This window comes from Pongo abelii, chromosome 16 (assembly GCF_028885655.2).
Source record: "Pongo abelii isolate AG06213 chromosome 16, NHGRI_mPonAbe1-v2.0_pri, whole genome shotgun sequence".
NCBI classification, from domain to species: Eukaryota; Metazoa; Chordata; class Mammalia; order Primates; family Hominidae; genus Pongo; species Pongo abelii.
The window spans coordinates 63,381,662-63,525,840 of record NC_072001.2 but is presented as its reverse complement, the minus strand read 5'-3'; the positions used below and the strand labels follow the sequence as shown (position 1 = coordinate 63,525,840).

The 144,179-nt window shown below is 41.5% G+C and overlaps 3 protein-coding genes and 1 pseudogene across 11 annotated transcripts in view; 2 read left to right on the top strand and 2 right to left on the bottom strand.

Annotated features, from left to right (window-relative positions):
- ICE2 (interactor of little elongation complex ELL subunit 2) overlaps positions 1-33,648 on the top strand; it is a 56,139-nt gene extending 22,491 nt beyond the window's left edge. For 2 of the 9 annotated variants that reach the window (XM_054531119.2, XM_063716035.1), the window contains exons 6-16: positions 1-47; positions 1,259-1,375; positions 1,539-1,698; positions 2,916-3,097; positions 6,882-7,875; positions 8,575-8,750; positions 14,160-14,289; positions 20,416-20,500; positions 24,663-24,713; positions 27,952-28,210; positions 32,887-33,648. The exon at positions 1-47 is cut by the window's left edge and continues 91 nt beyond it. In XM_054531119.2, coding sequence (XP_054387094.1) covers positions 1-47; positions 1,259-1,375; positions 1,539-1,698; positions 2,916-3,097; positions 6,882-7,875; positions 8,575-8,750; positions 14,160-14,289; positions 20,416-20,500; positions 24,663-24,713; positions 27,952-28,210; positions 32,887-33,015 — 2,330 coding nt within the window. In that variant the 3' untranslated portion in view covers positions 33,016-33,648. 9 annotated transcript variants of the gene reach the window in all.
- A 17,771-nt stretch (positions 33,649-51,419) lies between these two features.
- On the bottom strand, positions 51,420-61,537 carry LOC100444786 (small ribosomal subunit protein eS10-like; annotated as a pseudogene).
- ANXA2 (annexin A2) lies at positions 59,661-107,522 on the top strand (the record flags this gene model as incomplete). The annotated part of the gene is given in 13 exon segments (NM_001133344.1): positions 59,661-59,704; positions 71,710-71,768; positions 75,356-75,455; positions 90,701-90,795; positions 94,152-94,265; positions 97,993-98,083; positions 99,212-99,291; positions 100,965-101,024; positions 102,700-102,793; positions 103,357-103,452; positions 103,925-103,983; positions 105,644-105,766; positions 107,160-107,522. Coding segments are annotated over 12 exon segments (1,020 nt in total). The 3' UTR covers positions 107,220-107,522.
- LOC103892534 (large ribosomal subunit protein eL42-like) lies at positions 66,962-71,364 on the bottom strand. The gene is made up of 2 exons (XM_009249885.2): positions 71,285-71,364; positions 66,962-67,322 (listed from the first exon to the last, which is right to left on the bottom strand). Exons 1-2 carry the CDS (start codon positions 71,362-71,364, stop codon positions 66,962-66,964), a joined length of 441 nt encoding a protein of 146 aa, XP_009248160.2.
- Positions 107,523-144,179: the final 36,657 nt, after the last annotated feature.

Below are 144,179 nucleotides of genomic sequence, written 5' to 3'. Positions count from 1 at the left end.
TCAGAGTAGAGATGGGATTAAAGTTAGAAAAAACTCTTCTTGCATTGGTAAGGCTTATTATCAGAGGATATAAGTTTTTTTTTGTCTGAAATATTGTGTGTGTGTGTGTGTGTGTATATATATATGTTTTTTTGTTGTTGTTGTTGTTTGGAGACAGAGTCTCTCTCTCGTCGCCTGGTGTGTAATGGCATGATCTCGGCTCACTGCACCCTCCACCTCCCAGGTTCAAGTGATTCTCCTGCCTTAGCCTCCCAAGTAGCTGGAATTACAGGCGCCTGCTACCAAGCCTGGCTAATTTTTGTATATTTAGTAGAAATGGGGATTTCACCATGTTGGCCAGGCTGGTCTCGAACTCCTGACCTCAGGTGATCCACCTGCCTCAGCCTCCCAAAGTGCTGGGATTACAGGAGTGAGCCACTGCACCTGGCTCATGTATATTTTATATAGACATTATATTTAAATTTTAAGCAATAATTAGATAACTTTTAAAATATGTAATAGCAATTTGTTTCTCTTTCTTTTTATTCTATGGATACAAATACTTGATGTTTTTAAAAATGTCACTACTTTGTTCCTTGATTTTCTTTTCTTACCACCCATCTGAATGCACCTGAATACAAGCAGAAAGCCCCTTTTCTTAATGGGATTTTATTCACAAACATATTGGAAATAAGTGTGTGGAGAGGATATTTTGGAGTTTCTACCATCCCCTGTTATGATTTGTATCTCCTAAAACAAGAGGATAGACTTTAAAGTGGCAGGAAAAATTCTATGAAACTGGCCTGGTATGATGGCTCACCCCTATAATCCCAGCACTTTGGGAGGCCAAGGCAGGCGGATCACTTGAGGTCAGGAGTTTGAGACCAGCCTGGCCAACATGATGAAACCCCATTTCTACTAAAAATACAAAAATTAGCTGGGCGTGCTGGCACACACCTGTTATCCCAGCTATTCGTGAGGCTGAGGTGAGAGAATTGTTTCAACCCAGGAGGCAGAGGTTACAGTGATCTGAGATCATACAGCTGCACTCCAGCCTGGGCAACAGAGTGAGACTTAGTCTCAAAAAAAAAAAAAAAAAAAACCACAGGTAGCGGTTGTTAAGCAAAAACATGAGTATCTTGGCATAAAGTTTCTAAATCTGATGTTTACTTTTAGTAGAATGATAAAGTTCAAGAGTTTCATATGATGAAAGATACTTTTCTTAGAAAAAAATACATTGCGATTTTTGCAATAAAATGATTTTTTTTTTCATATTTAGGGCAGTGTAAAATATGTGAAAACAGTATTTCCCTCAATGCCTATAAAGTTGCAGCTCTCAAAAGACGATATAGCTACCATCGAAACGTCAGAACAAACAGCTGAAGCTATGCATTATGTAAGTACCAAGGCAACATTGGATCTTCCTAAATAATCTTTTATATCTCACAAAATATATCTAACTCGATTGTCCCAAAGTCCCCTTTCTGACTTTTTTTGTTCTTTATTGAAGAAATTTTCAATAAGTATAACCAAGTAACAAATTACTTGTTGTTTTTCAGGATATTAGTAAAGATCCAAATGCAGAGAAGCTTGTTTCCAGATATCACCCTCAGATAGCTCTAACTAGTCAATCATTATTTACCTTATTAAATAATCACGGACCAACGTACAAGGAACAGTGGGAAATTCCAGTGTGTATTCAAGTAATACCTGTTGCAGGTTTGTGATTTGCTATGTCAAATAATGCTCTCAAAAAAGAGAGGTTGGACCGCATGTTCTCACTCATAAATAGGAGTTGAACAATGAGAACACATGGACCCAGAGAGTGAAACAACACACACCGGGGCCTGTCGGGGGGTGAGGGGCAAGGCGAGAGAGAGCATTAGGACAAATACCTAATTCGTGCAGGGCTTAAAACCTAGATGACAGGTTGATAGGTGCAGCAAACCACCATGGCACATGTATAGCTATGTAACAAACCTGCACGTTCTCTACATGTATCCCCGAACTTAAAGTAAAATTTTGAGAAAAGAAAAAAGAGGTTGGAACCATTTCATTTCAGCTGTCTAAATATAGGTGGTCAGTTGTCCGATACCAAAGTACTGATTTAAGGAGAATGTAAGTTTGACACATTCAGTAAAACTTTTTTATGTATAAAGCTAGTATAGGCTCAACACTACTAAATGAATTAATTAGGTCTATAGCACTCGTAGTCATGTTTAAGGGTGAGAGTTAGAGACAAAATGATGGCATAGGGTGGCCAAGAAATACATGAAATAGTCAGGTTCTGTCTTTCACTGAAATGAAAGGAACGTAGTACTTTTAGTAGACAACCTCAAATGGGTGAGTTTTTATGACTTATTTACTTGTTCGTTACTGGAATTTGGAATAACAGTAAGTCTATACATATAAGCAACAGGGTAGTCTTTTGACAATAAAATTAATATTTGCATATTAATTCCTGTATATAAGAAATTATGTCCATACTGTTTTGATATTTAATTTTTTAACTCTTTCAGAATTAATATATGTCACAGCATAAATACAATAAATGAAAGACTATGTCTGTTGAAACAAAACTACAAATTAGAGTTAAATGTAATATATTCTATGTGGTAAATATTTCATCACTTTTTGCAAGTTCCTATAAGAAACTGAGTAATAACTAAACTGACAGTAAGAATATAATAGTAAAAACCAGAAAATCCTTTTTAAACATTGCTAGAAAGACATTTTTCTCCTGCCAGTTGGATTTTCTTGCCCTTAGATTTCTAAAGGACTTTAATATCTGCTAGTCTAAGGGTAGCAAATATATGGGACGTGTGCTGCCATTCTCCTGTGTCTCTTTGTTTGGTGATCCTCATGTCATGCATCCTGTTTTTTAAAAATATATCACGATTAGATACTAATCACCTCTTTTTGGTTTCTGTTTTAAGGTTCAAAACCGGTTAAAGTAATATATATTAATTCACCACTTCCCCAAAAGAAAATGACTATGAGAGAGAGAAATCAAATATTTCATGAAGTTCCATTAAAATTTATGATGTCTAAAAACACATCTGTTCCAGTCTCTGCAGTCTTTATGGACAAACCTGAAGAGTTTATATCTGAAATGGACGTATGTAATGCTTTTTTTTTCCCTTAAGGGGAATGTACTTGTTTATCTTTTTGAAGCATAAAGTTTTATTGCAGATCCCTAAACCTAGTAGTTAAAAATACAGGCTTTAGATTCAAAGTTAAATTGAATTTCGAGTCTAGCTAGACTTAAGGCAACTAACTTAACCTCCCTCAGCCTAAGTTTTCTCTTTTCATACATGAAAGGAAGTAGTACCTACTTGACAAGGTTATTATGAAGGTTAAGTTTGATATTTTATATTAAAGGCTGAGCACGGTTTTTAGTCATGTATGTAGTGAAAACTCCTTGAATGGTAGTGGTTGATATGAGGTTTTGTTTAATTGGTCTCATTCATATTCAAGAGTTTTATTTTTTTGAGATGGAACCTCGCTCTGTCACCCAGGCTGGAGTGCAGTGGTGCGATCTCTGCTCACTGCAACCTCCGCCTCCCGGGTTCAAGCGATGCTCCTGCCTCAGATTCCCGAGTAGCTGTGATTACAGGTGTGCACCACCATACCCAGCTAATTTTTTGTAGTTTTAGTAGAGATGAGATTTTGCCATGTTGGCCTGGCTGGTCTCAAACTCCTGACTTCAGGTGATCCACCCGTCTCAGTCACCCAAAGTGCTGGGATTACAGGCATGAGCCACTGCACCTGACCCATGTCTAAGAGTTTTTAAGTGTGAAAAGGAACAGATGAGCTTAATTTGATTGGTACAGAAAGTATTTTGCCAGATTGTTAATCTTCAGTATACTTAGTAGCTATGTGACGTCGGGCAGATTACGTAATATCTGTGTATCTAGTTTGCTTATCTGTAAAATGGGCATCATGATATTACCTAACTCATAGGATTGGTTAGGTTTAAATGAATTTGTACATATAAAGCATTTAGAGTAACACTTGGCACTCTGTAAATATTAGCTTTTATTATTCTGTATTTTAAAACATTTTTTCCATGATTTTTAAATACATTGTTTATAGAGAACTTGATTCATTCATTCCATAAGTTTTTATTGAGCAGATACTATTCTATGCAGGGAGGAAGCAGCAGTGAATAAAAACAAAACCTGTTTTCCCTCAGACCTTAAATAAGTGGCAGAGGGCCCAGATACAGTAAAAAAGCAGGTAGTGGTAAATGCTATGGAGAAAAATAGAGTACATTAAGGGGAAATAGAGAGATGGGTGGGGAAGGGGTCATTTTATATTCACGATTAAGAAGTCTTTTCTGAGGATAGGAAATATGAACAGAGACTTGAGTAAAATGAGGAAGCAAATAAAATTTTAAAATAAAATATAAAAATGTTTTTCTTGTACTTAAGAGCTTATACAATTTTAAGGATATTGGCCTTTTGGTTTTTATATTTGTTTATGTTTGTCTCTTTGCCATTTGCCTTTTAATATTTTTGTGATACACATGTCATAAAGCATTTTTAACTTATGTTTTCTTCTTACACATTTTACTTTTAAAAATCTGCCTAAAACTTAATATTGAGGTGAATGTCAGGCAGTAACAAGAAGAAACATGAGGTAGGTTAAGAGGGGTGAAAATTGACAGTGGCTTCTTTCAGTAATGGTAGACCAGGTAATTTGGACCCTCCTTTTATTGATGACATCTAAAAAAGCTGGACAAATATTAAAATGTCTTTCTTAGAAGCATCAAAAAGCTAACAAGATAGTGAGGAATTGTAGGGCTGAGATACTGAAGAAGACAGGATTCCCAGAAGGTAAGCCTGTTACTTAGGGTCATTTTTGCCTTGGATTATATTTGCCAGTTCTGAAGAGGCAACTAAGGAAATGAACTGTGCTTTTGGCAGCATCACAGGACTGGGGGGATAAAAGGAAAACTTCAGTTTTCCACCAAGGGCCTGGACCCCAAAGGGGCCGCACCTCAGGAGTCAGGGTGAACCAGAAGTAAATGCGCTTTCTCTGAAATTACAGCCTGAGTTTTCAGGCCCTGAACTTGGAGTAAAATGCTTTTTCTGGATTGTGCAGGTGTCTCCAAACACCTAGCAAAAGTAAGTAAAAATGAGAGGATGATAATGCTTTTTTTGCCTCAAATTATTATACTTCTTAATGTCTATTAGTCTAAATTATGTTGCTAAGTGTTCTGGAGTTATTTTGATTTCTGTAGTCCAACAATTTGGAATGTTTTTAAATTTGCAAGCGCTTCAGTTTATTGTTTGTTTACATTTTTCTTAATGATACCTAATTTTATTTCCTTCTGAACATAGAATAAGACTTTATCAGATTCTGCTTTGGTCTATATTGAGATTTTCTTTGTATATTAATTTATAGTTCATTTTTTGAAATGCCCTTTGGATTCTTGGGAAGGGAAAAAGTATATCTTTGTAGTCTGTTTACATATGTATTTTCAATCTTTCGTATATATTCTCATCGTTTAATATTATTCATACTTTCTGTATTCCTTTTTATTTTTTACTTAGAGACAGTATCTCATTGACCTAGTATAATTGTGTTTCTGTCAAATTTTTCTTTTATTTTTCAATTTGTGGAATAAAAATTTATGACCGCTATCTGTTTATCATGGATTTTCTCTTTTTTCAAACTAGCATTTCTCCCTTTTCTATATAACGCTTTTTGCTTTGAATTCTTCTTTGTCTAACACTTTCATTGCTATTCTTCCTCTTTTTATCTCTTGATGACATCTGTAGTTGTTTTGTTTTTAACCTTTTTGTGTAGGAATGCCTCACGTAAGCAGCATATAGTTTAATTTTACTTTTTTACTAAATTTGGTAGTCTTTTAGTAGGAATTACCATTCACTAGCTACCATTTACTGAGAGGCTACTTATTATGTGACAGGCACTATGCCAAGAGATTTTCTATATATAATTTCTCACTTAATCTTTAGAACAAATCCAAGAAGATACCCCTGCTATACCTGTTTTAGAGATGAGGCCGTTGAGGTTCAGAGAGGTTAAGTAACTTACATGAGTTGATCTTTCTTACTCACTACTGGTGACTGTTAGAACCTTTCTCTTAAATCCTGCACTGTAAGGCTAGTGGATGTACATAACCAGTTACCAAATTTCTATGGTATTTAAAGTGCTCTGTCAGATTGAAGAGAGATCTTCTGGTGCTTGTCTCCTTGTAGAGGGGACTGTGTAGTCCTGAATAAGTTAAAGCTGTGTGTAGTTTTTCCATTACCAAAACAGTACATGAAAAACAACATTTATGACTTCATGTCTCAGAATACAATAAACCACCTTCTGTCAATTTCTGCCTCCTCTTTTATTGCTGAGAGTTGTTTTCCCTGAGTAGTTGTGGAAAGAAAGTCGCTGGTTGATATTAAGGGTGTACCAGAAGCTGGTGACACTTCTCTGGACGCATTAGAAAGCAGCGTCCTCACAGTGGCAGAGGGACTTTCCTCCTGGTCAGCTAAGACCAAGTGTCTCTGCAGGAGTCTATAGAGTAGACATAAATGAAAATCTGCCTCCCGTTTGGCCCTACATTTCTTCTTTGTGGTCTTGTCTATTTTTTGATTCGTTGAAATTCCTCTTGAGATGTGGTAGTTTGTAAATACTCCATTTCTTGTGCTATTATAACTTGGCAAATTTGCCTGTTATCATGAACATTTCAGTGGGAAGATAAGGTTAATAATAGCTGGTAGTAGTTTGTTGTCATCTTAAACAAGAACCTTTTACAACCATTAGACTTTTCTTTCTACTTTAAAAGAGCAGGAAGTATGTATGACAGGGATAGGGACATTAAGAGATAGGTAGGGTGGCTTGAAATTTTTACTAATACTTTACCAACTTATTTACTCAAGATGTCCTGTGAAGTCAACGAGTGCCGAAAAATTGAGAGTCTTGAAAACTTGTATCTGGATTTTGATGATGATGTCACAGAACTTGAAACTTTTGGAGTAACCACCACCAAAGCATCAAAGTCACCAAGTCCAGCAAGTACTTCCACAGTACCTAACATGACAGATGCTCCTACAGCCCCCAAAGCAGGAACTACAACTGTGGCACCAAGTGCACCAGACATTTCTGCTCATTCTAGAAGTTTATCTCAGATTCTGATGGAACAATTGCAAAAGGAGAAACAGCTGGTCACTGGTATGGATGGTGGCCCTGAGGAGTGCAAAAATAAAGATGGTCAGGGATTTGAATCATGTGAAAAGGTATCAAATTCTGAGAAGCCTTTGATACAACATAGTGACTTGAAAACATCTGATGCCTTACAGTTAGAAAATTCTCAGGAAATTGAAACTTCTAATAAAAATGATATGACTATAGATATGGTACATGCTGATGGTGAAAGACCTAATGTTCTGGAAAACCTAGACAACTCAAAGGAAAAGACTGTTGGATCAGAAGCAGCAAAAACTGAAGATACAGTTCTCTGCAGCAGTGATACAGATGAGGAGTGTTTAATCATTGATACAGAGTGTAAAAATAATTGTGATGGAAAGACAGCTGTTGTGGGTTCTAACTTAAGTTCTAGACCAGCTAGTCCAAATTCTTCCTCAGGACAGGCTTCTGTAGGAAACCAGACTAATACTGCTTGTAGTCCTGAAGAGTCATGTGTTTTAAAAAAACCTATCAAACGAGTATATAAAAAATTTGATCCAGTTGGAGAGATTTTAAAAATGCAGGATGAGCTCTTAAAGCCAGTTTCCAGAAAAGTACCCGAATTGCCCTTAATGAATTTAGAAAATTCTAAACAGCCTTCTGTTTCAGAGCAATTGTCTGGTCCTTCAGACTCCTCTAGTTGGCCGAAATCTGGATGGCCTTCTGCATTTCAGAAGCCAAAAGGACGTAAGTAAATATTTACAAAGAGCTTACAGTGTTTTACTTGTTCTTTTTCCTTAGGTTTTTCTCTCTCGTTCCTTTACTTTGTTATAACCTGTTTTGTAATTGTCATATAGTCACTGATATTTCATTTTTTCAATCTATTGATCAGTATTTCAGCTTCCAAAATAATCCTCTCTAGATACGTATACAAAGGCGTATGGGTCTTGCAACTTGTGTTTATCTAGCATGTACAGTGACTGCTAAGCTATAGGTAATGTGATTTGTCAGATTGATGAAGGGTAAGTGCATCCAGAATAATCATAAACATTGATTTAAAATTTATTTATACTTGGTGTTGGACTGCAGTTTTATACTTTTTGGTTTTGTGAAATAAATCTGCTCCTCAGCTCTGCCTAGATTAGGAATAACATTACTTTTTAAACTTTTTATTTTTCTCACATGGTATGCTGTCTCACGAATTTATACTTTGCCTAGAGTTAGTGAAGGTTAAAAGGAGAAGAACCTTAAAGCTAGGATTTCAGCTCTTACTGCAGTTCCAGTAAAAGTAAACAGAAATGGTAATAGTGTGAGGGTCCATTAGGCAGAGAAGTAGAAAATTAAAGATGATAGAAGTTTAAAAATAGTTCATTGAATTGTTGTATCCTTGCTTATGATGGGTAAAGAGCTAATGTATTTTAAAAATGAGAAATACTATTTTTAAAGGATTGCCGTATGAACTTCAGGACTATGTTGAAGATACATCGGAATACCTAGCTCCTCAGGAAGGAAATTTTGTTTATAAGTTATTTAGCCTGCAAGACCTGTTGTTACTCGTACGCTGCAGTGTCCAGAGGATAGAGACAAGACCACGTTCTAAAAAACGGAAGAAAATCAGAAGAGTAAGTTGTTATTTGCGGAGTTAGAATATGATGACATAAATAATCACCAGATACTTAACATGCCATTATTATGAAGTTTAAATTGTTGAGCCCTCATAGTAGTATCTTCAGGTTGAGTTTTGTTTTGTTTTGTTTTGTTTTTTACTAAAATGCTGAGATCGATTTTAATAAGGGAAAGTGTTTGTATATAGTAGCCATAAATGCCAGTAACATTCATGCTTGGAATATACAGATTGAGCAGCCCTAATCCAAAATTCAAAATGCTCTAAAGTTTGAAAGCTTTTGAGCTCCGGCATGGTATCACAAGTGGAAAATTCCACACATGACCTCGTATGATGGGTCACAGTCCAAACTCCAGTCAAAACTTTGTTTCATGTGTAAAAGTATATAAAATATTGTATAAAATTACCCTCAGGCTCTATGTATATGGTGGATATGAAACATAAAAGGGTTTTGTGTTTAGACTTGAGTCCTGTCCCCAAGATATCTCATTATATATATGTAAATATTCGAAAATCTAGAAAAAAATCCAAAATCTGAAACACTTCTGGTCCCAAGCATTTCAGATAAGGGATACTCCACATGTATAAACTTTATAAAAAACTGCATCATCATAGATTACATCTAGATTGGCACATATATACCTGTTTTCTCTGGGAATTTGGATTTCCATTATTACGTGTGAACTCGAGTTCTTTTCACTTTGGGACTCTTGTTGACTTACTTTAGAAGTCCAAGTAGAACTTTTGAAAGATGGCCTTTCACACATATGTAAGGTCTTTTCAGGATTGTTAGAAGACCAAATCTCTTCCTTTCTTTTTCCCCCTGTTGTTTCTTTTGGGTTTGATATAAATATTTTCCTCAGGAAAAAAAATGTATTGCTGCAATTTGAGTAATTCTTTTAATAATTTGAAATTCTCTTTCAGATTAGTTTGCATTTTTTTGTGTGTATGACTACTGAATTCTGGTGAATAAAGGGAATCTTCTATATTATAATTGAGTATGTAATATTAAAGTGTGTTTCCTTTCATTTTTCTTGAGGACTTTTTCTGTTGTGTGTATTTGTCACAGTACACATTTTAAAAAAACAAGTTTTGGTGTCTCTGTCTCTTGTTATCTTACCCACTGCCCAATAGGAATCATCACTGACCACTTTGAATGTCAGTGTGTTTTGAGGTAGGGATCAGGTGAATCCAGACTAGTGATGTTCTACTATTGATCCTTGTGGAGTACTTCCTGACTACTGTATCATATTAGAGAATAACTGGGCCGGGTGTGATGCCTCACGCCTGTAATCCCAGCACTTTGGAAGGCCGAGGTGGGCAGATCACGAGGTTGGGAGATCGAGAGAATCCTGGCTAACATAGTGAAACCCCCTCTCTACTAAGAATACAAAAAATTAGCCGGGCGTGGTGGCAGGCGCCTGTAGTCCCAGCTACTCGGGAGGCTGAGGCTGGAGAATGGCGTGAACCTGGGAGGCGGAGCTTGCAGTGAGCCGAGATTGCACCACTGCACTCACTCCAGCCTGGGCAACAGAGTGAGACTCTATCTCAAAAAAAATTTAAAAAGTGCCAACTTTTCCACACTGCTAATAACAGCAGCATGAGGGTTTGACTACTATGATAAACTCTAAGGCCAACCCATCCAGATCCAGGATGTACACTTTGTCCACCCAAATCCAGTGGACTTGGTGGAACTTGTGCTTGATAATGTTTTTATCTTTTTTTAAATAGAAGGAAGATTATAAATTCATAAATTATTAAACTTCTAATTCACATAATTTAGTTTTTATCATTGATTCAAACTTGAAATTTTAGAAACCAAATGGTTTTAATTGAAAACTGTTTGGTTTTAGTGCTCTTTACAAGAGAAACTCAAGGAATGACAAAATTCTATAGGTTTGATAGTCTCCTAGATAAATGCTATAACATCCTGTGAATTAAAAGATTTGACTTTATTTGCTAATTTTTCCTGCCTCATCTGTGTTAACTGATAAACTTAATAACCATAAGCTTGAACATCTTGAATACATATAGTATCAGTCCTATAGATTGTATTTTCAAGGTTTTATTTCTTTAATTCTTGCTATCTCTCTGATTTATTTTGAGGCTAACCTCATTTCTTTAACTTCCTACTCTGTGAACCCATACCACTTTGTATTTCTTTTTCAGCTTACAGCACTTAGAAATTGTTGATGGCCGGTATCTCTTAAGTAAGAATAGCCTAGGGAAATTTTGGATACCAGTTTAATTCTTGAACAAGACAGCTTGGTAAGGACATTGTAATTCACTTGACTAAGGTGAAATTTGTGAATTTCAAGACATAACCTTATAGGAGAAAATTAATTCTTCATCAAAATATGTCAAAATAGTCACACCCTAAAGACTGTCTAAATAGAAGCCTTATATTTCTGATTGTGTCAAACTCAGAATAAAATTTTAAAATTTTCAGTGAATGCTTACATTGTCCCCGTTATTATATGTAGTAGTTTATGGTTTAAATCTCTTAGCAAAATGTATGCCCCTTGGAATTATGTCCTATTCATCTCTGTTTCTCCAAAATATTTTATCCTATGGAAATTCAGTAAATAGGCACCGAGTAAATGAGGAAAATGGCGAGGGGGTGGTATTGTTGAGTAAGGGAACTTTAGGAAGGTTGAGGCAACAGTTTGAAAATGTGGTAAGTGGTACTATTTAAACTAATTCAGTAAAAGTACATCCCCCATTAGTATTTCCTACCTAAAAACCAACTTGCTTAGATAGAGCTTTGAAATACTTAGAAGTGCCTTCAACCTCTGCTGTCCAAGAACCTCATCTCTTCTTTATTTTTCCTCAGTTCTTCAATTATTTTAGTTGTCATTTTAGTTTCCAGTATCATTTATGTTTCCTTACCAAAACTCTGCTTAATAAGAGTTGCACTTTAAAGGAGAACCTAAAACATCAGCCAGTCTCAAGTGATGGGATAATATAAAGAGGCTAGGCCAGAGACGGTGGCCCAACTCTTTTGGAGGCCGAGGCAGGTAGATCACCTGAGCTCAGGAGTTCGAGACCAGCCTGGCCCACGTGGCGAAACCCCATCTCTACTAAAAAAATACAAAACTTAGCTAGGCCTGGTGGTGCACCTATAAAACCGGCTGCTTGGGAGGCTGAGGCAGGAGAATCGCTTGAACCCAGGAGACGGAAGTTGCGGTGAGCTGAGATTGCGTCATTGCACTCCAGCCTAGACAACAAGAGTGAAACTCCATCTCAAAAAAACAATAATAATAAAGAGGCTAATTTGGACCACACGATATAAAACAGAATTTACTGAGTTTAATACATGATTATGAAATCCATACCCAGGAACTTTGGATGATTTCATAATATCTATTACTATCTGTCTCAGTGAACCAAGTAAGTATCCTAAGTGCTTTATGTGAAAAATTGGAACAGAACCAAGAAAAGCTTTTACTTAGGGAGCCATTTATCAAAGGAAAAAAATAATAAACTTTATAGTATGAAAATTTTGATTATCCTGAAATTTTTACTTCAATTTTGGGATACTGAGGAAAGATGAAATGTTCAGGCCTTTTTTTCCCCTGGCTTCCTGGAGATGGCAGTAGAATACATACAGAAATTAAACTGGTTTTAGGACTTGGTTTTATAGATAGAGTAGTTTTATCAAAGAAAATCTCCCAAAGTATTTGCTTTTTAGAAATAATATATATTTAAAATTTTTTTTAAATATATGGAATTAACTCTTACCCATTTCTAATCCAGAAATGTGATCCTTTTTCTCAGTCAACTTTTTTCAGTTCTGCTGTAAACTAGCTATGTGTCCTTGAGCAAATTTCATTCATTCTTTTTTTTAAAGAGACAAGAGTCTTGCTGTGTTGTCCAGGCAGGAGTGCAGTAGCACTATCAGAGCTTACTGCTTCCTTGAACTTCTGGGCTCAAATGATCCTCCCACCTCAGCCTCCTGAGTAACTAGAACTGTAAGCATGTGCCACATGCCCAGCTAATTTTTTTTTTTTAATTTTTTGTAGAGGCAGGGTGTTGCTATTTTCTCCAGGCTAATCCTGAACTCCTGGCCTTAAGTAAGCTTCCCACCTCAGCCTCCCAAAATGCTGGGATTATAGGAATGAGCCACTGCACCCAGCCTGAGCAAATTTCTTTATCTCGACCTCCTATTTGCTCTAAAGTTATGAGAGACTAAATCATATGCAGATAAACATTTGCAAAATTGTATAGTAAAATGCTTTTAATGGTAAAATTATCCTAATCACATTTAATTTTCTTTTTAATTGAGAAGACACACTGGAGGCCTTACCTACTGAAAGTATGGTCCCTGGAACAATAGCTTGTTATTAATGCAAAACCTTGGGCTCCACCCCAGATTCTACATTTTAACAAGATCACCAGATTTCTCACATGCACGTAGTTCAAGGCAAATCACATGAAACAGCACTTACTGTTGATAACAAAAATATTAGTGGATTTGAATTGTTCTTACCACCACCATTGTACCAAGCCCACTCTTTGCCACTTTGTAAATATCAAGAATTAAGAAATACTGATGAAATCTTTTCAAATCTATAAATGGTGACACATTAGTATAATTTCAGAAGTACTAATTAGCCTTAGTGCAAGTTAAGTACCTTAAATCATGTGTTTCTCTTTCTGCAACTGGAAATAGACTCCTATTAAGAGTAGAGTTTTCTTTGAAGATAATGAGATAGCATAAGCACAGTGAACAACATGTATTTCTTTGCTTATGCTCCCTTAGGCCAGTAATAGGTACAGTCATTTTACTTATGTAGTGTCCTGATCAGTGAATTTGGATGGATAGTTTGTCAGATACTTCATGTCTGAAATAAAGCTGTTAAATTGAAGATAATGACAAACAGGTGTTAATGTAGGCATTAGTGCTCTTTCATTTGTAGATTGAAACAAGCTGCTTAGAGTATTTGATCCTAAGACAGTGTGACTCATGCTTTAAAGGAGCAAAATTTTCTACCTTTTTTATCCTCTTGAGAATGACTAGTACATAAAAATGTCAGTGCTTCCCAGCATCTGGCTTTGAGCCTTTGGGCAACTATGTATGATAGGCTTTGTTGCAAGGATTCTGCTGTCAGTCACATTCCCTAACCGAAATCAAACCTTGCCTCTGTGGGGAGGTAATGTTGATTTTGGTCACAAATGGGAATGGTGAGGAGAGATCTCTTTTATCTATCCGCCTTTTGGCACCAAACATTCCTCTATTCATCAGGCCTGAATGTATCCATCTTACAGTGTGAATCCTGCTGTAATTGAAAGGATGAAATAAGATTACCTGAAAGCATTTTGAAAGTGGTAAAGCTGTATAGGCAAATGTATTTACTATTAATAGTAAATTAATAGAGCTTTGAAAAAGTATAATCTTGCATTGCAGCAATTTCCAGTTTATGTACTACCAAAAGTAGAATATCAAGCTTGTTATGGAGTTGAAGCTCTGACTGAAAGTGAACTTTGTCGCTTATGGACTGAAAGTTTATTGCATTCTAACAGCTCATTTTATGTTGGTAAGTTATACAAAAGTCTTTATTCTCCTTTTTAATTGCCTTGTAATTACATACTTGTAAATTCAATTGTGAATACTTCTATTCTGCCCTTTTTTACTTTAGTTTTTATTTATATATTTATTAGTTTTTGGATCTCATTCTGTTGCCCAGGCTGGAGTATAGTCATGTGATCATAGCTCACTGTAACCTCAAACTCCTGGCCTCAAGTGATCCTCCCACTGCAGCCTTCCAAGTAGCTGGGGCTGCAGGCAAGTGCTACCATGCCCAGCTAATTTTTTTGTTTTTTCTTCAGATGGGGTCTCATTATATTGCCCAGACTGGTCTGGAACTTCTGGCCTCAAGCAATCCTCATACCTTAGCCTCCAAAAGTTCTGGTATTACAGGGATGAACTACCATGCTGACCTATTTCAGAAACACTTATTTAATAGTATAATCAAAAATACACATTTGTTTTCTAGCTTCTTATAAGAGTACTGTTTAATTGGTTAACTATTTATCGATCTATACATTTATTTTGAAATTTTCTTAAAATGACACTACTTTTAAAACCTCAAATATTTTGATGAAATGACTTTTTCCTTTGTTTTTGTTTTGTTTTGTTTTGCTGGGGTATGGGGATTAGGCTGAAGTTCAATTTGCATTGGCTCAGTTCATGTACAGTTAACATCCTCACATAATAGATTACTTGCTAGTCATTATTGGTAGTATTACCTCCCGCTGGAATGTCCAATATCGAACATCTCAATGCATCTCATAAATCTCAATCCCTCCTAATCATCTCAGACTGCTCCTCTGTGTAGTCTTTTGCTTTCTTTGATCTCTCAGTGCAGTCTTTTACTTCTCTGTGACTTGTTACTTTGCACTTTATTATTCTCTCTTAACACCTATCCCTTCTTCCTGTTAGACAATAAGCAGCTTAAGGTCGAGTCTGATAAAATTCTGTGTTGAGTCTAATAAAATTTTGTGTTATAGTGCATAGCTTGATTGCTTGTATGTAATAAATCCTATGAGGGTGTGTTTCTTAATCAAAGAAAGGTTATTCACTTAAAATGTTTTTTCCTGTTTTGGTTAATCAGTATTTTGTTTTCATGTTTTATGAGAGTATTAAGTAGATAATTGATTCTTTCTGCTTAACTCAAAAAAGGAAGTAGCTAAATGCACTAACTGGTGATGTACTGCCTCCCTCCTCCTCCTTCATACACATACTCGAAGTTTTTATAGTAATTTTCATTCTGTAACCAAAATTTCAATGTTCCTCCAAAGACCTCACACCAACAATCTCAACATTAGCTACTTGAATGCAATTTGCCAGCCACATCCATTTTAGAAAAGGCACAGTTAAAAACTTATGAGTGAAATTTTGTTTAAAGTACTGACAGAGAATGGAGATTCATGACAAAAAAAAAATTAAAGTTTCAGTTTTTAAATGTACAGTTTAACATCAGCTGTATGGATTACTTCATTTTAATTATTTTGTAAAATCCTAAGTAATCCTAACTGCTGATTATTCTCTGTGAATCCTATCCTCTTGTGAGCCTTTCATTTCAATGTACTGGGATAGTATTTTTGGCTTCTGTGACAAGTGTTCGGTGAAAAGCATATATTAATTGTATGGTTGTGGGATTTTGGTTTGTTTGGGGTTTTTTGGTGGCCTGTAGGTATGGGGGGATAACATCTGAGTTTTTGAGTTTTTAAAAATGTTATAATACTCTTTTAATTTAAGGAAGATGTTCAAGAAAATCACTTGAAGTGCTTTTAAAAGTGGAGATTGCTGGCCCCACCCTGGAGTGTCTGATTGACTAGGTCTGTATTGGGACCTAAGACTTTCTCAGGTGGTACTGATGCTGCTAGTTTAGGGACTACACTTTGAGAATCAATTCTATAGCTTATAGTCTCTTTTTCCAGTAGGATCAACACACTTGTGATTTGTTTGTTTGCTCTGCTTTGCTATAAACATGTTCCCCACTTTCCCTAGTTGCAGTACTCTTTTTATCTTTTCCCCATAAAAACTTCAAGATTTACTCCTTTAAGACAGTTTCCCACATAGTCTCATCACAACTTCTGTATTCACCCTCCAACTCTATAATATTTATCAATTCTATATAGTTGATATATAGGCAGTCCTCACTTAGCACACAGTTTCAATAGGCACAAGTTTCAGTTATGACCGTGTATTAACAGTGAGTAATTGTATAAAGTATAAGCTTCACTGCTGTCTCTTCAGTCCACAGATCACTACATAAGTAACAGGCAAATCATGATCAGTGACCAGTCATGTCACTTCTTTCAAAGTCTGTTTGTAATTGGTTATTGTGTACCCATTGAGTTCATGCACAGAAAGCAGAGTGTGCAGTTGTGTTGACTCTTTGTCTCCCAGTGATAAACCCATGTGATATTTTACCAAAGTAGATAATCAAAAGAATTGGCCAACAAATATTAAAGCAAAGCAAATAAACAAAAGGTGATACTGCCAGAAGTGAAATTTGAATGGAACATAAATGGAATTACAGAGGAAATAGCAGAGAGTGGGAATGTTGGCACTGCTTTTGTTCCAGTGACTCTAGATTTGCTGCCAGACAAACTTAGTGAAAGCGTTGTGACATAAAGAATGAACAAGTGACACTGGCATAAGATTTTACACTAAACAAATCCTGAAGATAATTTCATGACATTGAAGGCACCAAGGATACAGTGTCGGAAGCTGATCCTTAGGAATATAACGGTTCACCATGGCATAGAAAAGATGCATCCGGCCAGGTGCGGTGCCTCAAGCTTGTAATCCCAACACTTTGGGAGGCCGAGGCGGGTGGATCGTTTGAGGTCAGGAGTTGAAGACCAGCCTGGCCAACATGGTGAAACCCTGTCTCTACTTAAAATGTAAAAACTTAGCTGGACAGTAGTCGCATGCGCCTGTAGTCCCAGGTACTCAGGAGACTGAGGCAGGAGAATCGCATGAGCCTGGGAGGCAGAGGTTGCAGTGAGCCAAGATCGTACCACTGCACTCCAACCTGGCCGACAGAGTGAGACCCTGTCTCAAAAAAAAAAAAAGAAAAGAAAAAAGATGCATCCTTCCTATCACAAGTTGTGCAAGAAGGTAACAAGCACTATTCAAACTGCTCTTCATTAACGTTTCATAAAGAAAACACTTTAATTTTTTGAATTATAGTGTACTAAAATATTTTACTGTTCATTTTCCTATACATTTATGATTGATAGAGAATTTATAGTGTTTTGATAAAAATTTTAAAGGTAACCAAACAGTTGTAATTTTCCCTATTGATTGTTACAATTGTAGGGTTTCAGCCTGTATGGGCATTTTTATGGTACTCACACTGCATGCAAAGCAAGGAGTACCTATACACATATGAATGCATGTATGCATGTATATGTTTATGTGCATATATATATGAATGAATGCTTGTATATAAAAGCTTTATTTTTATCATGTATAGATTTTATTTGTCCTCTATAAATCTGTGCTTTCCAACCTTGATGCACATAAATATTTGTACAGCACACTGTGATATATAAGAGAGATTGCTTGTGGTTGAAGGGCAATAGCCAGGAAGCTTTTGCCATCCCAAGCATTGCTTAGCTGCCTGAAGGGCTGAGGTGATGAGTATCTTAAGCACATATATATCTTATTTGAGGCCCACAGGTTAGAAAGCTCCAATGTTGAGAGAGTTGTGAACTCCTTGAGGAGTTAGATCCTCAGAGCACTTAGTGTGGTATTCTCTGTATAGTCATTTTTGACAGACCATATTTGACATATACTATAATACTTTTTTAAATGAATTTCTTTCAAAAGGTAAGAACTATTCGTCTTCTCAAAGATGTAATTAGTAAACATCTAAAAGTTATTATGCTTAGTATTTCCTTTCTATGGTTTTTAAATCATTACAATGTGTCTTTGTTATTAGAAATGCCACTGTGTAATGAGTGTTACATATAATAAGTAGGTATGGGAACAAATGAATTTGGTGTCTTACAAGGAAGCCATCTGGTAAAAATGTTTCTAATTATTTGTATGAGCATAAAGCAAAAGAAATGAAAGGGGGCTTGGTAAGAAAATGAAACATTAAATTATGTGCATTTTTAATTGTCCCAGTGATTGACATCAGCTTTCCAGGTAATTTGTTTTGATACCTAAATATTAGGAGTTAAAAAAATAAAAACAGTTTGTCTTCAACATTGATACGTGTTATATTCTCATCATGCTAGTTGATGTTTTTAACTATGGTACAATACATACGATTTTTGTGTTGACTTGCTTATATAACATTTAACCCAGGACTCTTTTATGTCACTCTTCCTTGGTGTATTTCAGGACCTTGGTGTTAGCTCTCAACCTGTTTTGTTTTAGAACATACGCATTACTTTTTAAAACAAAAGCATCATATTGAGAATTTACTGTTTTGTTTTTTGGAATTCTAGATTCATATTGTGTTTGTAAAAAAAGTAAGAGTCGGAGCTGGGCGCCGTTCCTCACACCTGTAATCTTAGCACTTTGGGAGTCCAAGGCAGGTGGATTGCTTGAGGCCAGTAGTTCGAGTCCAGCCTGGCCAACATGATGAAACTCCATCTCTACCAAAAATACCAAAAAAAAAAAAGATAGCTGGGAGTGGTGGCGCACAACTGTAGTCCTAGCTACTCAGGAGGCTAAGGCACAAGAATAGCTTAAACCGCGGAGGTGGAGGTTACAGTGAGCCAGGATCTCGCTGCTGCACTCCAGCCCAGGAGACAGAGCAAGACTCTGTCTTAAAAAAAATAAAAAAATAAAAAATAAGACTTCAGCTGGGCTCAGTGGCTCACGCCTGTAATCTCACCACTTTGGGAGGCTGAGGCAGGTGGATCACCTGACGTCAGGAGTTCGAGACCAGCCTCGCCAACATGATGAAACCCAGTCTCTACTAAAAATACAAAAAATTAGCCAGGCCTGGTGGTGGGCACCTGTAATCCCATCTACTCGGCAGGCTGAGGCAGGAGAATCGCTTGAACTGAGGAGGCAGAAGTTGCAGTGAGCCAAGATCATGCCACTGCACTCCAGCCTGGGCAACAAGAGCGAAACTTTGTCTCAAAAAAAAAGTAAAACTTGGAACTGACTGCTTTGATTTTTTTTTTTTTTAAACTGTGGGAAATCTTATGGTGTGCTTTAATAAATTTTTTTCTTTTTGAGACGGAGTCTTACTCTGTCACCCAGGCTGGAGTGCTGTAGCACCGTATCGGCTCACTGCCACCTCCATCTCCCGGGTTCAAACAATTGTCCTGCCTCAGCCTCCCAAGTAGCTGGGATTATAGGTGCCCACCACCATGCCTGGCTAATTTTTTTATGTTTTTAATAGAGACGAGGTTTCACCATGTTGGCCAGGCTGGTCTTGAACTCCTGAGCTCAGGTGATCTGCCCGCCTCGGCCTCCCAAAGTGCTGGGATTTCAGGCGTGAGCCACTGCACCCAGTCTAATTAAAAAATATTAAGCCAGATTTTCATAATCTTATTTTTACCTTAAGAACCAAGTGTGTCTTAGAAAGCCCCTGTACATTTGATTTTATCTGCTTATTTTGATAATACATACATAATTCCCCTCATAAATGCCATACAAATGTAACTTTCTTTTTTTTTTTTTTTTTTTTTTTTGAGACGGAGTCTGGCTCTGTCACCCAGGCTGGAGTACAGTGGTGCAGTCTTAGCTCACTGCTGCAAGCACCGCCTCCCGGGTTCACGCCATTCTTCTGCCTCAGCCTTCCGAGTAGCTGGGACTACAGGCGCCCGCCACTACGCCCGGCTAATTAAATGTAACTTTAATAGGAATTAGAAACACCAGTATTTTAATAGTTGTTGTTCATAAATTGTAGGCTTTGAAATGATTTCATGTGTGTGGACATGTGTAAACATATATTCAGCAAATATTTTAGAATGAATATAAATGTTTTATAATCTGAATTATGTCATTTTAAAATATAGCTTTACTTAAGACTTAATAAAATGTGTATTTCTCCTTTTAAAATGTAAAATTTCTTCACAGTTATTAAAATTTGTAATCTTTAAGGAGACAGGATAACTTTTTTTTTTTTTTTTTCTAAATACTGCAATTGCTTGTTCTTTCTAAGTTTGATATTTTATTTTAGGGCATATCGATGCATTTACTTCAAAGCTTTTTCTACTGGAAGAAATTACCTCAGAAGAATTAAAAGAAAAGCTTTCAGCACTCAAGTAAGAAAGTTTACTTTGTAGTGAGAATTGAAAAATTTGTTAATGTGATCATTAATTTTTCTTTAAATATTGTTTAAGCTTAAATTATTTTCAAGACTTTTAGTCTTTTTATGTATAGAGGTCTCATTGGACTCAGTTTTGTTTTGTCTTTTATTTTGTTCTTTGTGTTTTTGAGACAGAGTCTCGTTCTGTCACCCAGGCTGGAGTGCAGTGGTGTGATCTCAGCTCACTGCAACCTCTGCCTCCCTGGTTCAAGGGATCCTCCCACCTCAGCCTCCCGAGTAGGGACTACAGGCGTGCACCAGCATGCCCAGCTCATTTTCGTATTTTTTCTGGAGACGGAGTTTCACTATGTTGCCTGGGCTGGTCTCAAACCCCTGGACTCAAGCAATCTGCCTGCCTCAGCCTCCCAAAATGCTGGGATTACAGACATGAACCACCATGCCTGGCCAGCAGTATGTAATGTTTGTTTTGTTTTTGTTTGTTTATTGGTAGATGACGGTTATACATATTTTGGGGTACATGTGTTTTTTTTTTTTTTTTTTTTTGAGACAGAGTTTCGCTCTTTGCCCAGGCTAGAGTGCAGTGGTATGATCTCAGCTCACTGCAGCCTCCGCCTCCTGGGTTCAAGTGATTCTCCTGCCTCAGCCTCCTGAGTAGCTGGGATTACAGGCATGCGCCACCACGCCTGGCTAATTTTGTATTTTTAATAGAGACAGGGTTTCTCCATATTGGTTAAGCTGGTCTCAAACTCCCGACCTCAGGTGATCCGCCTGCCTTGGCCTCCCAAAGTGCTGGGATTACAGGCGTGAGCCACTGCGCCTGGCCCTACATGTGATTTTTGTTTTGTTTTGTTTTTTGAGACGGAGTGTCGCTCTGTCGCCCAGGCTGGAGTGCGGCGGCGCGATCTCGGCTCACTGCAAGTTCTGCCTCCCAGGTTCATGCCATTCTCCTGCCTCGGCCTCCCGAGTAGCTGGGACTACAGGCGCCCGCTACCACACCCAGCTAAGTTTTTGTATTTTTAGTAGAGATGGGGTTTCACTGTGTTAGCCAGGATGGTCTCATCTCCTGACCTCATGATCCACCCACCTCGGCCTCCCAAATGCTGAGATTACAGGTGTGAGCCACCACACCCAGCTCCTACATGTGATATTTTAATACCCATATACAATGTGTAATGACCAAATCAAGATAAATGGAATATCCTTCACCTCAAACATTTATCTTTGTGTTAGGAACATTATAATTCTTCCCTTCTAGCTATTTGGACATATACAGTAAATTATTATGAACTGTAATTTCCCTACTATGGTATTGAATACTAGAAGTTATTCCTCCTGTCTAACCCCTTAACCAGCTTCTCATTTCTCCCATCCATTTCCTTCCCAGCCTCTTGTAACCGCTATTCTGTATCTCCATGAGATCCACTTTTTTAGCTTCTACATATGATTGAGAGCATGCAATATTTGTCTTTCTGTGCCTGGTTTATTTAACATAATGACTTCCAGTTCTATCCACGATGCAAATAACAGAATTTCATTTCTTTTATGGCTGAATATATTCCTGTGTGTGTGTGTGTGTGTGTGTGTGTGTGTGTATAATCACATTTTATTCATTCATCCATTGATGGAGCCCAGACCCAGTTTGTGATCTGTTTATATTATCTCCATCTCCAAATTAAATATAATGCCAGTGGCACCAGCCTTTCTACTTAAGGGAGGCTAGAGCCAAAGTGGCCACTGTGCATGGGAAGCAAACATTTTACTCCATTACAGGAAAGGGAAAGGATAGTACAGTCAAAAACTCTGACAGTCTAACTTCTCAAAGTTTGCCCTTCTACCAAGCATCATTATACACGTGACTGAAATGAATTTATCGTACTCAGAACTCTAAATGTCTAAATGCAAAGCAAAATAACTTATGAATATTATTATCCGATTTTCATCTCACAACTTCCTAGGAAAGGCTGGTGGTAGTATGATCTCCATTTTTTATATGAGGAAATATTAGAGTGGTGTGCCCTAGAGCACACGGCTAAGCTAGTTGCAGCCTTGGTAGTTAATATGTTTGATTCCTACTTAGGATAAGAAATGGTTCTGACTTCTACTAGCCGCATAGTTCCAGCTTTCACAGGCTTGACATAGTTTTTTAAAGGTCCCAGATCCAAATTTGAACTCTCTGCTTTTACTTCAGTATGTCTGCTTCTGTTACAAGGACTGCTTCTCTTGAACAGTAACTTTTTTTTCACATATGTGAATAGAAAAGCTTTTCCATACCCTACTCTCCACCTGCCTCGCTTTTCTCAATGAAAAACATTTTTTTAAAAAAAGAAAGGAGGAGGTCAGGCACAGTGGCTCATGCCTGTAATCCCCGCACTTTGGGAGGCTGTGGCAGGCGGATCACTTGAGGTCAGGAGTTCGAGACCAGCCTGGCCAACGTGGTGAAACCCCATCTCTACTAAAAATACAAAAATTAGTCAGGTGTGGTGGTGGGCACCTGTAATTCCAGCCACTCGGGTGGCTGAGGCAGGAGAATCACTTGAACCCAGGAGGCAAAGGTTGCAGTGAGCCGAGATCGCGCTACTGCACTCCAACCTGCACTCCAACCCGGGCAAAAAGAGCAAGACTCGTCTCAAAAAAATAAAAATAAAGAGAGGGAAGGAGGGAGAGAGAGAGAAAGAAAGAGAAGAAAAGGAAGAAAGGAAGGATGGACAGACGGACTTTAGATCTAGAAGAACTACTAAAGAAATTTTTAAAATACCTGTATTCAGCCAGGCATGTTGGCTCACGCCTGTAATATCAGCACTTTGGGATGCCGAGGCAGGTGGATCACGAGGTCAGGAGATGAGACCATCCTGGCTAACACGGTGAAACCCCATCTCTACTAAAAATACAAAAACTTAGCTGGGCGTGGTGGTGGGCACTGGTAGTCCCAGCTACTCTGGAGGCTGAGGCAGGAGAATGGCATGAACCCAGGAGGCAGAGCTTGCAGTGAGCCAAGATCGTGCCACTGCACTCCAGCCTGGGCAACAGAGCGAGACTCTGTCTCAAAAAAAATAAAAATAAAAAAATACCTGTGTTTTATTTCCCTTTAGCTATCCCGTCCCAAGTGAGTGGCTTCTCTGTCATCACAGGTTTAACGTACCTATCAATTTTTTTGGAAGCTAATTCACCACCATCTCTAAAAGACAAACTCTTCGGCATATTAGCTTTACGAAAGACCTCTTAGCATTTTGTTTGTTGTTGGTTTTGGTTTTGGTTTTTTGAGGCGGATTCTTGGTCTGTTGCCAGACCGGAGTGCAGTAGCACCATCTCAGCTCACTGCAAGCTCCGCCTCCCGGGCTCACGCCGTTCTCCTGCCTGAGACCCCCCAGTAGCTGGGACTACAGGCACCCGCCACCACTCCTGGCTAATTTTTCGTATTTTTAGTAGAGATGGGGTTTCACCGTGTTAGCCAGGATGGTCTCGATCTCCTGACCTCGTGATCTGCCCGCCTCGGCCTCCCAGAGTGCTGGGATTACAGGCGTGAGCCACTGCACCCGACCAGCGTTTTTTTTTTAAAGTATATAATTTGAACATAAAATAGTGATCTCTTTACAACTGCTCTGACTCACAAAAAGCCAAGTACATTATGATAATGAAAGGAAATCATGAAATGGCAAAAATTGGCCCGACGCCATGGCTCATGCCTGTAATCCCAGCACTTTGGGAGGCCGAGGTGGGTGGATCACCTGAGGTCAGGAATTCAAGACCAGCCTGGCTAACATGGTGAAACCCCGTCTCTACTAAAAATACAAAAAAAAAATCAGCCAGGTGTGGTGGCGCATGCCTGTAGTCCCAGCTATTTGAGAGGCTGAGGCAAGAGAATCACTTGAATCCGGGAGGTGGAGGTTGCAGCAAGCAGAGATTGCGCCACTGCACTCACTCCAGCCTGGGCAACAGAGCAGGACTCCGTCTCAAAAAAAAAAAAGGAAATGCCAAAAATTAAGTAAATATCATAATTTAATCCAAATAGAAATAAGTTTCAGTATTTTTTGTATTACATTATCTCATCCACTGTTTATATTGTTGTTATTGAGGGCATTTCTCTGCCTGAGGAGCTATAATTGCTAAAAGTAAGTTTTTTGCAGTTTAATTTTACATGAATTTCTTTTGTTTATTAGGATTTCCAATTTATTTAACATCCTCCAACACATTCTAAAGAAATTAAGTAGGTAAGTATTTTTTAGGCATTTTGCTTTGATACATCTGATTTTCTTAGATGAAAATTCTTAGAAACTTTGAAAATGTACTGTTAGGAATAGAGACAAAATAACCTAGAAATGCAAAAATTATTATGTCAAATGTAAAAATTTATATTGTAAAAATATAAAATAATTTAGTATCTGGCTTTAATGAGCTTGCAATTACATTTTCCCGTAAGTCTATTATTATGTTATTTTTCTATTGCAGATGTAACACATTGCCACTAACTTGGTGACTTAAAACAGATTGATTCTCTTTTTACTTCTGGAGTTCAGAAATCCAAAATCAGTTTCACTGGGTAAAAGTCAAGGTGTCAGCAGGGCTGGTCCTTTCTGGAGACTAAGGAAAGAATCATTTCTTTACCTTTGTCAGTTTCTAGTGACCACCTGTCTTCCTTGACTTGTGGCTCTTTCCTCCATTCTCAGGGCATGTCACTTGGATCTCTGCGTCCACATCACATTGCCTTCTCCCCTTTTGTGGTAATATCTTCCTCTGCCTCCCTTTTATAAGGATCCTGGTGATTACTTTGGGCCTTCTCACATAATTTGGGATAATCCCCTCATCTCAAAATCCTTAATGTAATCACACCTGCAAAACCATTAAATATAATACAGTCACAGGTTCTGGTGATTAGCGTAAGGACATCATGGTGGGGGACCATCATTCAGCCCACCATAGCTACATTATTTTCACTTTCAAGATAAAAATAAAAAAAAAAAAAAAAGAACATAGAGGCCGGGCGCAGTGGCTCACGCCTGTAATCCCAGCACTTTGGGAGGCCGAGGCAGGCGGATCATGAGGTCAAGAGATGGAGACCATCCTGGCCAACATGGTGAAACCCCATCTCTACTAAAAATACAAAAAAATTACGTGGGTTTTGTGGCATGCACCTGTAATCCCAGCTACTCAGGAGGCTGAGGCAGGAGAATCGCTTGAACCCGGGAGGCAGAGATTGCAGAGCCGAGATGTGCCATTGCACTCCAGCCTGGGCAACAGAGTGAGACTTCCTCTCAAAAAAAAAAAAAAAAACAGAATATAGAGCTAAATGAACAGTCATTTAGATCCATGGCAAGTCTTAGGATATGGATTTTTCCCCCTGATGATTTGCCAAACTGTTTTGTTATATGAATGTTTGCATTCCTTCTCTTATGCCCTTACCAAATGTTAAACTTGAATCTGAACTTACAGTCAAAATCTCAAAGCTCTAGTTCTGAAGAATTCTGTTATCCAACTTGATGTCATTTTCCTTATTTGTAAAATGATGGTGTCAAGTGCAATAACTTCCTAGGTACTTTTCAGTTCTGATATTCTGTGATTATGTGACAGGATTTTTATTTTATATATTCTGTTCTTCATGTTATATACAAAGCTTATGCATGAAATTTGCCAGATGTTTTTTGAAATTTTATTATCAATATTTTATTTAGTTTGTGTATTAGCTTTATATTGTGGCTGTAACAAATTACCACAAAATTAATATTATAAAACAACACAAATTTATTATTTTACAGTTCTCAAGTCAGAGGTCTAACAGGGTTCACTGAGTTAAAATCAGGGCATTGGCAAAGCCACATTCCTTTCTGTAGGCTCTGGGAAGGATCTAGTCCTGCCTTTTGTAGCTTCTAGAGGCCACCTGCATCCCTTGGCTTGTAGCTCCCTTCCTCCATCTTCAAAGTTACAAAGCCAAGTTAAGTCGCATCTCCCTCTGAGTCTCTTCTGCCTCCTTCTTCCGTATTTAAGGGCTCTTGTGATTAGTAAAATTTGACCATTTTAAAATCAGTTGATTAGCAACCTTAATTCCATCAGCTACCTTAATTCCCTTTGGCCGTGTAACATATTCATAGGTTCCAGGTTTGGAACATAAACATTTCTAGGAGGCCATTATTCCGCCTACCATAGCTTATATTCATCTATGTACATTAGACATGTACAGCACTTGTAAGATACTCCTCTTTAGAGAATCTCTCATTCTCCATGAATTAAATATTAATACATTCTTCTGTAAATGAAAGCTTTCTCCATTTTTAGTGGAGGTAGTTAAGATATATGATTTTCATTGATTAAAGCTCAATCTTTGAAATGTTATGTATTCCTACTATCAAATAATTATTCATTTCTTTATATGGAAATACAAAAATGATTGGGAAAAAAAATTTCCAGAGGATAAGAGCAATTGTCAACACCGATTTTCAGGTTAAAAATTGATGAAAATATAACTTACTAGGTTTATAGGTAAATCTGTATAGCTAAAGTATGATAAATCTTTATTTTTTCATAATAGATTGTAAAGAACGGATGTTCTCCTTAACATCTTTGATCCAGAGGACTGTGTAATCCCAAGAAAGCACCATATATTTATTCATATCCCTTTAGTTCTTTATGATGATACATTGAATTATTTAAAACTTTCTAAGGAGAAAGGAAAAATGTGGATTTGATGTTCAGCATAGTTGGTTATTGCTACAGTAGAGGATCGTGATTAAGGGTATGGCCTGTGGAGTTCAAATGCCTGGGTTTATATCTAAGCCTATACTCAGAACTTTGGGCAAATTGCTTAGCATCTCTAATTTGTTTATTTATCACCCTAAATTAATATGCCTTGAAGGTTTATTGTGGAAGATCTAATAGAAAATATATTTGAAGCCATAATACAGTAGTTAGCTCATAATAAACATTTAATACCTGCTAGCTGCTATTGTTTCTATTATCCTCATAGCACCTCATGTTGTACTGTGATTGTTCCATTGACTGTTTCTTCCACTTTATTTTAAACTACTCAGTGTAGCAAACATATCACCTTCACTTTTGTATCTAGTCATCTATCTATTATTAGGTACAAAATAGTTGCAGTGTTAATGAAAATGCTGTAGGAATGCTTTTCAGTATAGATACCTATAAATATCTAATCTATGGATTAGAGAATTAGGCACAATGTTTGTTTCCCATTAAATGAAAACTTACAAATTGCTATAAAAGTAAAAAGAATATGATCAACTGTTCTGAACTTTGGAATAAGAATTAAAATTAGTTGCCTAAAAAGCATAAAAATAGTTTTAAAGATTTCTTAAATCTTATTTTGTCATAAAAGTATTTTTAGAGGTGGTGTGATCTCATAATTTTAAATTTTACTGATAGATTATGATTAAGAAAGTGATGTTGAAATTGACACAGTGCGCCAGTGGGTTGAGTTTCATTGTGTGAATTTAGCTTGCAGGAGGGTTCCTACTTGTTATCTCATGCAGCAGAAGATTCTTCACTCCTGATTTATAAGGCCTCTGATGGAAAAGTTACTAGGACAGCATACAATTTGTATAAAACACATTGCGGCCTTCCTGGTGTACCTTCCAGTCTCTCAGTTCCCTGGGTCCCATTAGATCCCAGCCTGTTATTACCATATCATATCCATCATGGAAGAATACCTTGTACTTTTCCACCTAAATCACTGGATACCACAACACAACAAAAGGTAAGATCTTTTTTGAAATTAAAAGTTCATTAGGTTATTATTTGTCTGTTTCACTGACTTTACCATATTTCAACCTGATGTTCTCATTGTCATATTAATCACAGCACCATTCTAAAAGCTATATCCATAGGAAGGATAAAGTTGTATGCCATAGTGAGTCCAGTCTTCGTCATAGTGGAACTTTTTATTTTTGCAAGATTTATAAGTCAGCTAAAGAAAACTCTCTTAGCTTGCACAGTGGGTGTATGGGTAAGGCATCCACGTAGTTAAATCCTTATATTGCTATGAAAAGCAAAGTTGTGGGGTTTTTTGTAATTTTTATTTATATATACTGGGTTTCATTTCATTAAGTATTTTAGGCAATTTGCAGAAGAGTACATGTAATAAAATTATGATATAATTAAACATTGTTAATTAGGATGAGGAAAAAGAAGTAATAGTAGTTTGTGAACAGAGTGCCTAATTAAAAATATAACTAAAGTATTAAGGACTAAATTGTGTCTTTGTAGGTATTATGTAACTCAATATTTACAGAATTACAATTAATATTACTCTCTTTATAGAATCCTTGCCAAAAGTAACAGTTGAATGATATTATCTGAAGCTTATAAACCCATAGCTAGAGTTATTCTCTGCTATGTCACTCATTCTGTATATTGTGTAGGAAATTCCAATTTGAGTTTAGTTGTTAGAAAAGTTTTGCACTCGGCTGGGTGCGGTGGCTCACACCTATAATCCCAGGACTTTGGGAGGCCAAGGCGGGTGGATCATTTGAGGTCAGCAGTTTGAGACCAGCCTGACCAACATGGTGAAACCCCATCTCTACCAAAAATTAGCTGGGCATCATGGTGCACACCTGTAATCAATTCCAGCTACTGGAGAGGCTGAGGCAGGAGAATTGCTTGAACCTGGGAGGCACAGGTTGCAGTGACCCAAGATCACTCTACTGCACTCCAGCCTGGGGGACAAAACGAGACTCTGTCTCAAAAAAAGAAAAGGAAAGAGAAAAGTTTTGCTCTCTACAAATGATTCTGAATGTGTTCAGGACGCAATCCAGTATATTTTCCTTACTTACTGCCAAAAGTCTTTGAGTCAGAATTATTGTCTGAGTCATTATCTTCTCATTATGGTTGCCCCAGAGCATCTATCTCTTGTGTATTCTTCCTTTTCACTGTCTGTATTATACTGAATTAATCTGTAAATGTCCTCAAATCCTTATGAGAAACAGCTGGAATGCAAATACTGAGGATTTTTAAATAATTTAAAGTAAACAGAGTTGTTTGTTTATGTCTTTCAGTTCTCCACCCTAAGTTACTGTTTGGGAGTATCCTTTTAGAAATGAGAACTCCTTGTGCATTCCTACTTAGCTTTGGCCAAGAAAATATAAATGTTAAGTTGGGACAAGTGAAAGAATGGAGAAAGTTACTTGTTAGCATTGTAAGCTATTTTATCTTCAGTTTTGGTTGTCTGTTTCCAGTTTACTAGAAGTAGTGACTTTTATAACCTAAGGAAAAATTTTCTTAAGTAACTTAAAAATAATTGAAGAACTATTTTCGAAGGATCTGTGTTTTTCTAGGAGAATGATTTCCTTTTAATTTAGAAACACTGATTATAGTCTCTCATCTATAACATATAATTCTGTGTGGGGGTGGTTTATTCTTTTTAGTGAAAATGAACAGTTTAATACCTTGGAATTGAACAACTTTAAGTGAAAGGAAAAATGTATTATGTGTGTGCAAGGTGTTTCTAAAAAAATGAGTAATATACTTTCCTTATTGATATAGATTGGCACTAAAATAGTGTTGAATGCTTTATGCTTTGGAAATACTTTAATGATTTGATTTTTTTAAAAAATAATGTCTAAAATGTGCTTTAGTACAATAACACAATTTGTAGTCATGTATCACTTAACGACAGGAATACATTCTGAGAAATGCAGCACTAGGCAATTTTGTCTTTGTTTAAATATCATAAGCTTACTTACACAAACCTAGAGGGTGTAGTCTACTACACACTGAGGCCGTATGGTATAGCCTATTGCTGTTAGGTAGTCTACAGACCTGTACACCATGTTGCTGTACTGAATACTGTATGCAGTTGTAATACGCTGGTATTTGGATATCTAAACGTAGACAAGGTAATACATTGCACTGTTATGTTGTAACAGCTGCGACATCACTGGATGATAGAAACTTTTCAGCTCCATTATTATCTTTTGGGACCACTGTTGTATATGTAGTTCATTTTGACCAAAATGTGGCTGTATTTGGAAAAGGAGAAATTCCATATGTTCACAATTTGGCCACATAATTACAACAGTTCAATTACATGTGTATCATGGAGTGTGCTTCATGCATTCAGTCCAGGAACAAATACTTAACAAGATTATCCAGGCGCAGGTTGTTGTAGAGCCCAGCATTAGGTACAGTGGACAATTAGATAACTAATAGTTGGTTTGATATATTTTTGAAAGCCAGTGGAAAGTTTTTGGTGATCTACTCACCTCCCCATAATCTAGCCCTGTATTTGATAGGAATTACCCCATCTTCTTCCCTACCTCCTAGCTAGGCCATGGGAATGGGCCTTCTAGCACCAACCAATCTAAGTGCAAATATGGATTCTAGTTTTAGCAGCAATGGTAAGATGACAGCTTTCAGGAAACCAGGGAAATAAGACCTATATGAAATAAATCATCTGCATATTTTCATGGTGTAAAAATTTGTTCAAACGTTTTTGCCTCTAATGTGATCCCATAGTCACAAGTCCGCTTGAACTCTGATCTCATCCTTGTATAATGCCTTTGGTACTAACCCTGAGAGATATGCCAGTAGAGCCTGCATCTGCCTCCCTACTGCATCAAGTAGAGATTGTATTTAAGGGTCCCATTTGCTTCCTGGGCTACTTTTGACTTCTGCTTCCAGTCTTCTTGCAACAGCTTCACACTTATCCCTTTTTTCTTTCTACATCTTCTGTAATAAACATTTATTTTACACATTCAGGCACATACAATCTTGCAGTGGAGGTTTTCAAAATGCTTGCTTTTCTCAAAGATTTTAACAGATAGAATTAGTGTGATCAGTATACCTTTATAGGAAATACCAGCTGAATGAGGAGTGGTATAGATCATCCAAAAGTCACAGCACTTTTCTAATCAGTATATTACAAAAGTTCATCAGATTCACACAGACAAATCTGTACTCAATTTGTCCTTTCTGGTCATGTAAATGTAAATCAAAAAAAATGCTTTGTAAAAGGACCGTAGATATTAAATAAAGGAAGCCAGAGTCTGAGCCTTTTCAGTGATTCTGTAACCCCTTGAGCAAATGCCAATAGTATTACTGTTGGGCTAGCATTATGAGAGAGAGTGCTTGGAGTTACACTATCAGCCTTCAGTCCCAGGCCTGAAATTCACTGGACGGGATATGAAGAAATAGAAGAGAACAAGGTGGCCAGGGAAAATAAAGGCAGATATGGGCAGGTTCTGTGGAAATAGTTTCAGGCTATACAGCTTTGGTCCTTCTCTGTGAGATTGGCCTTCTCCATTACTCTTTTTATAGATCACATCTTTAACATGACTACATAGCAAGGGATTGTGTCTTAAGAATAGACCACCTTGGCTGGGCGCGGTGGCTCATGCCCATAATCCTAGCACTTTGGGAGGCTGAGGCGGGCATATCACTTGAGGTCAGGAATTCCAGACCAGCCTAAACATAGTGAAACCCCATCTCTACTAAGAACACAAAAGTTAGCCAGGAGTGGTGACACACACCTGTAATCCCAGCTGCTCGGGAGTCTGAGTCAGGAGAATCGCTTGAACCCAGGAGGTGGAGGTTGCAGTGAGCAGAGATCACGCCAACTGTCCTCCAGCCTGGGTGACAGAGCGAGACTCTGTCTCAAAAGAAAAAAAAAATATACCACCTCTCTTTGACTGTGTGAGCTAGAAAGTGAGGGTAAGGAAGGGTAGACTTGAAGGTAGAACCACAGCAAAGTTCCTTCCCCCACTCTAATCCCCCTCTTCCCCTTTGCCCATTCTCTGTATTCCCCCTTCCAGTTTTTCTTCCCCTTTTCTTATTTCTTTCTTGCTCTCCTCTTTCAGCCCTTCAGGATTTCCCTGCTACTTGGGTTGTTGTCTTGAAACTTCCTTACACTTTTACTCTTTTTTTTTTTTACTTCCCTCTTTCTTAATCTTCATCTCTTTCCTCATTTTCTTCACTTATCTTCCCAAAATTACATGTTTGTCAATGTAATTTCTTCTCCCTGTTTACCACCTCTGACCTTGTATTTCCTTTCCCTCCCTCCCTATTACTCACTTCTTCCTTTTTCTTGTCCTTCAGTTTAATTATTTCAAACACATCACACATAAGGCCTGTCATTCCCTTGATTTCTAATTTATCTTTTCAACCTCTAATAAATTTAACACAGAGAATAGTTTCCCCATTCACTTTTCTCCCCATCTACTCAGATCTATCAACTTCTCTGATGGTTATTTGAAAGTTTAGTACTTAAAAATGTGTCAGATTAAAACTTGTTTAGAAACAGCCAGCTAGCTGGAGATGAAAAATATACAAGAGCTCATTTGCAAGGTGGTTAATACATGTATAAATACTACAGAGTTGACTGTATATAAGTATGTTGTAGATACATTAAGCTATTCTGTTCTCTGCTTCATCTCTTAGATTGGTGGAACAAGAATGCCTGCACGCAGCCACAGGAATCCAGTTTCCATGGAAACCAAAAGCAGTTGCTTGCCTGCTCAGCAAGTTGAAACTGAAGGAGTAGTTCCACATAAAAGAAAAATAACTTGAGGACTGTACCATGGAAAATTAAATTTAAAAAAACAGTTATAACAATGTTTAATTTAGATAAGTTTGAGAGGAAATAATCAGTAGGCAAGAGGAACATTTTTCCTGTAGTAGCTAGAGTGCCTTGAAAAAATGTGTTGGCTATGTGAAGGAATATTTCAACTAAAATGGAATGGTATGCTTTTCACCCTTAAAGTTTGAGGAGGATCTTGATATGTTTTAACATTATCATGGCAGGGAAATATATAAAGAAGAAAAATATTTTTACATTAAACCTTTTCTAAAAATTGTAAATAGAAAAATAATTTGGTTTTTTATCAAGAACAACACTTATCATTATGTATTGTGTTAGTTATATTGCCAGTCTGTTGAGACTGACTCAAAAAGTTAAATGTTGCCACTGCTGAAGATGATTATGAGCATTGCAAACCTTGTTTCTGACCCCTTTTGACAGTTTTTATATACTCCTTTAAAATGATGAATGTTACAGGTTAATAAAGTTAATACCTTTAAAAACTTGGTGAAATTCCATTACAGAGGCCAAAAATAAAAACTCCCTGCCTCTGAAAAGTCAGATTACTGTCTTGTTTGGCAACCATGAGTTTGTTTAATAAAAGGAAAAAGTTGGTGGTATAACATGTTTGATGACAGATCCATCTATCTCTAGATTCAAGCTGAGTGTTGAAATACACAGCTGAAAGCAAAGAGATAGGTATGTTTTCCAGAAAAAAGTCAGTGTCATTGTTCCAAATGACAAGGTTAATGAGGTAAAGCATAAGCTTTTTTTTTTTTTTTTTTTTTAAGACGGAGTCTCGCTCTGTTGCCCAGGCTGGAGTGCAGTGGCATAATCACCACATGCAGTGGTGGTGCTCACCACATACAGCAGTGGCTGGAGCTCACCACAACCTCCACCTCCTGGGTTAAAGCGATTCTCCTACCTCATCCTCCCAAGTAGCTGGGACTACAGGCATCTGCCACCACGCTTGGCTAATTTTTTTTTGTATTTTTAGTAGAGACAGGGTTTTACCATATTGGGCAGGCTGGTCTCAAACTCCTGACCTTGTGATCCGCCTGCCTCGGGCTCCCAAAGTGCTGGGATTACAGGGGTAAGCCACCGTGCCTGGCCCGCATAAGCTATTTTTATCTTCATCTATACTGATTGATTTAAATTTTCCAGGCCTGCAGATGAATTTGGAAAAGGGCATAATCAACTGATGTTGCTGTAGCAAATTTGGACTTAAGAAACTACAGACAGGGCTGGGCGTGGTGTCTCACACCTGTAATCCCAGCACTTTGCGAGGCCCAGGCGGGAGAATCACTTGAGTCCAGGGGTTTGAGACCAGCCTGAGTAACATAGACCTCATCTCTACAAATAAAAAAGTTAGCTGGGTGTGGTGGTGTGTGCCTGCAGTCCCAGCTACTCAAAAGGCTGAGGCAGAAGAATTGCTTGAGCCTAAGAAGTTGAGGCTCCAGTGGGTCGTGATTGCACCACAGTACTCAGCTTGAGTATCAGAGTGTGACCCTGTCTCAAAAAAAAAAAAAAAAAAAAAAGGGACAGGCTTGTTTAATCTTTAGAACCCTTACACTAAAATTTTCAGAAATTATGTATGTCATTTGTAAAATACAAGTTTTGTAATCCTAGATAATTGATTCACATTGAAATTTCTTAGCTATTCTGTGTTGAAGGATAGCTATTCTTTCGGCCTAACTTCTGAGAAATTAGACGGAAAAATCTCTTCAAATATTTTAACAGTTGAAAATACTTATATTCAACTACCAAGTTTTGTTTCATTTTGAGTTTTTTGTTATAAAACATTTTTAAGTTATTTAAGAAGTAATTATTAGTAAAATTGTATCTTGATAAATCATTTCCTCATCCTGCCATTCCCTTTTTTAAAACACTGAGTTTTTTAATTCCTTAAGTCACATATCCCAGAAATGTTTTGGTTGTGAATCATTTGCCAGCGAGCCAAGGGAGAGGCAGGGATTCCCTTGAAATGTTCTCTTAGACTTTTTTATTTTATTTGTAATGCACATTTGTGTGCACCAGAATGGAATGTGCTCTTTTTAAAGAGCTGGACAGTGGTTGCTTCAGACTTCTGAATACCAGAAAGACTTGCCTTTTAATTTTTAAATATTACTTTTTACATCATAAAATGTGTTATCTTACCCATATATTTGAATAACATTGATCATATATAAAGGTAGTTTTTTGCTTGTGCTTAGTGAAGCCTCCTTTTTTAACCTACATTTGATATGCTTTATGTTCTTTTTCTTGATTTTTAGTACTGAGAATTTATAAGCCAAGAAGTAACTGACAATATGTTTAGCAGGATGTAATCCCAGCTACTTGGGAAGCTGAGGTGGGAGGATTGCTTGAGTCTAGGAGTTCGAGGCTGCAGTGAGCTACGATGGTGCCACTGCACTCCATCCTGGGTGAGAGATCAAGACCCTATCTCAAAAAATGAGCAAGTTTTTTTTTTTGAAAATCAGACTTAGGGCTAGCAAGGATGTGATCACCCTGGCCCACTTATACCTCAGCAGTGAAGGTGTAATTTATACACACCTCTTTGAAAACAGTTTAATTCAGTAAGTGAGTGCAACTATGTGCCATACACTCCAAAGTAGGTCCCCACAGTTACTCTCGCATAGCCTTGTTTTTTCAGATCTCACCATATTTATTTGTTTCTTTGACTTACTCTCTTATAGACTACAAGCTCTGCAAGGACGGGCATATTTGTTTTGTTCACCATTAAGTAATAAACACCTAATACAGTGCCTGTCATGTAGTTGCTTAGCAGATATTAGTTAGATGCATGAATGTGTGGGTATCAAAGATTGTTTTTTTTTTTCAGGAGATCACATTCTACTGGAAGACACTATACTGCTTTATGTGATAAGTGCTTTGATAAAGTAAGCAAGTCATCTAACCAGATCTTGGTAGTTAAGGTTTTCTGAGATAGAACTTGACCTGAGTCTTTTAAAAATAGTAGGATTTATAAGGGAAAAATTAAAGGTCTTCCACAAAGAAACTAAGTGAAACTAAGCAGCCTATGAAAAGGTGAAAGTTGGAGAGATTGTAGGCTATGAACATGGGAGATGAGAGAGAAAACTACAGGATAGGGACAGAAACACTGTGCTAAGACATTTGAACTTTGTCCTGTGCAATGTGGGAACCAGTAGTGAACGTTAATTAACTGACATGATCAGATATGTATTTGAAAAGGGCTGTTGTTGGCATTAGTCTAGAGAATGTGATGAAACTGGGAAGCGAAAGAAGAAGTGTTGGGAGCCTGTGTTGTAGTAACTGAAAAATGGCAATGGCCCAGAATTAAAGCAGCAAGAATAGGAGTGGACTCAAGTGATGTATAGGAAAAAAAAAAAAAAATGACAACTCAGTTTTGTTGTTGGTAAGGAGAGTAAAGTATGGCTTCTGGGTTTCTCATTTGAGATACTGAGTAAATGATGGTGTTAACCCGTTGAGAAAATACTGTGGTTAGAGTGGGAAGAAAGTTAATTTAAAATGTTCGGGTTTTTTTGTCATTTCTACTTTTGGATTCTAGGTTTGTGTGCTATATTGGTTATAACCAATTTGCTGAATAATAAATTATCCCAAAAGTTAGCTGCTTAAAACAACAAACATTATCTCACAGTTTCTGTTAAGTCAAAAGTCCAGGTCTCTCATGAAGTTGCAGTCAGTCTCTTGGCTAGGGCTGCAGTCATCTGAAGGATTAGTAAGTTGCTAAGCCCACACGTAAGCTCCACCCTTGAAGGGAGAAGTTTGGAAAGAATTTGTGAACATACTTTTAAATCACATATGCTATGAACAGGTTTAGGGGAGGGAGAGGAAAAAACACTTTATAACTTTTCATTAGCATACTGCATCTGTAGTTCCTAATGGACATGTTGTAAAGATGTTAAGATGTTTTCTATGCATTATAGGTATATAGTAGTTTTTTGTTTTGTTCTCTTTTGTTTTTTGGTATGTAGTAGTTTTTAATCAAACCTTAACGTATTTGATATTAAGATTTATTGAGTTTCTTGTTGAGATGTAGAAATAAAGGGGATCCATTTCATTTATCCATCTACTGTTGCCATGTCCCCTTCACTCATGTCCAGACTACTTATCAAGGTATATAATGGCAGACACATTTACAAGGCATCTATCTGGGATTTGGATCTGCCCTGCCACGCAAAAATTACTGAAAGAGTCAAGAACCAGACCTGTGTTTCTAAGATGGTGGATCTCTAGATTACTTCATCAAACAGATTTAAACAGTCAAGAGTTTGCCTTGGCAGATGTGTTTGCTTTCAATATATGAGCTATAGCCTGGTTGATTCTTTAAGAAAGTAGGAGGACTCTCCCTCTCCCCCTCCCCCCCCCCCTCCTTTCTTCTTTTTTCGGTCTCCCTCTGTTGCCCAAGCTGGACTGTGCTGCCGTGATCTCGGCTCGCTGCAACCTCCCTGCCTCGGGCTCCAGTGATTCTCCTGCCTCGGCCTGCTGAGTGCCTGGGATTGCAGGCGCGCGCCGCCATGCCTGACTGGTTTTTGTATTTTTGGTGGAGACGGGGTTTCACCGTGTTGACCGGGCTGGTCTCCAGCTCCTGGCCTCGAGTGATCTGCCTGCCTCGGCTTCCCGAGGTGCTGGGATTGCAGACAGAGTCTCGCTCACTCAGTGCTCAGTGTTGCTCAGGCTGGAGTGCAGTGGCGTGATCTCGGCTCCCTACAACCTCCACCTCCCAGCCACCTGCCTTGGCCTCCTGAAGTGCTAAGATTACAGCCTCTGCCCCACCGCCACCCCGTCTGGGAAGTGAGGAGCGTCTCTGCCTGGCCGCCCATCGTCTGGGATGTGAGGAGCCCCTCTGCCCGGCCGCCCCGTCTGGGAGGTGAGGAGCGCCTCTGCCCGGCGGCCCCGTCTGGGAAGTGAGGAGCGCCTCCGCCCGGCCGCCCCATCTGGGAAGTGAGGAGCGCCTCTGCCTGGCTGCCACCCCGTCTGGGAGGAAGTGAGGAGCGCCTCTGCCCGGCGGCCCCATCTGGGAAGTGAGGAGCGCCTCTGCCCGGCCGCCCCATCTGGGAAGTGAGGAGCGCCTCTGCCCGGCCGCCCTGTCTGGGAGATGAGGAGCGCCTCTGCCCGGCCGCCCCGTCTGGGAGGTGTAGCCAACAGCTCCGAAGAGACAGGAACCATGGGGAGCGCACCATGGGGACGATGGCGGTTTTGTTGAAAAGAAGGGGGGGAAGTGTGGGGAAAGGAAGGAGAGATCAGATTGTTGCTGTGTCTGTGTAGAAAGAGGTGGGCATAGGAGACTCCATTTCGTTCTGACTAGGAGAAATTCTTATGCCTTGGGATGCTGTTGATCTATGGCCTTTCCCCCAGCCCCCTGCTCTCTGAAACATGTGCTGTGTCAACTCAGGGTTAAATGGATTAAGGGCGGTGCAAGATGTGCTTTGTTAAACAGATGCTTGAAGGCAGCATGCTCTTTAAGAGTCATCACCACTCCCTAATCTCAAGTACCCAGGGACACAAACTGCAGAAGGCCGCAGGGACCTCTGCCTAGGAAAACCAGAGACCTTTGTTCATGTGTTTATCTCCTGACCTTCTCTCCACTATTATCCTATGACCCTGCCATATCCCCCTCTCCGAGAAATACCCAAGAATGATCAATAAATACTTAATAAAAAAAAAAAAAAAGTAGGAGGAAAGACTGAGTATAAATTTATTGCTGTTTTGAAAGTGAAGAACCCTTATAAAGATTCTGTGATTAGTGGGTTGACTTTCTTCCCTTTTCTTCAAAATCTGTTTCTTGTGGGTGTGGGGAGAAGGAATATTTTCTATTCTCCCTATCCTAGATTTTGCTTATTTAAAAATATACAGCACTGGAGGCCGGAGTGCGGCGGCTCACGCCTGTAATCCCAGCACTTTGGGAGGCCGAGGTGGGTGGATCACGACATCAGGAGATCGAGACCATCCTGGCTTACACGGTGAAACCCTGTCTCTACTGAAAATACAGAAACTTAGCCGGGTGTGGTGGTGGGCGCCTGTAGTCCCAGCTACTCAGGAGGCTGAGGCAGGAGAATGGCGTGAACCTGGGAGGCGGAGCTTGCAGTAAGCTGAGATCGTGCCACTGCACTCCAGCCTGGGCAACAGAGCGAGACATACGCCAGTAGGGCAAAGCCACATTGATAACATGAGTATCCGGTCCCTTCCAAGCACTGCCATTAATGCAACATCTGCTCTAGCCAAGCTTTAACATTGCATGAATTAGCTATTCTTGTCCCTGCCTGCATGCTATTGTACATGATTCTGTGTCTACTTGGATTTATTATCACCTATCAAAACCTTGCCTGTCCTCTGTTGAATTGGTAATGCATTTTTTGAGTATCTATTGGATGTAATGCATTATACCAATCTCTTGGGATTTAAAGATAAATTTAAGATTGGTTTCTGCCTTAAAAGTATTTCCTAATCTAGTTTGGGAGATAGATATGCATAATTAGCTATAATATAAGTGAAAATGTTCAACTGACACAATAGTGCAAAGGAGTAAGAAAAAGGGACACTTGGCAATCAGAGAAAGGCTTAGTAGGAATGACCTTTAAGCTGTTTGAAAGACAAGTAAAAATGTGGACAAAAAGGAAGTGGAGCACTGCAGCATGAGGGAAAATCATGAGAGGAGCTGGATTTAGGAAATAGCAAAGTTGGTCATGTGAAAAGCATGGGGGTGAAATATGATAAATGGGAGATGAAGTTGAGGTATGTTGGAGCTCAATAGTAGGAGATTTGAATGTTTTGCCTAGTTTGGTTTGAATCGGAAAGCAATGAGGAGACATTAAAGGCTTTTAAGCAAAATGATGAATTTTAGGAAGGCTACAATATAAAGAATTATTTAGAGAGGAAAAAGACCAATGGCAAGGAGGTGTTAACTGTACATATAGCAGGTGGATTAAAAAGGTATAGATTGGAAAGCTATTTAAGAGGCAGCAGATATCTGATTTTACCCTATCCTCAAAATAAATGTTTACTTGTAACATTGAATCACAACTGGGTAACAGACATTGTGCTAGGTGTTGGGAATACAAAGGTAAATTAAAAGACATTTTTCAGTGTTTACAGTTTCACAGAAGGAGACAGACATCTAAATGGGTACAAAAATGTAAATATTGTGATTAGTTTCTGTAATGGGTAAGAGTTACATGAAGAGATAGGAGTTGTTCTAGCTGTAGGCATCAAAAAAGATCTCATAAATGAGCTAAAACTTGACCTAAAAACCATATCTTATTTTTCCCCTGTATCTAGAATCAAGCTTGGCAAGCAGCAAACATTTAATCAATATGTAAAGATGGTCTTGACTTATGATGGTTCAACTTACGATTTTTGGGCTTTACAATGATGCCAAAGCAATATGCATTCAATAGAAATCATACTTCAAGTATCCATACAGCCATTCTGTTTTTTTATTGGTAGGTTAGGTATGTTAAATGCATTTTCAACTTACAATATTTTCAACTTATTATTTGTTTGTTTGTTTATTATTTTTGTTGACATGAGGACCTGGTATGTTACTCAGGCTGGTCTTGAACTCCTGACCTCAAGTGATCCACCTCAGCCTCCCAAAGTGATGCAATTATTAGCATGTACCACTGTGCTCAGCCTAAACTCACGATGAGTTAATCTGGATATAATTCCAACACAAGTTAATGAGCATCTGGATTATTGATGTGTGCATGTTCTCCAGCTGATAAAGTTGGAGGTAGGGGTGTGATAGCTCAGTAAGTGAAGATATGGCCCACGAAATAGCATGTATGTAAAGAATTATGCAGTAAGATGTTTCAAAGACAACTGAGGTTTTTACTAAGTGTTGCCACTAACTTAAATGAAAATATTAGAATAGGGAGGGGGTGAAAAGACAAATTGTGTTTTCAACCAAACGTCAGCAGAACAATTAAGGGGATGTCCTATAGAACACTGAAAATGTGGGTCTGCAACTTAGGGGAGAGGAATAGATAGGCATGTTATGTTGAGGGCTCATCTTTGTGCTGAGACACCAGGAAAGGTGGGGCTTGCCTGTCTGAGACCAACCTGGCCTTCTTTTTTTATTTTCTCCTTGCTATGGTTTTAATGTGTTCCCTTTCAAAATTCATGTGTTGGAAATCTCTAATGCAACAGTGTTGGGAGGTGTGGCCTTTGGGAAGGTGGCTAGGTCATGGATGGATTAGGCCATTATGAAAAGGGTGTATGGGGTGAGTTCACCCTCTTCTGATCTACTGTCATGTGAGGATTCAACATTCATCCACTCTTGCCCTTCTGACTTCCACCATGTGAGGACACAGTAAGGCACATACGAGATGCAAGTGCCTGGATCTTGTACTTCCTGGGCTTCAGAACTGTGAGAATCACATTTCTGTTCTTTATAAATCACCCTGTCTGTGGTATTCAGCACAAAATAGACTAAGACACTCCTCTTCCCCTTTGTTAGGGCCAAGGGCCTGGACTTAGGTTACATATCAGGTTCATTAAGCAAATAAAGAAATACATTGTGAATAATGGGGGCCGGGCGTGGTGTCTCATTCCTGTAATCCCAGTACTTTGGGAGGCCGAGGCGGGTGGATCACCTGAGGTCAGGAGTTCGAGACCAGCCTGGCTAACCTTGTGAAACCCTGTCTCTACTAAAAATACAAAAATTAGCTGGGCATGGTGGCAGGCGCCTGTAATCCCAGCTACTCGGGAGTCTGAGGCAGGAGAATCACTTGAACCCAGGAGGTGGAGGTTGCGGTGAGCTGAGTTCAGCCATTGCACTCCAGCCTGGGCGACAGACTGAGAATCCTTGTCAAAAAAAAAAAAAAATACAGATAATGGGAAAGGGGAAGGCAAGAATAAACCCTGTGATATTCGATTGGAATTGGAAGTATCAGAGTGAACTCATGGTATTTAATATACACAGTGAGAGAGATGAAGAAACAGTTACAGCTGTGTGGGTACATATGCATACATTTTTTCTTTTCTTTTATTTTTGTTTTTATTTTTATTTTTTGAGACAGAATTTCACTCTTGTTGCCCAGCTGGAGTGCGATGGTGCAATCTAGGCTCACCACAACCTCCGCCTCCTGGGTTCAAGCGATTCTCCTGCCTCAGCCTCCTGAGTAGCTACAGGCATGTGCCACCATGCCCAGCTAATTTTGTTTGTTTTCCTTTTTTTTTTTTTTTAATATAGAGATGGGTTTTCTCTATATTGGTCAGGCTGGTCGTGAACACCCAACCTCAGGTGATCCGCCTGCCTTGGCCTCCCAAAGTGCTGAGATTACAGGCATAAGACACCTTGCCTGGCCCTTTTTTTTAAAAGACACAGTCTCATTTTGTCCCCCAGGCTGGAATGCAGTGGCACGATCTCAGTTTACCACAACCTACGCCTCCTGGGTTCAAGCAATTCCCCTGCCTCAGCCTCCCAAGCAGCTAGGATTACAGGCGCCTGCCACCACGCCTGGCTAATTTTTGTATTTTAGTAGAGATGGGGTTTCACCATGTTGGCTAGGCTGGTCTCAAACTCCTGACCTCAAGTGATCCACCCGCTTTGGCCTCCCAAAGTGCTGTGATTACAGGCATGAGCTACTGTGCCCGTCCCATATTTCCTTGTTCTGCTGAGAGGGTCTAGATGCAGTGACAATTTAGTAGCAATGGCACATGTGACATCCAGATCTTGGTTTCTATATCCCGTTCTTCACTAAAAGAAACCAGGGCTCCTTGAAGAAATTACTGATTGTAAGCCTGCGTCAGGGACAATGGAAGATGAATCTGGAACATCATGTTGCATCAGAAAGAAAGTGTTCACTGGGCGTGATGGCATGTGACTATGGTCCCAGCTACTTGGGAGGCTGAGGTGGGAGGATTCCTTGAGCCCAAGAGGTTAAGTCTGCAGTGAGCTATGATCACGCCACTACACTCTAGCCTGGACAACAGGGTGAGACCCTGCCTTTAAAAAAAAAAAAAAAAAAAAAAAACCAGCCTTATCAACATGGTGAAACCCCATCTCTACTAAAAATACAAAAATTAGCCAGGCATGGTGGCATGTACCTGTAATCTCTGCTACTCAGGAGGCTGAGGCAGGAGAATCGCTTGAACCCAGGAGTCGCAGGTTGCAGTGAGCCGGGATTATGCCACTGCACTCCAGCCTGGCAACAGAGCAAGACTCCATCTCAAAAAAAAAAAACACACACACAAAAAAAAACCTCTGAAAAATATTCTTTCTTGCCAAGCGTGGCTCATGACTGTAATCTCTCAACACTTTGGGAGGCCGAGGCAGGAGAGTCGCTTGAGCCCAGGAGTTTGAGGACAGTCAGGGCAACACAGTGAGACCCTGTCTCTACAAAAATAAAAAATTAGCTGGACATGGTGGCACACACCTGTAGTCTCAGCTATTGGGGAGGCTGAGGTGAGAGGATTGCTTGAGCCAGGGAGGTCAAGGCTGCAGTGAGCTGTGATCGTGCTACTGTACCCTAACCTGGGCAATAGAGCAAGGCCCTGTCTCAAAAAACAAACAAAACCATTCTATCTTTCAGCCAAAACTTGTCTCCACCTGAGTATGTAGTCTGTTCATCCTGGGGCAACAACAACAACAAAAAGCTTACATCTTCTCACAGGGAGAGACCTGTGCCCAATCACTGGTGTGCTGAAAATATGACCACTCTTTCCTACACCTCACCATCCATAGATAATGTTCTCCAACGCCAAGTAAACATGAGTCATACACAGATTTGCAAACTGGTTTTTCAGCAGACATCTGTCCAACTTAAGCCGCTGAAACTGAAAAAAAAAATTAAAGCTTTTTTGGTTTAACCTCTTAGATGGAACTCCAAATAAATAATGAGAGTATCATGTCTGGGAACAGTCTCACTGACGACATAATCCTTCATGAGACAACATTTACATTTGTCCCTGAAGTTTTCAACTGAAAGTCAGAAAGGGATCCAGAATAAATGATCAAGTGATTAAGATTCATCTGTTTAACTGAATGAGAGAGTTAACATTTCTATACAACTAAGAAATAGAATGTATTTTATGTCTGGTCTGTATCTTAGGGAATTGGTGTCTTATTTTTAACTAATATCTAGTCATGGGTTCCAACAATACCCAAACAACAGTTTACTGTTGTGAAAAATAAATAATTGAACACTTTTTGCAAGTATAATGTCTCCCCTCTGCCCCACCGAAAGTGATGCAAATTATAACTCCCAAGTGCCGCAATGGGCAGCTGGAAATAGTTTCTGTCCAGCACCAATCTGCAGTCTTGCAGAATTGTGCAATGAGTGTCTTCTGAGTTCGGAAAGGGAGGTGGGAGAGCGTGTGAAGTCACAGTGCAGCAGGCTTGCATATCCCTGTCTATGTGTGCATGTTGGGAGGCTAATAAAGTGGTAGGTCCGTTCCTAATTCGGTTTGGCTTTTTTGATATTACACTCTAGTGTCTGAAAACTTTTACTCTTAAGGAGCAGGACTCTAACTGACTAAGTGCCTAAGGCCTAAATGTCATTTTGCATACAAGGCTGTCAGCCAAGCCTTCTGCCTCCCAGGAGCACAGTGCTAGAGTTAATTCACATCCAGCAGTGAGGAAGTCTTCAGAATGTTAAGACTGTCAGCTGCAACTTTCAGAGGAAGAAAAGTATGAGAGGTTGAGTCTTAGAAGTGCCAGCTCAGGGTTGGAGTTTTTTGGAAGAAGCGGTTGGGGGAGGAAAGGGGAAAGAGTACTGAAACAGAGTCTCAGCTCTGCCATTTGCTAAGGCCCTATCTCTTCCCTCTTCAAGTCCTGGTATTTTCATCGGTCAAACCTGGATATTGGCCGGGCGCGGTGGCTCACGCGTGTAATCCCAGCACTTTGGGGGGCCGAGAAGGGTGGATCACGAGGTCAGAAGATCGAGACCATCCTGGCTAACACGGTGAAACCCTGTCTCTACTAAAAATACAAAAAAATTAGCCGGGCGTGGTGGCGGGCACCTGTAGTCCCAGCTGCTGGGGAGGCTGAGCAAGGAGAATGGCATGAACCCGGGAGGCGGAGCTTGCAGTGAGCAGAGATCGTGCCACTGCACTCCAGCTTGGGTGACAGAGCAAGACTCCATCTAAAAAATAAAAATAAAATAAAAAAACCTGGATATTAATGCCTTTCTAGCATATCCTACTGGCTGTAGTACTCATCTAATAAATAATGAACATAAAAGTTCTTTTAAAAATGCAAGCCACTGTATAAATGTGAAGTATTGTAGTGGCACATGGCTGTAATCTCAACTACTCAGGAGGCTGAGGCAGGAAAATCAGTTCAACCTGGGAGGCAGAGGTTGCAGTGAGCCAAGATCGCGCCACTGCCCTCCAGCCTGGGGGACAGAGTGAGACTCCATCTCAAAAAAAAAAAAAAGACTGTGGAAGTTATCTTGAGATGGGAAATAATCAAAGGCTTTTTAATAGGGGGGATGGGAGTTGGGATAGGCAACATGGTTAAACTTCTAGAATGGAAAGTATGACTACAATAGATAGGATAGATTGAGGGGGCAGGATGGAAACTAGGAAAGTCTGAGGACATGGAAGTCAGGAGGCCCTATTTTTCAATCTAAACCTAAGGCTGGCCAGGTACAATGGCTCGCACCTGTAATCTCAGCACTTTGGGACGCCGAGACAGGAGAATTGCTTGACCCTAGGAATTCGAGAACAGCCTAGACAACATGAAAATACCTCGTCTCTGAAAAAAATTTTAAAAAATTATCTGGGTATGTTGGCATGTGCCTGCCATCCTGGCTACTCAGGAGGCTGACGTGGGAGGATCACTTGAGCCCAGGATGTCTAGCCTGAGGTAAGCCATGACTGCACCACTGCACTCCAGTCGGGGTGACAGCGTGAGACCCTGTCTCCAAAAAACAAAAACAAAAATACCCCTAAGTTTACAGTGATCAGTCCTACTTGGCAAGCTGTTCACTCTTGTTTCTGTGTACTAAATATGCCTGCCATATGGTGAGAATGTAGCCAAGCCAAGGAGATGGAAGGTGCAGATTTTAAATCTACTGGAGTTGAACAAATAAGTAATAAGGGGGTAAGAACTACAGACCCTCACACACAGTGGGGCAGGTGCCTCTCCTTCTTCTAGGCTCCAAAGCTAAATGGGATAGGGATTCCTTTCAAAATTTTTCTTTGGAGAATTACATTTGAATTATATCATTTGGAAGTGAACCTTGAATGTGGAAAAAAGTTTGGTAACCTCCCAAGAAAGTCATTTTAAAAATAATGGTTAACCCTTTTTTTATTTGTTTTTGAGACGGAATCTCGCTGTCGCCCAGGCTGGAGTGTGGTGGCGCGATCTTGGCTCACTGCAAGCGCCGCCTCCCAGGTTCACGCCATTCTCCTGCCTCAGCCTCCCGAGTAGCTGGGACTACAGGCACCCGCCACCACGACCGGCTAATTTCTTTGTATTTTTTTGGTAGAGACGGGGTTTCACCATGTTAGCCAGGATGATCTCGATCTCCTGACCTCGTGATCCACCCGCCTAGCCCTCCCAAAGTGCTGGGATTACAGGCGTGAACCACCACGCCTGGCCAGATAACTCTTTAAATGCTACTTTTTACCTAGCTGGTCTTTCTCCTAACCTTTTAAAAGTCGAACCAGGTACAGTGGCTCTGGCTAGGAGTGTCTCACGCCTATAATCCCAACATGTTGGGAGACTGAGGCAGGACGATCACTTGAGCAAAGGTTCAAGACCAACCTGAGCAACAGGGAGACCCTGGCTTTACAAAAAAAAAATTTTTTTAATTATTCCTGAAGGATCATTTGAGCCCAGAAGTTTGGGACCAGTTTAGGCAACATAGTGAGGGTCCTATCGCTAATAAAAATTAGAATTAAAAAAAAAAAAGATGTTGGGCCAGGGTTGGTGGCTCACGCCTGTAATCTCAGCACTTTGGGAGGCCAAGGTGGGCAGATCACTTAAGGCCAGGAGTTCGAGACCAGCCTGTAGAGATGGTGAAACCCCATCTCTATAAAAAATACAAAAAATTAGCTGGGCATGGTGGCACGTGCCTGTAATCCCAGCTACTCAGGAGGCTGAGGCAGGAGAATTGCTTGAACCTGGGAGACAGAGGTTGCCCTGAGCTGAGATGGTGCCACTGCACTCCAGCCTGGGCGACAGAGTGCGACTCCATCTCAAAAAAAAAAAAAAAAAAAAAAAAAAAAGGCCAGGCTTGGTGGCTCACACCTGTAATCCCAGCACTTTGGGAGGCTGAGGTGGGCAGATCACCTGAGGTTGGGAGTTCGAGACCAGCTTGACCAACATGGAGAAACCCCATCTCTACTAAAAATACAAAATTAGCTGGGCGTGGTGGTGGGCTACTTAGGAGGCTGAGGCAGGAAAATCGCTTGAATCCAGGAAGCGGAGGTTGTGGTAAGCTGAGATCACGCCATTGTATTCCAGCCTGGGCAACAAGAGCAAAACTCTGTCTTAAAAAAAAAGATGCTGCAGCCTTGAAAGAGAAAATGGGACTTAAACAGTTAAACCCAGCGCAGTGGCTCACGCCTGTTATCGGAACACCTTGGGAGGCCGAGGCGGGTGGGTCACTTAAGGTTAGGAGTTTGAGAACAGCCATAGCCAACATGGTGAAACCTCATTTCTACTAAAAATACAAAAATTAGCCAGGCACGGTGGCGGGCACTTGTAATCCCAGCAACTCGGGAGGCTGAGGCAGGAGAATCGCTTGAACCAGGGAGGCGGAGTTTGCAGTGAGCTGAGATCACGCCACTGCACTCCAACCTGGGCAACAGAGCAAGACTCCATCTCAAAAAAAAAACCAAAAACACCAAACAAACAAACAAACAAAAAACAGTTAAAACAAAATGGTAATATGGAGACCTGTACTGTTAGCCCATGTGGGTCCCAGGCCATTCTCCCCTCCCTCTCTGCCATTCCTTTTCAGTTAGATATTAAGGATATAAGGGCTTCATTTTTTTTTAACAAAACAGGGCAGATAATTTTATAATATACATAATTTATCAGTAGACTAACAGAAGCAATGTTAACTATTCCAAGACATGATTTCTGTTTATGAAGGAAGAGTAACTGCAGCCCTAGGAGAGGGGTCAACATCTTTGAGGACTGGCTTGGGTGGGTGGCAGATCTCTCAGGTACAAACCTGCATCCACTGACTCTGTACCTTCTTAACTCTTTCATTGTCTGGGTTCATGTTTCAGCTTGTTCCAGGTATCCAGAATGCCCACAAGAATACCACAGGTTCTGGAAGAGGAAGGGGATGGCAGATCTTAGCCTGTTTCTGTGGAGACTTACATAGGGCTGATGTCATTCATTGGAAACCACATCACACTTAGCTATTCCCTTGCTCATGGGAATACTGGATTTTTAAACTCTTTTTTGCTGTATAAGTACATTATTCATGTTATCATTGAATATTCCATTTCAGTTCACTATATTTTTGAACATTTTTACCCTCACCAAATTATTACTTTTAAATAATATTACATGATTTTCAATATTTAGTATCTCAGGAAGTCTAAAAGCTTTATTGGACTGATAGATATCCACTTCAGCCCTCATATCAGAATGATTAAATATTTTTACAACCAGAAAATAAATCTTGCTGAGTTCACTGAACAATGTTATCAAATGAGGGCCTGATCAAATCAGTATCCTCTTCTGCTACTATCTTTTCCCCTCTTAATCACCAGCCCTGGTCCAGAATGACTGCTAGCTCTTCCTCAAAACTCCTCTCAAGTGACCAGAATTTGCCTTCAGCTTTGAGGGAAATACTGAAGCAGAGGGTTTCCAAAACTATCTTCACAATGGTGGCATTAATCAAATACATACCTTCTCTAATGACTAATTCTCTTCACCTGTTTTTATACTGGATCGTTTGTTAAAAATAAACAGTCACACCTCTCTACATTGCCACTTCCTGCTGATAGAGAATACATTGGTTTATGTTACATTTCCTCTTTCGTGGTTGTGCAATGGCTTCAACTAACTATGAGCAACTTTAATGCACTGGCCAAGATGGAATGGCTTACTTCCTTTCTCTAATGGTTAACTGTTCCTCGACAGAACTAGTCATTCTCTTATTGTATTCTCCTAGCACTTAGATTTCATATCTGATGCATTTGTCAAATTATCGTTACATATTAACTTCCACTAGTCCTTAAGGAGGAGTTTGATGTTTCTTCCTATTATGTATGTGCTGTGTAGCCCTGCCTGGCTTGGCATTTAGTGGATACTCAGTGTGTGTTAAATTGAATGACTCTTGGGGGTTCCTTGATTATTATAATCAGGTAGATACTGGCAGCTTTTTCAGATGGTCAAAACCAATTAGATTTCTTTTTATCTTTTTTTTTCTTAGAGACAGGGTCTTACCCTGTCACCCATGGGGGAGTGCGGTGGTGGGAATCATAGTTCACTGCAGCCTCAAACTCATAGGCTCAAGCTATCCTCCTGCTTCAGCCTCCTCAGTAGCTAGGACTACAGATGTGCACTGCCATACCCAACTAATTTTTTTTTTTTTTTTTGGTAACAATGGGATTTTGCCTTTTTGCCCAGGCTGGGCTCAAACTCCTGGCCTCAAGCAATTCTCCCACCTCGGCCTTCCAAAGTGTTGGGATTACAGGCGTGAGCCACCAAGTCCAGCCTGAAACTAGGTTTTTGTCTGTACGATGCATTCTTTTTTCTTTTTTTACTGATTTCGTAGAAAAATATTTATAAAACAATTGATAAACAGCGAAGTCCATGTAATTGATAATTACCAGAATAAGGAGTCCTCTTTAAAAATATGTCTGAGTTAGGAGTATTATGTTTGCTTTCTTCATTATTTTACAATTCTAACAGTTTTTCCTTAGATTCCTTCCTTTTAAGCTGCAACATAACCTGAATACTAAAAGGGTTCTTTACCCCCACCCTAGTTGCTTTAGCTGATGAATCATAGAAATCAGAGAAGGGGAAGACCAGTGAAGTCATCTGATTCATCTCCAAATCAGGGAGTGGAGCATTGGAATTTGGGGAAGACCAACCTCTCATTTTAAGAGAAAAGAGGTTTTTCTGGTTTTTGTTTGTTTGTTTTTCCAGCTTGAGCTGATTAGAGCAGCTTACCCATCTGTTTGCCTTTTGCTTCTAACACAATTCTGAGACCCACCCTATTAGAAAGCAATCAGGCCTTCTTACCAAAAACCCCGGGAAAACCAGATGCCAAAGTGTTAAGCAGTTGAACTAAAATTCTACTACCTGAGTAATAAAGTCAGTTTATGAATCTCTCAGTGATTGTTTTAACTGACTCTTACAGAATTTGAGACTGTTTTAGCAGGGTCTTACAAATGTAAGAGCTAGCAAGGAACTTACAGATGATCTGGGCCAAAATATTCTGTTCTCCAGATGCTAAGAAACTAAAATTTCTTTATGTATATATTTTTACATTAACTGGCTCAGAAGGTAAAAACTAAAATTTAGATGTGAAAAAATTGTCATTATGCTGTAGTCAGGAGTATAAACCTCTCCCTTCACTGCTCTCTGTATCACAATGTCACAGTATCCTCCCTCACAATGTTCTCTTCCACTGTCTTCTTCCTTTCCTCCTCCTTTTCCTTCCTATTCTTCTCTTTTTTGCATTGTTTGAAGAAATGGCAGAGATGATTTAGTATTCACACCAGCGATTCATTCCAACCTCACCCAATCTCCCAGCATCATGGTCACAGAGGCAATGGCTGCCACCCCAGCCCCAGCTGCAGCCTGTCCCCTCCCTCCTTGCGTCCCTCCTACTTGCATTTCTGTTCTTCCAGCCATAGAGCTTGGCTTCCCCCTCTGTTTAAATTCTGCTCTTGTATTTTAGACTTTTTAACAGATCGTAGTGCCCTTGGCGTCTCCCTTGGTATCTAGCTTAGCTGTACTCCAACTTCTCATGTTCTCCCAAAGCATCCCTGTACCAGCTCTGGCCTCTCAGTTTACAAAACTGGGTTCCATTCTGCTTGCTGCTTGCCAACACTCCTTGAAGAGTGGGGAGCAATATTTGCACTCTATTGCTAGTGATAACTTTAAGTGTGTCCTTAGTGCATATACCCATATTTAGTTACCTAAGTATGTTATCACAGGTTCACTTTATTAGAAACCTAAGTTCCTTTGCAACATATGGACATTTAACAGTTGCCTGTTATCATTATCTTAATGATATTCGACACAGATTTATTTTACTTTAAAGTGATATTTCTCAATTGCAGCTATATGTTTAAATAATCTAGGAGCTAAATACATGCTGGGGCCCCACAATCCAAAGAGTCTGAATGAAAGCAACAACTTTATATGCATGTATTCAGTTACACAGGGACACCCCTCCTAACTTGAACAAAAAAGGAATTCAGAGAAAGAAGGCCAATCATATTTGGTAAAAATGATCTATTGATCTACTTGTAAAAAGGTATAATTTTATTATTCAAAGTACTTCCATTTAGAAACCCTATTGGGCCTTTTCAGTGAACAGATAAATCTTGTCTCTGTTTAGCAATATAGATGTGCATGTATATGATTAATGTGCTTAAATTATTACATTTGCATATTAAGGATCAAGTTTTTGAGCTAAAACAGAATTTGATAATTTTTTAGCCAAAGACCCTTATTTTCCAGGTGAGGAACAGGACCAGAGAGCTTAAGTGACATGTACAAGTACACCCAATTTATATAGGAGCTAGGACCGGAGCCCATGCCTCCTGAGTTCTATGATGATTATCAGAGTATCCAGTAATAGAGTCCACTCCAACAACGTCAGGTATCTCAACATGGAGAGCATGTTATGAGCCCCACGCTGGGGTTACAAAGATGAACAAGGAGCTCCTAGTTTGATGGTGCAACCTGAAACATAAACAGTCATAGTAGCAAGAGATAAAAGATGTAATACAAACAATACAAAGGTTATATGAATAAAGAAATGTGCTCTACCCTTCCCGTAAACTTCATGCCAGAAGTTATCTTATTTATTATATTAATTTGCTTAGCAAGCTTTTTTTCTTCATGCATTGTATGAAATATATAAGCATTGGCTCTGCCTAAGTTGTATTCTCATAGATTACAACTAGAAGAAACAAAATCACATGAGATGTTACAATGTTGAGTGTTTTCTTTGTCAGCAGAGAGTGCTATGATGTCCATCTTTTCCTCTATAGATTTTTAAATTATTGTTTTCTTAAATATACATGAAAAATACCATCAAAAAGATTCAAGTTTTTCCCAAAGCCTAGCATGACCTGTCATAATCTTAAGTGTAAGAAGGCAGCCCTTCTTTTCACTGGCTATATGTCTTTTTTTCAACCCTTTTTAAAACTATAGAAGGTGTCTGTATTAACTGTTAACAAAAATCAAACAATGCAAACAAGCATATGTAGTAAAGGTGAACACTCTCCTAACAAATACTTTTCCCAAAGCTGACCAATATCACTTTGGTGTACATACTTCCATACGTTTACATACGTGCTTACATGAACCTACCTATGCAGACATATATGAATATACACATAAATGTGTGAATACACATAAATATTAACGTAAATAGAATAAATTTAGTCATATTATTCTGTTTGATTTTTTTTTTTTCTGGCTGTAAGTTTATTCAGTGCAAAATAATCCTCTCCAATTTTACTGAGGTGGCTGACCATGTCCACGACCAAATCTGCCTCTAAACTGGAATTTGGTTGCTGACCCAGTCCCAGCCTCGGCTTTCTTGTCAGCACGAGGGAGCACAGCATTCCATCTGTAGGTATCTCTGTCGGCTTCCCCTCTTGTGAGTCTTGCAGGTCACTCACCCTCCAGACCTTTACGCCGAGGCCCGCCAGTCTCTGGACAGCTGTGGCATAGGGGTGGCAGGCATAATCTCTGGGGGCAGATGAAGGTAATCATGGAGATGGTGGATACCCTCATTGATAAGGTACCAGTAGAAACGTCTCCAGGCAAACTGTTTCTTCACGTAGCCTCGGGACTTGAGGGACTGCATGGCCTTCATGACATGAAGGTTGGGCACGTTCTTGTCTGCCAACTCCGGCTGCTTAGGCATGTGGACATCCTTCTTGGCCACCATGACTCCCTCCTTAAAAAGGAGTTCATAAATGGCAATCCGATTCTTCTTAGGCATCAACATTTCGGCGGCTGTAGGATCAGGGGCTGGGGCCGGAAAAAAAGGAGACTTTTTTTTTCTTTTTTGAGATGGAGTTTTTCGCTTGTTGCCCAGGCTGGAGTGCAGTGGCGCAATCTCGGCTCACCACAACCTCCGCCTCCTGGGTTCAAGCGATTCTCCTGCCTCAGTCTTCCAAGTAGTTAGGACAGTATTTTTCATAAAATAAAATATTTTGCGTGAATATGACAACACACAAAAACATAGCTGCATTTTAAATGTTTTTATCTTTATTAAGTGTCTATTGAATGTATTTTGGGTGTTTTGAATTTTTTAACTTTGAAGACTAATTCAATTTTTTAACTTTGAAGACTAATTCAAAGTTAAAAAAATTCAAAACACCCAACATACTTTCAATAGACACTTAATGAAGATAAAAACATTCAAAATGCAGCTATGTTTTTGTGTGTTTTCATGTTCACTCAAAATATTTTACTTCGTGAAAAATACTGTCCTATTTTGAATAGACTCTATGACTAAGAAATACATATTGTATTGCAGAATTAGGGTTTTTTTTTTTTCTATTGATAACAGACACTTAGCAGCTAAATATTTGTATTTTCTACAAAATTAGATGGAAAAATGCTGCTGGAAGAAACAATAGAGGCTGATAGGGTTTGAAATATTCATTCTCTGACATGCCAATGTACAAATGCAGTAAAATGTGCTGAGTTAAGAATAAGATGCTTACACCTCAGGAAGCATCCCAATATTCCAGTGGGTTAATGTAGGAATGATCTTGACAGAGTGGGCATCTGTAGCCAAATCAGTTTTCATAATGTTTTATATATCGTATTGTAACTTAGCATTCCAGCAAGACACAGTTTTGCACTTACATTCTGCTTGTTCTTTCACTTAGCACTATATTTTGGAAATCTGTCCATGTCAGAACATATTGATCTACTCCAGTCCTTTCAGCAGTTTCATTCCATTGAACGCATACTCTAAAATTAATTTAATTTAGCCTCATTGATGGCCATTTAGGGTGTTTCAATCTTAAAATGCTGATATAAATGTCCTTATACATATATTGTTATGGTCATGTAGAGCTCTCCAAGATAGCTTTCTTGAAGCAACATCACTGCATCAAAGGGCATGAGTATTTTAAATACTGATAGATACTGACAAATTGCCCTCCCACTGATAATGTCTGAGAATTCCCATTTTGCCCATTTTCACCACACTGAATACTATACATTTTAATTTTTGCCAGGTGAGTTTAAGTATGAACAAAGGCAAGGTAATGCGTTTATGGAGAAAAATCTGATAGTAACAGGTACTGGGTAAGATAATGTCAATGCAAAGAGGAAACAACCAAATGCCTGTCCCCAAGAAGCTCCTGCCTAGTTGCTGAGACCAACAAATTAAAAAATAACAATGCGACGTGACAACTGCAAGAGGAGAGGTATATTTTTAAAATGCCAAGAGAAGTAGCCAAATCTGCCTGAAGGCCTTGGGAAAGCCTTTGCTCTGCAGTAGAAAATAATATTTACTCTGAGGCTTGATGGATGAGGCAAAGTTCACCACTGAGGAAAGCAGGAAAGGGCATTCCAGCAGGAAAACAGGATGGAGGAAGGTACAGAGCATGAATGAGCCTGGCCTGTCCAGCGGTGGCACATGGAGTGGTGAAGAGTGAAGATGTGGGGGAATGAGGCTGCCCAGGTAGGTCAGAGCCCTGCTGGGGAGAGTTTCTGGAGAGGGGTCATATAATCAGAATTATGTCTCAGAAAGAGAATTCTGCCTGTCTCACAGAGAATGAACCGAGGCCAAAAATGTCTGTTACAGCTGAGAAAGAGACATTGAAGTCACTGCAGATTTTTCCCTGGAAATGCCTCCAAACAAAATAGACATTGTGGTTTGTCCATACCAAGAGTACTCTGTGTGGTTTGGGTCATGACACGTGAATTCAACAAGGATTTATTGAGGTCTTACTATGAGTTCAGCAAGGCCAGCTGCTGCAAAGACTAAAACACCCAATGAAATAACTATGGCTTTTTTCAGCACCTACAATATACCAGACATTCTTTATACATTTTTTAATCTTTTTTTTTTTTTTTTTTAGACGGAGTCTCACTCTGTTGCCCGGCTGAAATGCAGTGGCATAATCCTGGCTCACTGCAACCTCCGCCTCCCAGGTTCAAGCGATCTCCTCCCTCAGCCTCTTGAGTAGCTGAGATTACAGGCACGCGCTACCAAGCCCGGCTAATTTTTGGATTTTTAGTAGAGACGGGGTTTCACCACGTTGGCCAGGATGGTCTTGATCTCTTGACCTTGTGATCCACCCGCCTTGGCCTTTCGAAGTGCTGGGATTACAGATGTGAGCCACCACGCCCGGCAAAAATTTCTTTTTAAAGACTTCAAGAAAGATTTAATGTGGTACTTCGAAGACCATCTCAGGGCTTCTAAGAATCTTAAGTGCATTGTCCCACTGCAGCCTGACATGCAAAGTAGAGAGAGATCTATTTTAAAAAAAAAATGAATGTGAATCTTGGAACATGGAATTAAACCTCAGCAAGATTTACATAAATAAAGTTTTTGAGAAAATTGTATATAAATCTTGGAGCACGGTGTGAACCTTAATAAGATATAGAAAATCCACATGGTTTTTAAGATACTTGTATTAATGAAAGAACTGCCAGTTTAAACCAGAAAAAGTGCAAAATGAAAAGAGGTTTCTAGACCTTTCAGTTTCTCCTGGCATGAATGAAGCAGACTGAGAGAACTGTTCAGCTACAAATATGGGCCATTCTTTTTTTTTTTTTTTTTTTTCTTGAGACAGAGTCTCACTCTGTCACCCAGGCTGGAGTGCAGTGGCGCGATCTCGGCTCACTGCAACCACCACCTCCCGGGTTCACGCCATTCTCCTGCCTCAGCCTCTCGAGTAGCTGGGACTACAGGCGCCCGCCACCACGCCTGGCTTAATTTTTTGTATTTTTAGTAGAGACGGGGTTTCACCATGTTGGTCAGGCTGGTCACGATCTCCTGACCTCGTGACCCGCCCTCCTCAGCCTCCCAAAGTGCTGGGATTACAGGCGTGAGCCACCACGCCCGGCCTGGGCCATTCTTAAGAAAAGGAAATACATCTCAAAGGGAGGAGCCTAGATGTCAGAGGGCAAAACCAAAAACTTGAGTAGGGCAATGGATTAAAACAAGGATCAGCAAAGTACAGCCCATAGGGCAAATCCAGCCTATTGCTTGTTTTTGCACAGCCTGTGAGCCAAGAGGCCTGGCAGCTTCAGCTTTTGCTTCTAGAAGGCTGGCTGCCATGACTACCGTAGTGTAGCAAAAGAGAAGAAACTGGAGGATGTAAGACCAAGGAAGAGAAAGGCCCAGCCTGCTCTTTGTCATTCTAGCAATCCCAGCTCAGGCGCCAGACAAATGAATGAAGCTGCTTTCAATCTTCCAACCCCAACTAAACTGCCCAACCCAACATGCTGTGGAGGAGCACTAAGCTGTCCCCACTGGGTCCTGCTTAAATTGCAGAATCACAAGCAAGTAAATGGTTATGTTTAACCACTAAGTTTATGGGGATAGTTTATTATACTGCAAAAGTAACTGATATGATGGCCTTGGGTGCATTATTTAATCCCTGGACTGGGCAGGAGATTTTATTTGGACTCCAATTTCTTCATATATAAAAATCAAGAGCTGGGTATAGTAATTCGTGCCTGTAATCCCAGAACTTTGGGAGGCTAAGGTAGGCAGATCACTTGAGCCCAGAAGTTCGGGACCAGCCTGAGCAGCATAGCAAGACCTTGTCGTCTCTACAAATAATAGAAAAATTAGCCAGGCTTGGTGGCATGGGCCTGTGGTCCCAGCTACTCAAGAGGCTGAGAGGAGAGGATTTCTTGAGCCTCCGCAGTCAAGGCTGCAGTGAGCCCTAATCATGCCATGCATTCCAGCCTGGGTGACAGTGTGAGATCTCAACTAAAAGATATAAGAATAATAATAGTAAAAATCAAGGATAGGGCAATTTAATCTCTAGGGCCCCTCCCTGCTTTAACATTCTATTATTCAGTGAATAATTGTATTCTATCATTCTATCACATTTAGTAAGTGCCTATCATTGCTAGCTAGGCGCTAGTAGAGGTGTTGAGTGCAGCAGATGAAGTGTGAACAAAACAAAGTCAAGCACTTAGAGAACAATATGGACAACAGCAGACAATCTGAGAGCTAATGTAAACATTCTCCTCAACCGGGGGGAAAATAGTCTTCTGACTAATAAAAGATCTTTTATACTGGAAGAACTGGCCTCACATTCCTCAGAAATAGCAAACTATGACTTCTAATAGCTTCATTTTTATGGTAACATCAGTGCACATTTCTTTAGCATGATGCAAATCCTGGTGATTGTACAAATCTATGGAAGTTAGAATTTGTGGCATGCCCAAGATGAGCACAAAATTCTTTTGGACATTTGATGGCTTTTATATATTCCATATGATTTGAATTAAATTTTATCTTCTGTAAAGGACCTATCACAGCACAATTAGGACTAAGAGACTGTGGAACCTACCTTGAGATACACAGAAGGGAGGCTGAATCGTGCCCAATATTACTGTCTGCCTGTGTTCCCCTAACCTTCCAAAATGTTCACACCAAGTAGGCAGATAAACATTGTTTCTGACTTTGAAGCTCTCAGGCTAAGTTGAAGAGCTATAAATGTAAATCAGCAATTGTACCCAAAGTGTTGCTTTATTTTCTATTTGACCCTGTGGTAGGGCCCATCGTGTATAATTCCTCGTGAAAGCATCGTGTATAATTCGTCGTGAAAGCGCTGGGTAACAGAAAGCTTTGGGCGGGTTAAGAGACCCCAGTTGTGGCCGACTTTGCCCGTCCCACTCTACGCGAGTGAGCAGAGCACTGAATGTCTGTTGGCCTTGCTATCATTCTCTGATTCCCAGGAGTGAATTGACGCTCAACTGAAAAGTAAAAATGGATGTTAAGATAAATGGGAGATTAAAACACAGAATCATCGAAACCAGGAAAAAGAGCTGCAGGAAGTAGTGTGCAAGGAGGGGGTTTAAAAGACGCAGCGAGAGGTCCTCGGGATTCTCAGCATCGCTTTCCTGTTAGTTTGAGGTTCGAATACAGTATTTGCGTCGTCTCACATACAACAAATAGGTGTTTGCCTGCACGTTGCCAACGTGACTCTTGGAAGAAAAGTGAGAAGCAGCAAAACCGATCAAGGGAGTTGGCTAAATGGCTGCAAGAAACACACACACACACACACACACACACACACACACACACACGGAAGAAAAGCGAGAAACAGCAAAACCCAGCAAGAGAGTTGGCTAAACGGCTGCAAGAAACACACATACACACACACACACTTGGAAGAAAAGCGAGAAACAGCAAAACCGAGCAAGGGAGTTGCCTAAACGGCTGCAAAAAACTTTCCCTCTCTCTCTCTCTCTCTCTCTCTCTCTCTCTCTCTCGGAAGAAAAGCGAGTAACAGCAAAATCGAGTAAGGGAGTTGGCTAAACGGCTGCACGAAACACACACACACACACACACACACCTGCAGTCATGACAGAAGGACGAAAGGAAAGTTCTTTGTTGAAACTCCGGGTTCAAAGCTCTGCTGCAAGAAACACACACACACACACACACACACACACACACACACACACCCCAGGAGTCATGAAAGAAGGACGAGAGGAAAGTTCTTTGTTGAAACTCTGGGTTCAAAGCTATGGGCCCCACCCCGCTCAGGACTGCCTGCCACGAGGCCGCGTAGAGATGCCCCAGGCGCGGAGAGAAGCGGAGCACAGCCGTGCTAGGGACAGGGGCGCCTCCCTGGGCGGGACTGAGGTGGGATCCTGGCTCCCGGCTTTGGCCTCCCAGCCCAGGCTCGGGGCTTCCCGGCGCTCGAAGGCCGGGGCGGGCCAGGCTTTGCAGCACAGGGCGAATCTCCCTCCCTCCCCTCGCGCCCCCCGGGGAACTGGTAGCCAGAGGTTAAGCTGACATGTTTGCAGACGGTAATGGGGCGCTGGATGCCAACAGCCCCAGCTCAGGGGAGTCCAGATTTATCTTTCTTGGAACAATTCTTTCCTCCACTGCATTAACGCCAAAAAAAAAAAAAAAAAAAAAAAAAAAAAAAAGCCACTTAACCAAGCCCAGAGTCTACTACTAAAGTCTTGTTAATTTATTAACCCAAGCCGAGGCTGAGAGCTCGACGTGGCACTTAAGAAGTAAAATGAGGAAAAGGGGAAGAAACGGGGTCCCTGTGGGCCTCGGGGCAGCCTCGGCCGGGCTTTCTCGGAGGGCAGGGACAGGGGCGCGGGGGCCGCTCCCGCGTGGCGCGGCTTGCGAGCCTTCCAGGGCGCGGTCCCTGACGGCCGGCGGGCCGGGGTGAGTCACCCCTGACTCGGGGTGGGAGCGGGCCGTGTAAGGGGGAGGCGGGGCGGGGCGGGGCGGGCCTCGCCTCGCCGAGGGAGGATGTGGCGGGTATAAAAGCCCCACCCAGGCCAGCCGGCTCTGCTCAGCATTTGGGGACGCTCTCAGCTCTCGGCGCACGGCCCAGGTAAGCGGGACGCGCCCTACTCGCCAGCTATGGGCCGCCAGCTAGCGGGGTACGGAGACGCTGGGAAGAAGGGTACGCCCTGGCAGGGAGGCCCCGGCAACTGGCCCCGGAGGCCGTCGGGGGCAGGGGGTTGAAGGGAATGCCCGCACTGGAGAGTCTTTGGGGAGGGGGCTCAGGGACAAGGTGTTTGGGACAGGGGTGAGGGGCCGCCGGCGCTCGGGCCAGGAGGGTGCAGGGCATAGGTGGTGGGGGGTCGGGCTTCCCCAAGAAGTCCTCGCGGGAGCGGGGCGAGGCGGCGTGGGGAGGGGGGCGGAGGGAGGCCCCGCATTCCAGACGCGCCAGGCGCCGCCGAGGCAGGGCGTGGCCGCCCAGGGAGCCGCAGGTCCCCGGCGCAGCAGTAGCAAGTAGGCTTTCCACCGCCCTCTAGAAAGTGCCCCCCATCTGCTCTAAGTTACTGTACTCGAAACAAACGCGCGCTTGTTTGTGGAGTTGAACCGACCAGCAGGAGGGAAGTAGCGGGGGAAGATGAGAGGGGGGAGTGTGAGTAGGCACCCCCCAGCCCCCCATAAAAGAAGACATAAAAACGTCAGTTATTCCCCTTAGTCTAGGTTATCTTGTAGCATAGCAACTTCGCATTTCACTCTACCTGGAGAGTTTCCCGCTTGGTTGAACACATTGGCATCAGGAAGGTAGTGTCCCCCATGATTCTGTGGGGAGGGTTGTCCTGTTGCTCGCCATGATGTGACAGTGAGTCAGGAACTGAGGGTAGCGAGAAGGGCGTGGCCCCGGGGCCGCTCCCTTCTGGCCGTTCTGTGCAGCTGGCCCCAGTGCTGGTGTGGAGGGCTTGGGTTCCATCAGCCGGCTTTTGAGAAGAAGGAGGGGAACACAGATAAGTTTCCTTATCTGGGAAAGTGGCTTAAGGATGCCTGTTCTTACCACCACCCAGAGTTATTGGAGATTTCAGAAAACACAGTCATTAGGTAATAAAAGTGTAAAGTACACAAAAAACAGTGCTGTGCAAATGCAAAGTGTCATTTTTGTAGTAAGATTGCCGTTTTAAAGCTGTGGGTGTTCTGAGTGCGTGTGTAAAAGAGTAGTGGCCTCATGGGTGCACACTGGGCCATTTCATTACCAAGAACCTTAAGCTGTTGGTGTGCAAAGGCCTGGGCCCCAGATTGTACTGATGGATTCTGTTCACACGTGTGTGCTACTGTGCCTGTCTGGAACTTGGTGACTTGGAATGCAGAATGCACTTTCCCACTGAAACAGTGTTGCAAAAGGTGCTGACATTCCCAGGCTAGCCCTGAAAGACCTATATAACATGCACTGCCTAATTATGGGGTTGGTGGTGGGGAGGTGGAGGGTAGTGAGGGGCAATGTGTGTGTAGGAAGACTAAATCACTGAAATATTTTTCTGGAACTTTTTTTAGCTTTAAGGTTGACACTGAGTAAATTTGGAAAATTATGTCTTTGCCCCTGTTCCACTTTCTTTTTTCCACCTTCCACCTCCTTAGAGACGTTCTTCTGGCTCTTCCATGACGCATTACAACAGCCATCCAGGCCGGTCCAGTTACGCTGCATTCCTTCCTCCTTCCCATTTCAGCGGACCCGCATCCAGCTAGAGACTAGCAGATTGAATCGATATTCATTAAGTTAGGAATGGTTGGTGGTCCTAAGAGCCTCAGCAACCCAGAGGAGTCCTGTTATTTAAAAAACAACGATGCTGGGCGTGGTCGTGGGCTTGTAGTCCCAGCTGCTCAAGCTAGTGGATCTCTTGAGTCCAAGGCCAATGTGAGCAACATAGCAAGACCCAGTCTCAAAAAATAAATACATAAAATAATAATTAAAAAAAACCTCGTTCACCTAAACAGATCTATAATTTATATAACGTAAAGCAGTAATATTCAGGCAATATTAAGGAAGATTTTTGGTAAGACTGGGGCAGCAGAGGTGCCCTTGATGGGCAAGGGCCAAGAGTGTTAACACAGTCCTGCTTAGTAATTTCTTCCCTTCTTCCAAGTCTGTCGATTATCTGAAGGTCAAGCGTTTCCCCAAAAGTGTCCCTTGCATCTGCAGTGGAAGGATGTGACATCTATGTGCATTTTTACAATTGGAGGTTTGTGATTTGGAGACTGTCTAGATTTTGTAATTTCCCGCAGTGCCAACTAGACTGCCTGTGGTAAATGCCCAGGAAATATTGCTGACTCACTGACTTTGATTAGGAGCTCAGTCTTGCACTGGAGTCTCAATATTTAACATCTTGTGTCTTTGAGCTATTAAACTATGGTATTGATTGACATTAGGCTTGCAGTCATGGCCGTTAGTTTCCTGGCTAATTTCTGATTTAAGTAGTTTTCCTGGCAAAGAAGATGTGCTTCTATAATTGCTATTGATTTTGAGGGCTGTAGGCTCTTCCTACACCATTGGGCCTAGAATCTGGCACTAATGCATTGTCTGGAGCCTTTGTTCTCACTCTTTGCTTGTGCAGAGCCTGGAGCCTGCGGAGACATTTTTCATTAAAGGAGAGCGGGATTGTCACAAAAGGAGTCTCAGGCTCTAGTGGACTGCTTTAAACAACCATTTATTCCACAAAATATTAATCACCTACTGTGTTCCACTTATGGTTATGGGCACTAGGGATACAGCAGTGAACAAAACAGACCCCCGCCAAAAAGAAAATCCCTGCTCTTTAGACCTTAAATCTGGCGGAGAGAGAAAGAAAAGAGACAAAATAAGTGAATTGTTGGATTTTAAACTTTATATTTTCCCAAATTAATACTAGTTTCTAAACTTGGCAGGGGTTCATTTCCCCTTTAATCCAGCTGTTCCACAGACCTAAACTTCATATTTTACCTACCTCGGGGAAGTTTTGCTTAAAGTTATGCTGTCTTAAGCTGCCTTCCAGATTCAGTTGTGAGAATTAAATAGAAATGGAATGTTCCTCTTTTTTTCACATGAGAATCCTCTTCACTTTCCCTGGTGCCACACCCTGTTCTAGTTGTAGGCCACACCAGAGGAAATTCCAGTCCTTTAAAAAAATTCTTTCCACCCATTCACTGCCTGGTATCTTTTTTCTTCTGCTGTTGCCAGAGGCAGTCCTCATCTACTTTCTCGAGGGACAGGTCAGCAGTAGGGGTCAGGAGATGCCCATATTTGTCCTTTTGGGTGGTTCCACTAGATTACTTCCAAATCTCCCTTCTAGGGTACACCCTGAAGCTTTTTTTTTTCTTTTTTTTTCTTTTGAGATGGAGCCTGGCTCTGTCACCCAGCCTGGAGTGTAGTCGCACGATCTCTCTTCACTGTAGCCTCCGCCTCCCAGGTTCAAGTGAGTCTCCAGCCTCACCCTCCCAAGTAGCTGGGATTACAGGTGCCTACCACCATGCCGGGCTAATCTTTGTATTTTTAGTATAGACAGGGTTTCATCATGTTGGCCAGGCTGGTCTGAAACTGTTGAGCTCAAGTGATCCGCCTATCTCGGCTTCCCAAACTGCTGGGATTACAGGCGTGAGCCACTATGCCTAGCCCACCCTGAAGCTTTTAATTCAGCTGAGCTCAACCTTGTTAGAGGACAAGTCGGTAGCACCCAAGTGGCCTGAGTTTTACCCCAGGTGTGGTGTAGAAATTTCTTATTCTAGGGAGTGACTGTGTTATGGAGCCCTTTGTCCATGTCCTTTGTCTCCCTGCCACACCCAGGCTATACACTCACAGCTCAGAGGAAATCAGAGTCCTAAGGCCGCTCATACATCCTGCCTCTTTGCTGCCTTCTTGCCAGGAGTTTTAGGTTACATTCCCATGTGGTTCTATGGACAGAGCTAGGACCCAAGTATCCCTGACAGTACAGAGGTGAGGGGCATGGCTGTATGTTGATAAGAGGCTGCCCTGAAGCGACCTGCTGGGCTTTGCTAAGATTTGCAGAAGTTGGTGATTTAAGCCTCCAGCTCTGAATGCATGGAACTGGAACTGCATTTGAAATGTCCAGTCTGAGGGAGAGAGAAAATCGAGGAAGCAGAGTGTGTTGGAAAAGAAGAAAAAAAGACTTTCTAATATAGAAAGACCCAGTGTGTGTAAACCATCCCAAGATGAAATTGAATGCCTATCGTGTGCCAGGCACTGTGCTCAGACCTATGAGGAAACAGGAGGGAGTAAGTTGGAAACCCTGTGAGCAGATAATATGGAAGACAGACTTTACACATGCAACTCTAATGTTGCACAGACACACAAAAAGCTGCAGAAGCACAGGGCAAGGAGGGGTGTATGAGAAAGGTGGCATTTATGATTTCCTGTATCCTAGACTCATTCAGATGTCAGCTAATTAAGATTGAAGTTCCTGGTGGAAGGAACTTAGAAAGTGCTGAGCATGTTTGGAGAAGAGTTAACAGTCCAGTTAACTCTTCTGTGCAGGATGCGTGTATGCATGTGTGTGTGTATAGAAGGTACTTAAGGAAAGGTAGGTAAGTCCACGGTGTGGAAGATCTTGAATGCTGACATTAGACTTTTTTCTGTAGGCAGCCAGGCCCTGTTGAAAATACAATATGTGGGCCATAAAACACTGAAATTGAGTTGTAGACTTGAAGGCCTGGATTTCCCAACCCTGAAAGTGCTTCATGCCAAGTGACATCATTCTTCCTGCCGGTCTCTTTCCACCCACACCAACCCCAGATCAGGATACCAGCAGAGAGAGGCTGTGAGAGCATGAAGCTGCAACAAGTCAGTAGGGAGCAAACAAATATTGATTCAGATCAGGCCACAGAAGAGACAAGCTGGAGCAAGTGCTGTGTGTCCCTCCTGCTCAGTTTGATCAAGGCCACTGGGCCGAATTCCAGGAATTCTGGGGAATGAGTTGGCCCTGTGACTCAGTCATTAATCAAGACCATAAAACCAAGGAGAAGAGTATCTGCTTTCAAAAAGTTTCTGTTAAATAAAGATGCAGTACGTGGATGGAGGATGGAGTACAGTGGGAACCCCTCTCCTCACCCAGTACATGCTTTTTTTTTTTTTTTTTTTTTTTAGTTTGAAATTCCAGTGTGGCCTGTAGACTGTGTGCCCAGGACTGTGTACAGTAAGAGCTTTGATGGAGAAACCCAATTCTCCACACTCCCACCCCTACCCATTTTTGCTTTAAAATCTTCATTTGAATCATCAGTCCCTGATTGATTCATCATGGTTGCTAAGAATCTGTTTTGTGGTAACGCATCAACACTCCACGTTTAAACTGTGAAGTGGGTGGGTCTACAAAACTTCTGGATTAGACTCAGATTTGCCTGTGCAGACCAGCCCTGTTGCAGTATGTTTTTGTTTGTTCAGATTAACATTTGGGCTTTTTGGAACTGGTTCTTAATTCAGTTCAGTAGAATGTGTTTTTACTATTTGAAGTGTTGACTTTTAAGTTTTCTTTTATTTGTTTGTTTTAACCTTTTTGTAAACTTTTGCTCTTCTTTTTGGGAGTGAAGTTAAAACTGCTTCACTTGTCCTTTTTTTGTTTGTAACTGCACTTTTGTAGTGAAGCAATAAAATACAATGAAATCTATAGAGTTTTTTTTTTTTTTTTAAAGGACAAACCCTTGAATTATTAGGTTGGTACAAAAGTTAATTGTGGTTTTTGCCATTAAAAGTAATGGCAGTTATTTTTGCACCAACCTAAATAATATAGTCCTTATGTTAAATGTAAATGACTTGTTTCTCAATAACTGCACAGATGTCATTAATGATCAGCCTTGCACTGCGAGCTTTTTTAGCCAGGCATTCACAGTCTCATTTATCAGCCTTTTCAAGGCAGAAGAAACTGTTCTTTTCATTAGGGTGGGGCCAAGTGACCTGTTTTCCTACCCAAGTGGTGAATGATTTTAAACCGGTTTGAGGTGGGTATGGCTCTTATCAGTAAGTCTCCCTGTACCTCCAGTTTATTTCCTTAAACAGAAAAACGTTCTCTGATAAACAGTCATTTTAATATGTTGTCTAGTGACCCTGCCCTCCCTGGGAATGGAAGGCACTGATGTGTAGATGTACTCATCAACAGATTGAATTTGCTGATTTTTTTTTTTTTTCTTGTTGGCGAGTTGAAACCAGTTGGCCAGCTGGGTGGGGTTGAAGTGTTGGAAAGAGTGGTGCAAACTGCCATTTTCATGTTCTTTAGAGATTTCTGCCAGAAAAGGAGTAGTGGTTCTGTTTTTAATGGATTTATGAATTTTACACAGTGATGAGGAGTGAGTAGAGGTGAAATTGACTCATACAGCATGTAGGCTTTATTTTTTATTTTCATTCAAAACAATAAGTACACTAAAGTCAGAGTAGTTGTTTTCAGTAAGAAAATTCTGCCTCCAGAGCAAATGTTTTGGTGAATAGATAAATATAAATACTGAGTCCCAATCATTTTGGCTCATAGGTTCCCCAATATTTCCATAGGCAAGCTTCACTTTGCACCATTCAGAGACTTATATTTTAGGTTCCCCACAGGGCACCCCACTGGACATGGCTCATTTTCCAGCCTGTACTCTTGTTCTCCTGCCACCCTGGGGCATTATTCCTCTTCCCCTCTCCCCAGGCCTTCCCCCTTGCTTCTCGGCTGGAACCTCTGGTGGTGATTCACCCTTGTCAGCCTAGGCAGTCAGCGCCTCCCTGTTAAGCCCTTAACCAATCCCGCTCTGATGACTATGATCTTTCTCGGTGTGTCTTAATCACTTGGAATAAAGAACCATTGTGGTGAGGTTGAAAGGGCATTGGCCCAGGAGTCTGGGGATCTGGGTTTTGGCCCTGCCTCAGCTACTTAATTCACTGGGTGACCCTGGACTAGACTCTCAGTGTGTCACAGAGGCACGAAAGGAAAAGAGCTCAAAGGTCCTGCAGGGTGGAAGTCTGCATTTCACAGTTTTATAAGTGTCTTGTATCCTTTAATATAGTGCAGGCTCAGCATATGCTTGGTATGGGTTCGTTGATTAATTCCTTGCGTATTACCAGTGTTTGTAACCTACAGTAGCACTGCCAAGACTTCCTTTTCCTGCTTTCAAGGATAGCAGCACACTGACACATTCTCATTAGTCAAATATGCTATATTAAACTAATGTTTTAACAAACAGTGAATCGCAAAGCCAGCTGTTCCTTCTAGCGAATAATAGATCATATGCAAAATGACTTTGCATTGCTAGGGGATTTGATGCAGTGAAGAAGCAAGCACTGTATTTTATTTCTTTTTATTTTGTTTTGTTTTTTGGACATAACCTCAAGATTTTATTGTCCTCATAATAAAACAAAAGATGACGCTTAGAACTGGATCACTTGGCCCTTTCTTTTGTTATCTCCTCCCAGTTGAAAATGTTTGCATGTCTTAACAGCCAGCATTTTCTTAGATCTGCAGATGGGATCAGCACACTCAAGCCTCAGCACAACCTCCTTTGTAGTTTTAGCCATTTTCCAGAAAATTGGCTTAGTCTGCCCACCATAGTCACTCTGCTTCTTGTCATAACGCCGCTTTCCCTGGGCATACAGGGAGTCCAGGTATTGTGCCATTTTGTGGGGTTGGTGCTTGCCACACTTCTTACAGAAAGCCCAGTGGGTTTTAGGAATGTTCACCACGTTTTCCTGAATGCTATCGGCATGGGAGGAAAGAGGCCGTATTTTATTTCTAGGGTGAAAATGTTTGCCATTAAACTCACATGAAGTAGGAAATATTTATATGGACACAAAAGGCACCTGAATGGGATAATGTCAGATTTCATAGATACTGCTTTGTGGTTATTGTGATGTTTGTGTTTTTTTTTTCTGCAGAATGGTTATAAATAATATAAATGTTATGCAAAATAGCAACTCATTGTTTTCAAGTTGATTTAGCACCTACATTATGTAAAGATAATCTTAAATCTGTAGGGGGACTGGGACTATGTAGGGAAGATGAGGTCAACCATATACTCTCTACTGCTTTGAATTGTACCTATGCATTCACCATTTGAATACCTGGCATGTGTAGGGCACTTAAAACATTCTGCTGAATGGATGAATGAAGTGGTATCAAAAAGTGCCCCGGCAGTGAAAGGCAAGATAGAGTCCTGTGGAGTAGGGGTCGTGGTGACCCTGTTGGAGCAGATACTGAAGTAGTGGTGACTGCGGAGAGGCAAGTCACGCTTTGGCCCTACTCTACTTTAGCTGGGGAGTAAACAGAGGGAACTGAGGCTGGATTCTGATGCTCATCTTTGAAGGCTGGGCTCTGCTGGAGGACTGATTTTGAATGATGTCGAATGATTTTGACAAGATTAAATAGAGAGATTTAGTTGGTGGTGGCATGCAGGGACTGATTTGATGAAAGAGCAGCACAGTTATCAATGGTGAAACCGAAAGAAAGATTTGTGGGGATTTAACAGTCTCCTCAAGGTGTTGTGGCTGTGGGAGAAGAATTAAGATGAATGGAGAGTGTAAAGAAGCCTATCAGATTGTCTTTGATCTGCACAGTACTGGGGAGTCCCATGTGGGACACGGGTAGGCAGCATTCTACAAAGCTCAGAGCTTGAACGACAACTTGAAAGAACAACACAATGAAAAGTTACCGTGCCTCTAGTTGAGATTTTCTAAACATTAGAACCGATGTGAGGTACCTGATTTAATAAACAAGTGGAATTTAATCTATACTCTCTAAGTGGAAACAACTCTGTTTGCAACTCTGACTTGCTGGTCCTGTTTTTGCTTTTGTTTTACTTTCGGCATTTTTTGTTTCTTGCCTGTTTATGGTAGAGACTAGAATTCTGCACGGCAGATGACAACAATTTATACCCTGCTGCAGACCTGGTCCAGTTCTGACTGAGTCCAGGGGCGGTAGTTGAGGCCAGGGCTTGGGTGGTCTGATGTCCGTCCTAGGAATTTCACCTCTGCTTCAGTAATTCTTGGCCTGAGGGATACTGATGAGACCCTCTAGAATGTTTCTTGATCCATGTTGAAGCTGGAGATTTCTTGCTCTGTCAAGAAGACTGTCAGCCTGGGCAACATAATGCGACATTATCTCTACTGAAAAAAAAAAGCCAGGTGTAGTGGCACACGCCTGTAGGCCCAGCTACTTGGGAGGCTGAGGCAGGAGGATCTCTTGAGCCTTGGAGATCAAGGCTGCAGTGAGCTATGATTGCACCACTGCACTCCAGCCTGGGTAACAGAGAGAGAAACCCTGTCTCAGAAAAAAAAAAAAAAAAAAGGGCTAGGCGTGGTGGCTCACCCCTGTAATCCCAGTGCTTTGGTAGGCTAAGGCGGAGGGATTGCTTGAGCCCAGGAATTCAAGACCAGCCTGGGCAACATAGTGGGAGCCTGTCTCTACTGAAACATTAAAAAAAAAGAAAAAAAAATCAAGAAGTTCAAACTTGTGGCTGTTACAAAGGTTTTGGGATTAAGATTGGATTGTGGCTCTCTGGGATCCTCTAGACCAGTACTGCTCAATAGAAATAGAATATGAGCTGCATATATTGAAAATTTTCTAGTAGCCACATTAAGAAAGGCAAAATAAATGGGTGAAATTAAATGGAAATAAGATATATTAAACATATCATAGTTGTAATATACGATCAATACATAAATTATTGGGCTGAACACAGTGGTTTATGCCCGTAATCTCAGCACTTGGATCACTTGAGGCTAGGAGTTCGAGACCAGCCTGGGCAACATAGCAAGACCCTGCCTTTACCAAGAAATAAATTATAAAGGAGAGATTTTATATATTTTTTTCATACTATGTCTTCAAAATTCAGTATGTTCTTTATACTTATAGCACATCTCGGTTTGCACTGACCACATTTCAGATGCTTTGTAGCCACATGAGGCAGTTGGCTACTGTTTTGGATGGTTCTGCTACAGAGCAAGACTTTTTAAAATTGTCTTTTTTTTTTTTTTTTGAGGTGGAGTTTTGCTCTTGTTGCCCAGGCTGGAGTGCAGTGGTGTGATCTTGGCTCACTGCAACCTCTGCCTTCTGGTTTCAAGCTATTCTCCTCTCTCAGCCTCCCGAGTAGCTGGGATTCCAGGCACCCGCCACCATGCCTGACTAATTTTTGTATTTTTCGTAGAGACGGGGTTTCACCATATTGGCCATGCTGGTTTTTATCTCCTGACCTCGTGATCCACCTCCCTCGGCCTCCCAAAGTGCTGGGATTACAGGTGTGAGTCACTGCACCCGGCCAATTGTCTTCATTTTTAGGCAAGTTTTAGGTTCATGGCAAAGTTGAATGGAAAATACAAAGAATGCCCATGTTCCCCTGTTCCCATATACGCATAGCCTCCACTGTCGACATCCTGTATCAGGGTGGTACATTTGTTAGAACTGATGAACCTACATTGACACATCATTATCACTCAAAGTCCATAGTTTACATTAGCATTCACTGTTAGTGTTGTACATGGATTTTGACAAATATAGGGCATGCATCCACCATTACAGTATCATATAGAATCATTTCACTGCCTTAATAATCCTCTTTGCTCTACCTTTTCATTTCCTTCTCCCGTGAATCCCTGATCTTTTTGCTGTTCCCGTAATTTTGCCTTTTCCAGAATGGTATGAAGTTGGAACTATACACTATGTTACGTTTTCAGTTGGCTTCTTTCACTTAGCAATGTGCAATTTAGGTTCCTCTGTGTCTTTTCATGGCTTGATGGCTCATTTCTTTTCAGTGCTGAATAATATTCCATGTCTGAATGTACCACAGTTTATTCCTAGAGCAATACTTTTTACAAACCAGAATTATACCTCATCAGTGGGACAAATTGGGGTGGGGAGGCTGTCTGAGAGTTGTGAGTGTGGGGGAAGTGGAAGGTCTTTGAGTGACTTTTCGCTGTGCATAAAAAGCTTCCGTGAGCATCAAGAAGAGAGTACTAGTCTAGGGGAAAGCCCAGGATGAGAATCTTGCAAAAATACGTCCTTCACCACAACTAAAGGCGAATCCTCTCCTCTTACATTTCCCCACTTTCTCCACACACCAGGCTTGGGATCTGCTTAGTCCAAAATGTTCCTGTAAGTTAGCAAATATCTATGTCAAATACTCTCGCCAAACCAGTTTTATGAAAATATTTAGACTAAGCAAACTGAAGAGAATAGAAAGCTGAATTTGCATGTGTGCAGTTTCCTTGATCAAAGAATATTAAGCAAAAAGAGACCAAAGCAGGAGTCGCTGCAATTTAAATGTCGTTCCTGTCTATTTCAGGATGCAGCTCTACTCTATTTTCTTTATTTTTGGGGTGATTATGTTGATGACCTGTCTTGTCTCTGTTGAGATAAATTTACCACCAATTGAGCACTCCTTATTGGCAGGGATTGGGTGTATCAATTCCGAGAACTCTATGATTGCAAAGCTGGAAAGCCAATTCATCAGGCTATTGTTTTGCTGCCCCATTAAGTATATTAACTGGAAGATGACTTCATTTCAGCCATTTCGAATCTTAAATACAACAGATTCAGTCCTTTATGGAATGAGTTAAGGTCAGAAAATCTGTCCATCGTCTTTCTCATAAATACTTTAATATCTTCCAAGTATCATTGGACTAAGAAAGTAATTATGGGTCATAATAAAGGTTCCAATTAAGAATTAGGGCAACATGAAAATGCTACTAATTTCAATTCACATCGTAGCTTTCAGGTCCTTCTCAATGTGTTTAATTACTTGTGAGAAATACAGAAGTAGTGGCTGGTTTGGCAAGCCCATCACCTTTTATGAGAAGTAGAAGGCTCAGTTTTATCCTGTCTGAACAGGTTGCATTAGCCATGGGGAACATTTTGTTTTTGCATTCACAAATCAGTCTCCCCAGGTTCTATTTACATAGAGGAAGAGAAGACTGGCTAGTTTAGTAGTCCATCCCAACCCAAGACAGACCATGTCTGAGCTTTAGTTTTTTCAGTCATAAGATGGGAATTGCATCTATTTGCAAAAATTACTCTAATATCCTCAGATGAAATGGTCCAAGGAGTAGAAGTTAGCATAATGAATCGCTGTGCTTCAGAGTAAAGGAAAGCCTCTTCATAAAGACTTTTTGTTGTACTTTTTTTCCAGCTTCCTTCAAAATGTCTACTGTTCACGAAATCCTGTGCAAGCTCAGCTTGGAGGGTGATGTAAGTATATCATTTTCACTTTATGTAATTTTTGCAAGTTGGACATCTCTCTGGATAACCATGTTACTCTGTATCCTTGTACATCTAAGGAAGATGGGGACAATTCAGACGTTCATCATTTGGTTCTCCTCTTTCTCAATACTTCAGCTATTCCTAGTAGTTCAATTTGAAGGAAATATCATGGCACTGGAAACTTTTCTTGGCCTCACATTAAAATTGGACAGAATTAGTGACACTGGAATGGCTGGAATTTTATTCTGCCATACTTAGCATGTCATTGGTAATAATTGTTATGATGATACATGACTTTTAATGTCATGTCCTGGGATTTTATTACTGGTTGGCATAAGCCACAGCCATATCAAAAATAATTCTGCATCTTTTGGATTTCTTACAGCATCCAGGAAGTTATTCCAGATGAAGACTTATACTTTTATTTTATTTATTCATTTATTTATTTTTTGAGATGGAGTCTCACTCTATTGCAAGGCTGGAGTGCAGTGGCGTGATCTCAGCTCACTGCAACCTCCGCCTCCCGAGTTCAAGCGATTCTCCTGTCTCAGCCTCCCGAGTAACTGGGACTACAGGCGTGCACCACCACACCCAGCTAATTTTTGTATTTTTAGTTGAGACCGGGTCTCACCATGTTGGCCAGGATAGTTTTGATCTCTTGACTTCGTGATCTGCCTGCCTGGGCCTCCCAAAGTGCTGGGATTACAGGTAGGAGCCACCATGCCCAGCTCGAGGACCTATACTTTAAAAAATTTCACACCTAGAAAATATTTTCTCTAAAAAAGCTAGGATATTTCTTTTAAAAAACCAAGAATATAATGAAATTATTATAATTCATCTGTGTCCTTTTGTGCTTTGGCTATTAGGGAATTCAGAACTAAATTGAATTTTCTTTCATAGGAAATATGTGAACCTAGAAATTCTGTTGCATTTGTTTCTTTTTTTTACAATTAAAAAATTTAAGCTATATGTGAAGTTAAAATTATTTCAAATACTTTTAGAATCAAGTGGAATATAAATTATGAATATGTAAAATAGCTAATGATACTATACATCTTCCAGGTCATCTTGGCAGAAATGGCTTTTATGCAAACTCAGCACTGATACTGGTTTGTAGCCATATCCGACAGATCTTTCAAAATATGCTTTGATTGAAATTAAAATGCAATGAATCACTCGACAGAGGATTGACAGTGACTTGGGTCACATGGTGCAAGACTCTCTGTATTGTTCATGGCACTTGCCATCACAATGTTCAAATTAATGGAGCCTGTGAAAGCGCAGGTTGTATGGAGTATAAAGCCTATAGAGTTTTTTAAAAATCTTTTTTCTTTTTGAACTTGTGCATGCTGTTTTTGGCAACAATACAGACCGCATGTTGAGGTCAGACAAATTCAGGTGCTAAATAATTTGTTTCTCTAATGGACTTAGATTATTTTTGCTATCAGGTTGTATAAGAGGGCTTTTTGTGTAGCCTCTGAAGTTACTCTACTTTAGTGTATCTCTATGTGTGGAGAGGTGGGGCAGAAATAGAAAATGTCACATGTTCCCCAGTATTTTAAGGAAAGAAAAGATAACTTTGTCTCACTAATTTCATTTCAGACAAGTGGATTACAAGGTAATAGGTTCAATTCTCTATTTAATTTCATTTCCAGAGACACTATAAAATGACACAAAACTTTTCCCCACTCACTGTTGTTTTTGGAACAAGACGACATATCTCCTGGTAAATGCAGTCATACGTGATATGGCTCAATGCCTGGACTGCCTGCCTTGTCAATAACTGATGGCACTCTTAATACATGGGAAAATGTTTTTCCTTAGATTTCATCCACATTTTATAGCTACCATAGCAAACACACTGAGTATTTCAAAATAGCACTTTGCCTTTTTCCTGAATGTGTGCTCTGTGTCATCAAGTTCATCTTACTGGAAAGTTTAAGTGGTGAAATTAGATGGAACATACTTTGATAATGCACTGCATGTCAGGTTATAAATATGAACTGGATTTAATATTTGGCCAAGATAGTCCTCACAAGTGCATTTGGAAACATTTGTCAAATGCTGAACTTAGATTTCTGGCCTCTCCTGGGAGTCATCTAGGAGGAAGGCATCTTAGTTGCTCACCTATACAGTCTCAGTGCTAATAAAATGGAATGGCGTGGGTGCTGGGTGGTTTATAATGTGATGCCTGTGGGTGGAGAAGTAATTCAGGGATCTTGGCCTTTTCACTCTTCACAGAAACTGCGCCAGGGCCAAGTCATCACATTAAATGGGCATTATGTGCTGGGGGGTTGGGGTGGGTTGCAGGATGGGAGCCTTGATGTTGAGGGTGGGCAGTGATGCTGCCTCCACCAGCCATCAGCCAACCACAACCACAGTGTCCATCCTCTTTGTCTGCCCTTAGCTTTGGGACTGGGTAGCAGGGAGAGGGAAAACTATAAGAGCATTTCAAAGAAGGAGGGAAGTTAATACCTTGAAAGGAGAACTGACGTAGAAGCACGCCATTGTCCTTACCTCAATCTGGAATGGGAGATTCCCATCTGTCAGATCAGGAAGGATAATGAGCTTTGAAAAGCACTGAAAGGCCGGGCGTGGTGGCTCATGCCTGTAATCCCAGCACTTTGGGAGGCCAAGATGGGAGGATCACTAGAGCCCAGGAGTTCAAGAGCAGCCTGGGCAACATGGCGAAATTCTGTCTCTACAAAAAATATGAAAAAATTAGCCTGGTGTGGTGGCGGGTGCCTGTAATCCCAGATACTCAGGAGGCTGATGTGGGAGGATCACCTGAGCTCAGGAGGTTGAGGCTGCACTGAGCCATGATCACACCACTGCACTCCAGCATGGGCAACAGAGTGAGACTCTACCTAAGAAAAGAAAGAAAAGAAAAGAAAAGCACTGGGAAAGGAAGAGGGTGTGGTTTAAAAGGTAATAAGAAATCTTAGGAAGAGTGGAGGGTGGTAGGCACAAGGGATGGTGTTAACAAAGGCAGAGGGAAGGATACAGAGGAGAGAGGGGAGGAAACACAAGGAGGATGTGGGCCGTCTGGCCAGACCACCTTGGTGCCACAGTGGTGACCAAAGTAAAGAGGTGGGAGAGGCTGCTTCCCTCATTTATCTGAATTGTAAGCTCAGCAATACTGGCCCAGTAGAAATTCATGTGCCTGTAGCAGAAACTTGGCTAAATGCCCTTGTCATTGAGGCATTTCCACATTTTCAGCTTATTTCGAATTGTTGCCAGCCCAGTTTAATGGTCTTCAGAGCCGTCCTGAGTAAATGCTGGCTTCAGGTCTCCAGCTTTGCATTGTCTACTTTTGAGCTCTCAGTAAAAGTAAGATGAAAAGTTGAAATTGAGACAGCATATTGTAAACTAGCTGAGCCTTTGAAGAATTCTTATTAGAAAAAATGAAATTGCTTGCGTGAAGTGTGATGGTGTGTTAATACCTACCTAGTTACCTAGTATGAGAATGATTTGAATTGTTAAAAGAAACAATAGGAAAACATATTAGGAATTGTTATTTCAACAAGAGGATTTTAAATATGTGTCATTTGAGTATGTTTATCTTTTAACCTCAGCACTCTACACCCCCAAGTGCATATGGGTCAGTCAAAGCCTACACTAACTTTGATGCTGAGCGGGATGCTTTGAACATTGAAACGGCCATCAAGACCAAAGGTAGGTGATACATTTGTCCTCTTCTTGTCAGGGTCTTACTGAGACATTTTTGGTTGTTTCTTTATTCTCCCTCAAATCGCCGTACATTGGCGATTTGAAATTGTCATCGAGCTTTAATGGAGTGGATCCAGACCTAGCTCAACCCATGCCTCCTTTCCTTCCCTCCCTCGCTCCTTTCTTTCTTTTTCCTTTTCTCCTTCCCTCCTTTCTCCCTTTCTTCCTTCTCTCCCTCTTTCTTTCTCCCTCCTTCCTGCTCTTCCTTCCTTCCTCCCTCCCTCCCTCCCCTCCCTCCCTTCTTTCGTTTCCTCCTTCCCTTCCATTCTTTCCTCCCCCACCCCCCGTTTCTTCTCTATGGGGAGATGTACAACATGAAATAGTATTTTAACCAAGTAGTGGTTAAAAGGAATCAGTCTGGGAGCCAGATCTGGTCCTAGGGGTATGCTTTTGGGTGCAGCTCTTCACTTTGAGGCTTCAGTCCCTCTTCTGCAAGGAAGAAGTTGGTCATAGTGGTCCCTAAGGGCATTTCTTGTTCCAAGTCCCCTTTAATTTAATTACATTTGCTGGAAAAATGCTGGGAAAATCTTACTGCATTGCTCTTAGATTGATCCAGAGAGTGAAAAATTCAGACTTTTTTAGTTTTTTTTTTTTTTTAAACCCTTGTAAGTTCTGCTGCTCCTTAGGCCTGGAGCTGGAATTAGAAGAGCTGTCAGAATGAGTGTATTTCCTCAAGTTCTAGGATGAGTAAGAGAAGACCAGGAGGCGTAAAAGCCTTCCTCTTGAAATAAAGCAAATAAAGTGCTAATTGGTTAGGGTTAAGCAAGAGCTTCTTATGGTCATTATATTGTTTTCTGGGTCTACAAAATAGGATTTTCAGACTTTCTGGGCTTATGTTAATTAAGCAATCCTTGGGGTTGTCCCATCCCCTGAATCCCTGAAAAATATTGTAGTTCTTGTGGTGACTTTTGTGATTCTCCACTTTTCCCCCCTTGGATAAAGCACTTCCTTTCACCATGAGGCCAGATTGGGATGCAGACATGACCCAGCACAATTAGAGCTGCTGCTGGTTTGCACCCCTGGTGAAGAGCCATGTCACATTTTTCTCTTCTATGTACAGCGTTTTAACTTACTGACACACTTATATAGTTCACATACGGTTCATTGAAAGACTGAGAAACCTCAACCGGGATGACCTGGAAACCTATAACTAGGATGATGTCCTGGTTTATGCCTGTGTATTTACTAATAGTGCACCTTTCACTCTCAGAACTATCTTATTTTGGAGGATACATTACATGGTCACCTTTCCTAAAACCGTGTAGAATCTGGTGACCTTGTTTCCAGAGACAGGAAGTAGAGTAGAAAAATCCGCTTAACGTTCTATGGTTCTAACAAGATGTGAGGATTTATTTGCATCATCTGCCTTGGGGAAGCCTTATGTTCTGCAGTTGCTGTGGACCACCCCCAAGATGACTGTCTGCACAGCTGAGGGCAGAATAATGAAGCATCCAAATTAGACCTTTAAAAAAAAATCTTTTTTTTTTTTTGAGATGGAGTTTCACTCTTGTTGCCCAGGCTGGAGTGCAAGGGCATCTTCTCGGCTCACTGCAACCTCCACCTCCCGGGTTCAAGCAATTCTCCTGCCTCAGCCTCCCTAGTAGCTGGGATTACAGGCACACACCACCATGCCCAGCTAATTTTGTGTTTTTAGTAGAGACAGGGTTTCTCCATGTTGGTCAGCCTGGTCTCGAACTCCCTCACCTATGGTGATCCACCCGCCTTGGCCTCCCAAAGTGCTGGGATTACAGGTATGAGCCAACGCACCCAGCCCAATCCCAATCTTTTTTCTTTTTTTTTTTGATGCATTTAAATGACCATTCTTGCCAAAGTTACTAATCAGAAAATTAAACTATAATCTGCAGGGCTTATTTCACTACAGCCAGTTCCAGTCAGTGGAGCATAGTGGATGAGAGCATGTGTGAGCCCAGGTTCAAATGCTGGCTCCACAACTCACTCATTAGCCAACCAACTCGGGGAAAACGCGGGACTTTGCTAAGACTGAGTTTCCTTGCCTATAAAGGGGCGCTAATCAAAGTTCCCACCTCACGGGATTGTTGTAAAGTATGAAGCATTTAGCACGATGCCTGGCATATAGATGGTACTCAAAATACGTTACCTTAAAACACACACACATGTACAAACACATGCACACACACATGCACATACACATCCATGTGGTTTGCTTTCCTAAAACCCATCCTATTTCACTATTTGGATGTGCCTAGATTCATGTGGTTTCCCAACATGTTATTGCAGCAACCCTAAGTTTAGCAGTTAACTCATCTAGCAAAGATGGTGCTTTTCACAAGCATGGGACAAAGACTTCTTTTGTCCCTGCGTGAGAAAGCACTTAGTGCACTGGAATGTAAAGATTGCGCAAATGAACTCTGGTCACAGCTGAAACTCTCATGGTAATAAAAATACCTTCAGGCCCTTTTGGAGTCGGTAGAAAAATACTGTAGTTTTTAGACAGAAACGTCTAGAGGGCTAAGATTTAGATTCCGACATTCCAGTTTGATCAAAAGCAGCTGACATTATCATCATTGCAACTATTTATGAAATGCTCATTGTGGGCAGATATTGCACCAGGCACTTCAGGAACATTCATCTTAGATGAACTTCAAAGTAACCTCTGATGTAGTGTTCTGTCATCCCCAGGTCTTGGGTGATACAAGTCAGGATTAGTATGCCTGAGGTCTTTTGGCCTTGGATCAAACTGGGATTTGAACACAGCTCTGTCCACCCCTAGGTCTGTGTTCTTAGACACCATGATGTTGTAGCACCCACCTGTGAGGAATAGATTTTTTTCATTGCCTTGAATTATTTTCAGATATGAAAAACATTGTTCATCTGTGGTCTTACTGACTTCTGTTAGGTCTCATATTTGTGGTCTAGCTTTAGATTCTCCATCTCCTTTTTTTTCCCCCCAGACTTAATGTTCAGTAAGTTTCACTTAGGTCCACTTTTTATTTATTTTATTTTTATTCATTTATTTTTTTGAGATGGAGTTTCGCTCTGTCACCCAGGCTGGAGTGCAGTGGTGTGATCTTGGCTCACTGCAACCTCTGCCTCCTGGGTTCCAGCAGTTCTCTGCCTCAGCCTCCCGAGTAGCTGGGATTACAGGTGTGCACTACCACGCCTGGCTAATTTTTGTATTTTTAGTAGAGACGGGGTTTCACCATCTTGGGCAGGCTGGTCTTGAACTCCTGACCTCGTGATCCACCTGATTTGGCCTCCCAAAGTGCTGGGATTATAGGCGTGAGCCACCGCGCCTGGCCTATTTATTTATTTACTTATTTATATATGTATTTTAAGACAGAGCCTTGCTGTGTCACCAGGCCGGAGTGCAGTGGCACAGTCTCGGCTCACTGCAACCTCTGCTTCCTGGATTCAAGCTATTCTCATGCCTCAGCCTCCCAAGTAGCTGGGATTATAGGCATGTGCCACCGTGCCTGGCTAATTTTTGTATTTTTAGTAGAGACGGGGTTTTGCCATCTTGGCCAGGCTGATCTCGAACTCCTGGCCTCAAGTGATCCACTGACCTCAGCCTCCCAAAGTGCTGGGATTACAGGTGTGAGACACCGCACCCGGCCTACTTATTTATTTTTGATGCTTAGTGATTTTAGAGAGTAACTAGGTTTTGCGCGTCCGTTGGTCCTTTAAAATAATTTCTAGATTGCTGGCATTATTAAAACCCTAAATCCTTTTAGGAACTATTGCGAAGAAAGAGCTCAGTGTTAATATTAGCATTGGTTATGATAGGGAAAAACCAGATAAATCTTTTAGTTGGGAAGTATGTTTTGAGGTATACTTCCTTATAATCATTAAGTAAATAAGTAAAACTGTATTACATAGATAATGTGTAACTCTCTGTATTGCATAGAATGTCTGCAGAATGTAGATAGGAAAAATGAAGTTTGTCAATAATTTTCAACATCTTTATTGAGATACAGTTAATCTGCCATACGATTTGCCTATATAAAGTGTACATTTCAGTGTGTTTAGTAGTGTATTTGCAGAGTTGTGCAGCCATCACCACGGTAACTCCCTTAACACTCATTTTAACATCCATTCACCTTAAATGTGTCAGTTGCATCAAGAAATAGAAATGGGATGGTATATGCCACGTGATCACAACCACAACGATTTTTTTTTTTTTCTTTTTGAGGCAGAGTCTCACTCTGTCACCCAGGCTAGAGTTCAGTGGCATGATCTTGACTCACTGCAACCTCTGCCTCCTGGCAGAACCCTCCTGGGTTCAAGCAATTCTCCTGTTTCAGCCTCTTGAGTAGCTGGGACCACAGGCATGCACCACCACACCTGGCTAATTTTTGTATTTTTAGTAGAGACAGGGTTTCACCATGTTGGCCAGGCTCGTCTCGAACTCCTCACCTCATGTGATCCACCTGTCTTGGCCTCCCAAAGTGCTGGGATTACAGGTGTGAAATCATAGGCCTGGCCTATGATTTCTTTTAATCAAAAAAGAAAAAATAAAAGGCATTAGCAATGGAAACAGACGTACCTCACTTCATGGTCCTTCCTTTACTGCACTTTGTAGATATTGTGGTTTTTACAAATCAAAGGTTTGTGGCAATGCTATTCACTTTGTCTCTGTGCCAGCATTTTTTAGAAATAAAAGTATTTTTTAAATTTAGATATGTGTTTTTTAGACATAATGCTATTACACACTTAATATAATATAATCACACTTTTATATGCATTGGGAAACCAAATTGTGTGACTTGCATTATTGCTATAGTTGCTTTATTGTGGTGGTCTGGAACCGAACCAGTAGTATCTCTGAGGTATGCCTGTATATGGAATTGTGGGCAATTGATCCTTTTCCTTTCTTGGGCTTTCAGTATATTCTGTATTTCTGTATTTTGCAAATTTTCTATGATGACCTGTATTACTTTCATAGTGGAAGGCAGTAAACTTAATTAAAAACAAAAATGAAGTCATTAGTTGGAAAGGATGACAACCCTTTTGTTCCTTCCTTCTTCTCCTTGGTATTATTAGATACTGGATAACTAAAACCACGTAAAAATGAGCTAATTAAGATCTTACCTTTTTTTAGAATGCCTTTTACCTTAAGTGTAATTAAGAAGCTTACACCACACCTTGGCCCCACTCCCACCTCAAACCCTTCATCGGGAAGAGACAATACTAAGTAGTTGGTGTTTCCTTGACATCAAAGGACGTGGTATAAACCTCGAGTATTGATAGAAACAAAAGCCAAAGGACCATGTGACGATGACTGGGCCTCTTTCTCTCCTAGACGGGGGTAACCGTGTGTACACACGTGTGTGTGAGTGTGCCGGGACGTTACCCACTCCATGTAATGTTCCATTGATTTCCCTGTGGTCTGTGTGCTCTCAGAAAGAAGAGCTGGGAGCAGGCCACCTTGGAGGAGGCTTAATCAGCTGCTGTTGAGTACACAGATGGTGCACAGGAGCAGGCCTGGAGTGGGATGATGGTGAGGGAGGGTAGAGCTGGTCAGAGACCTGTTTGGGGGCACTGCCTGCCATGGCCAGGGCATGGCTGCAGGAGTCACGAAGGCTGTTCTAACAGGTGAACTGTCAGTCACACTTGCTCTTCTTGGTTTAGCTCCTCACTTGCAGCCCTCTGTTAGAGGAGAGAAGCTACTTTTCCCAGCCAGTCTGCCTCCTGGCACCCTCGAGAGAATATATTCCTAATTGCTATGCTCAACTGAATGAATATACCTCCAGGTGTGCAGACAAAACCAAAAATACCTGTCCTGGCTCACTTTCCAGTGCTTGGGAAGCAGCTCTTATTCACCCCTTCCCCTAACTCTTGTCACCCCTCTCCTGTGAGCTGTTGTGGCATCTGTCGTCTTTTTTTTTTTTTTGAGACGGAGTTTTGCTCTTGTTGCCGAGGCTGGAGTGCAATGCACAATGTCGGCTCACTGCAACCTCCGCCTCCCGGGTTCAAGCGATTCTCCTACCTCAGCCTCCCGAGTAGCTGGGATTACAGGTATGTGCCACCCTGCCCGGCTAATTTTTTTTTGCATTTTTAGTAGAGATGGGGTTTCTCCATGTTGGTCAGGCTGGTCTTGAGCTCCTGACCTCAGGTGATCCACCTGCCTCGGCCTCCCAAAGTGCTGGGATTACAGGCGTGAGCCACTTTGCCTGGTCTATGGCATTTGTCTTCTAAGGGACCTCCCTGCTTCAGCCTTTACAGAGTATCTTTCTAGCCTCATCTCTGGCTCTGTTCACGGCCCTCTACAGAGCATGCCTCTGCCTTTGTTCTTTGAGGAGCGTGTAGCCTCTTTCCTCCCCACCTCAAACATCCGCACAGTTCCCACTCACCTCTCAGCCTGGGCCAGTGCACAGCACCAACAAGCTTTCTCTGAGAAGGCAGAACCAGCTATTTCTTGGTCTGTGTTCTCATCATACTCTACATACTCGTTTATTGTGCTTATGAGAAGGGGGGAGAAGCACAATACTGCTAAAATCAAAATAAGTCTGGTTTGTTTCTAGTTTGAAGGGATCTCAATATTTTTTGCCTGTGCTGCCTAAACCAAATGCAGGATTGTTTTATGTGTGCTCCGGCTTGAGGTAGACTATGCAACGACTTACCTTAATTTATGTCTAGTTAGAAACTGAGTAAAGTCATGCAAAAGTAGTAATACTGCTTAATTAACAAGAGGTTGCTGAGACTTAATCTGTAGGAGTCTCTTGGTTTAGATTGGCCTTGGGTTAAATATATACTATGGCGTGTACAACACAGCTGTGAATGGTTTACCATATGGGTCCAAATAACTAGAAAGGAAAGTCAGCTAAATTAGAAAAGGATGAATCTAGACTCCAGAAAATAGATTGTAATTAGCAGCAGCACAACCCCAGAGTTAGTGTAAGTGCCAATAAACTGGTACAGCTTTGGTCTCTCTCTGGAAGGGGAGGATAATGAATTACCCTATTATTATTGCCAGTTTTGATTTTAGCAGTATTTGTGTTCTCCGGAAGGGATGCAAAAGTGGGTGATTTTTTTCCCCCTTTCTCAGAAGCGCAAGTATAGAAGCATAACTGCACGAAGTTTTGCACTTATTTTTTTCTTATACTTTTAAAATAGAACTGCTTAAGATTTCTGTGGCCAAAAGACTAACATCCCCTGCCACTGCAGAACAAGCAAGGATGGATATTTTTGGTTTCACCTGCACACCAGGTATATTTATTTGGCTGAGCAAAACAATTAGAAATATATTCTCTTGAGGGTGCCAGGAGGCAGACTGGCTGGGAAAAGTAGCCTCTCTCCTCTAACAGAAGGCACAAGTGAGGAGCTAAACCAACAAGAGCAGGTCTGAGTGTGAGCTCTTCTGTGACTCATGTAGCCCAGGGCCTTCTCACCCTCCTAGAAGGGAACGAGAGGGAACGGACCCTTCCCAGTTGCTGAGGCCTTTCTCTCTGTGTTCAAGTTTACTTTAGACTGACTTCTCATCTTACAGCAGTGCTGGGAACAAAGAGGCCAGTGCTGAGTCACAGCCACCCTGTGACTCTGCCAGCACAGATTTTCTTTGTAGTGATATTTGTCTATGTAGCTATGTAGGTGCCAGATCTGAGCCACGTAGCTATCAAACACTGGAAAAGGAGTCCCTGGTGCTTTTCTAATTGTAGGCATCAGCTTTCATCACCTGCCTCTCTTCAGCTCTTTCTTTTTTTAAAAAACGGTTACCTCTTTTCCCTGAGGAAATCCAAATACCAGTTTCAGCCAGGGACAATGGCAGTAACCAGATTCTAATCTGGTGTCAGCAACGCCAAGAAAGTTCTTCACTAACAAGTGAGTTAAGGGTGGCTGCGTTGGTTTCTCTCGCATCTGTTCACATTTTTTAATTTTCTGTCCCATGAGGGTGACAGAGTAACGGGACACAATACAGTGTTTGCATTTTATGCATGTTCCTTCACTGACAATTTGATTTGATTTGAATCTTGAGCAGTGGTATACTTTGTGTTTTCCTGCTGGTCTTGTAGCTTATTTCAGAAATATAATTCTGCATGGAAGGCAGACAAGGTTCTAGATTATTAAAGCAGCCGGTGAGATTACCAAGTCGATGATACCTTAAATCCTTTCTAAGGAACTCAGCTGAAGTGAGATCAAAGTGGAATGGAAATAGAAGAAATTTGATTTTTGGACCAAAACCACTTCTTAGGCACTTAGCTAAACTATGCTTTCCCCAAGTTGAGACCGTGTGCCCCAGCTGTGCCAGATTTGGGAGAGGCACCAAACTCCCCTGTCTCCTTTCACCCTGTGCAGTGCCTACTTTCTCTCCCATCTCCTGGCAGCTGCCAGAGTTTGTCATGTAACTGGACTACTCATCCATGTGTGCCAATGGCAAAAATGTTCTCTATCTTTCTTTGCCCCATATTTCACAGGCAGAAATTCACATGCAGGCAGGGGCCAGGCTTGTGACAGAGAAGCTGAATGAAGGCGGTAGATGTGTTTCTAGTCGTTAACTCAGCCAGTCTTTTCTGCATCCTGGTAAAATAAGTATTATCATTATCTCTGTTCTATAGGGGTGAGATGCCTAGGCCTAGGAAGGGAACTAATGTGCCCCAGGATCTCACAGGTCTGAGTCCCATGGACTTTCCAGAGCACTACATTGTGGCTGCTACTTATCCGGAGGCCTCCCCTGGCATCTGTCAGCCTGCTGGGTGTCCTGTCTTGATGAGAGACACTCTGGAGACACAGTGCTTGCTTGTGCTAGATGACCCAGAGGGGCAACTTTGACAGCAGGGGTTCCGGGCCAGCCAGCACCATGGCTGAAGGTGCTTTTGGGTAGTCCTATGGCTAGAGGGGAGCTTTTCTTTCCCTAAAATCTCTCTCAGTAGATGGATGACTGGCTGGCCTAACAGGCTTGTTGGGAAGGACTTCCTCTGCTGAGTTATTCATGTCTCTCCTCAGAAGAGAGTCTTCTAGCTCTTTCTGTTGAAAAAAACCTCAGCTGGGTTATCCCTTTAGTGGCCATGCATTATTACCAGGTGGCAAATGATCATCTACAGATTACCAAATGTAAGTGCAATTGTATGTAAAAATTTCAGCCCAGTTCTCTACACGTATTGACACATTATTGGCCCATATCCTTTGTAGGAGCTAGATGGTGGAGTGTGGTATGAAAAAGTATCAAAGTATAATTTTAAAAAGGTACAAACTTGACTCATAGGATAAACATATATTAAACATTTAATGCATTGAGGTAAGGCTGGTTCAGAGGGAATTTGAGGTACTGGATGTTGGTAAGTGTTGAGAAAAGAATGTTGGAATGAGATTGTTGGGCCAGGCTGGGTGTGGTGGCTCTTGTCTGTAATCCCAGCACTTTAGGAGGGCCTGGGCAACAAAGGGAGACCTCATCTCTAAAAAACATTTTTAAAAATTAGCTGGGCATTGGTGGTGAGTGTCTGTGCTTCCAGCTACTCAGGAGGCTGAGGCAGGAGGATCATTTGGGCCCAAGAGGTCGAGGCTACAGTGAGCCACGGTTGTATCACTGTACTCCAGCCTGGTCAACAGACGGAGACCCTGTTTAAAAAAAAAAAAAAAGAAAGATTGTTGAGCTGGATACAAGACCATTAATGTCCTAAAGGGCAGTGAAGCCACAACCTTTGGGGTTATCCTTTCTACTGGACCAAAATCTACAAGTTAACATGTAACCCACAGAGTGTATGCCCAAATCAGTAGGAAGTAGCACGTCAGGTAAGAGCAGGTCCCTTGAGCAGAAGTCTTTGGGCCTGTGAGATAGTGCTCCAGCACATACCTGGAGGATATGCTGTCTTCCTCTTGCTTTATTTTCAAGTTTTGCATAATTTTCTATCACAGGAGGCAGAGTTGCCCAGTGCAGTGAGCCAGGGTCTTTAGTCCCAGTTTGAATTTCAGCCCTGCAAGTGTCTTGCTTGTATGACCTTGAGTGAGTCTCTGCCTTCTATGAGCATTGGTTTCCTCATTAGTACAACCGGGATGACAATGGCACCCACCTCAGATGGGTGTGGTGAGAAGCACATGGTAGAATATGGGCATCTGATAAAAATGCCTGGCACATAGTAGGTACTCAGTAAAAGGTTATTATTATTATTATTATTATTTTGAGATGGAGTTTCGCTCTTGTTGCCCAGGCTGGAGTGCAATGGCTCAATCTTGGCTCATCTAAACCTCCGCCTCCCAGGTTCAAGTGATTCTCCAGCCTCAGCCTCCCGAGTAGCTGAGATTACAGGCATGTGCCACCAAGCCTGGCTAATTTTGTATTTTTAGTAGAGACGGGGTTTCTCCATGTTAGTCAGGCTGATCTCAAACTCCTGACCTCGTGGTCCGCCCACCTTGGCCTCCCAAAGTGCTGGGATTATAGGCGTGAGCCACCCACCGCGCCTGGCTAAAAGTTACTATTATTATAATAAATGAACTACGCCCACATATACACACCCATAGCTCTGTGGCATTGTCCTCTTTTTTGGCATGCCCCTGACCTTCTTTTTGTAAAGATGATTTCTTCTCAGCTTTGATACTGGTATGCACAGTAGTCTTAGTCAAGTCGTGGTCTTCCCCATAATCTAGGTAAGGAGAGGATCTGGACAGTTTTCCTTTGTTTTCCAAGTCAGCCCACACTCTCCTGAGACCTTCATCAAACACAAATGAAATCCATTTTCTTTGTGCAGTCAGTGTGTCTCGGCACATGTGAGTCAGCATCCTGTTCAGAATGGCTGTTGGTGCCTTGCCATGGACAATAAAGACACACATTTTCCATGGAATGCCAGGCGCTGGAGCTGACTTGGGGTTTCCACCCGCAGAAAGGAGGAGGAAACTCCAGGAGGCTGATTTTGTGGTTTTGGATCCAGCCATCATTTTAAACTGCAAATGTTCTCTATGCTTGAAAAATACGGTGAATGATTTATGGGACCCAGGACCCCCAGGTTTCTACTGGCACCTTGCTGTCAGCAGCGCCTCCCCGAGGCATTCCCTTGGCAAAGCTGTTGCTTCAGATTGACTGGCATTTGGAACAGTGACTGACCTCTGGGGTGCCCACGATCCGAGTGCTGAAAATATTGTTGTAGTTAGCTAATTAGATTAGTTGGCCATTTTCGTTCAACGAGTAAATGCTTAAAGATTTCCTTGTGCTGTTTCCCGTCAGGAGCCAAATACATTTGTGTCTTGGTTCTTCACCAATGTTGGAAAACTGTAACTTCTGTTCGTTTTGAAAAAAAATTGTAAAAAACTGCCTGGATCACAGAATTCATGTTCTCATCCACATTCTGTGGGATCACCCTATCCACATCACTCTTCCTTGGGGAGAGCCTTTGCTTAGATGACTTTGTGATCACTTGTATCAGACACAGGAGAAAGAGGATGGAAAAGAAAGTGTTATTCAGGTTTTCTGTTTCTTCTTTATGCCCTCGCCCCACCCACACAGTTTCTTTAGACCCTGGGCCCTTCCGCCCAGCAAACCCTTCCTTAAGCCCTGGAACATGAGAGGTCAGAGAGTATAAATCAAGGGAGGCAGAGCCCCATCTCCCGGGCCTCTGGCACTATATTCAATTTAGAGCTTTTCTGGCGTCCTGGCATTGGTTGTGCATTGTTGATGATGATTGTGCTGACATAGGTATTCGAGGTTCTGTCCGAGTCCTTCAGTTGCATCCTGGGTAGAAACGGTGAGTAACCGGATGACCCTTGCAGCCTCAACCTGTACTGAACAATTTTTCACAGGAATAAATGGCCTCACCAATTATAATAGCAGGGCAACAGGAAGCAGCAGTGTTCTGAAGATAAGATGGTTCAATCCCATTTGCAGATGCATGTATTTGGTATTACAATATAGGACATGACTTAAGTGGCTTTGACTAGGCAGTTGATCCTGGCTCCATGATTTTTTCCTCTTTCCAGTTCAATTTGAAACATGCAGACAGTGGTATGGGAGAAATAGCTGATGCAGGTGAGGTTCTTGGGCAGGGCGGTGGGAGGGGAGTCTTCTACTTGCAGAAATAGCCTCCATTTTATTTCTTTGTAGTTAGTGGCATTAGCACTTGTGCAATGCATTACGGCTGTTCACTTGTAAAGTCCCAGCATGTTAGATACTGCATCTCAGCTGGCTGTTTGCTTGGTAAATAATTTAGGTAAAATACATTTTGATTCCTTTAGACTACGGTTGTTGCTGCCTCCTAGGTAAGATTCAGGTTAACCACCCAGGCTCTTTATGGGGATTTCCGATAATTGGATTAAATTCTATCTGTGCTGGCTGGACACTTAGCTGCTATGGAAAGAAGGGCAAAAAGCTGTGTCGTTGACTAAGAGTGTGGGACTGCATTGCAGCTTGTGGAGTGAACTCTTTAGATGTTACTTCTTACCTGGGTTGTTTGGACAAAAGTAAGCACTTCTTTTCCTAAAATTGTAGTCGACCCTGTACCTCACAAAAGCAGTTGGTAGAAGTGACATAGAAGTCTTTTAGAGAGGTAGATTTCTAGAGACATTTCCATTTCCCACCATGGTTATCCATTTCTGTTGGTAATTCTCAAATAAGGAATTACTAGGGAGTTTGTTGAAGTGCTGCTTCCTGGGTCCCAAGTTCTAGAGAGCCTTACTTAGTAGTTCTCAGGTGCAGCCTAAGGGACTGTGTTTTTAATAAGTGCTTCATGTGATTTTAATGCAGGTGGGCCAAGAACCACATTCTGACCCAAACACAGACTTTGCATTTTTTTTTAAGAGAGAATACTTTTTTATGGGTCACTGTTCTTGGTATGCATTCAGGCCAGCGGCCCCTAGGTTGACTTCTGGAAGTATTAGAATTGAGGTTAGAGGATAGAATTGTATTTTGTGATGGTTCTTCAGCATTTTCAGTTGTGGGTAATAAAATTAAGTACAAGGCAAAATACATTAATAAACAAGTGGTTTTCCTAATACAAAGCTAGAGCCATAGAATTTTGAGAGACAGAGCAAGAGAGCAAACGAGCAAGCAAACACGCATGTGTGGGTAGGCACGCATGCACAGCAGCCTAGGCACACGTCCATTTTGTGGATATTTTAGAGTCTTTGAATCAATCTCTTCTGCCCGTTCCTAATTGAAACAAAATATAAGTTAAAGCTTAATTTTATCCATTAGTGTTTTATGGAAGCAGAAGTGGGGGGTCATTGTTCAAGCCCCCTTACTTGTGCAGATATAGAAGCTGAGACCCCAGTAGGACAAATGTTTACACACATAACACATACAGGGATGGGCTGCAGTCCCTCTGAGCTTTAGAGCCTCCACTTCTGAAATAGAAAAAGAAATAGCTATCCCCACTTGGTTGTTATGAGGATTAAATAACATAGCTTGTCTTATGATGTTTGGAAACTGAAGAGAATTATATAGATGTAATTCCTAATTACTATACATACTGTGTTTTCTTCTAACTGAAGTATTTAGAGCTATACAGGGACTCTTTTGAAGTGAAGTCACTAGTCTATTCTAGAGCAATGACTGCCTGCCACTCACTGGGTATTTAAAAAAACCCATTTATGGTCATTATGGTGAACTTTGAAAGTACAGATAATCAAAATAAAGAAAATTTTTAAATTATACATAATCCCATCACTCAGATGATCACTATTAAAATTTTGATATAGAGACTTCTAGGTATTTTCTTATACATGCATACACATTTTACAAAAATGAGAGTATACAGAGCATACTGCTTTGCAACCTTTTTTTTTTTTAACTTAACAGTACCTATATTGTGGATATTTTCCAACATTAATTAATACTTCTATGCCATCATTTTAAATGACTGCATAGTATCCCATTATATGGAAAAAAGAACGTTTAATCAGCCTCTTATTGGACACAGGTGTTTTTCCTACTTTACTTTTCAATATTGTATACAATGCTGAAATAAGCATCTTTGAAGCTGAATCTCATGTCCAGCAATTGGATTTCTATGTTTACCTTGGCTACTCTAAAAATCAGAACTAAAGTTATAGATGCTACAGTTAAGATAGCAAGCATATTGGTATGGACTTGCTTTGAAATGAGCATATACATTTTAAAAAGTTATTTATTTTTATACCCAGAAATTCTAACTGTATACTTTTTTATCTAACACACTTGAGAATTCAAAATAGTTCCTCCGTCAATCTGCTGTTTGCCTTTGTCTCAAGTGTTACAGTTTTGACCTTTCTGTTTCTTCAGGACTCCTCTGATTTTCTTCAGGCCAAGCCATTTGTAGTTTGCAAGTGACTTTGTAGGTTTAGCAACTCTACTTTCTCAGCCAAGAATTACCTATCCAGTTATGGCAAAGACTGTTTCTTTTATTAAACAAAGTTAATAATCAGTCAGGAGAGAGAATTTTCACATTCTGAATTTACAAACTGTGCTTTCTTAAGTTAAATAGCATGTTAGGAGTATTTCTGATACAAAATTGGAAACTTGCAGGCACCAGAAGGCATTGCTTATCTTTGTAAATACACATGTTCCAATTAAAATAGGTACTAAAATATTTTGGTGGCACGTCAAAACTCCCAATTTAGATTTAATTTAGATTAAAACACTTACTCTTTTTAATAAAGTTATAAAATTGATTATTAAAATTGCCTATTGAAGATTAAAGGCAGTGGAACATTTATTTTCCTTACAAAACAATTTTGTCTTCAATAAGTATGATTGTATTAATCAATTATGCTATTAAAATAAAACTGCCATATTAAATCTGACTCATTTGTCATGACAATTTTTATAATTATAGAAATTATACCTAGCTGCTTATATAGCCATAATCCTGCAATAAATATAAATAATTATCTCTATTAATTCAGTTTGCAGTTACTCTCTATTAAATCTCGAGTTAAATGGCAATTTGGGGACCTTCATTTAAAATCCTACTAAATCTCTGTTGTTCCATCTGACTGCCAAAGCCCCACATATGCACCTCCTACTGTTGATTCCAGAAACCGATTTATGAATAAAATAGTTTTTAAATCACAAATATTTAAAAGGTCCATTTAAGCTTGAGGTTTGAGGCTCTCAAGAAAAAAGGAAAGAGAATGTACACATTGGGTAGAGGATGCTGACAAAAGAGATAGAGCAAATCTTGGTATCTTGGTATTTCAGTTTGGAAAACAGTATGTAAATTTCAGTTTGAAAAACTCTGCTTGACACCTTCTATGTAAGCCCAAAATACTAGAGTATACTGAGTAACGATTAACAACTTGTATTTCCATAGGTGTGGATGAGGTCACCATTGTCAACATTTTGACCAACCGCAGCAATGCACAGAGACAGGATATTGCCTTCGCCTACCAGAGAAGGACCAAAAAGGTACAGGCAATTCCAGGGATGGAGGGCATTTCTTGTTGAATTTTTGTTTCCTCAGACATTGCTTTTTCTTTTCATGAATTGTGGCTCTCATGAGCAAAAGACTTCTGGGACCCTTGGATATCTAAGATTTTCTTCTTAAATCCTTGTAAGAGTCACTGCACATGTGTGTGTGCGTGTGTGCACGCGCGCGTGCACCTCAGGTCATCAGGCATTAGGTTCTCATAAGGAGTAGATCCCTCGCATGTGCAGTTCACAGTAGGGTTCGCACTTCTATGAGAATCTAATGCCACCGTTGATCTGAGAGGAGGCAGAGCGCAGATGGTCACGCTCGCTTTAGAGTGCTTGGGAGCTCCTGTATAAGGACAGTACCCTCCCCCAACCCAGGCTACCTGGAGGGAGAGCTTCTGGGAATAGAAAGTTAGGAATAGGGAACAACAACAATAACAACAGGCACCATTTATTGAGTGCTTACTTTGGGCCAGGCACTGTGCTCAGTTTTGTACATGTAGCAACTCATTTAATCTTTATGATTTCTGCTGGTTCTTGATAAGATGTTTCTAATTTAATTTTAGGATACTAGCCTCCACTGAGTGTTGATCCTAACAAGCCCCTCTCATTTTAAAAATATACACTTGAATTTTTAAGCGTTTTGCGACGAGTGGGCTTAGTTGGTAGTTCATTTGGTCTGCAAAGCTATCTTCAACATGCCATGCTCCTACTATTTAAAGGGTCTTTGTCTGCTTTTTCCTTTTGCTTGTCCACTAGTGGTTAAGAAACAACCAGTGCGTGTTCGTCCTTTGTCAGTTTTAGGAAATTTTATTTTTAAGCATGTGCTGCTTTATTTTTAACTTCTTGCTATTAAAAGCTTTTGATTTATTCTTGGACAGTGCAGTAAGTGTGGCTTCCTGCAGCTCCCATTTGACTTATGGCTTTCACTCGTAGCCACAGTGGAGGTGAGCTGGAAGGATTCTAGAAGAGACATTTCTGCCCTTGGGATTGACATGACCAGCAGGGTCCTGGGAGTTGCAGGTCAAGCCTTGCTACACTTCCATCCCCCGCACTCTAAACAGTTGGAAAGGACATAAATAGGAAAGCATTTGGCTTCTTTCATCTCATGTGCATTAAAATTATTCTTTCACTAGACGTATATTAATCTTCTGTAGTGAGGCATAGAGGGGAGTGTTTTATTTCTCCAGCTTCCCAAAGGGGTCTGTGAGCTGGTAGAGCCAAGTTCCTAATGGAGCAGAAGGCTCATCTCTGGACAGCATGCAAAAAATTTGATCTTTCAGCTGTCACAGAGTATGGTCTTGGAATACATTTGGGTGTGTACACACAAACATAGAAGCCTGGATCTTTTTTTTTTTTTTTTTTTTTTTTTTGAGACATGGTCTTGCTTTGTCACCCAGGCTTGATTGCAGTGGTGTGATTCGGTTTACTCCATCTTCTGCCACGTGGACTCAAATGATTCACCTCAGCCTCCCAAACTGCTAGGATTACAGTCATAAGCCACCACACCCAAAACCTAGATCTTGGTTTTAGATTAGATATATGGAGAACAAAGCTCCCACATACCCTCTAGGAGGGAAGGTATTACCAGAATTATGATGAGGTCCCAAGATCTCACAGGCTTTGCTGTGTGCTGGGGACAGCTCACCATCCTACTAATTCTTGACTCTCAGCCTTAGGCCAAGGAGAATTATGTATCTTTTATAAAAGATATGTAAACTACTTGAGATAGTTTCAAGTGAAACAATTGGCTGTTTGTGAAATAAAGAAGAAAGTTTGTGAAATAAGGAAGATTTGTGTTGCAGAGTTCTTTAGGGATACAGGCTGTGGCTGCCCAGGTGATGAGCTTGAAGAACCTGGGCCCGGCTGGCAGAGTGGAGATGAGCTGGGAGAGACAGCTGCCTTTACGATTCTTTCATGTTCTAGCAGACGCCAGATGCGAGACTTCTCCTTACAGGGAAGGGTTATGTTTTATTTATCATACATTTCTGGAGTTTTTGTTTAGTTTTTGTTAAATGCAAAGCTCTGTGCTGGACATTGTGAGAAACAGGAAGTTGAACGCCCATAAGGAGTTTAGAATAGAAGTGGAAGAAGTCAGTAGGTGCCCAAATGCTATTTGAGGTTTGAATAGAGAATGGGTAGAGGGGAGTGTCAAGGGTAGGCTAAGTTTGGAGTTATCTAACCTCAAAGTTCCAAACTGGGAGACTGGTGTTATAATTGGGAGCTATTGCTTTTACAGTCCCCTCCTAAGTGCCGTGTGTTCCCGGGACATTGGGAAGCAGGAGAAAATGGGTGGCGAAAGCCAGGTGGCTTCTAAGATCCATGTCAGTTCTAACACTTTTGACATCTATGAATGATTCAGGATGGTTGTCTCTGAAGCAGGCTGCAAATCACCTCTCGTAGCCTGCGAGTACCTGTAGGGGCTAAGCTTTGTAGATGCCACAGGTGCTCTTTAGAAAGCAAGGAAAGAAAGAAGAGACAGAAGAGAAAGGAAAAAGCGAAAAGAAGAACATTATTTCAGTAGGAGGCTTCAGTCATCAGCCATGATTTGTAGGAAGTTTAGCTCGAGGAAGCATCGCTAAAAGCCACATTGAGTTGGGGTGTCTGTCTACATACATGGGTGCTGACCAGACCTCTGACAAATTTTTGTGTTCATGGTGACAGTGGATCCAACCCTTATGAAATTACATGCAGCAGGGAATTCAAGGGGGCCAATTCGGGGGTGTTAGTTTCCTATCACTTCCATTAAACACCGTCCCAGTTTGGTGTGGACAAAGAGGTATTTTCTCAGTATTAGATGAAGTGTTTTGCATAGGAAAGTTTCATGACCTTACTTCCACCTGTGTTGGGGCCTCTGGTTCCTTCTGGTGACTTTGAGGAGCTGCCGCTGGAATGGCCGCCCCCACGTCTTTTACACTATATTGGGAGGCCACGAGATCTGCTTGCCAGGAGGCTGTCTGCTCAGACACCTCCTTCTTAGCAGGGGCCTTGATCTCGGAAAGTGTCTTGCCTTCCACGGGGTGTTACCGCTTTCCAGCATATTGCAAAGTGCCTGCACTCTCATGGCTTTCTGAGGAATCACATATGACTCTAGTTTCCTTTTATTGACCGGGGAAGAAGGCAAAATTAACTTGGATTTTAAGGAATTTCATTGAAGCAAAACCTGATGTTTATGTTTTCTGAGATCTGGGTCTGTTGAAGGGAATGCAGTTGAGGGCGTTTGACCCAAGACTCTGGAGTGGTCAAAGACCCACAACCTGCTTCACAAAAAGATCCCTTTTACTTTTGTTTTACTCACCAGTTTTAAAGTAAAATAAATATTTTCCTTATGATTGCCTGTTTTCTTGAAGGAACTTGCATCAGCACTGAAGTCAGCCTTATCTGGCCACCTGGAGACGGTGATTTTGGGCCTATTGAAGACACCTGCTCAGTATGACGCTTCTGAGCTAAAAGCTTCCATGAAGGTAAAATGCATGTGAGATGTCATCTCTGTCAAATCTGCTATTAATTTTGTGAATTACAGCTTTCTGAGTGTAATTTGGTGATTTTCAGTTTTGTTGAATTCTCATTTGGAACCATTTTTTAAAAATGAACTGAAGTTATACATCTCAGGATTTGTACCAAAAATATTTCAATTACTTGTTTTAAGACTGTAAAGAAATTTCATGATGCTGAGAAGTCAGTTACCAGCTGCTACTACTCAGCACCTGGGCAATTGGAATACCATTTGGGAAAACTACTTCCTTGATTACACTTCCTCCTTTAAAAAGATATGTTGTGATATTAAGGCAAGAAAAAAAACTCAGAGCTTTTGTTAAGTGAAGCTTGCAAATTCTGCCCATCCTTTCGTGGGTGTTTCTTCCTCCCATATTCTCTCTGTCAGTAAGATTTGTTTCAAATTCGGGCAGAATCAGAACATCATAGTGCATATAAGGGGTAATTTCGGATGATGAATCGTACCTGAATCGTACCTGTGAGAAAGTAACTGTGAAGTCTCATTGCACGTTATCTTTTATGTTTTTCTTTTGTAAAGTTCTTTTGAACCTGGAATTTTAGGTTAAATTAAGTAAAAATTCTAGATTGGAAACCTCCTGAACTTTGTGCATACTTAAAACATCAAGTTTTTTGTTTTGTTTTGTTTTTTGAGATGGAGTTTCACTCTTGTTGCCCAGGCTGGAGTGCAATGGCGCGATCTCGGTTCACTGCAACCTCTGCCTCCCGGGTTCAAGCGATTCTCCTGCCTCAGCATCCCGAGTAGCTGGGATTACAGGCATGCGCCACTACGCCCAGCTGATTTTGTATTTTTAGTAGAGACGGGATTTCTCTATGTTGGTCAGACTGGTCTCAAACTCCCGACCTCCGGTGATCTGCCCACCTCGGCCTCCCAAAGTGCTGGGATTACAGGTGTGAGCCACCGCACCTGGCCAACATTAAGTTTTATATAAATGCAATAGATGCACACACATAAATGTATGTTGTACTGCAACACATTTGGACCCTTTTCGTAGTGTGGGTCTGCAGCATTTGAACAGTCCGACACTGCCCTCTGCTGATATACACGGGTAAAGTCTGCGCTGTAGAGGGGGGAAGCCATATGTCTGATTTTTTATTCTGAGTCTGAGTGTGTTTTCTCTGATGCCACTGTTCCTGAATTATGAACAGTCTGAGCTGTAAGCCTGTCACCAGAGCTAATGTCACAGTTCAGTTGTCATCCTTTCCCCAGAGAACACAAGAGTGAGGCTGCTTCGGACACTGGGCATCTCCAAAGCCTGGAACTTGATAGCTCAGGGCTGCTGTAAGATTTGTTGTTAAGTCTCTTTCTTCCTTCAGTTCTTCAGCTTAGCCCAAGCTGTGCTCAGTTTATTTTAGCGGACTTGTCTGAGTTTCCTAAGTAGGCTGTACTGCAGAAAAGACGTCATTAAGAATGATAAAATGTCAACAGCATTTCATGATCCTGGTTGATAAAAATAGCGCTCCTGAAAACCGAGTCTGTGGACCCTTGGAGGCAGGGATGAGTCAGCCTCTCCTAGGTTTCTTCTGACCATCAACACTTCAGATCAGTTTATCTTATTTTCGTCAAGAATCTATTTAGTTGTGATTCATGTGGCTTTACTGGTATCTATTACTAGGTATTAGTGATTTGAAACAGACCTTTTTGAGCTGTCAGTCACTGTTGTAATCTCTGTAATTGGGCCCAATGGAAGGTGCTTTAACTGCTGAAGCTTTGACCCTGTGCCAGCTCTTCCATTAGCTATCACAGTTGAGTACCCTTCCAAAATCCATAAAGCTTGAAGTGACATTAACTGAACTATGCTTAAAAAAAAAAAATCTGTTTTGACTTCTGGCAGTACCGGTGGCAGTATCTGCCATATGTTACAGTAGAATTTGCCCTTGTGATAGGAATTGTGGACAGTCTGTGGAGAGTTTGGGCAGGGCTTTGGAAATTGCCAAGGTCACCTTTGAATGTAGACATAAAAACACTTTTGGAATTCTCAGATATTACCACTGGTATATCAGTGATGGAAGGAAACACATCTTATATTATTCTGCCTGTCTTGCAATTCTACAATGTCAGGATATAACATTTCTCCCAATGTGTGTTATTTTTAGACTATATTTCTATCATCCTTGAGATTGAACAACTGCCTCTCAAAATATTCAAAGATACTCGGTAGTCGTTTAATAACATTTGTGTAGAATGCTGTATGGACCTTTTGCTAACAAGGGGAGAATTTTTGGCTTTGCTGGAACCTCTACAAATCATGATTAAAAACTCAGAAGAGCCATTGGCTCAAAGATTAAATGAAGAATAAAATTCAAAATTAACCATTAACCTGAGGCTTAGCTTATATTATACAAACTACTTTTTCAGGGGCATATAACCTCTAATAAGTTTAATTAATAGCTGACACACTTTTCATGTGGGTAAGTAAGTTTCTTATTGTATTAACACCTTATAATTGATTTACATTTTAAACAGTTGTAATTCTACTTAGTTCAAAGTGATATTTCCATATTCGGAAAGACAAGTATTAAAGAATCCTGATTATTAAGTCTTGACTTTGATCATGAAGCCAGCTTTGAAATACATGTTTCACTGAGTCCTTTCAAGCTATCTGACATGCTCAAAAGTGTATATATTAAATTTGAATACATCACCCATCAAATTCTTATTCCTTAATAAAGTGTTGGTGTCTAGGTTTATTTGGCACTTCATTATTTCTTTTTGCTTCCCTAAAGTGCCTGAAGAGTGCATAATTATCAAGCAAAAATGGAAGGACAAGAATGAAATTTTTAACATTAACCCAATTTTACATTTCAAAGAGGTGAAGCTAAAAATTTTTTCTTAACTATACCTTTGCCTGGTAAAAAGACTTACTCTAACAATGCTGGCTGCAAGTGACAACATAAAATTTCTGTATTCCTTTATTTTAGCGAGAAGAATTGTTTAACAAAGAAAATTCTCATCTGTTAAAATAGTGGGTGGTTATTGTAGAAAGTGAAAAATAATAATAAGAAAAAGTTACTTTATATACCCACAGCAAAAGGCAATTGCCACTTTTAACATTTTGGCATATTCTATTGCTGCCTCTTTCTATCTATTCACTCCTTTTTTTTTTTTTTTTTTTTTTCTTTGTGTTGGAGTCTTACTCTGTCGTCTAGGCTGGAGTGCAGTGGTGCGATCTCGGCTCACTGCAAGCTCCACCTCCTGGGTTCACGCCATTCTCCTGCCTCAGCCTCCCAGTGTAGCTGGGACTACAGGCACCCACTACCATGCCCAGCTAATTTTTTGTATTTTTAGTAGAGTCGGGGTTTCACTGTGTTAGCCCGGATGGTCTTGATCTCCTGACCTCATGATCTGCCTGCCTCGGCCTCCCAAAGTGCTGGGATTACAGGCATGAGCCACTGTGCCCGGCCCCTATTCACTACTTTTTTAAAAAAACATATTAACAGTTGAACTCAAACATGCCAATTCCACCATCTTGTGCTCTGGCGAAGCATTTTTTAAAGGAATAGAAAATACCATTAATTTGTGCTGAGGGATAGAGTATAGATTCTTCAGTAGGAATGTAGAAAGCAGGATGCTAACAGACGCAATCCATGTTTGCAGTTTACCTGACGGAGATCAGAGAAGTAGGCTAATGGTGGGGAAGCCTTTCCCTGATGATGTTTGTGCTTCCTGCTTCACAGGGGCTGGGAACCGATGAGGACTCTCTCATTGAGATCATCTGCTCCAGAACCAACCAGGAGCTGCAGGAAATTAACAGAGTCTACAAGGAAAGTGAGTAGCTTGATTTCTGTGATTCATCCTCTCAGCCCAATTTATGTGACTCTATCATGGCCACTGGGGTTAGTGTTTGGGCTAAGATGCCTGGATTAGTGATGTGCAGAAGCGCCTGCCACCTTGACTATGCAGGCGAGGTTGGCTGTGGTCCAAGTTTCTCTCCTTCACCTCCTTATTGCCTGCATTTTGGTTATTACATTCCACTAGAACTTCTGTGTTAGAAGAAGGGTAGACAGGAGGGAAAGGAGAGAAAACAAAACTAATTTTTAAAAAAGATCGGGTGAGGAGAAGTAGCAAGTATTATATATGGATTCCATTTATTGGGTGCTGTTCAGTCTCTGCTCAAGAGGTTGCCAACCCTGGACTGTGGATAATTGAAGAATTATAGCAAGAGACCCCTGTGGACTGGTGCACACTAAGCAGTATAGAAGGCTATGAGTGGAATAAACAATGCAACTTACATCGCTACTGCATTTCTTTTTTCTTTTACTTTTTAAAGTTGATATTATCTTAGTTGTACATATTTTGGGGGTACATGTGATATTTTGGTACATGTATTATATATCATATGTAATTATCAAGTCAGGGTAATTGGGATATCCATCATCTCACACATTTATCTTTTTTTTATATTAGGAACATTACAGTTCTTCTGTAGCTACTGTATTTCAATATAGATGCTATTTTGAATATTGAAATATAATTTCATTCAAAAGCATTATTTAATTCTTAGTTTTTGCCATTGTGCATTTTCTCAGTGGACAGTAAAGCACAATTGTGTGTGTGTGTGCATGTGTAGACCTCCAATTTTTTTGATGTTCGGAACGAGTATTCACAGTCAGGAGGGCTGGGAGCCAGTATTTAAACTACACAAGAGGTCACCGATCAAAGGTGAGCCTGTGAGGATCCCTGATTTGATCTAGCCCTGCTGCCCCCTGGCTCTGATTTCATGAGGGTGAAAATCATTCTAGTGAATCCTTCCTCTGTTTGGGGTTAAGGAGAATGGATATGTCCAGCTAACATAGCTGTTCTGCTTTTCAGAGTCGTAGTGGAAAACGGAGAGATTGGGGTGGGTGGTTGGCTACACAGGCAGAAAGCATAAAACCAGATGTATTTTCCTCCAAGTGTACAAGACTGATCTGGAGAAGGACATTATTTCGGACACATCTGGTGACTTCCGCAAGCTGATGGTTGCCCTGGCAAAGGTTGGTTTCCCAGTTTCTTTCTTTGCCCTTGCTTCCTCCCAAGGCAAGTCACATACCTCATTTTATACTTGGAGTGAATTAACTAAATCCCCTGTGCCTGCATCAGAAATTCAGCTGCATTTTCGAAAGTGGGTTTGCACTGTCACTGCAGAGTTGTCAATTTTGTATAATAGGATTTCTTATCCTGCAAAACCTCATGGAAAAGTGGACTTTGGGAGCCAGAGGAGGGATGGGCGGCTCTCAAGTCCTGGCCTGGATTTATGTGCCAGAGCCTTGCCCGCGTGACTTAGGGAAGGTCACTTTGCCTCTATCTGTGGTCATGCAGGACCCAGTGGGAAGTGACCTTATGGTTTCTTTTTCCTGCGTTCACTTCTCATGGAAGAATTTGCCCATATAGTCCTTTGTCTGGAGTGGAGTTGTCTTTGTGGAGCTGATTGCTAATATTAACACATTAACATGGAGGAAGGGGCACTTCCCCTGTGAATCCCTAGTTCTGGCCAGTGTGCAGCTTAATGCTTATGTGCCAGGGGAGGGATGAGAGACCCTGGGAACCCTGATGACAAATGACAGATAGTGCATCCGGGCTACTCACATCTCCATTACTGCAACAACTCCTATGCCATTCTCCCTGGCGCTCCTCTCTTTGCTACCACCTGCCCTGTGTACCGCAATCCACGGATCTCTGTGAAATACACTTTCACCATTTTACTCCCCTCTTCAAACCCCATTTCTGCTCCATCAAATTTAAACTCCTAACTGCTGTGAAAGTCCTCTAAACCCTCCCTGCATCTTCTTTGCTCATCTTTCCTACTCAGCTCCACTCTGACAGGGCAGCTTCTTACTTACCTGGGAGTGTGCTGTGCCATCCCTCATGTGCTGGCTGGCTCTCCCTCTCCGCTTGGCTAGCTGCATCTGAAGTTTCAGCTTAAGCCCGGGCCCATCGTTCATGCTCTTTGCTGACTCTGCTCTCTGAGAGTTCTTCTCCTCCTGCATTTTGTGTCTTCCTAGTGCCGTAGGTTCCCGGGCTGCTTTACATTTTTTTCCACATATTCCTCCATCTGCATCGCAAGCTCTCTGTGGGAAAGAGCTAAATCTCATCAGCTTTTTGTGGGGGATGGGGACAGGGATTCTATAAGGTGTGTAGGCCAGGACTGGGTACCAAGGAGGGGGTTGTTGATGGCAAGGCACAGCCCCCACTTCCTTGCTCAATGATTTTACCACTCCTTGGCTGGTCTAGGTTTCTTTTTCTTTTCTTTTTTTTTTTTTTGAGACAGAGTCTCACTCTGTCACCAGGGCTGGAGTGCAGTGGCATGATCTCAGATCACAGCAACCTGGTTCAAGCGATTCTCCTGCCTCAGCCTCCCGAGTAGCTGGGACTACAGGCATGTGCCACCATGCCTGGCTAATTTAGTAGAGATGGGGTTTCACCTTGTTAGCCAGGATGATCTCGATCTCCTGACCTCGTGATCTGCTCGCCTTGGCTTCCCAAAGTGCTAGGATTACAGGCGTAAGCCACCGCACGCAGCCCCATCTAGGTTTCAAAGTAAGAAAAATCTTAGGTGGATACTTATTTAGGAAATTAAATAATGGCTTACATGGACTGGGGAGAAAATATTTTCAGTTTTAAAATACACAAAGAAATGGATTTGAAGTTCTTTTTTCTTCCCCCATAGGGTAGAAGAGCAGAGGATGGCTCTGTCATTGATTATGAACTGATTGACCAAGATGCCCGGGTAAGTGCTGAGCTTTTTGATTTGAGTTTTTGTTTTCTGGTAAGTCTCTGGATAGTCTATATAGTAATTTAACTCTGTGTAACAAATGACTCCCAAACTCTGTGGGTTAAAACAACAAACATGTATTATTTCTCAGTTTCTGTGTGTCAGGAATTGAGGAGTAGATTAGCCCAATGGTTCTGGCTCAGGGTCTTTTCTGAGGTTGCAGACAAAATGTTGCAGGGCTGCAGTCACCTGAGGGCTTGACTGGGTCAAGGGAATCTGCTTCCAGGATGGTGCACTCACATGACTGTTGGTAGGAGACCTTAGAATCGCTCCACGTATGCCTCTCCACGGGGTCATCTGAGTGTCCTCACAACATGGCAGCCGGCTTTCCCCAGAGCAAGCAATCCACAAAGAGGAAGCCACAGCGTCTTTTATGACCTAATCTCAGGAGTCCCACCTTGCACTGCTGTCATACTCTTTTCATTAAAATGAGTCACTGAGTCTAGCCCACACTCAGTGGGAGGGGATTAGGCTCCTTCTTTGGAAGGGAGGAACCTCAAAGAATTTCTGGCCATATTTTAAACCCACCATAGTCTGAGAGCAATGTTTATTAGAAGATATTCTTATAACGCTGGTGTTAACTTACAGAATCAATACGTGACTCACATATGCTCACTCAGGCTTTGCTTGTATGGAAGCATCCGTTTCTGCAGAGTGTAATGTGGCTGTGCACACCAATCAGGCAGGCAGGTGGGAAGCAGAAGAAGGTGGAGAAGACACAGCCGGGGACAGGATGGCTTACGGCTCCGTTGTGGTGGGGGATAAAGGGAGGCCAGCAGAGACCTGTCCTTTTCTGGCTGAATAAGACTTTTGCCTTTTCTAGTTCCATTATCTCTGAGAACTATTTGTTAAGCTTATTCAGACTGCAATGAACTATATTCCTTACTCAGAGGGTCAACGATTGTCTCAAAGTAGGTCATAAAAGCTGCAGAAAAAAATTAATTTAAATTAATGTTAGTTTTAAAATTCAATATATTCCACACAGCATGGCTAGCAGGTAGTAGAGAAGGGTTTTAAATAAAGTAATAGAAGTTGGGTTTTGCAATTCCTAGATGGTGGAAGATCACGGAATGAATATCTACCCTTGCATAAGCCTTTCTTCCTCTTGCCCTCCTTGCCATTGTTAGGGCTACTTGTAGCCCCTAAATTTTCCAGAAACTGAAAATGAGACAAGATGGGCTCCTTTTCCAGCTCCATCACTGCCTGAGTCTCTGAGAAGCTTGGGAATGAGAGCCTGGTCTGTAGCTGTCTCGTAAACATCTGCTAGCTTATCTGCCCCTAAATGTGCCCAAAGGGAGGAGGGCCAGATGTGTTAATGAACATTTACTTGTCCTTCTTTATATGAATACAAGCTCTTGGTCCCTCCTTTCTTATTCAAGGGAGGAGATTGTACAGCAGACCTCACGAACTATCTGCAGTCTCATATGGTATCCATCTGTGCCTAAGGAAGACCGCTTGTGATTAAGACTTTTGACCTAAATAGTAGGTCTCTCCCCATGTCTGCAGTATAATCATCTTTCATTGTTTGGCATTTTGAATGTGTAGCTTTTTTTGTTTTTTTTGCATGACATTTTTTATGACCTTTACACTGGATGTGTAGTTAACTTTTCCTGGTTGGTTGTACTCGTAGGATCTCTATGACGCTGGAGTGAAGAGGAAAGGAACTGATGTTCCCAAGTGGATCAGCATCATGACCGAGCGGAGTGTGCCCCACCTCCAGAAAGGTGGGCACTGTGCCGAGGGAGTCTCAGTGCCTTGGGGCTCTGGCTGGGGTGGCCGGGTGGATGTCCATGTTGGGATGGAGTCTGCCAGAATGAGGTTCTGTCTCCGCTTGGCACTCTCATAGGCTCACCCATTTTCCCTCACCTTTCTCTCCCATTCTGGATTCTTTTCTCTTGCAAATAGTTTCTGCATTTGGTGCTTTATTCTGCAGCTCCTTCTTGTTTGATGATCATTTTATCTCGCCATTATTTGTTGAAGTAGTGGACTTTGCTGCATGCTCTGTACTGTTTCCTGTGGTTTTCGGATGGAATGGGTTCCACTCAGGGGAGATAGAGATGGTCCAAATATGTGGCCTGGGCAGTGCCATTCAGGACAGGTGGTATGGCTGCTCCACGACAAACTTGGCCAATGTTGGCTCTGGTCACCATGGCAACCTCTAAGATCCTAGGATGCTATGATCATCCTCAATTCTTAAAAAAATTATGGTGCATAAAACTAGGTGGGTGATCATTGACAGCTTTGACTAGTGGCTCTGATCTGATAACTCTTTGTTGTTTTTCCTCAGTATTTGATAGGTACAAGAGTTACAGCCCTTATGACATGTTGGAGAGCATCAGGAAAGAGGTTAAAGGAGACCTGGAAAATGCTTTCCTGAACCTGGGTAAGTGAATGTGGCCCCCATTCCTGGTAGACATCAGCTATCAGAGCAGAAGTGACAGATGGCCATCCTCTTAATTCAGATGTGTTTGGGAGGTGTGGCTTCTATGCATGCTTTGGATAGTTTTACAGTCTTAATTGTATAGATTTAAGAATATAAAACTGAAGAAAAGCCTAACTTGGTAACAGATTGTTGCCAGGGAGGAGTAAGAGAACAGGAGGAGAGAGGGGTGTGTTGTGGAAACTCACGTATGCACTTGGGTTCTGCAGGTCTCAGAGACCTCTGGTTTAAAACCGTGGTGGAACTTAGTATTGCAGAGGATTTCTACATTTCCCTTAGCCTGTCCTATTTTGCAGCCCTTTTCCATTGCATTAGGTCACTTCTGTTTTGTGGCCCAGGGCCAGGGCATTCTCTCTCACTGGTAGAGGAGAGACCAGAGCAGCTGCAACCCTGACTGCCTTTCTTCTCTCCACAGTCCAGTGCATTCAGAACAAGCCCCTGTATTTTGCTGATCGGCTGTATGACTCCATGAAGGTAAGGGCAGCTGGCTGAGAGAGCTGTGTTTCCACACTCAGCTTTTCTTCTTTTGGGCCCCAAATTGAGTCTCCTTGACTCATGGATGGAGGAAGGGGACCCCACTGTCTGGATGCAGGAACACACTAGTCAGCTGTGGTTGTATTTGACAGCTGAGAGAACCACAAATCTGTCTTCTCTCTCTCAGCTGCTTGAACATGTATTTGCGTACAGGCAGAAAGTAAAGTGCCATGGGAGAGAGAAAATGTGACATGGTAGTCGTGTCTGATCCCTGCTCAGGTTTCTCAGTGATTTCTTCCTGTTACTGCCAGAGTCAAGACAAGCGAGGAAGGGAGCGATTATTAAGCACCCACTATACAGTAGACATGTGCTACTATTTTACCTTAAATCATTGCAAAACAACCTCTGAGGCTTATATGATTATCTTCTTTATAAATGCAGAGATGGATCTCAGAATACCTCAGCCTGCTTGAAGTTACACAGACGGATTTGAACCTGGGTCTGTCAGACCCCAAAGACAGCCCCACAACTCTCCCCTAAATGAACCACCTCTTCCCATAGACCGATTCCATTTTCTATACCTCAAATGTGCCACGTGTTTTCTGGCTTCTAGGCTTTTGCATTTTCCTTCTGGAACATCTCCCTTGTGTGCGCTGCCTCTGCCATCTGTCTTTGAGTTCCATATCAAATAGCACCCCTTGGTACCTTTGGTCTGATGCTCTGGAAGTAAACTTAGTGGTCTTTATTGCACATATCATTAGAAATGGCACAGAGCGATGATAGAAATGTGTTGGCATGTCCCCTTTAAGCCTGCGAGAGTCAGGAACCTCTTGTTACATATGGAGACTCAGACTGCTTGAACTGAGCCTTGCAGTAGTAGGTGCTCAGTATATATTTATTGAATGGTGGCACAGAGTGGGAGTCTGTGCTGACTACAGCCTGGTGTGTTTGGAATTCCCAGATGCTCTTCTTTCTTTTCTTGTCTTTTCTTTTTTTTCTTTCTTTTTTCCTCCCTTCCTCCCTGCCTTCCCCTCCCTCCCTGCCTTCCCCTGCCTCCCTTTCCTTCCTTTCCCTTTCCCTTCCTTTTCTCTCTCTTTCTCTCTCCTTCCTTCCTTCCCTTTTTCTTTCTTTCTCTCTCTCTCTCTGTCTTTCCTTTCTTATATATAGGTTTTTGGGAAACAAGTAGTGTTCAGTTACATGAATAAGTTCTTTAGTGGTGATTTTTGAGATTTTGGTGTACTTACCACCCAGGCAGTGTACACTGTGCCCTAATATCCCTTATCCAAAAGGCTTGGGACCAGGAATGTTTTATATTTCAGATTTATTTTTGATTTTGGAATATTTGCATATATATAATGAAATATTTTAGGGATGGGACCCAAGTCTAAACTTGAGATTCATTTATGTTTTATATAGACCTTACACACATAGCCTAAAGGTAATTTTATACAACGCTTTTGATAATTTTGTGCATGAAACAGTTTGTGTTAAGTGCTATTTGTGGAATTTTTCATTGTGGCATCATGTCGGCACTGAAAAAGTTTTGGATTTTGGAGCATTTTAGATTTCAGATTTTCAGATCAGGGATGCTCAACCTGTAGACTCTTTCTTTAATGATAACATTCTCAGCGAATGTAACAAATATCAACTTGATTTTCAGGGCAAGGGGACACGAGATAAGGTCCTGATCAGAATCATGGTCTCCCGCAGTGAAGTGGACATGTTGAAAATTAGATCTGAATTCAAGAGAAAGTACGGCAAGTCCCTGTACTATTACATCCAGGTAAGCCCGAGGTGCGGCGTCAGCCTGCCCTGCCGTCCAGAGCACCCTGGGCCCCGGCAGGTGGTCTGGCAGAATGATGACAGAGTGGTGGTTTTCTGTTTTCTAACTCTCTGGGGAAGAGATGCTAGTCATCAACTATCAGGGATATATTTTGAAAGCACCATTTGTGATTTGTCCTGGACTTTGTAGAATCAGGCAGATGTTTTATATTTTTCACATCTGTTACACTACAATGATCATCGGTGTTCATGACGATGATCCTGCAAGGCTTGCTGACATCTCGAAGAGACTTGGAAGATCAATTACATTTTACTTTTTTTTTTTTTTTTTTTTTTGAGTTGGAGTCTTGCTCTCTCACCCAGGCTGGAGTGCAGTGGCCACAATCTCAGCTCACTGCAACCTCCGACTTCTGGTTCACGCCATTCTCCTGCCTCAGCCTCCCGAGTAGCTGGGACTACAGGCGCCCACCACCACGCCCGGCTAATTTTTTTGTATTTTTGGTAGAGACGGAGTTTCACTGTGTTAACCAGGATGGTCTCGATCTCCTGACCTCGTGATCCACCCGCCTCGGCCTCCCAAAGTGCTGGGATTACAGGCGTGAGCCACCGCGCCCGGCCACATTTTACTTTTATTATGCATTTATTCCTTGAAAAATCCTCTGGGATAGGCCTGACAACTTTCAGTTACTCAGAACTCCCATCTCTCCAATCAGTTTAGCGTCTGTCTGTTTTGGCGTGATGTCGCATTTGCATGTAAGGAAGTGATCGCATTCACAGTGGTACCACTGTGTAGATTTCAGACAGCCCTTGCAATTCCCCTTTCTAAAAGTTCCTCAGATGTCCAAAGGCATGCCCAGGGGTTAGCAAGGATGAAGTTAGAGCTGGGTTTTTTGTAGCCAGGTTTATTAGGGCACATGTTTAAAGTCAAAGGACCAGTTAGACTCTTAGTAATTGTTCCTCATCTCACCAGCTTATTTCCACTTGACCTTAGTAATGCAGGAAATAGGAGAGTGAGCTAGGAAAGTACCCTGTTCTCTGTGGAAAGGCGAGGATGAGAGAGGAAAGTTGGGGTGTTTGTAGGACCTTGCTGCAGTGAGAAGAGCCCTGGTCACTAACCTATGTCAATCCTCAGCACCTTGCACTCCCTCCACCCCACAGTCCTAAGGAGACTTGAATGTCTTCCCCAGCACCTCCTGCGACCACACTCCTGGAGGCTTCCCTGGCAATGGTTTGGGTGTGGCCTTCCAGGCCTTTGTGTCAGGGCAGGTCTCCTGCAGAGTCTTCTCTTTGTCTTGGGAGAGGCTTTGTTGTGCGTTGAGGCTACTTCTGTGTTATTGAGGAGTCTGGGCTTTTTTCTGATACCGCGTTTCTTTTTTCTCCTGGGCCGTTTGTAGCAAGACACTAAGGGCGACTACCAGAAAGCGCTGCTGTACCTGTGTGGTGGAGACGACTGAAGCCCGACACGGCCTGAGCGTCCAGAAATGGTGCTCACCATGCTTCCAGCTAACAGGTCTAGAAAACCAGCTTGCGAATAACAGTCCCTGTGGCCATCCCTGTGAGGGTGACGTTAGCATTGCCCCCAACCTCATTTTAGTTGCCTAAGCATTGCCTGGCCTTCCTGTCTAGTCTCTCCTGTAAGCCAAAGAAATGAACATTCCAAGGAGTTGGAAGTGAAGTCTATGATGTGAAACACTTTGCCTCCTGTGTACTGTGTCATAAACAGATGAATAAACTGAATTTGTACTTTAGAAACACGTACTTTGTGGCCCTGCTTTCAATTGAGTTGTTTGAAAATTAAACGTGCTTGGGGTTCAGCTGGTGAGGCTGTCCCTCTAGGAAGAAAGCTCTGGGACTGAGCTGTGCAGCATGGTTGCCCCTATCCAGGTGTCGCTATTTAAGTTAAATTTAAATGAAATAAAATAAAAAAAAATCACTTCCTGAGTCACACAATCCACATTTCGAATGCTCAGCGTTCACATGTGGTCAGCAGCTAGTATATCTGGACAGCGCAGGTAGGGAATATTTCGATAGAAAGTTCTGTTGGGCAGCAGTATATGCCCAGGGCATGAGAGGACCTATGGGGGAGAAAAAGGATCCCAGAGGGACCCCTCATCTGCTTATCTTTCTACAGGTTAATTAGGTGAAAATAAGCATCAGCAGCAGCCACAAACTGGAGAGAGCAGTGGGGCAGGGTGGGGCAGGCTACAGCATTCTGGCAAAGGAGATCCAACACAAGTCGATGGGGATCACGGAGAAGGGATTTCTTTTGACTAGGAGGATTGAGAAAGATGACAGAAAAGGAACCATTTGAGCTGCACCCTAAAATCTAAGGTGAGGTTTTACAGCTGGGAGAAAACACTCCATGCCGATTATTAGGGGTCTGGGAATGAATGACAGGTCGCTGATACAATGGTACACATGTCAAGAAGTTCAGAGACTTTTTTCTGTACAGTGAAAGTTATGTCTCTCCCTCACTAGCCAGTGGCCTTCCCTGGAGTCGCCTGGTTTCCAGTACATTTTCATGGATAGACTGCATACGCATGTATATATATGTATGTATCTGTGTTCATAAATGTGAAGGTGCTGTCCCCAGGCTGCCGGTACTGGGTTCTGCAGATTCCTTTTTATACAAGTGCTCCCCCTAAGCAGGGTGGAGGGCTGGGAGTGAGGGGAAGTTGACTACTCCCCCTAACCCTTCTCCTTAGTGGAGGGTGTGTCAACTACTCATTTTTGGCACCTGGCTGATGCAGGGCCCACTCAGTCATCTGCAGGGACTAGGTAGGTAATGGAAATGAATGTATGAAATGGGCAGGTCGGACAGAAGTGGGGAATCTGGGGAAAATGGGGAATGCCTGCCTTGCTTGAGGCATTCAAATTTAATTCAAACAACAGTCGCAACAACATGGCATTGACCAAACCAAATACATCTGTGAGCTGATTGGCTGCTATTTTGGCCCTTTGGCAAACTTTAGATGGAAATTTGGATGGAGCATTGCTGTTGAGTCACTAGTGGCCCATAACATACCTGAAAGGCCCCTGAGATAGTCCTTAAAAAGCAGGTTATGCAAAAATCAGGTATTTTGTTAAATGTGTCCTGCCTATACATATTAAAATGGATGCCCCAAATCACAGAATGTACTGTTCTATGTGCTTGGGGCAGAGTTCAAGGAACTGCCTAAGAAGCAGGACCTTTCTCATTAACCCCAAATTATACTGAACTCAGAATTGATAGGGCTGGGCAGAGGCTGTCAGGAGCAATGTTTCAGATCAGTGAACATTTAGGCATTGTTACCTCTCAATCATACGTGTGTTTCAGGCTGCAAAGGGAGCAGTGGTGTGGAGAAGACAAGGCCATGGGTTGAATATGGGGAAACATGCTCCCACTGTGCCCAGGACAGTCTGGCCACTGGTGTGGCCAACAGGTATGTGGGAAAGTCCAGAGGGCAGGCCAACATAGGAAAGGCGCTTGGAGAACTGTTTCAAACACTGTCTACTGTTTTTCCTCTATACAAAGCAATGGCAGTCCAGTGTTTTCCAAAACTCACAGCCAGCGCCCTTGAAATTTGGTCCCATTTTCTTCTGGATTTCAGCCTGTCCTCCTCAGTCAAGCTGTCCAAACTGTTTCATGAATAAAGAGAACCATCTGGAGGTTTGACTGTTCTCCCCAGAAATTTTACTTTGCAAAGAGAAGGAAAAGGGTACCTGGCAGGCTGTGAGTTGGTAACAAGAACTTTGATTTTATTCTTTGAGGAATAAAAGGTAATTGATGCAATGTAGCTATGAAAACTTATTGTACTATAACACTGTGATCAAGAACATGATTTTTTTCTGCCTGCCTTGGTGGGGCTGGGCAGGGCCATCATGTTGCACAACCCCAGAGAACACTCATCCTGTTGTAGTCTATGTGAATGTTAGCTCCCTTGGTGGTGTGCAGTGTACAACCTGTGCAGCCATACGTGACAGCCCTGTATCGTGACCTAGGTGTGTGTGAGATGGTCTATTCTGCCTTTTGCTACAGAGTTGCCTTTCCAATTAAAAAGTTAGAAGGCAAATCTTATTTAGAAACAAATGGGTGAAGCCCGAAAGGTCTTGACTTCTCCATGGACTCTTGATCTTCAGACCAGTTTTACAGGGCTATGTACAAACGGCTATATATATGAATCTTCCCCAGTATGTGAAGTTCCCATGGTATAAACTATTAGTAAAGATAGCTACGGCAGGGAAAACCAGGCTCACAAAATGGCTACATTTAGCAAGACGAATGATTTGAGGACAGAAATCTTTTAAATCAATTTTTAGTTTTTAAATGACTCCCGTCTCCATTCCTCTCCGTGTGTTTTGACAAACGGCTTTGGCTTTTTATCCACATCGGTTTATTTGACCTCCTTTTTCCATCAACTACCAAAATGAAAACTCTGCTGCGAGAGCGAGGAGAGAGAGTGCGAGCAATTTTAAACATCCCTTAGCAATGAGGCAGAACATGCTATAGCCATCAAGTTCTAGTTGTTCATTCTATTTATTGAAAAAAGCTTGTAGCCTGATTTCTTTTATGCGAGTACATTTGAGCAAGCAAAGTTTATAGAGATGACTTATCTTATTACATTAGAAGAGTGATTTGCTATCTCAGCATCTATAAGCAATTTTAACAGACATTTCTGGATGAAGAAAAGCTTTTGTAAATATATGCGAAAGACACAATTTCATCAAGCATTAAATTGGAGGTGCCCTGGAAAAATATTACATTTGTGCACTCAATTAGCTTGATCGTGGCCGAATTTTGTCCACTGAAGGTAGCATTTCTGCAGAAAAACAGAAGCATTCCCTACGTCAGCAGGTTTCCTGAAACAAAAACACTTTCCCCCTTTGCCAGTCCTCTTTTGCATTTGTGCTGTTCCCAGCTCTGTGTCCCTAATCAGGCCTCTCGGTCTTGTTCTTCGCAGTAGAGTTGTTAGAGGAGAGGGAACCAGATAGAAATCCAAACTCAACAATTCCAGATTTAAATAGCCTGCATTCAGTGCAAAAGCTAGGCAAGCTCTGGGCAAAACTGGGAGGGTGTCAAAAGTAGACTTAAGTCTTCCTGGTCTCCTTACAGGGTCTGTAGGACAGCTGTGCCTCCTGCTGCTCCCAGGACTCTGGTGGCCTCCTTACTGCTCTGGGAAGGGCATCTCCCAGCTACTCCTTGGTGTGGCTGTCAGCCCATGTCCTTTTCCCTGGGATGAGTCTGCAGGACCCACCCTATCTTCTATCTTGGAATGGAAGTTTTGTCCTCCTATTACAGGAATGAGAAGAGTTAGGAAATGAATGGTTGGGGTACAAGAGGGCTTTCTTGTGCCCCTAAAATTCAGTGAAGGAAATGAGCTAAATATTTAGGGATGATCATGGCCCTCCTCCAACACACCCCTGACCCCCTTGCTGACCTGTAGTTGAACCATCAGGTCTCTACTAATAAGAAACAAACCAGAAAATCATGTAATGCCAGCAGAACCTGGCCGTGAGGGTGGCTGATGTTTTTAAACAGTAGGTGAGGACAAATTGGAACTTTCTCAGCTGTAATCCATTACAGCCTGATACAGTTTGGCTCTGTGTCCTCAGCCAGATCTCATCTCCAATTGTAATCGCCACGTGTGGAGGGAGGGAGGTGATTGGATCACAGGGGTGGGTATCCCCCATGCTGTTCCTGTGATAGTGAGTTCTCATGAGATCTGATGGTTTTACAACTGTCTGGCATTTCCCCGCTTGCACGACTCTCTCCTACCACCATGTGAAGAGGGTCCATGCTTCCCCTTCACCTTCTGCCGTGATTGTAGTTTCCTGAGGCCTACCCAGCTATGTAGAACAGTGAGTCAATTAAACCTCTTTTCTTTATAAATTACCCAGTCTCGGGTAGTATCTTTATAGCAGTGTGAGAATGAACTAATATATAACCCAAGGCAATTATGCTTTCAGGTAAATGTCTAAAGATTAATTCATCCAAGAAATAACAAGGAGTTTGGATTAGGAACAGAGAAATGTTTGAAACAAGTCTTTGTTACTCTGAGATTGCCAGATTTCAAATTTTACCATGGAGTCTTGGGTTTTGGAGAACCATCTTGGTCTCAATGAGTTGCCTTTGTCTGAATAGACATGAGCTGATATATGACTATGAAGATTTGTTAAAGTCTAGAGTTCTGCAGGTAATATTGGTCCTCAGTCATCCATGTATTCATTCATTGACTTCATTTATTCAATAGACATACCTCCTATGTGCTGGTCCCTGAACAAAGCACTAGGGATATGGAGATAGGAGAGAGTAAGAACAAGGCTTACTCTTGTACAAGCCAAGTACAAGCCAAGTAAGTACGAGGCTTACTCTTGTACAAGCCAAGCAGAATGACAAGGGCTGTGATTGGGAAAACCACAGGCACTTGGGGGTTGAGAGTAGCTGATTGCATCTAAGAGAAGCACCTGGAAGGTTTCTAGGGGTGGCAATCCTTTTTGTTGTTGTTGTTTGTTTGTTTGTTTGTTTTTGACAAATCCTTGCTTTGTCACCCAGGCTGGAGTGCAGTGGTGTGGACATGGCTCACTGCAGCCTTGACCTCCTAGGCTCAAGCTGTCCCTGCCTCAGTCCCCTGAGTAGATGGGACTACAGTTGCATGCCACCACACCTAGATAATTTTTGTATTTCTTTGTAGAGATAGAGTTTTGCCATGTTGCCCAGACTGGTGTCGAACTCCAGAGTTCAAGTGATCCACCCACCTCGGCCTCCCAAAGTGCTGGGATTATAGGCATGAGGAGGCAATCCATAAAGCTGGATTTTGTTGTTGTTGTTTTTTTGGTGTGGTTTTCTTACAAGAGGATTATATAATCAGTGCAGAAAGTTGGCAAATACAGAAAAGTGTGAAGAAGAAAACAGAAATCACCTGAAACCCCAGTTGGAACGGATTGCTATTAATATAATTGGCAAGATGACCCATTTGAGAATCAGCTCTTGTTTCCTTGACAGAAAGCTCATCAGAAAGAACAAGAGGCAGTTTTTCCTCCCCCTTCTCAAAGAGGAGTTGGGCTTTAGGCAGCCACAGTCAGGCCATCCTCGCCCCATTGGAGAGTTAAGGTGGCTTTTGGTTTTTCAATGTCTAGTTCAATCCAGGATGTATACCTGGATTATCTCAAAGGAGTGGGCTCTGGGGTGAAAGGGAGAAGCAAACAGCCTTTCCCTGGGAGAGCTGGGTTTCCAGAGATGGAACGAGGAAGTTCCCAGGTGATGGGAAATGGTGCCCAGCCCCCACATATCACCTGGAGTGTCTGACCGCTGATTGGGAAGTCGAGTGTTTGCAGGAGATCAAAAACTGACCACAGCAGTATTGGGTACCCCTGGAAAAGTCTTCTTGACTGGGCATGGAAATGGGGAATGAGGTCCTGCTCAATGTCAAAGCCTATTTTCCAATCTCAGTCTGATTTGATACTATTTCTTCTCCAATTACCAGAACAGCCCACATCCCACGATGGGAAGCTGGAAGGGAATCTTTTTATGTGTACCCCCTGACTTTGTTTTCTTTTTGACTTTTTATATCTACAATATGTTTCCCAGACAAATCATAGTAAGTATTTCAGACACCTGAGGGCCCCATAATTTAGAGCTAACTTTGTGCTTTGAAGAGCCTAAGTTAACGAAATTTTATGTATCAGTAGGGAACACAGGTTCCCATCAGAGTCATAAAATGAGGAAAGGAAAATGAAGTTTGCACTCAGATATTGTATTTTGAGCTGCTGTGAAAACAAAGAAATCACAGAAAATGATTTCAGAGCATAGATGAAGCAAAGAAAGAGGTAGTAGAATCAAAACTTTTCAGCTCTTTAGTGACATAATTGCCAGTTCTGTTTTTCTTCTTCCTTAGAGACACAGTCTTGCTGTATTGCCCAGGAGGGAGTGCAGCGGCTATTCACAAGCATGATCACAGTGCACTACAGCCTCAAACTCCTGGTCCCAAATGATCCTCCCCACTCAGCCTCCTGAGTCACTGCGACTACAGGTGTGCACTAGCTTTGGGGGGGTGGCAGCCATTTCTGTTGTAATATGAGGTTTCCATGTAATTGACACCTGGCTTCTCATAGTGACAGATACAGAGTAAGGTAAGGTATGTTAGCCTTCTTCCTAGCCTGTGTGTTGTTTATTTCTTCCTTTGGCCAAGGCCTCCAAATCTCCACATAGAAATTCAGTCCTGGCCCTCCCTCCTTTCATCCCAGCCTGGGCATGGAATGTTGACTCAGCTGTGCCTCCTGCTGCTCCCGAGACTCTGTTGGCCTCCTTACCCCTCGGGGAAGGGGTGAGCTGTGCCTGGGGCTCATGCTTTTCCCCCCTCTCATAACCCCGGTCATGTGGAGGCTGAGACTGCTATGCCCCGGGAGCTGACCTCATCTGCCAGCTACTTGGAAGCCCTGTTCTTGCATCACCCTTCTCCCCATGCCCCTGAACCCCTCCTGTCATTCCCTGTCCTGCTCCACTTAGTTCCCTCCTGGAGGAGTGTTTGCACAATAGGGACCGCAATTTCTTAAAGGGTGGGCCCTGCCCGGGTGCTTGGACTATCCCATCACTTTATCCAAGGACCTCTGCTGTCTTTCCATCATTGCTGGTGACTCTTTGCTCCTACTTAGAACATTTGCTGCGACCCCTTGCCTGCCTCACCTTATTGTAAATAACCTGCCTGCCACTGATGAATTCAGAGATGATGACACAAGTTGTTCGTGTGGCACAAAGAATGTGCTACGCAAGTCCAAAGACCAGACAACCACCTTGTCCTCTCTTCCCCCATCCATCCGTCTCTCTGCCAGAAACTCCCCCCTTGACATTGGTCTTGGCATTAAGATTTGTCTTCAGGAAAAAATAATGATAATTGGAAGGGGTGATCCATCATTCCTTTAGCAAACTTGATTTTATATTCATTTATCATTTCTTCAACAGAGACTATGGCTCTTAAAGCAGGGAATGTGGGACAGGGACTGTTGAACAGGGTATGAGAAAGTGTGCAGCATAACCGGAGGCTGAATATAAGTAAGCGTTTAACTGGAAGAGCCAGATAAGGTGGGTCATTAATGTACTTTTGACATATTTTACAATGCAATTCTGGGTTCGATACTAGAAGTTTTGAGGGGCTCTCCCTCAGAGATAAATCAATCAATCAATTCCTATCTCCACCAAATAAAGTCTACAGGGTTAAAGGTGCTCAGTGGTTAGCCTGCTGGGTCGAAGGTGTCTGGGACCACCTGTGGGGCTATAAGTCCCCAGTGAGAGGCCATAGGACAGTTGGGATGATTGTCTCTTGTCTCTGGGTTGGGTTCACCTGCAACAAAGGCTATTACCCTTGAACCCCAGTGGAAGCCTTGGAGTTCTCTTAAGCTGAATCTTTTCCCTAGGGTCTCCCCACTTAGTGTTCCCTATGGCTTTGCTCCCCTGAGAATAATAGTATCTACTTTATAGAGTTGTTGAGAGGATTAAATGAGGCAATACATGTAGTGTCACTGGTATAGTTCTTAGCATAACGGAAGCATTTACTAAATCAAATCAATACATGTAATATATTACCAGGTCTATAATATATGTCATATTGTAGTGTATGATTAGAGACTGGGCCCCGTGGACCTAGAAAAGACTCTTCCTGCTACGCGCTGCTTGGCCTTGGGAGAATCCAGCAGGACACTGGACAATCGTTCCAGGGATGCCGTGTGGCTTCTCTCCTTCTCGGGCCTGTTTCCATTTGGGGATTCGACCTCCTTGGTTCTCTTGTCTAATAGCTTCGGATGTGCCTCCTGCCGCCTTTCTCTCTGTCAGTGAACCTCAAGACCTGACTCTGCGAGCCTTTGGGGAACTGTACAGTGTTTCGACCTTAGGTGACGTGAGGGGAGGTGTTAATGAGTTCCCTATACAGCAACATCATTTATTTTCTTGGCAGTGAGGCAGGTTTTTTTTGTTTCCATCAATTTTGGACCTTATCAAGTTGATGAATGTATGTAGTCTGATGATGGGTGAGAAATAATATTCATGATGTCCAATGCCTCTTGTTCCTGAAAATCAATTAATTTGGTTACCTAACACAGGCCAGTTCCTTGAGGGAGAGGATAAAAGTTCACTTCCTGGAGCCATGTAACTATGACTCTGATTAAATAATGGTAACAAAAACTGTAGGAAACATTGAGCCAGCTACATTCAGGGGAGTTTTGGCCCCACAATATTAGAAGATACTAGGAAGGTCAGGAAGCCTGGGCTGTATAGTTTCTCTTCCACGTGGACATGTTCACCCAACAGGTCCAGGCAGTTCTTCTCACACTTGTTTCTGTGACTAAGTCCCTGCCAGTCACTTCTGGGGACATCACAGAATAATGATCCATTTTACATTTATTATATAAACCAGCAGTTTTGCTCATGGGAAATTTTAATCATATGTGTGCAGATATTATGCCTCAATTTTGTGCATAAAATATTTTTAGGATGTGACATGTACAGTGATGGGTTTTTCTCCCTCTTTCTTGTACCTCTGCTTACCTCTTTTCCTGGAATCTGGCCTTAAGGCACAGATGGGCATACATACCCTCTTAGCCTAACAACATGTAAGAGGAAGACTTGCTAATGAACATTAATCTTCTCTAGGGATAGAGTTTGATTGCCATTGAGTCCACTTCATTTTCTCCTCCCCAGAACCTGCATCTGGAACAGAGATGAAACAGGGAATGCCCGATCCATCTATATCAGAAGAGAGAGAGATAGAGGGGATTTGGGAAGAGGAGACATGAAGGAGCCATAGGAAAGGCAGAGTGAGGCCGGGCGCAGTGGCTCACGCCTGTAATCCTAGCACTTTGGGAGGCCGAGGCGGGTGGATCACGAGGTAAGGAGTTTGAGACCAGTCTGGCCAACATAGTGAAACCCTGTCTCTACTAAAAGAATACAAAAATTAGCTGGGTGTGGTGGTGCATGCCTGTAATCCCAGCTATTTGGGAGGCTGAGGCAAGAGGATCGTTTGAACCTAGGAAGTGGAGGTTGCAGTGAGCCAAGATGGTGCCACTGAACTCCAGTCCGGGTGACAGAGCAAGACTCTGTCTCAAAAAAAAAAAAAAAAAAAAAAAAAGGCAGAGTGAAAAAGGCACAAGAGGCTGGTCGAGGTGTCTTATGCGTGTAATCCCAGCACTTTGGGAGGCCTAGGCTGGTGGATCACTTAAGGTCAAAAGTTCAAGACCAGCCTGGCCAACATAGTGAAACACGTCTCTACTAAAAATACAAAAATCAGCTGGGCATGGTGGCGGGTACCTGTAATTCCAGCTACTTAGGAGGCTGAGGCATGAGAATCCATTGAACGTGGGAGGCAGAGGTTGCAGTGAGCTGAGATCATGCCACTGTACTCCAGCCTGGGTGACAGAGAGAGGCTCTGTCTCAAAAAAAAAAAAAAAAAGGCACAAGGGCAAGGATGGAGAGAAAGGAATAGAAGTGCCTTCTCCAAGGGCTGGCCTCAGGGCAAACTTAGAGCCAGGCTCTAAAGACCCCAATTGTATGGACAGCCCAGGAGTCAGATTGAGCAGATTGAGAAGAAACTCCCCAATCTCTTCCACTAGAAGGATTTTCTGTTCGTTGAAAGATACTGTTTGGACTTGGAGTAAATAATGGTTTGAGTATTTTTCTGGAGCTGATGTTGGAGCTTGATGGGTTAACAGTAAGAATTTTTTATTCTCTCATCCACGATGAAAGACTCAGTGTAGGAATTTTGTACATTCTGAGTTTTTCTATTTAAATTGATTTACTACCCAGACATTTGTTTTGTTGTCCAATCCACGTGAACTAGCTAATAAAAGCAACGTTCTGAGGTTACATGTTCTGAGGCGCCAGGCACTGGTTCTTGATGTAGCTTATGGTGTTGAATTCCTGTTTGACTGGTGTGAGGCCTGCGGCTCAGTGACTTTCCCAGAGTCACACGGCTAGTAAGAGGCAGGATCCAAACCTACTTCAACATCTCTGCAAGAGTAGATGCACCAGGATTTTAATAAAAACGGAAGAAAATTTACCCATTAGCTTTGTGTGTGCACAAATTGGAAAATGTTAGAGACAGGGTCTCGCTCTGTTACCTAGGCTGGAGTGCAGCAACGCAATCACAGCTCATTGCAACCTCAAACCCCTGGGCTCGAGCCATCCTCCTGCCTCAGCCTCCTAAAGCCTTGGCATTACAGGTATGAACCACCATGCCCGGCATCATCTTTTAAACTAAACTTTGAATTTTAGAAAAGTTTCAGATTCACGAAATTATTGTGAAGATAGTACAGAATACCTATATTCCCTATACCCAGTTTCCCCTGTTAACATGGTATATTAGTATAATACATTTGTCACAATTAATACCCCAACATTGATGCGTTATTATTAACTGAAGCCTGTAGTTTATTATAATGTCCTTGGTTTTTCCCTTGTGTCCTTCTCCTGATCCAGGATCGTATCCAGGGCATCACACTACATTTAGATGTCACGTCTCTTAGGCCCCTTGTGTCTGTGACAGTTTCTCAGGCTTGCCTTGTTTGTAATGACATTGACATTTTGAAGATTACTGATCTGTTTTGTAGAATTTCTCTCAATTGAGAATTGTCTGACATTTATCTCATGATTAGCTTGGGGTAATATGTTTTTTGGAAGAAAACCACAGAGGTAAAATGCCATTTTCATCCTCTTATATCAAGGGGCATCCTATTGACATGACTTGTCATTAGTGAAGTTAATGTTGGTCGTCTGGCTGAGGCAGTGTTTGTCAGGTGTCTCCACTGCAGGGGAACCCTGCCCCTCTTCCATGCTGTACCTTTTGGAAGGAAGCCACTGTACAGCCCACACTTAAGGAGAAGGGAGTTATGATACACCTCTTTGGAGGTGAAGTAGCTACACAAATTATTTGGAATTCTGAGCAAGAGATTTCTCTTTTTCTTATTTATTTATTCAGTTATTTATTATGTCACTATGGACTTTGGATACTTTGGATATTTATTTTATACTTTGGGTTATAATCCAATACTACTTTTTTTGCTGCTCAAATTGTTCCAGCTTTGGCCATTGGGAGTTCTTTAAGCTGCTTCCTGTGTCTCTTTGACACATCAATTTAGGGGGGGGTGTGTGTGTGTGTGTGTGACAGAGAGAGAGAGAGAGAAATAAAGAGAATGAGAACTTCCTTACTTTCCCGACACTGCAAGATGCCCCAGGCTTAGAGAGAGAGAGAGAGAAAGACAGACAGACAGACAGAGAGAGAGAGAGAGAGAGAGAGAGAGAGAGAGAGAGAATGACAACTTCCATACTTTCCTGACACTGCAAGATGCCCCAGGCTTATCTTGTATATTTCTTTCTTTCTTTCTTTCTTTTTTTTTTTTTAAGTTCTAGGGTACATGTGCACAACATGCAGGTTTGTTACATAGGTATACATGTGCCATGTTGGTTTGCTGCAGCCATTAGCTTGTCATTTACATTAGGTATTTCTCCTAATGCTATCCCTCCCCCTTCCCCCGACCCCGTGACAGGCTCTAGGGTGTGATGTTCCCCGCCCTGTGTCCACATGTTCTCATTGTTCAATTCCCACCCATGAGTGAGAACATGCAGTGTTTGGTTTTCTGTCCTTGTGATAGTTTGCTCAGAATGATGGTTTCCAGCTGCACCCATTTCCCTGCAAAGGACATGAACTCATCCTTTTTTATGGCTGCATAGTATTCCATGGTGTATATGTGCCACATTTTCTTAATCCAGTCTATTATTGATGGACATTTGGGTTGGTTCCAAGTCTTTGCTGTTGTGAATAGTGCTGCAATAAACATATGTGTGCATGTGTCTTTATAGTAGCACGATTTATAATCCTTTGGATATATACCCAGTAATGGGATTGCTGGGTCAAATGGTATTTCTAGTTCTAGATCCTTGAGGAATCGCCACACTGACTTCCACAAAGGTGGAACTAGTTTACACTCCCACCAACAGTGTAAAAGCATTTCTATTTCTCCACATCCTCTCCAGCATCTGTTGTTTTCTGACTTTTTAATGATCGCCATTCTAACTGGTATGAGGTGGTATCTCAATGTGGTTTTGATTTGCATCTCTGTGATGACCAGTGATGATGAGCTTTTTTTTCATGTGTCTGTTGGCTGCATAAATGGCTTCTTTTGAGAAGTGTCTGTTCATATCCTTTGCCCACTTTTTAATGGGGTTCTTTGTTTTTTTCTTGTAAATTTGTTTAAGTTCTCTGTAGATTCTGGATATTAGCCCTTTGTCAGATGGGTAGATTGCAAAAATCTTCTCCCATTCTGTGGGTTGCCTGTTCACTCTGATGGTAGTTTCTTTTGCTATGCAGAAGCCTTTTAGTTTAATTAGATCCCATTTGTCAATTTTGGCTTTTGTTGCCATTGCTTTTGGTGTTTTAATCATGAAGTCCTTGCCCATGCCTATGTCCTGAATGGTATTGCCTAGGTTTTCTTCTAGGGCTTTTATGGTTTTAGGTCTAACATTTAAGTCTTTAATCCATCTTAAATTGATTTTTGTATAAGGTGTAAGGAAGGGATCCAGTTTCAGCTTTCTATACATATGGCTAGCCAGTTTTCCCAGCACCATTTATTAAATAGGGAATCCTTTCACCATTGCTTGTTTTTCTCAGGTTTGTCAAAGATCAGATGGCTGTAGATGTGTGGTATTATTTCTGAGGCCTCTGTTCTGTTCCATTGGTCTATATCTCTGTTTTGGTACCAGTACCATGCTGTTTTGGTTACTGTAGCCTTGTAGTATAGTTTGAAGTCAGGTAGCGTGATGCCTCCAGCTTTGTTCTTTTTGCTTGGGATTGTCTCGGCAATGCGGGCTCTTTTTTGGTTCAATATGAACTTTAAAGTAGTTTTTTTTCCAATTCTGTGAAGGAAGTCATTGGTAGCTTGATGGGAACGGCATTGAATCTATAAATTACCTTGGGCAGTATGGCCATTTTTACAATATTGATTCTTCCTATCCATGAGCATGGAATGTTCTTTCATTTGTTTGTGTCCTTTTTTATTTAATTGAGCAGTGGTTTGTAGTTCTCCTTGAAGAGGTCCTTCACATCCCTTGTAAGTTGGATTCCTAGGTATTTTATTCTCTTTGTAGCAATTGTGAGTAGGAGTTCATTCATGATTTGGCTCTCTGTTTGTCTGTTATTGGTGTATAGGAATGCTTGTGATTTTTGCACATTGATTTTGTATCCTGAGACTTTGCCAAAGTTGCTTATCAGCTTCAGGAGATTTTGGGCTGAGATGATGGGGTTTTCTACATATACAATCATGTCATCTGCAAACAGGGACAATTTGACTTTCTCTTTTCCTAATTGAATACCCTTTATTTCTTTCTCTTGCCTGATTGCCCTGGCCAGCACTTCCAACACTATGTTGAATAGGAGTGGTGAGAGAGGGCATCCCTTTCTTGTGCCAGTTTTCAAAGGAAATGCTTCCAGTTTTTGCCCATTCAGTATGATATTGGCTGTGGGTTTGTCATAAATAGTTCTTATTATTTTGAGATACATTCCATCAATACCTAGTTTATTGAGAGTTTTCAGCATGAAGGGCTGTTGAATTTTGCCAAAGGCCTTTTTTGCATCTGTTGATATAATCGTGTAGTTTTTGTCATTGGTTCTGTTTATGTGATAGATTATGGTTATTGATTTGCATATGTTGAACCAGACTTGCATCCCAGGGATGAAGCCAACTTAGTCATGGTGGATAAGCTTTTTGATGTGCTGCTGGATTTGGTTTGCCAGTATTTTATTGATGATTTTTGCATCAATGTTTATCAGGGATATTGGTCTAAAATTCTCTTTTTTTGTCTGCCAGGCTTTGGGATCAGGATGATGCTGGCCTCATAAAATGATTGGAATAGTTTCAGAAGGAATGGTACCAGCTCCTTTTTGTACCTCTGGTAGAATTTGGCTGTGAATCCGTCTGGTCCTGGACTTTTTTTGGTTGTTAGGCTATTAATTATTGCCTCAATTTCAGAGCCTGTTGTTGGTCTATTCAGAGATTCCACTTCTTCGTGGTTTAGTCTTGGGAGGGTGTATGTGTCCAGGAATTTATCCATTTCTTCTAGATTTTCTAGTTTATTTGCGTAGAGGTGTTTATAGTATTCTCTGATGGTAGTTTGTGTTTCTGTGGGATCGGTGGTGATATCCCCTTTACCACTTTTTATTGCGTCTATTTGATTCTTCTCTCTTTTCTTCTTTATTAATCTTGCCAGCAGTCTATCAATTTTGTTGATCTTTTCAAAAAAGCAGCTCTCAGATTCATTGATTTTTTTGAAGGGTTTTTTGTCTTTGTCTCCTTCAGTTCTGCTTTGATCTTAGTTATTTCTTGCCTTCTGCTAGCTTTTGGATTTGTTTGCTCTTGCTTCTCCAGTTCTTTTAATTGTGATGTTAGGGTGTTGATTTTAGATCTTTCCTGCTTTCTCTTATGGGCATTTAGTGCTATAAATTTCCCTCTACACACTGCTTTAAATGTGTCCCCAAGATTCTGGTACGTTGTGTCTTTGTTCTCATTGGTTTCAAAGAACATCTTTATTTCTGCCTTCGTTTCATTATGTACCCAGTAGTCATTCAGGAGCAGGTTGTTCAGTTTCCATGTAGTTGAGCAGTTTTGAGTGAGTTTCTAAATCCTGAGTTCTAGTTTGATTGCACTGTGGTCTGAGAGACAGTTTGTTATAATTTCTGTTCTTTTACATTTGCTGAGGAGTGCTTTATTTCCAACTATGTGGTCAGTTTTGGAATAAGTGTGATGTGGTGCTGAGAAGAATGTATATTCTGTTGATTTGGGGTGGAGAGTTCTGTAGATGTCTATTAGGTCTGCCTGGTGCAGAGCTGAGTTCAAGTCTTGGATATCCTTGTTAACCTTCTGTCTCATTGATCTGTCTAATATTGACTGTGGGGTGTTAAAGTCTCCTATCATTATTGTGTGGGAGTCTAAGTCTCTTTGTAGGTGTCTAAGGACTTGCTTTATAAATCTGGGTGCTCCTGTATTGGGTGCATATATATTTAGGATAGTTAGCTCTTCTTGTTGAATTGATCCCTTTACCATTATGTAGTGGCCTTCTTTGTCTCTTTTGATCTTTGTTGGTTTAAAGTCTGTTTTATCAGAGACTAGGATTGCAACTCCTGCTTTTTTGTTGCTTTCCATTTGCTTGGTAGATCTTCCTCCATCCTTTTATTTTGAGCCTATATGTGTCTTTGCATTATGAGACGGGTCTCCTCAATACAGCACACAGATGGGTCTTGACTCTTTATCCGATTTGCCAGTCTGTGTCTTTTAATTGGAGCATTTAGCCCATTTACATTTAAGGTTGATATTGTTATGTTTGAATTTGATCCTGTCATTGTGAGGTTAGCTGGTTATTTTGCCTGTTAATTGATGCAGTTTCTTCATAGTGTTGATGGTCTTTACTATTTGGCATGTTTTTGCAGTGGCTGGTACCAGTTGTTCCTTTCCGTGTTTAGTGCTTCCTTCAGGAGCTCTTGTGAGGCAGGCCTGATGGTGACAAAATCTCTCAGCATTTGCTTGTCTGTAAAGGATTTTATTTCTCCTTCACTTGTGAAGCTTAGTTTGGCTGGATATGAGATTCTGGGTTGAAAATTCTTTTATTTAAGAATGTTGAATATTGGTGAGAGAGTCTCACTCTGTCACTCAAGCTGGAGTGCAGTGGTGAGATCTTGGCTCACTGCAACCTCCACCTTCCTGGTTCAAGTGATTCTCCTGCCTCAGCCTCCAGAGTAGCTGGGATTACAGGTGTGTGCCACCATGCCCAGCTAATTTTTGTATTTTTAATAGAGATGGGGTTTCACCATGTTGGCGAGGCTGGTCTCAAACTCCTGACCTCAAGTGATCCTCCTGCCTTGGTCTTTCAATGTGTTGGGATTACAGGCATGAGCCACCACACCTGGCCATCTATGTCTTTTAGTTGTTTGGTGTCTTATTTTTTTTTATTGCTAGATGATATTTCATTGTATAAATGCACCACTGTTTGCTTTTCCATTCACCTATTAAAGGACATGTTGGCTGCTTTCAGTTTTTGGTGATTATGAATAAAGCTGTTATAAACATTGCTGTGCAAATTTTTGCGGGGACATAAGTTTCAACTCATTTGGACAAATACCTAGGAGCACAGTTGCTGGGTCACATGATCAAAGACTGTTATGTTTTGTAAGAAATTGTCAAACTGTCTTCCAAAGTGGCTATACCATTTTGCATTCCCACTGGCAAAGAATGGGAGTTTCTGTTACTCTACATCCTTGCCAGCAGTTGGTATTGTCAGATTTTTTGGGTGTGGCCACTCTAATAGTTGTGTAGTATCTAATAGTTGTGTAGTAGTGTTTCTTTTCTTTTTTCTTTTTTTTTGTTTTTTGAGACAGGGTCTCGCTGTGTCACCCAGGCTGGATTATAGTGGTGCGATCTCAGCTCACTGCAACCCCCGCCTCCTGGGTTCAAGTGATTCTCCTGCCTCAGCCTCTGGAGTAGCTGGGATTACAGGCACGCACCCCCACACCCAGCTAATTTTTGTATTCTTTGTAGAGACAGGGTTTCCCCCTGTTGGCCAGGCTGGTCTCGAACTCCTGAGCTCAGGTGATCCACCTGCCTTGGCCTCCCAAAGTTTTGGGATTATAGGCGTGAGCCACCATGCCTGGCCCCAGTAGTGTTTCATTATTTTCATTTGCAATTTTCTAATGACAGATGATGTTGAATGCCTTTTTGTATACTTCTGTGCCATATATATCTTCTTTATTGAGGTGTCTTTTCAGATGTTTTGCACCTTCTTTATTCTGTTACTTGTTTTTCAGTTGTTGAGTTTTAAGAATTCTTTCAGATTTTAAATACGAGTCCTTTGTCAGATGTGTGTTCTGCAGATAGTTTCTTCCAGCCCGTGGCTTGTCTTTTCATTCTCCTGACGGTGTCTTTCACAGAGCAGAAGTTTTAAATTTTAGTGAAGTCCAACTTACCAATTTTTTCTTTCATGGAGATTGCTATTGGTATTGTATTTTAAAACCCATCACCAAACCCAAGGTCATGTAGATTTTCTCCTACATTGTCTTCAAGAAGTTTTCATGGTTTTGCAGTTTATGTTTAGGCCATTCATTCTGAGTTGACTTTTTCTTTTTCCAGATAGGGTTTCACTCTGTCGCCCAGGCTGGACTGCAGTGGCACAATCTTGGCTCACTGCAACTTCTACCTTCTGGGTTCAAGCAATTCTCCTTTCTCAGCTCCTGTCTCAATCAAGTAGCTGGGGTTACAGGCTTGGACCACCATGCCTGGCCAATTTTTGTATTTTTTGGTAGAGACAGGGTGTTGGCCAGGCTGGTCTCAAACTCCTGACCTCACGTTATCCGCCTGTCTTGGCCTCCCAAAGTGCTGGTATTACAGGCATGAGCCTCTGCACCTGGCCCATTCTGAATTAATTTTTATGTAAGGTATAAGGTCTTTCTCTAGGCTACTCTTTTTGCATATGGACATCCAATTGTTCCAGCCTCATTTGTTGAAAAGCCAGCATTAATTTCTTTATTAGCAAAATATTTCAGTCTAGTTTTTGGAACCAGAGTATGGTGGAGGCAAGCATTGAGAACTCTAGCCCAAATCCATGAAGTTTTAAAATAACTTCAACATATTATTTTCTTTTTACCCATTTTCCTGCCAAATCAGTTGCTGTCTGCTGCCTTCTAAGGGGTTATGAAACCATTGTTATTTCAATAGCCCAGGAGAGGAACTGCTGTGGGAGGGAGGGGATATAGACAGCAAAGTCCCTTCAGGAGGGGAATTTGTGGAGGAAGGGGCTATGATTGGGAAGCCTCTGCTTTAGCCTTGATGATAGAAAACTCTTAATATATGAGAAAATCTTATTAACATACTTTTAAGACTAAATTCACCTTTTAGGAAAAACAGAATCTTGCAACACACATCCCCACCCCACACACTCCCTTTCTCCCAAGTCCTGGCATTTCCTAAGAGCACCATCAACACCCCTCACCCTACCCTTGGGGATCCAGGCAGGGATCCCCTCCTGACAGGGTGGGGGAGGGGGGCACTGATTTTTATAACTGCGATGTATGTTGCAACATTAAACAGGATAATATGTGAAACCATCTACATATTTCATGATTCTATTTTATTCTGAGACTGTGTAAAAATCACTTTTTAAAATTAAGATGAATGGAAAATAAAGAAGAGCGCCATCTTGTGGGGATGTCTGCAACAACCATAACCATCTCAGATCTTGGCGGTCCATCAATCTCCCAGAACCCTTACACATTTCTATGTCATATATTAACTGAAAACCTTAGGGCAGCTAATCAAAGACCTTTCTTCAGTTTTTTTTTTTTTTTTTTTTACCTACGATGAATAATTCTATGGGCTTTTATTTTCATAAATGACTAAAAGCTACTTCCTAATCTATAAAATCAGTCATTGAGATGTGCTAAAATTGGCATTTATAATAAAAATGCACATTACTAGTTTCTTTCCATACTCTATTTTGTATAAGACTCTTGAGTGACAAGAGTGACAGCATCTCAGTCTATCAAGTGATTTGAGCATAGAGTAGAGGGAGTTAAATCCAGGTACATAAACAAGGAATGAGAATTCCAGAAATTTCCAGAGAGGATGCTTTGTATGATGTGATTTTCAAATGTGGCCAGTCTTATCTTAAAGAATATGGTGATCATTTATTTATCATTGTGAGGAAAGAGCCAGGATGGACCAATCAGTGGCAGGACAGAAGTTTTAGGTGAAGTGTAGGGGCAATTGAGGCAAATTGGGAACTTCAGGCTAGTGTGAGGAACTGGATGCCAGAAAGCTGTTTGGCAAGATGGAGCCAAGGAGGTTGGGCTATGTTAACTACAGCTGAGACCCTCTCTTCCCATCCCAAGTTTGCTGCTTTCTACCAGGAGACCTTGGGCAGGTCCCTATCCCTCATTGTGCCTTCTTTTCTTACTTTCTCTTTTCTTTTCTTCTCTCTCTCTCCCCACCATTCCCCATCTCCCCTCCCCGCTCCCCCTCCCTCCTTCCTTCCTTCCTTCCTTCCTTCCTTCCTTCCCTTCTTTCCTTCTTTCCTTCTTTCCCTCACTCTGTCAGCCAGGCTGGAGTGCAGTGCTGCGATCTCTGCTCACTGCAACCTCCACCTCCTGGGTCCAAGCAACTCTCCTGCCTCAGCCTCCTGAGTAGCTGGGATTGCAGGCATCTGCCACCAAACCCGGCTAATTTTTGTATTTTTAGTAGAGTCAGGATTTCACCATGTTGGCCAGGCTGGTCTTGAAAGTGATCTGCTCACCTTGACCTCCCAAAGTGCTGGGATTACAGGCATAAGCCACTGTGCCCAGCCTCCTTGTTTTCTCTCTAATCTATAAAATGAGAAGTTTGAAATCTATAATGCGGAGTCCCTTCAAGACCTAAAAATTTGAGGTATCAAAGAGAAGCTCTCATTTCTCAGTCTGTTTTAACCCAGATTTCTGGTCAAAGGCAGGAACTTTCACAAAGACCCTTATCTTTAGTGAGGCTTCTAAGTAGATTATTTTGAAGTCATAAAAGTGAAATATATTTTACAGTTAACAAATTATGGAAATACTTGAATATAATAACTCCCTTTAATATTTTCCCCTCACTTTGAATTCCCTATTGGAACGGGTATCAGAGAAAAGCCATACTCACTTCCATCCAAGAACTGAGAGGCCTCTGGGAGCCTTGCTCCACTGGGGATATACCTTCTCCTTGCAGATGGGTGCACTCAACATCACGGGGCAGTGATAGGTGACATGATCCACCCAGCCTGCAGCCACTACATCTCATGCTGTTGGCCTCTGACAGTGGTGCCGATGCCAGGGAAAAAACTGTCCCTCCCACGGCCAGTTGAAGGACACCTGGGGAGAGGTGCCACCTCATGAGGTAGATTTTCTCTGTTCCCAAATCAGTAAGGAGCATTGCCTTGCATTTGTGCATAATTTTTGTGTATTTTAAGAGTTCTTGTATATTTAAGAGCTCTCATGAATTCCTGTTTGCTTGAGTGAATGCGTTTTAAGGTGTTTCTGGAGAATAGGATAGGATACAAAATCCAACAAGATACCAAACTTTCAATCCTGAATTGCAACTTGTGTCAAAATTGCGCTACTGTGGGTTTGTCAAGCTTGCGCTACTGTGGGTTTGTCAAACCTGCCCTTAAAAAAAAATGTGACTCTAAAGTTGTATTGATGACATTTGACCACAAGAGGACGCTCCAACAAAGCACCTCACAGCTCAAAAGTCTACATCTCCTTTCAAACATTTACATGCTGCAATTTCTGCCTGATCTTATGATATAAAGCTTAATGCCACAAATATTGTTTCAAACTTTATGAAAAGTTTTTCTTTTTTTAAAAAAAAGAAGGTTGGGAGCTATAGCAGTGAATCCTGCGCTCAAAGTAAACTATTTTGATTAGCTGGAGGTGCTTTATTATTTCTCCATCAGTTTTCAAAAAAGGGACAAGGACTTTAAGAAGCTTTTCTTCCTTTAACAACCAAACGAAACAACACAAACTCAAAACCCTTTAAGAAGATTTCGATTTCCAAACTAGAGCTGTTATGGATCATTTTGCTAAGAGTTCTAAGTCTAGAAATGTGATTAAACAAACAAACAAACAAAAAAAAACATTTTCCAGTCTAGACACGGCCATCAGAGAAAATGCTCCATTACCTCTTCTAGGATACAGATGTTTGAAAAAGAAAGTGGGCAAGAAGCTATGTGATGGTCTCTGAAGTAAATTAAAAGCCCTGGACTGAATTTCCCTAGTAGTCAGATAAAACTTGAGGGCATAATCACCAACAATAAACACACTTTCCGTTTAACCAATCTTTACTGATAATAAAATAATTAGAATAATTTATGTATGTCTGTGCTATTATTAATGTGGCTTTGCTTAAAGGAGATTCAGCTGGTTATTCACGGACGTTAAGAGGGTCTCGCCTCCCACCTTCTGAGATGACATGTTTATACCCAGGCAGCACTTCTAAATTTTTAATAGAGAGGAAGAGATTCCATTTAATTAGGTAGAGTGACTTGTTTATATGCAGGTTATACATTTACGAGTTCTAATGAAGAACGGAAAATACCCATTGAGCAGCCTTTGAAGTTTCGCTTGTTTAAAGATAATTGTAAACCCAGCTCAATGGAAACAGCATCTCAGTCAATCAAGTGATTTGAGCATAGAGTAGAGGGAGTTAAATCCAGGTTAAATAATTGCACAAATCACATGTCGATCAATGTTCAAAGGATTTTTTTTCTCTCAAATCAAAGCTCTTCCATCTTACATTTGACTGGAGTATTGAAACTGGGTTATAGAAAAAAATATTAAGGATATAACAAGATTTTAAAATGTTAAGGAGGTAACAAGATTTTTTTTTTACTTAAAAATTCTCCACCATTTATATAAAATCCTTTCTCTTTTTTCCTTTTGATTTTTACTTCATATATTCTATATAGCTTATTTTATTTGTGAATTAGGTAACACAAACATATCGCTGTCACAAAAGCATTTTTCTATATTCATAAATCCTTGCTGGAAATGAGAAATCATTTTTTTCTTAAACTCTGACCTAAGGTAAAAATTCCAAATATTTGCGTGCCTTGGATGGTATTGCAAAAAGGCCACCTAAACTAATGAGGTTTCTTGAATTGGTGTACAGAAATGAATTACAAAGCTTAAGAAGTTGAAGAGATTTCTCGTGATTTTTAAAGCAATATTAATGATCGTATGGAATGAGAAATCGAGCTTTGTGTTATTACTATAGGATTAGTTTTTAGTTCCTGAAAGCTGGTCTATTTATAGGTATATAGGACGGAATTAAACTCTGAAAAGGTTAATTTAAAAAAAATGTTCTGTAGAAGGTCTATTTCCTATCACCTTTTATAAGTTTCCCTTTGAATTGTATTTGCAATATGCATTTGGAGTGAGTCCAGGAAGCTGGAATAATAATGTAATCCCCGGGGGAGCCGCTCTTAGGAGAGCGGGTAGGATAAATGAAATGCTACATACAGATTCCTGACAATATATTCATCTTGATATTATCGCAGCTGATGGATTGTAGCAAGGCTATTCCTAGGGCTTCCCTTTGCCATCTTCAGTGTCGTTATCATTTCAGTGCGAAAAACAAAAACCCCATCACACAAAAGAAATAAAGCATCCTTAATTGAAAAGTAGCACCTTAAAAATATTTGTGGTAGGAAAAACATTTGTTTTGCTGCAAGGAGAATAGAGAGTAGGGAATAAAAGACTAAAGAAGAGAGAAAAAGAAACCAGTGTCCTTTGCTGAGCTCGCTGGCTGCATGTAAGTCTCTCAAACATTTTAACAGTTGCACATCCATTTTCTTTTTCTTCTGTGTGCTTGTCTAATTTATTTTCATAAGAAAACTCTGTTCCTCTTGTGCGGAGCCAGCATAATGTCGCTGAAATCTCGGATGATGTGGTTTTAAGATCAAACAAGACTTAATAAGGTGGGATTTGTTTTCCTATTGACCTTCTTATTGCTTGGGTCCCCCTGACAAGCTTCGAAGTGAGGGGGAGGAATTAGGGTAGCAGCTCTTCAGAGAAACGCATCCTGGCTGGGGCTCCACCTTGAAACGGGAGTGCAAGAGATTGCAAATGGCTCCAAACGAGGGGGCACACACAGGCTTGCAAAATGGAAGCAGGTTCTTCCATTGCAGAAAGGAAGTGGGGCACCCAGCAGGATAAACATTAAAAGTGGAAGACACTGCTAGTGGATTTATTCTTATTTCATTTTAGGTTCTGACAGATTGGCCAATGTCCTTGATTGGAGTTGGAGTTGATCAGAATGACTAGTTCTGGTCTAATTTAAGAAACAAAACCTCCTAAGTTTGTGGGGGCCGCTGGAGAGCAGGGCAGGGCATCATCCATCTAAGAGAAAAGCAAAGGAGTTTGGTCCTTTTTTAAAAATAAAAGTTTCCTTAGGAGTCAAAACGGACTGAATTTAAAGGAAATTAAAGTGAGAAAAAGAGTTTTGTGAACAAATGAAACTCTCTTCCAGTAAAAGGAAAGAAGGAGGAGAAAAATGTTTGAAGGTGGGGAGAATGCATTGTTACTAAAAATAAATAATTCCAGCCCAGTCTTGCAAAAATAGAGAATTGAATCCAACAGCCACTCACGGTCTTATTTGATACCCTAACTGAACTAGAGAGCATTTACAGTTTTTCTTCTATCGGGGTGAGTAATACATGTTTCACGTTCTTACAGAACTAGCATGGCAGCATTTGCCCACCACTGGTAAACAAGAAAAGATGTTTATAGATTCCCCATTATTTTAGGAGGCCACTGGAGTCAGCTCAGGCATTCTGAGCTGCTTCTGCCCATCTTTTAATATTGTCCTTCTGCCTACCTTTTAGTGTTGCAGAAAAGCATGCGGGAGAAACGAAAAGAAGGGAGTAGCCAGGACAAGTCAAATTCTGTCGAGGACACTGAAACTACCTGTGCCAAGAGCTGACTTCTGCAGGCTCTTTGGCGAGGTATTTACAGATGCAATATTTCTGTCAATTCTCCTCCCTTATTTCACTCTTTGTTCCCTTAATGGGCGAATTAGCCTTAGGTTCTTGTTAAATCTATTCCTTTTGGGAAGAGAAAATGATGTACATCGTTATAATCATGCACTACCAGGAGAAATGCCAGTTGGAGCAGAGTGTTCTCTTTCAGGGGTGTTTTTTTCCTTGAGATGTGGCTGCTTGAATGTCGGCTGCTTGGTTGGCCTCACACTTTGTTTCCTCATTGTGGACCTGCATGCAGTCCTGCGGGATGAAGGGAAGAAGGTATTCACAATTGTCCTAGTGAAAAGAAATTTAGGATGCACCTAGTTATATTTTCTCAAGGGACAACTTCTTTCACTTTTGGAGATAAGGAACTTAGGCCGGGCGCGGTGGCTCACACCTGTAATCCCAGCACTTTGGGAGGCTGAAGCGGGTGGATCACCCAAGGTCAGAAGTTCAAGACCAGCCTGACCAACGTGGAGAAACCCCATCTCTACTAAAAAATACGAAAATTAGCCTGGCGTGGTGGCCGGCGCCTGTAATGCCAGCTACTCTGGAGGCTGAGGCAGGAGAATTTCTTGAACCCGGGGGGTGGAAGTTGCAGTGAGCTGAGATCGCGCCATTGCATTCCAGCCTGGGTGACAGAGTGAGACTCTGTCTCAGGGGCGGGGGGTGGGGTGGAAAAATAAGGCACTTAAGGACCGGCTAGTCCAAGCTTTTCATTTCACAGATGGGTAAACAGAGGCCCTTTGCAGTTCAGTGAATTGCTCAAGCTCCTCAAAGTGTAGTTCTTGGACCAGCAGCATTGGTGTTCCCTGGAGCTTGTTAGAAATGCAGCAACTCAATCTCTAACCCAGACCTAATGAATCAATCTGCAATTTAACAAGATCCTCAATGCATGGTAGAGTCTGAGAAACACTGATGCCGCACACCGAAACTAGGGTTATGACACAGCTCAAAACTGCCTAATTTCAGCAAGTGTCATTACTTCTAAAAAAGATGCTGTCATAAATGATATTTTTAGCTACAGCAGGCCCATTGAAATGTAAAAGTACTAAATGCAAAGAGGAAAAAGAGTGCTGCTATGCAGTGAGGGTGATGATACGGGGAAATGGTGGTATTTAACGGTACAACCTTTCTGGAGGGCAATTTTGTAATAGATATCAAAGTCTTAAAGATGCACACCCTTCGATCCAACAATTCCACGTCTAGGAAATTATTCTGGAAAAATAATTGGACTAGGTTGAAGAGCTTTGTGAATAGAATATTGTAATATTTATGATAGCCAAAAGATTGAAAGCAGTGTAAATATCCAACAGTAGAGAGTAGCTAAAGAAATTCTGGTACCAGTAGTAGAATTGGTCAGGTGCAGTGACTCACGCCAATGCTACTGGTTTAGATGTTAAATTGGTGGGCTTGCCGAGTGGATGGTCAGTGGAACCTTCTCTCTGCCACCTTGCTCTGCCCCAAGTCCTTCCAGCACTTTTGAAAGAGAAGGCAGGTGGATTGCTTGAGGCCAGGAACTCAAGACCAGTCTGGGCAGCATAGTGAGACCCTGTTTCTAAAAAAAAAAGAAAAATTAAAATTAGCTGGGCATGGTGGCTGGTGCCTGTAGTCCCTCCTATTCTGGAGGCTGAGGTGGGAGGATTGCTTGAGTCCAGGAGGTTGAGACTGCTGTGAGCTATGATTGTATCACTGCACTGTAGCCTGGGCAACAGGGTAACAGAGAGAGACCCTCTCCACACCACTTTCCCCACACAGACAAATTATTTTTTTTAATTTTTATATATTTAGAGGGTACAAGTGTGGATTTCTTACATGCATATGTTACACAGTAATAAAGTCTGGGCTTTTACTGTACCCATCACCCAAATGATGAGTGTTGTACCCAACAGGTAATTTTCAACTGTTCCTCCGCTCCTACCCTCCCACCTTTTGTAATCTCCAATGTCTCTTATTCCACTCTGTATGTCCATGTGTACCTGCTGTTAGCTCCCACTTATAAGTAAGACCCTGGTGTTTGACTTTCTGTTTCTGAGTTACTTCACCTAGGATAATGGGTGGGGACACAGACAAACCATATCAACTGATAAGTGAAAAACTCATAGTATCATACCATGCATAAAATGGTCTTATATCTTGTTTAGAAAAAGATATATATTTAAAGGTGCAGAAGGCCATGCAGCTAAGTGTTAACAGTAGCTATTTAGAATGTAAATTAAATAATATAGGTAAGAATATAGGTAATATTTTTCTTTTTGCTTATCTTCATTTTATGGTTCTATTACAACTGATGTATTAATTAGCTAATAAAGAAGATAAAATAGTTATTATTGATGAATGGTATTTTTTCTTTAAGTTCTGAATATTTTACTTTCCAGACCAAATTCCCAAAATTAAAAACATTTTAACATTTTGTGTATAACTTTGTCATTATACAATGTTATCATTATCTATTAAGTGCCTTCCTCCCCCAAGACGGTGAACACCTTAATGACAAAGACTATCTTATGCACCTTTATATCTAGGGTTTAGCCTGGAGCTTGGCACACAACATGTACATAATAAGTGTTTTAAATGGATGAATGAAAGAGTTTTGGGTGACTGTCTTTTTTCCTTTGTATGACTAGCCTATGGAATTAAACTCCTAGGCACACGGAAATTGACTGCAAAGTTCTAATTGAGCTATTGGTTTAGCTACAATTTCTAGTCTAGTAATAAATAACCCTATGAGGTATGGGTCAGGGTGGAATGAGTTGAGAGGTCAGGGAATAGAGGCCTCTAAAGGCTCAGAGGAAATGTGCTTCCCATGAGCTGACCACTACCTGTTCCAGTAGGGCTGACTTCTCCAGGTGGCCCTAGGGGAGAGAAGTCAGCCCAGCTGGAACAGGTAATGGTCAGCTCATGGGAAGCACAGGGGAGGTCTGTTATTCTGCCTCAGTTCATGGACAGTGGAAACTGGCTTTCCAGGTCTCAGTTTGTTTGTGTTTTTGTAGTTGTAATTTTGGATCTTATCTCATCGGGAGGCAGGGTTTTGAAAGGCTTGCACTGATGCTAACTAGGGCTCGCTGTTTCGGTTTCTGCTGAGAAGCACTGGCATGCATTCTGTCACCTCATCCTCACTGCTTCCTAATGAGGTGGCTACCCACTTCATAGAGCAGGAGCCTGAAAAATGTAAGGCTACCTGCCCCAAGTTCAGACACTATGCAGTGGAGCTGGGATCCAGATGCAGACCCCTGGACCCCGATCCTGGCCCTTCCACCATGTGCTACAGAAGTTGAGGGGATGGTCTGAGGGTCTCCTTTCGGCTCCACCCTCTGTGGTGTGACTCTGCCAGTCAACACATACCTGGGCCTTTCTGAATCTTCCCAGTTCTCTTGTCAAATAGGGTCTATTAAAAAATGGGCCCTCCACATTCTGTGATCACGTATTTCCTTTCCTGCTTTTGACTCTAAGTGAAGTCACTAGAAAACCTATCTTATCACTTAAAACACATGCAAAGGGAATAAAAAATATTTTTAACAAAGTAACTTACAATCTAGAAATAGACATAAGATTCAAGCAAGTGGATTGTAAACTAAGAGGTAAACCCTAGCTTTAATTTGGGATTTATTCATAAAGTTCTGAAAAATTCATGAAAGTTTCATTGAATATATCTATCTGACCACTGGCTTGTTTCTTGGGATACCCCAGTTTCTGTATCTGAAAATGTTAACAGTATAAAAAATGTAAGTTTTAATCTACAAATTTGTGGAAAACATTTCTGGAGTTGAGTGATACAGTAATGAAACGTGAATATTCATTTGCATATCTTTTTGGCTGTTTTCCATTTGGAATTTGCATAGTAATATAGAAGGATCTTGAAAAGCAATGGCGGAAGAGTCATGATTCGGTCCAAATTACTATCTAAGAGATTTCTCTCTTTCTTTCTTTCTCCCTCCCTTCCCTCCCCTCCCCTTCCCTCCCCTCACCTCCCATCCCCTCCCCTCACCTCCTTTCTTTCCTTCCTTCTTTCCAGACAGGGCCTTGCTGTGTCACCCGGGCTGGACTGCAGTGGGATGATCATAGCTCAGTGCAGCCTCAAATTCCTGGGCTCAAGGTATCCTCCCACTTCAGCCTCCCTAATATCCAAGAGATTTCAAAATCAAAACTATATGAAACTACTCTGAGTTTTTAGTGCCCCCTCCCTGAAATGGGTTATGTCTTCATTGTAACAATTTGTAACTTACATTTATTTGTGTGATTATTTGATTGATGTCTGTCTTTGCCACTTGCACTTGAACTCCAGGAGAGCGGGAGAGCCATGTCTGTTTTGCTTGTCATTGTATTTCTAATACTCAGCACATAATAGCACATATCATAATAACTGCAAGGACAATAATAATGCACAAGGGATAACATACTTGCTGGGCTTTTGCTGTGTGCCAGGTATTGTTCTAGATGCTTTATGTTTACCAACTCGTTTAATTAACCTTAATTTAATGTAACCTCTTGACAAATATTGGTTGAATGACTTTCATATAAATAAAAAATAAATTTTGAGTTTATACATCTGGTACCCGTTTAGTGCTGTGAAGGTTTGGGAGGCTGTTTATTATAATAAAAGCTGAAAGACATTAAACTCAAAGTGATTCCACAAAGTATAGTTTTCTTGTGTGCACCCAACAAATAAATTTTTCACTTTTTTACATTCTTTTTTATTTGTGGACTCCTAAAACAGATTTTAAGAAACAAGAGAAAGGGCTAGAGACTCCCTAACTACTTAAAGAAATAGAACAGCATTGCCATTGTAAAAGCAGGTGTTAATTTTAATCAAGAAATCTTTGATTAGCAGCTTTCAACTCTAATGGTGGGAGGTTGTCTTTCAAGGAAGTTTTAAGCTGACATCTATGTTGCTGCTGCAGTAACCTACACTTAATTTATTGTCATTTAGTGCAAAAATTGATGAGAACATAACCTTTGTAAGGTTTTTATGTTTTATTGCCTATAAAAGATAAAATATGAGGTAAAAGGAAGTAAAATAGTATTTTGTTAGGTCAGGGGATGGATTTATGTTTTAACTAACTGATAGAATAATCAGAGGGTCATAAAGATCAGAGTATCTGCCTCCTATCTCTTCTCTTTTTATGTGTGCATTCAACAAGCTTCTCTTTGTGACTGTCAGACCCATGGGAGCTCACCGAAACACCAGGCCCCCTTTGTCCGAGGGTATTAACTCAGCTGTTTAGAGCAAGAATACCAGGAGGCTTCTGTTGCACACATTAAGCAATTGGGATAAGTCTAAATGAATCAGATACTTGACATGTGCAAATGGGATGTGTGTTCACAAGGGACTGTGGGGTTACATTGTATCTTGAATGGACAGGCAAAAACAAAGTGTGTGAGTTATATTGAATTTTGCAGGAAACACACAAAGAGACCCTGGTCTTTGGGAGTTGCCAGTGACTGTGTTGTGGAGGACGATGTTGGGAAGGCCCAGCCTTGCTAATTTCCCCTCAACACACCCTTCATAGCATTTAAAAAAAGAAAGGAAAGAAAAGATAATAAATTTCAAAGTGATTAGATTTGATAACCTAGGACCGTGGTTCTCAAACCTTAGCATGCAGAGGAAGCCCCTTGGAGCACTGGTTAAAACCCGGATTGCTGGGCCCATTTCCAGGATTTCTGATTCAGCAGGTCTTGGGTGGGGCTTGAGAGTTTGTGATATGGTTTGGCTGTGTCCCCACTGAAATCTCAACTTGAATCATATCTCCTGGAATTCTCATGTGTTATGGGAGGGACCTAGGGGGAGGTAATTGAATCATGGGGCCGGTCTTTCCCGTGCTCTTCTTGTGATAGTAAGTCTCATGAGATCTGATGGGTTTATTAGGGGTTTCTGCTTTTGCTTCATTCTCATTTTTCCTTGCTGCTGCCATATAAGACGTGCCTTTCATCTCCTGCCATGACTCTGAGGCCTCCCCAGCCATGTGGAATGTAAGACCAATTAAACCTCTTTTTGTTACCAGTTTTGGGTATGTCTTTATCAGCAGTGTGAAAACAAACTAATACAGTTTGCATTTGTTTTAAGACAGGGTCTTCCTCTGTCATGCAGGCTGGAGTGTAGTGGTGCGATCATGTCTCCCTGCAACCTAGAGCTCCTGAGCTCAAGTCATCTCTCCTGCTTCAGCCTCCCAAGCAGCTAAGACTACACGCACGAGCCACCAGGTCTGACTACGTTTTCTGTATTTTTTGTAGAGATGGGGTCTCACTCTTGCCCAGGCTGGTTTCAAACTCCTGGCCTCAAGTGATCCTTATGCTTGGCCTCCCAAAGTGCTGGGATTACAGGCGTGAGCCACCATGCCCGGCCCTGAGTTTGCAGTTCTAACAAGCTCCCAGGTGATGCTGTGCTGCTGGTCTAGAGACTGTGCTTTGAGGACCACTGCTGTAGGTACTCATTTACCTACATCATAGGTGGGTGGACGTGCCCCAGGGTGATGCAGGAGTTCTGGAAAACATCTTCTCAGCTCAGAAGGGTGGGGCTGGGTGAGTCTGTAGGTATTCAGGTGTGTTTCATGTGCAAACAAGCCAGGGATTGTCCTAAGGATAAGTAACTGCTTTAGCTTTGGAGTTTTCAGTCTAAGATTGGACGGAGGAATAAAATATGCAAGTTAATTTATTTCTGTAAGTGTCCTGTTTGCTTTGTAGGATTTGCTCCCAAAGTAATCTACTTGCTTGGAGCTCCTCAAGGATGCCAATCTGTTTTGTTGCTGTGTTCTGGATGCTAAGCACACTGCCATGCACCGGGCCCTGCTACATGATTTGCAGGACTCAGTGCAAGACGAAAATGTGGGGCGCCTTGTTCAAACATTAGTATGAATCTGAAGATAGAGACAGCAGGGCCCTGTGTGACCACACAGGTTGTGCCCCATGAAGCTGGCCCTTCTTGTCGCCTAGCAAGCAGTTTATTGGCTCTTTTCACCAAAGGATCATTGACCAAAGCTTATCCAAGAGGAATTTTGAAGGACCTCCTGGTTAGATTCCCTCTTTTTTTGGTGGAGGCAAGTGTGATCATTTTAAGTAGCCTTCATAGTTAACCTGGCACCTCTGCATGTGTTTGCCCATTTGCAGCATCCCTGGAAGGTGGGCATTATGATCCCCATTTGGCACACGGCTCAGCTGTGACTTGACTATAGTGATTTGGACCAGTGTTCTGATGTCTAGTACTTTAAAAAACTTTTGATTTTTAATTGCCACATTTGTGTCTCAGAGAGGTTTAGCTACATGCTTAAAAACACACAGCCAGAAAACAATTGAACAAGAATTTGAACTCAATCTTCTAGATCCTACTTGAATATTCTTTCTATTCCCAATCATGGAAGAAAGCAGGTTTGGGGAATGATATGGTTTAGCTGTGTCCCCACCCAAATCTCATCTTGAATTGTATGCCCATAATTCCCATGTATTGTGGGAGGGACTTGGTAGGAGAAAATTGAATCATGGGGGTGGTTTCCCCCATACAGTTCTCGTGGTAATGAATAAGTCTCGTGAGATCAGATGATTTTATCATGGGAAACCCATTTTGCTTGGCTCTCATTCTCTTCTCTTGTCTGCCACCATGTGAGACGTGCCTTTCACCTTCCACCATGATTGTGGGGCCTCCCCAGCCACGTGGAACTGTAAATCCATTAAACCTCTCTCTTTTGTGATGACCAGTCTCTGGTATGTCTTTATCAGCAGTGTGAAAAATGGACGAATGACAGGGAAGGTCATTGATTCTATTGACTGATATTTTTGAGCTCCAAAGCTTAGTATTGATTCCAGTAAATCTAGTTGACGCTTGACCTATTTCTGTCCCTGTATACTCTTTAGTTCTGAGAACAGATGGCTTCTCAAATATGCCCTGCTCCCAGGAGAGTCTGGCTCCTAAAGTTTGACTACTGATGGGTTGGAAGTTTTCCTCTGAGTTAATCCCCCACTCCCAACATTCTTCTGCATTGCAACTCAGTGTTTAGGTTAAGTGAAAATATTTATTTCCTAGAGCACTGGAAATATCTTCTGTTCCCCATTGTCTTGATTTATCTGGATGCACCTGGTGTTCTCTCCTGTTCTCTGTGCGTATGAACATCTTGACCTCTGAGGATGTGAAACCAAGCAGGCATGATAATTACACTTGGTGGCCAGTTGACAAGCTGTCTGGGTTTGAGTCCTGCTTCTTCCTCTTACTTGCTGATCATGGCCAAGTTCTGGACTTAACCATACTTGAGCTTGTTTCCTGGTCTGTAAAATAGGAATAATGCAGTTAACAGAGGTTTACTGCAATCATTAAAGGACATGACTTATGCAGAGTTCTTTGGTAACAGCATTACTGTGTTCTGGGCTGGCCCCAGGCACAACTAGGTCGTGGGTGAAATTTATCTGGTTTATTGTTACATGCTTGTTTAATACCCTCTCCTCCCCCTGCCCCATAAATGCTGGCATGTTCCTTTTTCCTGAAGTACACCTGCACTGTAGTACATTCAAGAACTCAAACAAACAACAACAACAAAATAGTCTTTCCACAATTGGCAGAAGTGGGAGATGTTTCGATGCAGGCTTTTTTTGAGGGAGTGGGGTGCCTGGTAAAAAGAAAATTCTCTTGTAGATAGATGGCCATATGTCCTGATAACGTGGGGAAATGAATATGTGTGCAACTGTGTGTGTATGCAAGTGTGTAAAGAAGTCATGGGCCTTATCGTTAGAACCTCCCTTCCTCCCCAACATCCTCAATCTTTCTGCACCCCAATTCTTCAAAGATTTTATTGAATCTATGGCTGGATGGGGATTGGGGAAAATCATTTTACTTTGATCTGCTCACTACAGCTTCTTAACTTCTCAGTTTCTTTTATTAGTTCCCAGTGTTTAGAGTAAATGCAAATGTTTCTTTACCCAAGGTCTCAATATCTTTTTTTCACACCCTGTATTAGTCTATTCCCATATTGCTATAAAGAAATACCTGAGACTGGGTAATTTATAAGAAAAGAGGTTTAAGTGGCTCACAGTTGTGCAGGCTGTACAGAAAGCATGGTGACACCTGCTTCTGGGAGGCCTCAGGGAGCTTTTACTCAAAGTAGGAGGCAAAGCAGGAGCAGGTACATCTCACATGGTGATATGGTTCGGATTTGTGTCCCTGCGCAAATTTCATGTCAAACTGTAGGCCCCAGTGTTGGAGCAGGGGCCTGGCGGGAGCTGATTAGATCGTGGGGGCGGGCTTCCCCCTTGCTGTTCTCATGCTAGTGAGTGAGTTCTCGTGAGATCTGGTTGTTTAAAATTGTGTAGTGCCTCTCCCATCCCTCTTTTCCTCCTGCTCTGGCCATGTGTATGACATGCCTTTTTCCTCTTCACCTTCCGCCGTGATTGTAAGTTTCCTAAGGCCTCCCCAGCCATGCCTCCTGTACAGCCTGCAGAACCGTGAGCCAATTAAACCTCTTTTCTTTATACATTACCTAGTCTCAGGCAGTTCTTTATAGTAATGCAAGAATGGACTAATACACATGGCGAAAGCAGGAGCAAAAGGGGGGGGGGGCGAGGTGCCACATACATTTAAATGACCAAATCTCGTGAGAACTCACTCACTATTACAAGGACAGTGCTAAACCAATTCATGGTGTTAAGCCATTCATGAGAAATCCGCCCCCATAATCCAATCACCTCCCACCAGGCCCCACCTCCCACACTGAGGATTACATTTTAATATGTGATTTGAACAGGACATACATCTAAACTATATTACACCCCAAATTATTTTTATATAGCTAATATGTTAAACATCAAAAAATGACAGGAAGATAAGCATGTCTAATTCCAGCTGCTTTGTCCTGATGCTAGCGGGGGAAATGCAGGCTCAGGATCCTTGAGCCTTAGGTACCATGTTAGCACCTGCTTGCGCCTTCCCTTCTGACCTTGCTGTCCCCATGCAGCCGGTGCTGTAGCCCTCCCCCTCCCTGCCCATCTACCCACCAAAAAACAACCCATAGGGCATGGAAACCATTCCGAGTCCTTATAATAGGGATGAGATGCTTTACTTTTTGAAGGGGGGTGAGGTTGAATGATAATAGCTACATTGCAAGTCCCAAATTGAAATCATCCATCAAAGATTAACTGAAGGATTTACTCGCTCCAAGTGCCTATGAATTCTCCATACTTTCGCATTTATTAAAGATACCTGAGGCCGGGCGCGGTGGCTCAAGCCTGTAATCCCAGCACTTTGGGAGGCCGAGGCGGGCGGATCACGAGGTCAGGAGATAGAGACCATTCTGGTTAACACGGTGAAACCCCGTCTCTACTGAAAAATACGAAAAATTAGCCGGGCGTGGGGGCAGGCTCCTGTAGTCCCAGCTACTCCGGAGGCTGAGGCAGGAGAATGGCGTGAACCCGGGAGGCGGAGCTTGCAGTGAGCCGAGATCTCGCCACTGCACTCCAGCCTGGGGGACAGAGCGAGACTCCGTCTCAAAAAAAAAAAAAAAAGAAAAAAAAAAAAAGAAAAAAAAATACCTGAAATCAAGACCATAATTTGGTCAATATAATTTGACAACTTCATGAGAAAAACAATTGTATTGTTGTACCCAGTGAGAGCACCACTTCTCTCCTGGTAACGATGAGGCTTGTGCTATCTCTTCTGTGGTTTGCTGCCCCGTGCTCTGGTTGACCCGGGTGATCAAGGATGACATCAATACCTAAGACCAGAAACAACCTAAGAACTGCATTGTTGCTATGGGATTCTGTCTCTTTCCACAGTGTACATACAGAGCCAAACCAGCTGGTGTTTTCCCCTTTGATTTTCCTTCTCTCCACTCTAGGTATAGGCCAATGAGCATCAGAAAGCTAGAAACATCTGTACAGCTTCAATGCCAACTGAGTCATTAGATATGAACTTGGACTCATTATCTCTCTCCTACTTCTTCAGGATGGAGGAAAAACCCTCTTTACCAACGTCCCTGCTCCTTCCTCTGAATGAAGACTATTGATCCAAACCAGATTCTTGAAAATCATCCTACACCCCTTCCTTCTCCTCACCTCCACATCCAACCACTCACTAAATATTGTTGATTGTACCTCAAGTCTCTCTAGACTCTCTCCCTTTCTCGTCCCCACAGTCTCTGCCCTGGTTCAAGCTACCACATTTCTTATGTGGATTGCAGTGGTTTCCTGTCAGTTCTTTTTGTCTCTGGTCTCACTCTGGATCATCAGTCCTGCCCAAAACTCCTAGAACAGATCAAACATTGCTATGATGGATCAACTTTATTGCTTCCCAGAATCAAGTCCAAAGTCTTCTTTTAGGGAGGAATACAATATTTTTACTAATCTTCCCTTGCCTACCTCTAGCTAGAAACAAGTTAGAAAACATTATTTTAATTTCCCCAAATTTGATATATTCCCTTAACTTTCTGGGCCTTTGTGCAAACCATTTCCTCATTTTCTTTTTACTGTGCTTTGTCTGGATAACTATTCTCACCTCAAGGGTCACCTCCTTTTTGGATTCTTCTCTGACTGCTCCCTCCTTTTGACTTTGTATGTAAAAATGTTGTAGCACTGGCGACACTATATTGCACCTATTTTTTTTTTTTTTGAGACAGAGTTTCACTCTTCTTGCCCAGGCTGGGGTGCAATGGGGCGATCTCGGCTCACCACAATCTCCGCCTCCCAAATTCAAGTGATTCTCCTGCCTCAGCGTCCCGAGTAGCTGGGATACAGGCATGTGCCACCACGCCCAGCTAATTTTGTATTTTTAGTAGCGACGGGGTTTCTCCATGTTGGTCAGGCTGGTCTCAAACTCCCGACCTCAGGTGATCCACCCACCTTGGCCTCCCAAAGTGCTGGGATTACAGGCTTGAGCCACTGTGCCCAGCCTTATTGAACCTATTTTTTTATTATTATTATTTAAGTTCTAGGGTACATGTGCACAATGTACAGGTTTGTTACATAGGTATACATGTGCCATGTTGGTTTGCTGCACCCATCACCTCATTTACATTAGGTGTTTCTCCTAATGCTATCCCTCCCCCAGCCCCCCTCTGCCCAACAGGCCCTGGTGTGTGATGTTCCCTGCCCTGTGTCCATGTGTTCTGATTGTTCAACTCCCACCTATGAGTGAGAACATGTGGTGTCTGGTTTTCTGTTCTTGTGATAGTTTGTTTAGAATGATGGTTTCCAGCTTCATCCATGTCCCTGCAAAGGACATGAACTCATTCTTTTTTATGGCTCCATAGTATTCCATGGTGTATACGTATTGCACCTATTTTTAACAGGTGCTTGGAGGAAAGGCTCCCACATACCATTATTATTATTGCAATATTTGTATTTTGATTTTCACTTTAGCACACTTTAAACCTATGTTAAACATATTTTAATGAATATAGACATATACAAGAGATTGTTTAAATGTATATGTGCAGTTTAAAAAACCATAACCTCAAAATCAAGCACATATGCGTTCTTTAGCCAGGTCTTAGACACAGGACTTTGTTAATTCCCCAGATATTCCCTGTGTTCTTTTCTGATCTCTTCTGCCTCTCTACCTCCTATAGGTAATAACTATTATCCTGAATTTCATGTTAATTATTAACCTGCTTTTCTTTATTGTTTTAAAAAATGCCAAGTAAGTATATATCCCATGGCAATAAATTGTTTAATTTGGTCTGGTTCTGAACTTTATATAAATGGAATTGTTCTGTTTGTATTCCTTTCTGACTTGCTTCTTTCTTTTCATTATTATGTTTATGAGATTTATTCTGTTGATATGTGTTGCTATGGTTCATTCATTTTTTTGTGGTTGTATAAATCCCATTGTGTGAATACATTATACTTTATTTACTGAATCTATTGTTGATGACTTGTTTCTAGGTTTTGCAATTATAAACAAGGCTCCTATGAA

Excerpts from the sequence above, each read along its gene's own strand:
- LOC103892534 (XM_009249885.2), bottom strand. The coding sequence starts at position 71,364 with ATGGGCTTGCCAAACCAGCCACTACTTCTGTATTTCTCACAAGTAATT. Across the intron at positions 67,323-71,284 it reads AAGGACCTGAAAGCTACGAT|AAATAAAATACGGCCTCTTT; the intron begins GTGAATTGAAAT and ends TTTTCACCCTAG.